General features: G+C 39.0%; 3 protein-coding genes across 7 annotated transcripts in view; all 3 read right to left on the bottom strand.

Moving 5' to 3' along the window:
* NDUFA12 (NADH:ubiquinone oxidoreductase subunit A12) overlaps window positions 1-11617 on the bottom strand; it is a 12491-nt gene extending 874 nt beyond the window's left edge. The window contains exons 1-3 of the mRNA XM_062491440.1: window positions 11479-11617; window positions 8201-8283; window positions 7145-7232 (exon numbers count right to left, since the gene is read on the bottom strand). Of these exons, the coding sequence (XP_062347424.1) occupies window positions 7145-7232; window positions 8201-8283; window positions 11479-11567 (260 nt within the window). The 5' untranslated portion in view covers window positions 11568-11617. The remainder of the gene's footprint in view (window positions 1-7144; window positions 7233-8200; window positions 8284-11478) is intronic.
* Window positions 11618-22560: 10943 nt separating this feature from the next.
* Window positions 22561-66437, bottom strand: NR2C1 (nuclear receptor subfamily 2 group C member 1). Of its 5 annotated transcripts, XM_062491434.1 has the most exons (16): window positions 66331-66437; window positions 60934-61036; window positions 56058-56133; window positions 51448-51555; window positions 46892-47122; window positions 43415-43496; window positions 41236-41415; window positions 39132-39279; window positions 38940-39030; window positions 37556-37740; window positions 34025-34187; window positions 32520-32641; window positions 29318-29457; window positions 27386-27523; window positions 23634-23739; window positions 22561-23117 (listed from the first exon to the last, which is right to left on the bottom strand). In XM_062491434.1, exons 3-16 carry the CDS (start codon window positions 56109-56111, stop codon window positions 22943-22945), a joined length of 1923 nt encoding a protein of 640 aa, XP_062347418.1. In that variant the 5' UTR covers window positions 56112-56133; window positions 60934-61036; window positions 66331-66437; the 3' UTR covers window positions 22561-22942. The 5 variants fall into 5 exon arrangements, with proteins under 5 accessions (XP_062347418.1, XP_062347421.1, XP_062347420.1 ...); XM_062491437.1 differs by lacking the exon at window positions 46892-47122; XM_062491439.1 differs by lacking the exons at window positions 22561-23117; window positions 23634-23739 and adding an exon at window positions 26292-26388.
* A 3624-nt stretch (window positions 66438-70061) lies between these two features.
* On the bottom strand, window positions 70062-141892 carry FGD6 (FYVE, RhoGEF and PH domain containing 6). Its single transcript, XM_062492534.1, has 21 exons — window positions 141808-141892; window positions 130700-133115; window positions 113073-113220; window positions 110339-110406; window positions 110216-110246; window positions 101713-101864; window positions 100797-100953; window positions 100037-100124; window positions 94468-94518; window positions 91456-91514; window positions 91243-91314; window positions 90673-90741; window positions 89048-89131; window positions 87821-87900; window positions 83318-83420; window positions 82685-82831; window positions 81740-81842; window positions 79680-79807; window positions 77973-78101; window positions 75614-75762; window positions 70062-73086 (listed from the first exon to the last, which is right to left on the bottom strand). Exons 1-21 carry the CDS (start codon window positions 141890-141892, stop codon window positions 73050-73052), a joined length of 4356 nt encoding a protein of 1451 aa, XP_062348518.1. The 3' UTR covers window positions 70062-73049.
* Between the last annotated feature and the right edge of the window lie 2287 nt (window positions 141893-144179).

The raw sequence follows: 144179 nt of genomic DNA, 5'->3' as shown, positions 1-144179 counted from the left end.
GCATTTTCCCTAACAATTTACTGAAACATGGCACCAGGGACCAATTGAATTGATTTAATCCCTTTCCCATTTCAGTGCCTGAAGCAACTTTCAAATATAAATTACATTTTAATTATCTGTCAGTTTACATGTACTTCATACTGTGTGTAGTTATGACAAAAGTGAGGTAATGACATTTCTTGCAAGATTTTGTATTTTTTCAATGAGGTAGAATTAAGGAGACTTCTGCTAATCAGCTTTTGCAAAGATCTGACCTAAAAATATGAAGTCCTCCTTCCTAGTTCTATTAGAAAACCTAAAAATTGCATCTTCAGCCCTTAGTAACAAATCCAACACACTTCATTTATACAGAAAAACAAAACCATTATAAAAGTGTTGAGAAATAGACTAACAGGTATATTCTAAATCCAAAGAGCTCTACAGAAGGTTGGTAATCTTTTTGAATGACTGCTTAACATGTATTTTTAAAAAAAAGGGAAAAAAAATCACAACTTTGGCTATAACTTTGGTAAAAAAGTGTCACTTTAAAAAAAGTGTCAGTTTAAAGTTCTTTTTCTAGAGGTAAAAACCAAACTAAACTAAAGCCATGCATTGTAGGACTAAGGGCTGCCAGGAAACTGGCTTGAATATAAAATATGATGGAACCATAAGACTGTTTAAAAATAGGAAGAAAAAACTGTGCTTAGAGGCAAAGAACAGCCTCCTGTGGGAAAAATGATCCCCTTTAAAGTTTGGAAGTTATACACATGTGTACAATGCTCTTCCTCTCTCCACTCTCCTTTGTAAATCTGGTCTCCTTCAAAGTGTACATTTTGCACTACTTCTATTAAAAAAAAAAGATAAATAGCTAATAATTTTTGTTTGGAAAAAAGGTGGCCCATAGCACTACTAATCATTCTGTGGTCTGATTGATACAGGATCAGGTCTTGCTCAGTTTTAAACCTGGTGTTTTAAACCAGCCTCTGAAATGCCCTGGCCACATCACACAAAGCTCTCTCACCTTGGGCAAACTCTCTTGCCTGATGAACACCTGTCAGAAGAATTCTGTGTACTACTGTGCTTCACACCACCTCAGGTACCACGTGTCCTAGGACAGCCTGCATCAAGATTGGCAGAAACTCTGCAAAAATGCTAACCTGACAGAGGAGGGATCCTGTGCTCACACCAAACAAGCTCTCCATTGCTAACACAGAAACACTGAGTCTGTGGCATGAGAGAAAGGGGAAAAGAACAGTCCATTCTGCTAATACTGACTCAAGGACTGCATTTCAAAATGCTTTGCAATATCACTCCATAAGAGCCACAGCTTTTTAAAACTGCTTACTGTAACATGCTGGCTTTGGCCAGAGTAGAGTTAATATTTTTAAAAAAAAATAAAAATTAAGGCTCTTACTGCAATGTGCAAGGGATATTAATAAAGTGAATTTAAGTTTTATGTGAGTGTGATGCTTTGGGCTGGGGTAGAGTTAGTTTTCCTCACAGTGGCTGGTATGGGGCTGTGTTTTGGATTTGTGTTGAACACAGGGTTAGTAACACAGAGATCTTTTTGTTATTGCTGAGCAGGGCTTATACACACCCAAGGTCTTTTCTAATTTATGTATTGCCATGCTGTCAGGGGTGTATGGGATGCTGGGAGGAGACACAGCCAGGACAGGTGACCCCAACTGACCAAAGGAATACTCTGTACCACATGGCATCATGCTCAGGATATAAAGTAGGGGGTAGAAGCAGGTTGAAGGGGATGTTTGAACTGATGATATTTATATTCCCAAGTCACCATTATGCATGATGGAGCCCTGCTCTCCTGAAGATGGCTGAACACCTGCCTGCCCATGGGAAGCAATGAATGAATTCATTCAGCAGAAGCTTTGCCTGTGTGCAGCTTCTGCTTTCCCTACTGAACTGTGCTTATCTCAACCCACAAGTTTTCCAGCTTTTACCCTTCTGATTCTCTCCCCAGTCCCACTGAAGGGAGAGTGAACAAGCAGCTGCCTGGGGTTAAACCATGACACAGCGACTTACAACACACACATGTTCACCTAGTGATGCTTCTGGTAACAGTGGATAAGGATCCTGCACACAGATCCCTAAATAGGCACCTGTCATCATGCCTCACCATCCTCATGCTCCCCAAGAGTCACCCACACCACCAGGATGGACAAAAACTTGTCAGACAGAAATCCAGCTACAAAGGCCCTGAAAGACAGGCTGCAGCAAGCACAGCACTAGAACTGTATTAATGCTCAGCTAAAATCAACTATATTCCAAGCTTGTGTAATGTCTGGCACTTCTGTCATTATAAGTGTATTTGTCACATATTCATTCCTTGAAACATCAAAAAAGTTTCATGATATCATTTAACAGAGTTGGTTTACCTGTCATTTAAACTATTGCTTTGCAGCTTTTTTAAGACTAAATCAATAAAATCTTTTAAATTACAGCATTTTCTGAGTAATTAATATCTTTGAGTTTAAGATTTTCTGGATTTCTGTAACATCAACATGAAACCAAGCTCAAATTTAAACAGATCAGCAAAACCAATCCTTGAATCACATTTCCTCACTGGAAAGTAAAAATGGAATTGCTCACTGACACGATATGCGAATAGAGTCCCAGGTATTGAAAAACATGAAGAGATTTCAAAAGTTTTAGACAATCAATCCACTATGAATTATTCTTATATTTAGGAGTTTTCAGGGCTTCACCCAGTCACAAAACATTCCCCTTAGAAGCACATGTGATTTAAAACAGCATTTGGGTTTGCAGAGTCTGTTCTCTCAAACAAAAGCTCCCACTTTCCACTTAAAATCTTGAAAACTTTATTTTGGGAAGACATTCCCCTTGACACCTGCCTCAAAGAATAGTCTGAAGTTCTGATATCTCAGACTCTACCCCCAGATGCTCAAGAAAAGCTTTTCATGCACTAGATTGAAGAGCATGAATAAAGAGATATGACATCCTGCAGATGGCCAGATTTCTATACAAACTCTGCCTATAAATGCATTGTGGGAAAAAAAGGATTCAAAAGCAATTAATGACTGAAAACATACAAAGAAACAGACAACTTGGACAGAGCACAGAAAAATCAGGAGGATGCAAGCAGCTCTGAAGAGGTTGAAGCAGCTTCCTGAATCAGTGAGCAGTCACTAGGAAGCAGACTGAGGCCAGCAAAGCCTTTGCACTTTTTCTTGTATATATAATTAAAAGACACCTAAAAGTATCTTCAAAAGCTCTCAAGACTATGTAGAATTTTTTCCAAAGTTTTAACAAATATTTAAAAGCAAGTAGACTTCAAACTGAAGCTACAAGGGAGTGGAGCCAATTATATGATGTACAAGCTGTCAAACAAGAACTGAGGCTACACAAACTCAGCAGCCACTACCATATGTGCATCTGCAAGGTTCAGGCTCAGCCTGCCTCAACTCACAATGTTTGCCAACTTGTTAACATCCACTTTTTGCCACAAGTTAACCATACTGCAATGAGACAACAGAAATGAAGATGTGGGTTCAGGTCATAGGGCAGAGAAGGAAAAAGGGACAAAAATGTGTTTATTTGTTTACACATGAGAGATAACTTTAATTCCTCATGCAAGCTACTACACCATAGCAATGAGATGGCATCCAATTTACCAGAAAACACCAAATTAGCATTTAATTGAGTTACAAAACCCCAAAAATTTATTGTGAAGCTACTAGAAGGATGGAAATTTTCCCATTCCCCTTCCTTTTCTGTTCAATCCTTCTGTTTTGTTTTCCTTGAAGGCAAACTTGAAAAGCAGCATTTTTAAAGAAGAATTGCACACTTCTTTACATTTTCTAGTGTGTTGGCACTTTAAGAATGAGGTGATACACTCCTCCCTGTCAGATCAACTAAAAAGGATGCAGACTATTAAACAGAAGGTAAATCTGCAATACTTCACTATATGAAATAAACACTCCTGGAGCTCCTTCCAAAGGCGTCAGATTTGCACCACAAGGAAACAAACCTCAAAGTACAGGACAGACATCACAAATACACAGGACAATGCTGGCAAAATGAAGTGTCTCTACAAAAGGAAAAACTATTCTCAAATTACAGCTCTTCTTTCCCCATGGGTTGATACTGAAATAGCAATTTATTTTTAACTAGTGTGTACATTTACACCAGTTGTCAATTGGTTTGTTCAAAGTATTTGGCCAAAATGCAAACCGAAGTACATTACACCAGAAATACACTAAACAAATAGCTTAAACACACAGGCTAAGGATTAGTGATGCTGCAATGGAGACATCCATGAAAGCACTAAACACAGTCCCCACAGGCATTGCTATAAACAGATTTAAATTCTACTGTTTATGTGTTCAAAGAGCTCACCCAACCAGTGTGTTCAAACATGGAAGCACTGAGTTCCTGCAAACAACAGTCTCGTAAGAGACAAAACAAGTATGTGGTTTCTCTTACTGTCTAAAAGTAAAAAAGATGAATTTGTGTAGGGGAAAAAATTGTGCCTAATATCTTGTAAAGCATTACAAGAAGATTAATATTTATCATTCCCAACACAAGTATTAAAGAAATTTAAAAAAAAAAAATCTAATTAACTTGTCTACAACAAAGTAGATACCAACACCTGGATTTTGGAAACAACAACAACAACAAAAAAAAAGGCCAAAACAAAAAAATAGAGTCAAAAACAAGTTAAATAACAACTAAATCAGAATAAACCACAAGCCTACATATTCTAGTGTGGAAATATTTTTAAAAAGCAACAGTCTCGATTCCCTGGAGAGTAGACATATGTCAAAACAACTCTGATTTCCTTTAGACTATACAATTTCAGTACATCCGTTGTCAAAAGACATTACATCAATTATTTCAGAACACTGAAAATACTCAGTAACTCCTAAAATGGTATTACAATATGTTATTACATATAAGGCATTTTTTCTTGCTGCTTTTTCTTTTTCTCTAGTATCTGAAAGACAGTGAAGGGTAACATTTTTTTCCAATTGTTTCCAGAACTTTTCAACACACCAAAATATTTTTTTCCAGTTCATCATGCATGAGCTTCACTTGACTGTACTTGAACAATCATTCACATTCTACAGTCCTGAAGTCACATAACTTATTGTGAGAAGAGGATACAACAACATACCCACAAAACTTCACTGAGCTGAGCTAAATTAATTGAATTCCAGAGTAAAAACATCAATGTTTAGAAGAAGCATTCAGATCACACCTAGCTCTAACCCAGCTGTATTTTAAATACTTCCCAGTTGATCCATGGATGACAAACATCTATCATACTATCACACTATGGATTAATTACTCTCTTTGTTAATATAATTAATTTCACACAGTTTAATTTATTTCCAACTAATTTCTGGATCCAAAATAACCACTCATTACCTGTTGCACAACTCTAGTGTTACACTGACAGCAGCTTATGCAACATATTGCCAGTCTCAATTCAGAAGTCTATGCCATGTTAAAAATTTAAGGCAGTATAGCACCAGATTAAAATTTTTAAGAAGTCTTAGAAGACAGCATTAATTCCCAGTCAATATATTTCTATTTTTAAAGATGTCTTTAAGCTGTGTGGAAATACACATCAGTGATTTAGATGTATCACACGGCTAGGATTCCTATGTAAGAATAAACATTTATCATGGGACATAGAAATTTATCAGCAAGAAACACCATCCCCTCACCACAAAAAAACCTGACTGGTACTGCACAACTAAGTTTCCTAACAAAAATACCTTAGAACACATACCTTAGAACACTTTTTACCCTTTTGCACCTCATTACACTCAGCAGTCTTGAAAATAATGAAATCTTTACAGTTCTTGTAAACGATTTTTTTTCCACATTGATAGGAAAACAAGTTTTTCTACCTCATTAATTTCTGTGAAGCAAACAAGCTACTTAACCCTCAAAACATCACTTTGATTCTCAAGAAGAAAGCCTTTACTGAGTTTTGTAAAGAGGCAACAAATATCCCACAAACACAAGTAAAGGAAAAAACCAAATAAAAACTAAAACCTGTGCGAAACAAAACCCGTGCCTCAAAATAAAGAAAATATTAAAACCCAGCACAGTCTAATAGTGGGTAACAACCAGAACCAAACAACAGTTATGCAGAGAACAATTCTGGTGTTAGAGATTCTAATGTCACTTCTGAAAACAATGCCATTCAGTTCTTACCAAATAAGGCAGAAAAAAGCATTAACCACATTAAAAATAATGTAAGGCTGGAAGAGCTTGAAACAAAATTGACCACCTAGAGAGTCTACCCACACATTCCTGAAATGTTCCACTGAGAGCCACAATGTAGGAGATTTTATAATCAATCCCAGCCTTGGCACAGAACATTTGTCACAGGAGTAATAAAAAACAGTGTTTGCTCAGTCTACCCAAGCACTTCTCTTTTGATGTCACCTTTTGCTGCTTTGTGGCTGAAGTGCTATTCCTGCTCCTTAAGAATCGCATAGAGATTGTTTTCACTAGTATAACTATTACTGTTACTTTACATGGTGTGAGTTTTCTAGGAAAACAAAAAAAAAGGTCAACAGCTGTGGCCTTCTGGAACTCAAGGCTGAACAGAGTTATTACTGAAAAGCATGGATAGAAAATAAAACCTCAGTAAAAATTACAGTCAAATAGCAGCCAACATTTGGAGCATCCTGGCACTTTAATGTTTACTACCACATCAGTGTATATAAATTGAAACAATTATGCTGTTAGAGGCTGTGGGTTAAGGAATGTTGTTCCACCACTGCCATATGTTCCTAAGGTCCTTGCTTATGATGGAAATAACAAATATCTTACTTCTGGTGGCCCAAGGCTTTGCCAAGCCATTAACAGGGAATCACAAGTTATAAAGAAAATTAGAAGACTGTCTTGACCTGCTCCATCTGGCTGGCAAAATGCTTTTCTCAATCCAAAAAGCAGTGAGTGCCTCTGCCAGGACAGCAAGCAATGAACACTAATGAAGTTCAACATTAGAAGTGATGAGTCTGAAATCTTCTGGTCATAAACAACACAGCTACGACCACGAGAACTTTTTTAACTTTTTCTTTTAATCTTCAGCTTTGTAATGTAAGAAAATGTAAGGCAATTACACAATTTGTATCTGTCCACAATATTAAGCTAAATAGTTTACCATTCAGGGGGCACCATGCTTCCATCAACTTCCCAAAAGGTATTTTTGCCATTCATTTCCTCAGTATATACAACCCATCTGTGCCGACCTTAAGTAAACAAACAGAAATATCATATTAGCTCCAAAAAAAAAAAAATTATTTTCTTATAAAGGAGAGAATTCAGGAAAACCAAGGAAAAACATTTTGAGCGACAGTCTCTACCATAATGGGCACTTATTTTTAAGCCAGCAGAGCTTTTATTTTTCTAAATCTTCTGTATTTTCACTGTTACTGTAGTTTTAGATGACTGAATCTAATGCTCTCACAAGGTAGCAAATATTGGCTCTTGTAAAAATAATGGGAAATAGGAACTTATAAAATTTTCAGGCAGAGAAACAATTTGGGGGTTTTGTCCTCCATTACGAGGAGTCTTTTCCAAAAGGATATTGATAACCTAAGACTAAACTAAATTTCAGCTATACAAAAGTACCAAGCAATGTTAAGCAGCAAGTGCTTTTGCTGGTTACACCCCGAGTTAACCTACAGTCAGCAGTTAGCTTGGCCTGACCACTGTGTCAATTGATTATGTGTCACCTGTGTTGCTTCAGGTGCTGCCTTTTTAAATCCTCTAGAGGCTTGATTTAAAATCCCTTTACTTAAGATAACAGTAAGTTTAAGCCAACCTGTGGTCTTTGCCCTGAAGTGATCAGATAAATGAGGCAGATTTAAATGTAGTTCTCCTTTTTTCCCCACCTGTTAAGCTACAGCCTGTATGTCAAGGACCAAATTCAACTCTCAATCACGTTATCATATAGCTTTACCTACACAGAGACCATATGACTGGCTTATATTTATCCCATATTCACTGCTTCTGATTGACTGTTTGCAAATGAATTGAGGGAAGCAACAGAGGAACAGAAGCTGTCAAAGCATTTCTGTAAGTTTAAGATTCACACAAGACAAGTGCAGGGAAGTCGGGCAGGCAACAAGTTGTATTTCACTAGCAGAAAGCACACAAACCAAGCTATGTGGGAGCTGCACAGCTGGTTGGGAGGTGTTCACATTAGCACACGTACCAAAGAAGTTCCTTTTGTCTTCATAGTATTTGTTTCCATATTTGTCAATTCCTATCAGATTACCAGTCTTCAAATCATTGACCCTGTGAATTATCAAAACAACAGTTTCAGTTGGTGTCCTGTCAAAACGAAATGCCACAGAGGTTTCTTAAGGGTAAGTAAAAATCTGTATACATGTAGGCAAAGATATTTTTTAGAAAAATTATTCAAGCTTATGGAATGCAAAACAATAACCAACTCCTGCAACTAAATTGCACCCCACTGACAAGATGATAAAAGCCACACAAAAAGGCTTTCAGGGAATCTTACTGATTTAACAGCTCATTATAGCAGAAGATAAAGCAACTCTACAATGTGACATTTTAACACCCACAAAACCTTAAATACTGTGGGAGTCCCAGAGGAACATCTTAATCCACTTAGTAGGAAATGTTACCATCCCTCTCAAATATCAGTAGCTACTATTTCAGCCTGAGGAGCCACTGGAAGCAGTCAGCACTGAAGCAGCACAAGAGACCTCATGTGTCTATGTGGGCAGTAACCTCCAAGAGAGGAAGAGTAATATTTTAGGCCACTGCAGCTATTTGCCAAGAAAATACATGCAAAACCCTAAACTGTAATTGTTACTTTCTTGCTTTTGTGTAATTGTGAATGATCCATGCATTCACCCTGCAACTCTGAGAGACCTACACTGACCCAGATCAGGTACATATGAGTTTCAACACTTTATACAGAACATATTTTAACATTATCGTAGAAATCAGTAATTAAACCGAGCCTATGATTTATAATCTAGTGATAAAACTAACCTAAAACTAACCTTCTCTGGCATTCATTCCAGGCCATATTAGATAGGCAAAAGTTTTGTCTCAAAGGTTTTAGTTGCTTGTAGTATTATGCACACTCTCAACTCAATCCCAAGTGAGAGGAGGAATGTGCTGAGATGCAGTTTTTTTGGTGTCTTTTCCCCTAGGGTGCGTGACAGTGACAATCATTCCGGCAAGTACTCATTTTAAACCCCTGTGGTGGCAGGCAGAGAGATTCTCTGACACATCTCTCCTCTGTCAAAGGAACATTCAAACACCTCTGGTTCAACTATACAACCCTGAGTCCCCAGCTTCAGAAGAAGAGCTATTCCACTGCTGATCTCCCTTTTTCCCCTCCCTTTCTTTCAAGTGTTCTTATGCCCTTGTCCTGACTTCGTGCCCTGAATACCAATATCAGACACTAAGAAGTATTTATGGCTTCTCGAGAATATTTTCCAGCCAATTTCACTGAATTTTAAATACAGAGAATGTTTCCAGCCACAAAGGCTCTCAATAATTTGATTTTATAGCATATAAATCTTCTGCAACTGCCTCAGTGGAAAACATAAAAAGAAAAGCAGGGAAATTCAGAGAAAGTCTCCTGACTTGGGTAAATAATTTTTTTCCAGTTACCGGTGATTACTTCTTAAAACCAACTGTTGCAAGAAAGAACACCTTGATAACTCTCCCTTTGAACACCGAGCCTATTCCTTGAGCTGGGATGGATGATTTAATGGCTTTCAAGGGCAGCAGCTGTTTGTGGTTGGTGTGGTCATGAGGATTGGGTGTGATCACCCACCTAGTACACCTAATTTCAGTCTTCTGAAGGAAAAAAAAGGACAACACTGCCTCCAGCCTTGCCTGCTCTCCTTTTCTGTGTGGTAGAAAGGTGTCAACACAGCCTGCGATCTTAGACTCACAAAAGATCCCTAAGGAGACATTCGTAAAGCTGTGCTGAGGAGGAGGCACTCTGATGACACCTAAAACTCAAACTCTTCCACACTTTCATTTCCCCAGGTCCATTTCTTCTTGAGAACTGTGAGAGTAATAAGTACAGCATGAGAAGGAAAACAAAGTGGAGGAAACAACCTGGGGAAGGGAGGGAGGGAGGGGTGTGACAGAAAATAGTAATTATAATAGCAGTAAAGCACCAGCCAGGGAAACCATGTATTGTCTTACTGCTCATCAGGGACTAAAGCCACAATATGAAAATACTGATGAAGCCTGATCAGCACCTGTGCGAAACCCTATGCTTGACTCTTCAAAACAGAACAATTTAAGTCACAAGAAATAACAGAAAAAGGGCCACCATGATCTGTGTGGGAGGGGATAAAAAGCCTTCAAGAAGGCTCAGAAAGCTTGGCTTGTTCACGCCAACATAAGAAAGCCCTTAATATACGGCAGGGAATTTTGTATTTGCAAATCTCCCCTATCCCATATTCCTGACTTCCCAGTATTGATTAAAAAGGGCTTTGTAGCATGTGGTCAGGCCTAAAACATTTACTGAATACATTCTAATACTTTTCCAGGACTACCTATAAAGATAATACAGGCCACTAACACTGCTGAATTTGGATTGCACAATATTTGGACTTCCACCCTTTGTTTCCTCAAGGACCTGAAGGAAAAAAAAGAGTACCCTCGTAAACCTGCACCTTCCAATTGGGAGCAGCTTCAAGCATGCTGTACCACAATTTAAAATACTTGTCACAGGAAAGACATGAGATGTGAGTGAGGGAAAAAAACAGGAGAAAGTTTAATGTGGACAAGTGCAAGATTCTGTAGCTGGGGAAGAAAGTACTCAGACATGAATGGAAACAAAGCCTGCATCTTATTTTGCACAAAATGCCACTGGGGCTGGAGGGCATCCAAAGCTGAGCATAGGTCAGCAGTGACAATCCACTGCCAAAGAGCAGATGTGATCTGCAGTTTGAAGTGAATCAGGAGAAACAGAGGCAGCAAAGCAGATGAAGTCATTCTCTTGCTTTACACTTGCTTGGATTTCAGCAGGTGCACAGCTTTCAGATTTGTACAGTTCAAGAAGGCCACTGCCAGCCTGAGGTGACCCAGAGCAAAGAGCACTAAGTGCCCACAGAGGCACGGCTGTGACAACAGGACTACGGACTGGGGCTGGACACCAGGACACCCGGCCCGGGCAACACCGCCAGTTCACCTTCCAGGAACCCTCCAAGGTGCCTCAAGAAGAGAAAACAGCCGCAGGCCCCATCCGGGGACTGCTCCGAGCACGACACCCACTGCCGACCGGGACACGCCGCCTCGGCGGAGCGGAGAGCACGGCGGAGCGCGCCCCTCCCGAGGCCTGCCCGGCTGAGGCGGCGCCCCCTCACCCTCGGCCCCGCCGCAGCTTCGCACAGGGCGGCGCGCCCGGCCCGGCCCCGCCCTCAAGGTGACCCCGCGGGGCGGCGGAGGCGCAGCGGGCAGCCCGCGCCGCCCGCGCCGGTGCCGCGTTACCTCAGCAGCTGCAGGATGGCGCCGCGGGCGCCGCCGTGGCCGCCGATGTGCTTCAGGGCCCGCTTGAACACCTGCACGTACTCCGCCATCTTGGGGCGGGCAGCCGGCTCGCCCCGCCCCGCCTCCCGGCCGGCCGCCCTGAGGGAGAGCGGCCAACCGGAACCGGAACCGAACCGGAACCGAACCGGAACCGGAACCGGCAGCGAGCGCCTCCCTCGGGGCTGTGGGGCGGCTCTACGGCTCGGCTCCCCGTGTGCACCACTGTCTCGATCCGTAGAGCAGTTCCCTGCTGCTTACACGGGAAGGTCAGCAGAGTACAAAGAACTTCAGACAGGGAGAAGATCCTCTTTATAACAGAAATGTCTGCTGACAATCCCTTAACTTCACACAGGGTGCAAGATCTTTGGTGAGAAAAGTTGCCAAGACTTGGCGGTGAGGAGTCCGGGACTGCCCGGATCGAGAATCAGGGGCAGGACAGGTGACATCCCACCCCATGCAGACTGCGGGTCTGTCACTGTCGCAGTTGGGATTTTGGGAAGGGACAGAGCAGGAGCTGGAGTGAAAAATTAACTAGGTAGCGCTAAACTTCAAAGGAAAATGAGACTGGGAAAAACCTGTGTCAGCCAAGTTCACACTGTGGAAATATATCCATTTCAATGTAAAGTCCAGTCGTCTCCGTTTCCACTCAAATTGTTTTTAGTTTTAACACAAGTGGTTTTGTTTTCAAACACAAACCACAGGTTCTGTGCTCGAATGACAGCATCTCTTCTGCGACGAGTCTCTGGCCTCAGTACACTTGCAGCAGGTTATTTGCATTTTCACACTCCAAAGTATTAGAAAATTTATTAAATATATTAAAATTTAGTCAGATAAGTGAACATTAGCAGGCATAAAAACAGGGAGGAAGATTTACAGTCGGCATTCACTCAATGTCTTTAACTTCATCCACAGAAACAATTATTTTGATATAAACTACAGATGATGGAGTAAAATATGAAATAAGCTTCGTTTAAATTAGGAAGACAACTTTGGAAACATTGTATAGGTTCAATGTTTATATCAGTTTCCAAGCCTATTCCTGATTAATGTAACTGAGATAGTTTTCACTGACTGCAAGTATAATTCCATGAGCAATTTCTCTGCTGGCAGTGAAATAATATAGTTGTGGGTTTTTCCCCCCCAAGAGTTAAAATTATCTGGATCACTTCACTGATCCATGTGGCACCATGGTTCTTTTGTCTGAGAGCACTGTGGAAGACAAGACATGGTGACACAAAGCTGGAAAAATGGATCAGCTTCTTAATGTGACTTTGATGCTACAGAAGATTTTGTGGGGAATACTTTCTTAGCAGCAGCAGGAACATTTTAAAGCATCTTCTTCAAATTACTTTTTTTTTTTTTTTTTACTATGTTCTCCATTACTTTAGTCAAGTGAGATCTCCATGGAGAATTTCATTACCTCCTAACTGCTGAAATCCCATCACATCTACTTAAATTGCTTCTGTTAATGTGTCACTGTGCATGAAAAAGAGAATCTGACTACTGTGTTCAGAAATTCTCCCTGAACTCGGTGCAAATGTCACAGCTGAATACAGTGGAATGCAAATTCAAATATGTCTTCCTAAGGATTTACTGGGACATCTTTGGGAAACAGCACTGAAATGCTGTCTTGTCACTCAAGGTGCTTGTCAAACTCATGCACCATATGAAATATTTAATTCCCAGGGTTTTTAAATTTTAAGACTCTTGTTAGATGTTGCTTTTTTTAACCCCCAAATTAGCACACTGAACCTCACTGCCTCAAAAACTCTTGCTAAATACATTTAATGCTGCCATGTTTTCCTCCTCTAGTTCAAGTACACATCACAAAATTAGTGCCAGAACTCTTTTTTTCAAGCCTAAAACCCCTCCTCTAAAGTCTGAACACAGGTAACTGGCTTCTTTCCTCACAGAGAATAAGAAACAACATACTTTTCGAAAATAAACAAATCCATTTCCTGAATGACTCAAAGGATGACACGTAACTTCATTTTGTTAACACACAACCACCTCACTGAATCCTGCAGAGTTTAGTTTTTCCTTTAAAGAGCTTTATTCAGTGGTGCAATTGATCTTGAAAAACTTAAGTTCATATACTCTCAGAAAGTGCAAAAGTCAATTGATCTGCAGAATAATTTAGTGTTTACATTTTACCTTAGAATAACTCTTTTTATTACATTTGCCTATTCCACTGCCATTTCCTCTGTTCTTATTATGGAAAGTCATGTAAATTTACTCTGCAGTGGTTTGCAACTGTGGAACATACATTTGCAAAAAAAAAAAAATGGAAATCCTTTTCTTAATTAAACTAAGAAAAAAATCCACCAGAAGAAAGACTGACAAATAAGACCGTACTGTGCTCTTATTCCTGCCCCATCCTTCTAAAACTGCAAAATTACGGAAGTAAAGTCCAACCCACAACACAAATCTCCACAATTCAGTGTCCAATAATAATCTAATCCAGTCTCTAAACACAGTGTCTCTCACTTTAGTCTAAACACTCAAATCTCTAATGCTTTCACTAACACATTTTTTTAGTCCCATCATCCATATATATTTCCCAAAAACACAGTGGAAGAAGTTTTTGTCACTTGGGTTCTATTGACTGGAAAAGTTAGAAGATAACTTCATATCCTGGAACTAAGTGAAATGCTACCAAACATGTACATACTTCATCATTTTCAAAAACTAATATTTGAGTATGTAAATTGTGAGAACAGTTTAGCTTTCAAAACCCCTAGAATAATAAAATTACTGGCACTTTTAGAAAAGACCTGCCATGTTGTGGGAAGTGTCTGGGTTATTTCTCCAGCAGTAACTCTGTCTTCATCTTTGATTTTCCAATGGCAACAGTCTCCTGGTTAGAGAGTGAAAGAAAAATTCCTTTTGGAGCTGTTCCTCAGGAAGCCTTCATTAGCCAAACTACGTGGCTGTTCAGTTTGCTCCCTGGTAAAACCCTAGGATGAAGGAGAACTGAAGTCATCATAAAGGAGATCAGACACCTCGTGAACAGCTTTTGGAAGGGATTAGACTGCAGGTCTGCAAAGGACCAAAGCCACAGGGTTGGCTGCTCACGTGTCTCTTGCCAACCAACTTTCTTGTCAGGGGAGTTGGTATTGCCAGGAGGTTCAGTTTGCTCCTCTGATGTCCAACAGACAGTTCTGCTGAGTGAAATTATAATTCTGTATTAGTTCAGAAGAACCCATGGTGGAGCAAGTTCCATCTGGTTTCTCTGTTGTCACAGGAAAATCCACCACAGTTTAATTAAAAGCATTCCTATAACATCACTTCTGGGCTATCCCTTTTCCCCTACCATTTCACACAGAGTACAAATATTCCTGTTTCCATATCAGCACCCCACCACCTCCTCTTAATCCAAGCAGAGTTAATTTGAAAATACATTTGGGCAACCGTTACTACAAGATCCAGTTACTAAAAAATAATCAGTAAATGCATTTGTTCAACCAGTATCAACAACCACAAAAACCTTAAGCATCCAGATGTTGATACCTGAAGATGGTGATGCTCTAGTGGTCCAAATGACTTGCTTTCCCCTGCAACACAGTGCCTCTGAGGACACAATCAGTTCTTACATTCAAGCCAAAAGCACAACCCTGACTTCTTCTCATAAAGATTCACCTAAGAGAAAATTGTACTCTGTATTAGCCATTGGATATCAGAGTTGGAAAGGCTATCCACAGCATGTATTAACACACGACTTGGCACACGCTGGGAGAAAAGCAGCTCATCATAGATGGACTCCTGTGATGAAATAGAAATGTTCTTTGGAGTTATCTGACAGAGGCATTAGGAGGTAAGGCAAGACTGGGTGCTAGGGATGTTTGTTGACAGAAAAAGACAAATGCTACAGAGGTGGCCAAAAGGCTGTGGAAAGTTATTAGCAGAAGAAAGAGTAGTTCATTACCAGACTGACTGGGGAACAGGGCCCTGTAGAAGTGGATCCAGAGGAGGGCCACAAAAATGGTCAGAGGGCTTAAGCCCCTCTCCTGTGAAGACAGACAGGGTTGGGGTTGTTCAGCCTAGAAAAGGCTCTGTGGAGAGCTTCTAATGGCCTTCTAATAATTAAAGGAAGCCTACAAGAAAGCTGGAAAAAGACATTAGGGCCTGTAGTGATGGGGGGCAATGGTTTGACTCTGCAAGAAGGCAGATTCAGATAGGACACAAGGACGGAACAGTTGGATTCAGCGATCGCAGAGGTCCTTTCAAACCTGATTCTGTGATTCTGTGACATTCTGTAAGATAAGGCAGAAGTGGACACTGGAACAGGGTGTCCAGAGAAGTTGTGGATGTGCCATCCCTGGAAGTGTTCAAGGTCAGGCTGGATGGGGCTCTGAGCAATCTGGTCTATGGGGAGGTGTCCCTGGCCACGGCAGGAGTTGGATCTATGTGATATGTAAGATTCCTTCCAAACCAAACCATTCTGTGATTCTAAGTGCCAAGAAAGATTAAGTCTTTAAAATACAGGCAAGATAGAGCCTGGAGTAAAGTTTTTTGGGGAAAGAGTCTCTAAATGCTTATTTCCAGCTCTCATAAGTAAACTCATTGCATTAACCAAACTTTATCTTTTACCAGTGCACCTTACATTTTCTCTGCAGTGTCTCAGTGGGTAATTAATTTACTTCACGATAAAAACATTTCAGAATTTAAACATGGAAAGAATGGCAATTAGTTTCTCATTTCGGATAATGTTCTGAGTTATCTGCAAATCCATGCAAATGCCACATTAATTTATAACAGAAGAAAACAACTAAAAACCTTACACTTTTAAAATTATCACTGAGAAATCAGTTCTGAAACAGACCAAAACTTGTGCTGATTTCACAATTTTAAACATTTATAAATTCATTTTTTATCCAGTAGTATTTAAAACTGGGATAAGTTTACTTGAACATCTGAAGTCTGTTTCTTTCAAAAGAAAAAAATGCTTTGTTCAACCATACTGCAATTTTCAACCTAAAACTGATCCATAATGAATCAAATACTAATTTCCAAATATCAATTTTTGCATTATATGACATGAAGATCCATAATTGGGATTCATTACAATACATATTTCCATACAGCATTTTAAAAACCAAAACACTGGTAAATTAAATTTTACAATAAATTACTAATTGTCAAATGCACAGGCCAGAAAGTGGTAAGTATGGAAACAAAGGGTTAATTGCAACAAAGATTAGCAAACAGCAAGATACTGTAGGTACCACAAATCCCAGAGACTGAATATAACTCAGAATACTACACTGTGTAATAAAAATGTGAACTGTCCACAAACTATTTGTAATCATATACAGTGTTCTAGATCCATACAACAATCCGTATAAAACACTAACAAAGTCATAGGTTATTGCAATTGTTTTCTATAATAGAAACGTACAATTTATTTTTAAAAATACATCCAAAATAGAGTTTTCCAATTTAGCCAGGTTTCAAGACATTTAAAGTGATTTTTTTTTTTTATACAACAGCAAGACAACTACAATGACACTGTATTGCTTACACTGAAACTGATTTACTAGCAAACCACAAAGCCTGAACAAAATTAACAGGACCAGTTTCAAAAACAACAGACTGACTTTCACTGACCCTGAAGATCACACAACAAGAATAAATGTATGGACAGATAGGTTTGTAACTACGGAAGGTATTGCCATGAAGGTACTCTTAAAAAAGGTTTAAAATATAACAATTATTTGCACTAGAACTTTAGCAGTATGAAATAAGCAACCTAAACCCACATACATGTGTGCAACATACAGTTTCATGAAAAATATTTGAACTAGTAAGCTTATTATGTGTAACAGTACTATCATCTTTAAATTATAGGATTCTAAAATGTATAAAATTGTATTTCCTTTCATGTAATTTATATTAAAATGATTTTTCTTGCTCTCAACATTGAAAATTTTAAAGCTGTTGGAACGAAATTTCTCCTTTCATTGCCAAAGAGTTTTTGGTTGCTAAATGCCACAATTTGGTTAAATCTTGACTGGCTCTGAAAACTGTCAAGGCTTGTGAAGATCAAAAAGTTGACATTTAAAGTTGAAAAGAAATCACAAAATAAAATATGTTAACATCCATGATGGAGTAAGCTTCAGTAGTCACATTTTTGTTATTGTATTGACAGTGGTACTGACAGAACACAGTAATAGTAGCCCTGTCTCATTCAGTACCAAGGAATATTCACTCACAAGACTATAAATGAAAATAAATCACACAGGTGGTAATGTGAGATCATGTAATCATAAAAAAAAAAACCTGTTAGAAACACTAAGGGTCTAGGTTGAAGGTAACTTGATATATTTCATTTAACTTAGAAGGAGTTATCCTAAAGTAACCAAAACAACAAAACCAAAACTTCATGGTTTGGTTTTTGCATGAGTTATTGCATTGTTCTTAGATGACTGTAATGGTTAACATGGATAAATAAAGATAAACCATGCTGATGCCTGTATTTACCTGTTTTAAAGCTCCCATTCCTGAGAGGACCCCGTTATGCCTCATTCCTTATCAAAAGGATGAATTTATAGTTTAAAAATGATTAATGAAGCAATTTGAAATAATTAATGAAGATCTTGCTGAGCAAAGTGAGCAACACTGAAACAACAACCTCCTGTATTGGATGCATCTTTTAGACTATCATAAAGACAAAACAGATTACTTGGCAGGCAGCATAGATCAGCTGCACTCCACCTTTACATCAATCCTGAAAATGTATTTTTATAAAAATGTAGAACTCTGGGGGGAAAAAAAGGTCACTTACCAGTAGCCAGAGCTGTTTGCTATGTGTGGTATGTATGCACTTTGGCTCTTTAGAGGTCCAAATGTCAGAGGTATCGAAGATCATTAAATGCAGGGACGTTTTTGGCCCTCACAATATACAAACACCTGAATTTAAACAACCTGATGTGTAACATGACCAAGGTTTCTGTGCTTATGAATTAACATATCCTAAGCACATAGTCTTGACCTAGCAGTCCATGGTTGTTGCAGTCCATGTGTAACTGAAGTTAACTTGCATTCAGACTAGGGCAAAAAGAGGAAACAAGGATGGGAGTCCACAGAAAATCAGGTTCTGAGGACAGCCCCTCTAAAACACTGCAATAAAATTTAAAATAGGAAAAAAAAAAGAAAAAAGAAAAAATTGACACATACTAACTATGGAAAGGCAGCTAAATACATAAATACCCATCAAGGAATGTAAAAACCTTGCTAGGGCACACAGAGATGTGGCCAGGAATGCTAAGGCTCAGATAGAACTAAAATTGGCCAAAGATGTCAAGAATAACAAGAAAGGTTTCTACAGGGAAGATACAGAGCCATTAACAAGAATAACGAGAAGGGTTTCTACAGACACGTGAGCAATAAGCAGAAGCACAGGGAAGATGGAGCCATTGCCTAAGTGGGCAGGGGAACTACTCCCTAGTCACGCTGATAAGGCAGAGGTTCTCAATATCTTCTTTACTTCCACCTTTACCAGCACGGCTGGACCACAGAGCACTGGATCAAGTATCTACAGCAATGCATATGTCAACCCACCAGTAAGTGAACAACTGGTCTGCAGCCTCTTGCAAGGGCTCAACCCACAGAAATCCATGGGCTCAGAAGAAATCCAGGCTACAATATTAAGGGAAGTGGCTGACATTGGTGCAAAGCCACTCTAAGAAGTCTTGATGATCTTGATATAATAGACATTTCTCAGTGCTGAGAGCAATCAATCACTGCAAGATGCGATTGGAAAGGGTACCAGATAGTCTCTTCCAAGCTCTTGTTCCCATGAAAGGTTGGAATGAAGGATCTTTCAAGGTCCCCTCAAGCAGTAAAGGTGGTTGAACTGAGGAATTCAACTGCTAAAAAATTACATCTGTAGATACACTGGGATTTTCTCAGCTGTTTCCAAAGCTGGACAGTACCACATAAGAGGCTGCATCAGGTGAACCTTTTGGTCAGCTGTAAACAAAGAACTGCATATCACACCTGAGGCTCAAGCTATGGAGTGAAGAATTTCTTCAAGGATGTGAGAGAGATTTGCACAGTGTACTGCATTACAAAGGAAAGCAGGTTTTTATTTCCATCTTACCATTACCTAGTACATTAAAATCTTTCCAGAAGTAGTGGAATGCCTGGAAAACTACCTCCAATATATTCAGGAGTAGTATGTTGTCAGTTTCCTTTACACTTTTAATGTAGAGGACTGTAAATCTCCTGTGAGCCAGAAGTGGGCCCTGCTAGGGCCAAAAGTGGGTAAGGGATAGCAAGGGATTAGAAAGCAGGGTCAGAATTTCTGAGGAGAGCTGAACTGGAGAATGATCCCCCTCCCGTCTGCAGCTTGGTCCTACAGATCAAAAATGGGCCTCTAACCCATGGAAGAGAACAAGCACAGCAGGTTGGTAGCACCAGTCCTTCATACTTCCATGAAGTCTGATGATGAGATGCACACCTCCTGAGGCATTGTCATCTTCATACAGCTCTCCAGGAAACACAGATAAAGAACTTGTACACTACGACCTTCAAAAAGTGTAACATGAGAAGAATTCAGCTGCCATGGCCAGTTCCAACACAGAAAGCTGTCTTCCAGCAAGTCAGTAAGTGCCAAGGCACAGCAAAGGCCCACACACGTTGCTCCATGTCATCAGGGGTCCTCAGCACTAAGTGCTTTGATCTGTGGGATTGCATATGACCAATTATGTAGTACGGTCCTCCACAACATTCTTCTTTCTGAACTGGAGAGATTGATTTGTTGCATGGACTGTTAGATGAGGGTAGTGTTCAATGGCACAGAATCCCAAGGGACATCAGTGACGTGCAGGGTCCATATCAAGGCCAGTATTATCTTCATTAATGACACAGATGAAGAGATCATGTGCACCCTCAGCACATTTTCTGATGACACCAAGCTGAGTGGTGTGGTTGACACACCTGAAGGATGGGATGCCAACCAGAGGGACCTGGACAAGCTCAAGAAGTGGGTCCATGGGGATTCTCATGAGGTTTAATAAGACTGAGTGCAAGGTGCTGCACCCGGGGCAACCCCTGGTACCAATCCAGGCTCGGGGATGAGCAGGTGGAGAACAGCCCTGCTGAGGACTTGGGGGTGCAGATGGGTGAGAGGCTGGACACGACCCAGCCATGTGCACTCACAGCCCAGAAAACCAAAGGTGTCCTGGGCTGCGTCCAAAGCAGCATGGCCAGCAGGGTGAGGGAGGGGATTCTGCCCCTCTGCCCTGCTCTGTGACACCCCACCTGCAGGGCTGCATCCAGCTCCGTTGTCCCAGCACAGGAAGGACTTGGACCTGCTGGAGAGAACCCAGCAGAGGCCACCAAGATGATCAGAGGAATGGAGCAGCTCTCCTGTGAGGAAAGGCTGAGAGAATTGGGATTGTTCAGCCTGGAGAAGAGAAGGCTTAGGGTGACCTAAATGCAGCCTTCCAGTACCTGAAGGGAGCCCAGAATAAAGATGGAGAGGGACTTTTTACAAGGCTATGGAGTGACAGGATAAAGGGGAATGGCTTCAAACTGAGAAAGAGCAGGTTTAGGTAAGATATTGGCGAGAAATTCTTTACTGTGAGGGTGGTGAGGTACTGGAATAGGTTGCCCTGACAAGCTGTGAATGCCCCATCCCTGGAAGCATTCAAGGCAAGGCTGAGTGGGGCTCTGAGCAACCTGGTCTAGTGGAAGATGTCCCTGTCCATACACATAGCTGGAACCAGACAATCTTTAAGGCCTCTTTCAACACTAACCATCATCTGATTCTGTGATTCTCTGATACAGTCTCTGATTATGGAGCTGAGGTAGAGGCAGATCTAAGCAGTTCAGTTAATAGAATTGAGAAGAACACGGAAATTCAGTGTCAGAGGCAGTTTTCAGGTTTTTTTGTCTGGTAGCAATTCTCAGGTGCAGAGAAAAACTACAGAACTCAAGAACTTTATAACCCAAACCTCATCTAGTAGGTCTCTTGGTGTTAGGGTGGCCTTGGAACTGCCACTGCAGAGTGGGCAAAGGCCTCCATTTAATCTGATCTTCTGGTTAAACAAGTTCTGGTGCAACCATGTGTCTCTTGATTGGGTGAGGCTGTTTCTCACTCAGTTTTGCCAGAGAAAGAAAGGGATTATGTTAAAGAGAACTTGGCCTTGCGCCAAGATTCAGAAAATCCCAAATACCAATCTCTGAAGACAACCATCACTTTCACTAGGATACTTCTCTCATTTTAAGCAACAGGAAATAAACATGCCAGGGGTGTGTAACTTCCTGTTGCAAAAGGAAGCAAGAAGCAACTGCATGTCAGTGTTACCTGTCATGTGAGTCACATCCTCAAGACAGAAGAACATTTAAACTTGTCCTTAGATGGAGCTATGGAGTATGATTCAGGCAACACGTATGGAGTACCTAGACCCATTTCTAATAAGGAAAGAAAAAGCAGCAGAGGCTATGCTCCCCTACAAAAGGACACTGGATTTGACAAACTCAAATTTGAAAAGTAATCATACAGGACTCATTGGAAAAGAGAATTACATACCCAAGAGCTAGCTGTAACAAAAAACAAAGACATAGACAGAAGTTAAGAAGCATCTAGAATGCCTCCATCACTGGGCACTGGGTATGAAAGAGGGAGGGGTAGGGTGAAAATGCAGGAGATATGCTGTCTTTGAATGCCTGCAGCATACACTTCTCTGTTAGTTTTTTGTAGTATAAAACAGCTGATGTCTATCGTATTATTGCTACAATACTGTATTCTGCTGCATCTGCAAAACAGTCATGACTGACTCTTTGCTGCTTCTCTTTTGATCAACTGCATCAATGTTAACATCAGCATATTTAAAAATGTGAACGTCCTCTACTTTCCCTGCACTCATAATGGCATCCAGTTTTTAATTCAGCAAGAAACAAATCTCTCTTCAAAACAACAGCCAAAACTAAGTCGCGTATTGTCTGCATGGAAACCAGCCTTTTCAAGATGTTTGATTATGTATTCTTGATTTGATACATGAAAAAGAAATAGTAGCAAAACACCGAAAACAAAACTCAGAGAGGAAAGTTAATTTATTTGTCTAAAACATCAAACTAAGTTGAGATACCTTAGTTCAGTCAAAGCTTCTTCAGTTTCCTCATAAGCCTGAACTTCATAAACAAATATTCCAAGTCCATCTACCTACAAAAATAGGATGGACAATTCTTGACCTTCTTCAGATATCAAGTTAATTTACAAGTCCTTGAAGACAGATGAAGAACAGGAAGTGATCCTATATCCTAATACACTCCACCATGTTTCCCAAGTGTCCTGGAAAGGAGGAATACGAGCCTTCTTTGGAAAGGTGCGTTGGAAGGCTTATGACCATCTCTTGGAGACAGGGTATGCATTTACATCACCACGATTGCCATGGTACAGAATCCTGGACTGCTACTTTTACATGCCATGACCTATGATCTGAGAGTTGTAGTCTGCTGTCTCCATTCGCAGAATGTATGGGATGATGCTGTCAATCTGAACATTTCCAATCAGTCCTGCGAAGAACAGCTCTTCAGTGATGGCAGCACTCATCAGCCTAAGAGCAGGCAATCGGAGAAGAAGCCTAGACAGTCTGGAAAATAAGTTAGGTGAAAAGTATTACTTAACAGATCACAGATTTGGGTCTTGTTCTCCATGATGTTATTAGCAAAAGAAGAGAAACAAATGACAAGGGACACTACTGGTCAAAGTTTGCTATAGGTAGTTCATGACAGGCTTGATATATTTAAATCAGTATAGTATTAAATTTATGTTTAGTTATGTCTTGAACAGTACAGAAAATGTGCAAATGCCTGTCAACTACATGTACTATGTATGTTTGGATTTAAGACTGAGGAAATATTCCAAATAAATGCAATTCAAATTGAATGTTACTAGTATTTATTTCTTATATTTAGAAATATATAATTAGAAAAAAAATACTACTCATAATATATATATGACCACATGCATAATATTTCAAGTGTCTCTGGAGTTAATTTTTTAACTTTAAGGAGGTAGGAAGAAAATGTATCTATTACATGAAAAACTGTACAAATCAGTGACTCTGAAAAGAGAATCAATCAAGTAAGCATCTAAGTTTACAGACCTGTAAGTATCATCCGGATACGCCTTTGTTACATAGTCTTGGAACTCCATGTAAGCTTTTTCTTGAAATTTCTCAATCTGTACCACGTTTTCTAGACCTGGGTGATCTGAAAAAGACCCCTCTTCTTTGTTAGACTCATTCTACAGAAAAATGAACTAAAATCCATCCAGACTATCCAGCTGCCAGCATACTGAAATGATCATGTGGTAGCAGCAGCAACTTCAGTTTTAGTGGTAGACACTCCTTATATTTCTCTTTCTTTACATTTGTATTTTAATTAACTTTCCATACATAAAATCAGACATTTTAAAAGGTTCAAATAAATTCAGTGCTTGCAATGTTCATGTTAATCTTGATAATACAACTCTGTTCTCTGTGTAGCAGTGAAAAAGAATTCTTTCAACACACTGACATTTTCTGGAACACTGGATGCACAAATAATATTTAAGTGCACAGTGAAGGATAAAATTAAGATCAGTGGAAGAAGCAGAATAAAAAGCTGCAAACTGTCTGTTTCCTACGACATGCAGAAAACAGCACTGAATCATAGAATATGCTGACTTAGAAGGGACCCATCAGTATCATCCAACTCCTGGGCCTGCACAAGACACCCTAAGAATCACACCATGTGCCTGAGAGCATTGTCCAAATGCTTTTTTGAATTCAAATACGCTTGCATGTAGCAGACTGTTCTTTCTCAACTATTTGGTACAAAAATTTCAAATGTGCAAATCATAATTTTTAGCTGTGATTTGAATTTACTTGAATTGTAAGTGTTGCTAAAATAAAATGACATCAACCTAACTGCCAAGTCACTCTTGGAAATTATTATCCAGTAATTCTGAACTCTCTACATGGTCTGTAATTTTATTATCCATCTATCTAAATGTAAAAAATTTACTGTCATATCATACTAGTATGACAAGTCATGAAGATGAGGAGTTAAAGAGTTGATGTGCAGAATGCATCACTTCATGCTGCTGCTTTTAGAGCCACGTCAGGAACACAGCAAGAAGTCAGCTTCTGGAAACTGCAGTTTGAAGACCACTGCTTGTACACTTGCAGCCATTTAGAAAGATGTCAAGTCTTCTTGGCACACCCTTTACACTAATCTCTTTGCTCAAGGCTGTCTTGTGGCAATCAAACAACTGGCTTGGTACAGCTGAATCACCAGGGCTTACTAAAGCAAAGGTTTTTACCTTAGGGCTCTGCTGCATGCACAGCTCAGCCCCATCCTGCAACACAGCAGTAAAACCCCTGCAATTATAATTTCTGGCCTGTGAATCATTGCCAGGACATCCCTTCTGTTCAAGGTACTTACAAAACATGACTTTCATGCGTATGAATATTTTGTTATATGGCCCAAGGATCAAGAGTCCTGATAACACATTGCCATTAAAGCAACTACTCTCTAGTAATGTGAATCTGAAAACATCAACTAAAAGAAATTTCTCTCAATCCTGTGACTGGACAAGAGTCTTTTTCCAAGGTATTTTTCCTTCTACCTTTTGCGTTGTCAAATATAATTGGAAGGAGACAAACTTCAGACTAAACAAATAGGTAAGTACTACTTCGCAAGTGCAAGGTTCCTCAAGAAGTATTTTTTCCAGAAAGGCCAGAGGATTCTATCGTAATTCCTAGTGGACATCATTCTAAAAATAATGGACTTGAGGTATTCTTCCATAATTTTGTTTCTTTCCTGAAGTAACCTGTACCAGTTCTTAGTATAGGAATGCCATGAAAAGGATTATTTTGGGGTAAGGAACACTTGCAGGAGAATAGCATCTCCCGCAAGCATTATTTATTAAAATCAAACCAGCAGATACTCTCCAACCATTCACTTAGAGAAAATTTCTTCTGTAATAATGGTCTTAAATATTGCAACTGTCCAGTCCTCAGAAGAAAAAGAAAACTGCAAAGATTTTCAAGCATGCTTAATATTGTGTTTAAACTTAGTGGGTTTAATGGTGAGTCCTGCTTATCAGGAAGCTGCAGCTGTTTCAGTGATCCACTGAACTGTACAAGCAAACATATAAACATATAAAACTATGCAAGACTCTCCTAGCCATAAGGACTGACAGCAGGATTATGTTTTATAGTAAAACACCCAGAGTCTGATTTTCCTTAGTGATCCACAATAGAAAAATATCACAATAGGAATAGCCTCTGGAAATTTTCCTGAATCTGGAAATCTTTCCTGAAGGGTTCAGACTCTACTTATACCACCTTTTATTTGCATGAATGTCTTTCATCTCAGAAGTCTTTCATTACTGATATATATATATATATATATATATATATATATATATATATATATATATATATATATATAGGTAGCAATGGAAGATATGCAGGGTTTTGTTTGTGCACTTAGATGAATACCATGAATTCCTGCTGATGCTGCCACTTTTACTGGTAGATACTACACATATAAAAGTTCATGCAAATATGAGGGAAACTGCAAAGCAAGAACCTCACAATATATGAATTCTATATACTAGAAAGCCTGCTTAAAATTTACATTTTGGAAGCGTCCAAGTTCTAAGAGATTTTCTCACCTCAACTAATTCTTCTGTGTAAGGGTGAACTGCAACTGAATGCAACAAGAATGTTAGTCTTGGATCTAGTAAGTCAACAGAACTGACAAGAACCAAATACCTAAATCTCCTCCACGTCCTGCACTACTGACAGGGGTCACTAAGATTTTGTCAGCATCTTAACATCTGCTCCAATCTTTTCTACCGGACATCAGCATCTACAAAAGGCAGAGTAACAAGGATTAAGGAAGCTGCTGTTGCTTTTATAACCTTCTAATGCAAAATGGAGTAACTGAAGACTTACTTTCTAAAGTACTTGAGATTTGTATGTTTTTCTTTCATCAAAAGACTTGGTTTTGGCTTTGTATTGAATCCCACTTCTGAATGATGAATCTAAGGTCTGTAGGATACTGATACAAAACCTGAACGCCTTTAGTGAAAACTTAATTCTACAACTTTCAAATAAAGAAAGTGAATTTTGTCAGTCCAGACATATGGGTTGCATAATGCAATTACTCTGTAAACATCTACCATAACCAGGGGACTCTTTCCTCCCTATTGTAAAATAATCATCCAGAAGGGAAATAAAGTTGTATTACCTTCACTAATGTATGTCTAGTGATGTTACTTTTGTTTAGAAGACAGAAATAATAACATAAGTGAATGTTTGTGGTGTTCATTAAACAGAAATGCTATATACATTTTCCGTGTGGAGGGAGATGATGTTTCTGTAATTCTGAATGTGAGAACTGATGCCCAGATAGTCTTTCATATATTAAAATCCCAACTTCAATCCATCTCATCTGGATGTTCAAGAGCAACATTTCAGAAAATTAAACTGCAGGTCTTCAGAAAATATCCCCCAGAACGGAAGCACAGAATTAAAAGCAATCAATCAATAAATACATAAATAAATAAGGAAAACAAAACAACCCAAAACAACCAAAAGCCCAAACCCAAAACAACAAAAAGCATGAGTGGCACAGCCAAGAATAAAACTCTACAAATAAAAAGAATCAAAGTCTCCCCCTGAGAAAAAGTCCCCAAAGCAACATTTTTACATGTTTACATCAGAAGATTAGCCCTCCTCTTCCTACAGTCCTTACACACCTTCCAAGATTCCTCAACAAATGAGGCAGTAACTGCGTATAATGAAACAGTTACACGGCAACAAATAGCCCAGATTAAAATTTTACATTTGGAATAATTACATACCAGGACTGAAGAGAACGATTGCTTTCAAATATGCATATTCATATCCATCTAGACACAGCTTAACCATGCTGTTACAAAACTCTTGCAATTTGAAGACATGCTCCATTACTAGTCTTCCTCTGTCTGTTGGCAGCTTATCTAAATCAAGACATGCATTAAAAAAAAAATCACAAGTTAACATACATGCAAAAAATGTGTTTCGCACTGGAATTTTAAAAACAATTATTCTATTCAAACAATGGGAAATCTATGCTATCTATAAATTCCTATTAGGTCTGAATAATCCTGACACCAACAGTTATGGAGTATTAACACCTTTTTCCACCTCTTCCAATTAGGGGTCTTCCTGTCACTAATGCTTCCAGTAATCGGGCATGTACTAGAGCTTGAAATGAAAAGAAGAGACAACTTATAAGTAAAGCATACACTGCTACTGCTGGCTTGTGCTGTGTGTCTAAAGACATGGTAGGGTATTGTACACCTTCATGGGTTATTTTAGTCAGAGACCATGCCACTACTGGAAAGGCGTGCTCTATGTCTTCTCTGGTTTGCACTGAGGGGAACATGGATGATGTAGAGATGTTCCACTTGAGTTAGCAATAGCAAAGCAGCCTGAAAACCCCGTTCCCACCATAACCCATCAAACTAGAGTCTCACAAACTTGGTATCTCTTGGAGATACAGCAGCTGGCATTCTGCACAACTGGCTCTTGCAGTCAACCTGAACATCCAATTTAAATGACAGATACATGCATTCATCATAAACTAATTACTACAGTACCCCTCCTGGTAAACATACTTTAAATATTCCATAGACCGAAATTTCCAGATTCCATTTGTATCTGCCTAGAGACAATCACAGATTTGTTAGTACCTGCAGCTGATCTGGTACATCTCACAATTTCATCGGTTTGTTTTAAGCTACCGTTATTTATAGGAGGATCTTGTGGATGGTTTTAAATCATAAAAACCAATTGGAAATAATTCTTTAATTACCTCATCATTAAAGAAAATGAAAAATCTATAGTCTGGTAGGATGATTTTTTTTTCCATTTTACCAATCTGCATTTGCATAGCATCAACAACAGTGAATTTTCACACATTAACAGCAAATAACTCAAAAATTTAGTTAAATATGAAAATGCTTAGATTTTCCTATGTGCATCTACCTTATGAATAATGTGTTATGACTATGAACTGATGAAGATTATACTATTACTGACTGGTTAGCTTTTAGTGCTGACAACCTTGTGAGCATCCACAAGCACACAACACTTAGCTACAAGAATCCCTTCCTGCTCAGAAGAACAGAATTAAAAAGGCAAACTGACATGTCTTTCATTTGAATGAAAAATATGCAAAAGATGCAGGACATAGGATTAACAAGGAACGAAGTGAACATAGTGGAGATCTGTTGAAGACTTCCACGTAGACTAAAACCAACACACAGAAGTCAACAAGCCAAGCTATGTAAAGGAACTGTACCATCAAGTGGATATTCAGATGCTTTGTGTCACAGCTATGAAGAGCAAGGACCAGTGGGTCTTTCTTTACTTTGTATCCTTCATAGAGAGGAATCACATTCACAGTACTCTGGTGTTCTTAACTTTGATGCTGCCCAAAATATTCCTAATTCGGGCTGATGATATTAAGGGACAGCAGAACACTACACGTTACAACACACAAAAATAAAAATACTACTTTTTTTTTCGTTTGGAGGTAAAGATTAACATAGCTGACTTTTGCAAAATTGCTAAAAAATTCTACCTTGTGAACTGCAGTTGCGAGTATCATTTTGTGTCTATACTAAGGTGAAATTCTTTAAATAGTAAATTTACAGCAACTGAAGAATAAAGAGTTTATGTACACTTAAAACCTTAAAAAAACATCAAGTAATTCCCCAAGTCTGGCATATGCACAGTATACACCTTACCTTGTTGTAAACTGCCTTGAAGGTGATTAACAAAAGCAGCTAAGATTGTTGCCACATTCATAACTTGTGAGCATTGTGCTAGACCAAGCGTAAAAAGTTCATTCCAGCAGGCTTTTACTAATGATATGCTGTTATCCTGTCTATTAAAAAAGCACAGTAATTTAATAAAACCACCCATTTGCATTCACACTTTTTTTTTTAAATTTGAAGAAGACTTCATAAAACATTAATTCAATCATTACAAACAACAACAAAGTGAAGTTCTGTATCTTTTTTTTTGGTATGCTAGAATTAAAACACCTGGTTTAAAGTGACTTTTGTTTAAATTACATAAAAGGAGATAGATTTCTACTACAAAAACAAGCTGAAGTTACAGTAAATTACAACTGTCACAGTGTACTCCATCATGGTAATTTTCTCAGGATTTGGGACAATATTTATATGCATGGACAAAAAAAGATTGCACTTTTCCTGTATTGAGGATGCAGAACAGACTCAGAGGTCTTTTTTTTTTCACTTGAAAACTGACAGGTTGTTATAATTTTTTAATTTTAATTTTTAAATTAAAGATACAGGTGAAATGGTACTTGTGTGATCAAGCTAGTGAGCTTCCTGCTACTTTCTGCATCCCTTTCAAATTTGGAATAAGGTTTGAAATGCAGACTTCAAAGTATAAATACCAGTCACATGGGTTTCTTTGCTGTAGATTAAAATTAAATATATCAATTCATATTCAGCCACTTCCATATTAAAAACCTAACTTTCAGTAATGCCAAGTGTCTCTAGCTCACAGAGCTTAACAAAAGCTCAGTACCTTAGAAAGCAAATCCCACCACAGAAGAGTCAAATTCAGGTACCACATTTCACAGTTTTAGCCAGTGAATATAAATAATGGAAATTTAAAAGAAGTACAAAATCTATCAAAGATAAAAAGCATATTAAAGCTAGGATTTCAACTACAAAAACACAGTGGAATGGATTTTCACAAGAATGTTGCTGTAATCTTCAAGAACAGTTCTGATGATTTAGTGCAACACTGAGATCTCAAATGACTGGCGAAGACACTTGTCCGTAACTGGATTACAGAGAGCTTACTGACAGCAATGTTTTTCATCAAAAAATGAAAAATGTTGAAATGAACATTAATTTCAATCAAGTTCTTGTTATGGTAGACATGATACTGTACATGATACAGCTTCTGCACGTATTTGTCACATCTTCATTCATCTCCTTTAACATAACCAAAGGGACTTTGCTGAGCACCACTGAAAATAGGGTGTACTGGCTACTCCTCTGATACATGTGTGTAGATAAACATATCATCTACAGCCTCTTTATGGCTGATCAAAGTTACACTAGAACCAGCTCTTAAACTTGCTTAAGCAGCCTGACAAAACAAAGAGGCTGTAACCAGCTTGGTGCAGGTTTCAGTAGGAAACTCTCTTGTGAACAAAGATGCCCATACAGAAAGATGAACTAATCAGTATCTGGCATCATGAACTACATCATTAGGTCAAAGGCAACTATCCTGCTAAAGGAGAATGTTGCCTAAGGAGGAAACAACCTAGGTACAATTATCAATCTTCCTTACAAAACCATTACTCATCATGCTCTGTGAATTTCTCTCTAGTTTAAAAGTGAAATGAGTCACCCTTCTGAAAGTCAAAACTACAGGATATAATATGCTCCAGCTATAAAGGTTGAGTTAATTTCAAACAAATCTCCATTTGAAAATAGTTTGCATTTTAAGCGTTTCAGAGGAAAACTGTCAATTTATGTTCTTTATATACTGTTGCCCATGATCTTGACTGGGTCTATAAATGTTATTACAGGTGAATAGTAACACTATTACAGCAGCTTGCTCCTCCATATTTTTTAAGCAGAAAAACATTGTGAAATAACAGATAAAAACAGCATGTGCAGATTTTTCTTGTTAAAGCTCTTTGGGGAGAGAGAGAGGTCTTCTGTACTACATTTTATTTTTTAAGAAGCAATTCCCATTTGTTGTTAGAATACCAATTTGTACTAATTTGCAGTGTCTCTAACAAAAACCTTTGTATAGGTTTTATTTGACATAATGTATATGTTTATTTGCTATGCATTTTGTAATTCTGCGGGGCAACAATTTCTACCAAAATAAAACATATTTACCTACTTTTCCCCTTACTATTCTTTAACTTTATACAATATTCCTTCCTCCTTCTCCAAAACATAGGCTTAATAACACACAACATAGTCTTTTTCCTTTAAAACAGTAGAATCATTCAGCTGAAACATCTGAGTAGACACAAATGGTAATCACAGATCATCCTGTTTCTGACAGTGTTTCTGGAAAAGGGGACAATCCCTCACTTTAAGAAAGAATTCTCTTTGATGCTACAGTCACAGACTATTTTAATATTGAATTTAACAGAAACACTGCATGCGAACAAACTAACGTGATTTATTCACCATTTGTGTCAGAGCTGATAGAGTATCTTTTTATTTGTTTGATATAATTTTATTTTCATAAAATTACTTCTGAATATAATATAAATCACTTCTTCCCATGCAGTTTGGACATGTTTCTTCATGATGATCAGCAATGGACTACAAAACTGAACTTAAGAATTTTAAGTTATAAACTGAATTTGATGGAGAACCAGGATGTTACACAAACTGTAAAAGCAACAGTTAGAATTACTTTTTGGTTACAGGAGCCATTTCTTTTTGGCAAATCATCTGAAATTACACAATTTCATTCTGAATGTTTGCTCAATCTAGCTAACCATTTCCTTCATGTAGGTTATTAAAGGCAAAATTATTACTAGCAATTCACCTTATATTGAAAAAAATCTGGGGGATTCAGACAGGAGCTTCTTTTTGGTGACTGGCTGATAAGCACCAGGATGTAGCATAGAGCTGTAGCTATTAAAAACTGATATGAATTCCTATTTACTCAAAATATTTTGAGAAGCAGCATTGTGCAGGCATTCAATTGTTTTAAATCTACTCCTTTTTCTTACAAAACACTGCCAAAGTCATGAGTTCGGACTCAATTTTGGAGTAGCTTTAATTCAGAAAATTTAGCTCACAACTAAGATTTGTAACAGTTTTAATTAGTAGTTTTATATTTTTAGAAATCCCTGAAGAAGACAGCAAAGACCAAAAATTCAAAAGCACATATCCACATCATAAGTGAGTAGAGTAGCTGAACACTTACCCCAAAGCTTGGAAAGATGGAATGGAACGTGCCCAGTGCATGGACAAGAAAAGCAATCTGGAGGCAGACTCACAGATATAGTGAACATTAAGATAATCAGGCATAGGAGAAGGCATGGTGAGCTGCAGAAACAAAGTAGGAAGAAAAAAAGAAAAAAGAATAAAGTGTAAGACTGTTATTTTACTTTCTTCATAATATGTTTAGGAAGAAATCAGTCTTATTAGCTTCTTTTAAGTGAAAAAATAAAATTGTTCTTTAAATAAAAAAGGTATAATCCCAACACAAAACTGAATGACTGCCTTTTGCATTATTAGCCACACCATTACATGCTGTATGTTACATAATTACAAAGCAACAAAAAAGACAAAAAGTTTGATTTGTAGATAACGATTCATGTCTGGGACAACTGGAGATGGAAAAATCTCAAAACTCAACTTCTGAAACATTCTCAAAGAATAAGAGAATAATCACTGTAACTGGAACGAAGTTGCTTACATTAGAGGAGTTAACAACTCCTGGAGAGAGAGAGAGTGAGTGAGGGAGAGGTGTGAGAAAATTATATTTCACAAAACAATTTTTTTTAACTTTTAATTAATATTTTAGAAATAAATACATGAGAAATCTTCTGGTGTTTGAGTAATACACCTAATACACAGCTATTCCCAAGTCCCAAAAATATAACCAACATGCATCAGAAAGGACCCTTCACACCGTTAGTAAGTAAAATTAGTGACTTTACCTGCATATGTGAAGAAAGATTTGACCCAAAATAGCTAAGAACCTGTAATTCTGTCTTCAGAAATTAATCTTTTAATATAATGTTCTGGCTAATGCAATTTTTAAAAAAACCCTGACATTTGTATTAGAGAGGATCATTTGAATGATCAAAACAGGTGCTGATAAGAGGGGATAAAGTCTAACCAAACACCTGTTAACTAAGTTTTCAGATGATTAAGCTTTTTGATTTGTCCATGAAAAATAAGATAATGAAAAAGAAACAGAAGGAATTTCTGCAAGCTTGTAAAGTGAGAAATAAATCCAGAAAATGTATGGCTAACTAACACAAACTGTATTTAAGTCAATTACTACCATGATAAAATAGGGTATCTACACAAACAAGAAACTGACAAATACACTTAAAAGTTTCAAAACCTTGCAGTTGCAGATTGCATCAGATCCACCCGTTAACAAGTGAGAATGTGGATGCTGACTCTGCTTCATGCAAATACTTTGTCTATTTAAATACTTTTGTATGGATTACGCAGTATATTTAAGGTAAGAAACTATAAAATAACCAGTGCAGCTAAAACACTCCAGAGTACAGTCCTTTCTCCCAAACAGAGGATTAATCAGTGAACAAAAGCAGTTCATTAACTGGAAATTAACGCCAACACCTGAACAAATACTCCTCTAGGAAATTCAAAATAAAATTTAGTCGGATCATTATTGTACATCACTATGTCAAAATAGTAATAAGCAGGCAACAGTAAGAAAGTATTCAGTACCCTGAATGCTACATGAGCATCAGTGAGTAGTGGCCCCTCTATCTCAACAATGTTCATGCTTGTTTCTCCACCAAGCAGCTGTGCACTGGTGTCAATACTTTCAGAGTTCTGGCATGCTGCGCTCTCCCCTGGATTTAATGCTTTTGCAAGAGTATCAAATGCCCTGTAAGATCATAAAGAAACAAAAAGAAAATTTCATTTTAGAGACTGTTTCAATTTAAGAGGAACCTGCACAAGTCTGAAACCTGGATGTAGAAGCCTGTTTCAAAGTGTGAGATTTGGAAAATAAGTCAGTAGCATGCTTTTCATGACATTCCACCGAACTCTGAAACAAAAAAGCAGCAGATCCTGTTTACACAAGTTGCCAAAAAATTCACAGTTTTGACACATTGGTTGTGCTGCTGAATCACAGTTTGCTTTTCAAGATCTCTTTAGTGATGTTCACTGAGAGTGCTGGCATGAGTGTTTTGAGGACATGATCACCAGACTGCCGTTACAGTCACTTACTGCATGCAGAAACTTTACAGCCTTTTTACTGCTATGAAGCACAGAGTAAGATTTTTTTTTTCTTTGTTAAGTATTGAGTTGTAGACAGATTTTTCCACTTAATTTGAAAAGACTGCTTCAAAATATGTAAGAGGAATCAGTCCCATGCTTTCAATACAATCCTTAGTACCCTCTGCTGCTTGGCAGTGAGTCTTTGCCTTCACAAGCACAAATGCTAGAACGGAGATGTCAGGACAAGTAGATATATTACTTAATATTTTGCTGCTTGATAACACGTTGTTTTTCTGTTCATAAACACACCTGAGAACCACAACTGACACACCTTCAATCAAAAATATACAGACTTGATCACTACCTATAGACATAACCTGGGAACAGCCACAGCCACATTTCTATACAGTTTTGCATGAAAAACTTATGCACCGAGGCCTGAAAACTTCACAAAAACTGATTATCAGCTTCTATGTAGAGCTCGTTCTCAATTTATAGACATGTTTTTTACCACAGAGTCTAAAATCACTGATTTAATGCCAAAATCTGTGGTAGAACCTGGCCACCTTCTCTACCCCCACATTCTCCAGCTATATGAATTCATTAACATGCTACAAAAATTGAGCTGTTTGGCATAACTACACACTAACCAAATGAAATATCACAGTGAAAGAGCTGCTGACACTGCCTCAAGGCTTGGGATGGTAAATGAACTACTTTTTTGGTCCTCACTAGCCTCTGTACCTTGATGCATACATAGGAGGGTGACTGGGACATACACAAGTGGACTATACAGACACATTTGGGCCATCTTCTGTCTCTGGTATGTGCAAAGTTGGCACAAAGGGAAGGCATTCATGGCCCAGCTCTAGAAACTATACTACAGACTCCTGCTAGAAGATCTGAGTTTCATGTCATCCACCATTAAGTCTTTGCAGCTGTAGGCAGAACAGGCAAACACAGCAGCTCAGTGACAGATGCTTTTTAAGAAACAACAGGATCTCGGCAGGGCTCTCCATGTGGCCAGGTACAGAAACGTAAGGAAGGAACAAGACTTCTCCTTTCCCCAAAAGGTAAATGTCATATGCATCTGTCACTATCCTGTACTTATTCTAGCACAGGCTGAAGAGTCCTTTTTAAACAGTGTGGGCATGTACACCAGTTAATCATGTCTGCCCATGACACTTTCTTCCCAGCTCATTCTTCAATGTTGCTTTCAAAGCAATCTGCTCCCTCCTATCCCAAACTCCCAGTAGTAAGCCAGCAGAAGTCAATAGCAGCTTTGCTTCTTCACGGCTCAGTAATGTGAGTCCTTTCCTACAGAAAGCCCCACATGATCAATGTCTGCAAGGCAAAACACCATGGAAAAGAGAATAAAGAACAAAACTTGCCTGGGAGCTATGAAAATCTAGCCCACAAAGTGAGAAAATAAGGCACAATCAACATTAAAATACATGGCATTGATATCCTTATTGATAACCTTTGCTACAAACAATTTTGTTTCTCTTTTTGTCAGGCTCATCATCAAAAGATATATAGGACTGCAGATAAACTGTAAAGAAAGAACATCATGAAGCATTACAAGGACAAGGCATGTAAAATTACAATGTAAAAGGAGTGGCGTGCTTGCAGCAAAAGATGTACTCTATGTCAGCAAAAGTGAAATTGTAACTACTGCAAGCAATAAATATAATAAAATACATGAAAAGCATGGATGGATGGAATGTGGTCTCTCAAGTCCCTTAAACTCTTCTTCCTCAATAAACACCTGTGTCTGTTTGACCATGCTGGCATAGGGCCTGACAGGGAAATCAATGATTTAGAGAAAAAATTCAGTTTCTCTTCAAGTAACAACTTCCCTTTCATAGGAACATTTAACTTTAACCTCCCTGCAGTACAACTATTAGGGAACCTACTTGACAAGAATACATTAAGTCAGAGCTCTTTCAAGCTCTCTGAGAGAACCTGACGCCTTTTCATAGGCAGACGTTTAAAACTGAACAGAAACCCTGAAGCTGGTAAAAATAAGCATCTGGAAGTGCCACCAAATGAAAGATTACTGCATCTCTTTGAACAGTCATAGTATTGAATGATGTCTATCAGCACATGTAACAATACTACTTACACGACATATTGTAACATTCTTTACCTAGGACACAGCAAAGGCCCAAATCAGCATCTGTAAAATGTCAGACTGACTTTCTAAGCAGTACATAAAGAAAAGAGCAGAAAAAATATAATCTGCTTGCAATTACACAAAGCAGTAGAGACCACAGGGGAAATCAGGCATTTCAGCCACTACACGCCCACGTTTTTCCCCTCAATAGATTTTTACTCCACATACACTTTTAGAACAGCATGTAAAATGTAGATGGCGTGTAAAAGAATATTGCTGGGACAGCAGTCAGAATGAAAATGAGATGAGATGACATGAGCATGAGATGACAACCAAAAAAGAACACAATTGTGATGGATGGAATAACAGTGGATGTTCTGTATATGCATCTTACACACGTTCTCACCACCGTGGCTCAGCTGAAACCAGTGCAAGACACAAGTTCGTAAGACACTCAGTGAATCTATTAATATTGATAGCAAGAATTCCGTAACTTCTCCTGTGCAGAAGGAAAATGCTTTTCAAGCTTTTAAGGTGATTAATAGTTACAAGCACTTAACTATCACACAGATGAGATCTCTTAAGAACAAGTTTTCCAGGATGATGCAAAGTACTAAGACTATAGTACAAGACTTAACATACCTTAGTATGGCCAATCAAAAGGGAAGAAAAGCTGTAGCATTTATACTGAAATTAATTTCAAATACAAACAACTAAAAGGAATTATTTCTCTAATAGAACTTTCATTTCACTTGGAAGAATCTTACAATATTTATCTTTTACATGAGCTTGTGCTGATATTACTATTACTTTTAAAGCAGATAAATTTCCTGCATTGTGATGATTCAACTAATTGACTGGTCTGAATTGACAGAAACCTTGAAAAGGATACTGTTTTTAAGTATAACATGCCTTACCTTGTAACATCACTACTGGCTTGCTCTTCTTGCTTCTGTTCAGGTAATGATGCATCTCCATTACTCAAACTCTCAATCATGGATAGCTCTGTACTGCTTTGTGACATATCTTTGCATTTACTGAGATTTGCTAATGAAGTCACCACATTTGCCAGTGTACTTAAATCTCCTTGACATGCTTCTACCTAAGGAAAAAGAACAGTTAATTCGCAGCAGTTAGCCCAGAAAAAAGAGCCTAACTTTCACATAAATGAAAAACTGAGTATATGCAAAGATACACCTGTAAGAAAACTGTTTTCAGTACATGGGTAAACACAATACAGCAATTAGACACTACACTGCAACTAAAATACAGAGTATTTTGACTTTTACTTGTAAAAGTAATAGATACCTATTTCTTTCAGACAGAATACTAGTGATGGTAAGCAAGCGCAGAAAGAAGATTTCACATCTCTACACACTAGTCCATCACCAGGAATATAAAATTGCTCTAGATTATATTTTTAGCATCTTTCTTCCCCATGTAAACGGGTCAGTAGTAATAGGGCAGGAGAATGTCTGAGAAGAAGGAATGCATGAAAAGTCAACTACATAAACAAGCAGAAAAATTCTGCCATAGCCTTTGTGGTGTTTATGTCTTTGTTTAACTGCAAAGGAAAAAAAGTGCTTCAATACTGGCTAGCAACTCAGAGAGGCAGTAAGTAGTGTCCCACTCTGTCCTGGAGGGGGGGGGGGGGGGGCAAAAAAAAATACATTATTACAAACAAGTATGCTGCTGCCAACAGCAGACAGAGCAAGCAAAGCAAAATGCATGAAAGCAGGATGAGGTAATTTATTATCATCTAGAAAAACACAAGTGCTTCCTACTGTGCATATGTGAGAAAGCCACCACATGGCTTTAGGCGATCAGTAAGCACAACAAAACAGAAACAAAGGAAAACCAGCCCAAAAATAAAATCGTTGATGACATAGGTCTCACCAGCTTTGCCAAAAAAAAAATAGTGAATCAGGAGAAAAAAAACCCAATCATATTTACACATGGCACTGTGACAGTGCCTTGAGAAGTTTTGTGAACACTTTATTTTATTTGTACGAAAGAGTGAGCCAAGGGTCAGGATTATCCCAACACAAAAGTTAAAATAATACAGCCCCCTTAAGGCTCTCCAAAAATATGAAGGAAGTGCATTTACTTTGTCATATTTTTAGCATTTTTACTCTGTGAGGCTAAGAGGATTCTTATAAAGAGAAGGCATTTGTAACACTGGCAAATGTTTTAAAGGAGCGTTTTAAAAATTAATTTAACCAAATAGAACATTCTTCTCTCCTTACATATGCAATTACAGCAATTAGCTTTACTTATTATACTAGTCATATCATCACATACCTTATCTGGAGTCATCAGCACAGTAGGCTCACTTTTTATTGCAGAAGGATGAATGTTAACAAACATTCCTGATTCCAGCAAACCCGTTGATCTGTTAGAAAACAGCACAAGTTTTAATTTTGATTAATTTTAAAACTGAATTTTCCTTTTTAAGAAGACAGAGTTAGTCACTTCTGAATACAATTTACATACCTTGCTGTTTCATTGTCTGTTACAAAAGTTGGGGTTGCAGCTAATGGACTACGAAGATCTTTCCGAATGTAGATCTTTTCTGTAGAAGCTGCACAGTTTGAAGATTTTTCTCTTGACACTTCAATAGGTTTCCTCTCACACTGTACAGCTACAGAAATAATACCCAACTATTAAATCACCCCAAATAACAGAATAAAAAATATTTTATTTTTTACTTAATATTTGATTTTAATAATATTTTTGAAAATAAATATATATTAAATATATCCCATAACCAACAAGCTAACAAGCTGTATAAAAACCAGCACACTGACTTGACCAGTTCTAAGTGAAATGACGTAATATTCAAAGTCCAAGACAGAATATATATAACATTTTAAAGTTACATTTAAGTGAGACATCCCCTCATTTTTAATTTGCATCAAAGTGGAAGCTTAAAGCTTCTCATTCTCTCAGTTTCACTATCTCACACTCTCACATCCTTTGTAAAGGACTCATGGTATGTTCTTCCATAGACTGTGGGACTGTGTTGAACCCACGTGACTTCATTCCTTTAAAGAAGCTTCTCAAAATAGGACATCAGAGAACACAGAGGGAAAGGTACATTCACAAAGTTCAGTTCAGACCATTTAAGATGAATCTGGGCAACACCCTGACCCACAGTCACTGACGTCAGAGAAGACATGGATTTTTAACAACTCAGTGAAACAAGGTGGAATGAATCCAGGCTTTAGCCTACAGATACATCACCTCGCTTGGAACATTAAAATGAAACTTACAGTATTATCCCCTATGGGGAAAATGTGGAAATGAGAAAAATGTGTAACTTCAGATAAAAAAATAAAAATTTTTCAAGATAGCAGTAGACTGTGATGCAATTCAAAGTTTTACACTGAAAAGTATCTTAAACTCCAAATGCTGTAAAATTAAGTATCAACAATGCTATTTAAGTCAGCCTGCAAACCACAAACAGTGCTTTAAAGGGTGGGAGATGGGGGAAAGTATTTCATCTTCCTTTGCATATGCTGTGTTCAGCAGCAGGGTCTCAACTTTGCTGAGAAAAGGCCAAGGCTTCTTCAAGGGACAAATAACCCACACTGAGGGAGCCACAGTCCAAGACCATGCTAAGTTTTCTTTCCTTTACCCAGCCCATTGAGGAATGAGACTTCTTATCACCAAACAATCCTCTCCCCACTCAGTGTTCCCCCATGACCCAGAGATTATTTTCCTGCTTTCTGATCCCTAAGCCCAGTGATTTTGTTCTGCTTAAAAAGTCTTCTGTCAAGGGGCCTTTTCTTACTTACTGCCAGCTGAACTAGAGGGTAAAGATCCACTTTCACTGCCCCAGCTTTTCCTCCCTTTCTCAATTAATTTCCTCTGTGTTACTGATTTCTGCTGACAGAAGCAGGGCTGTAAGGAGGAAAACGTCCACAGAAGTTCAAAAGGGTCAGTAAAATAAGTGCAGGATGACAGAGAGCAGACAACAAGACCAATACTGTACGTAGTGATGCAACAGCATCACAGTATTAGGTCCGAAGAATTTGTGTTTTGTGTGATTTTCTGTTTATTTTGTATTCTGATACTGCTGTCATATTGCAATACCACTACATCTAATGCATGGAAAATTAAAAAGGAACTTGGAATCTGCAGAAATCAGTAAGAACTGAACTTTAGATCACTATGGATCTCTGCCTTGTGAATAACCGTCTCTGCAGAGCTTTGCCAAAAGTGAACAGCAATTGCCAGTAATCTCAATTGCAGAAAAACTGAAAGGAAAGTGGAGGTCAAAAACCTCAGTAGCTTAATTTATACATAAAAAAGCAGAACAGCACAAAAAAAGTGCAGACGTGTTTGATATTTGCCATGTAGGAGTAAAAATTCATTCACTTTCATCACATGGGATGGAGCTTATTAAGGTTTTAAACCAAACACCTGGAAGCATTTAATATTTCTGATACACCAAACTTGTACAATTCTTTAAAGGAATAAGATACAATGGTTTAAAAACATGTAACCAAAATACTGATTTGTATCTATACAAAGCATATCTTTTGTAGCACAAAGTAGCTGCCAGGTGAAATAGTTTGCTCTTATTCAGACTTACAATCTTGTTTCATCCCAAAGGCAATGCATCTCTGCAGCCTGCAGTACTGACAGCGATTCCGGTGGTGTTTGTTAATGACACAGTCTTTTGTTCCTCGGCACGAATAAACCAAATTCTTCCGTATACTCCTTTTAAAGAACCCTTTGCATCCCTCACAGGTTACTGCTCCATAATGACGCCCTAGTTACAAAATAACACAAAACATGACATTAATTTTACAGTATAATATTAGTTTTTTAGACTTTACAGTTATTAAGGACAAAGTATCTTACCCAGAAAAGGAACACTTGCTTTTCCCCATGGGTTGCATATCTTACAATATATTTGAGCTATAAAACAACTTTAAAAAAGCAAGTGAACCATTTTTCTAGTTCAAAGCACTTAAACAGGATTTTACAAACAGGCAATTTGCTTATTAAATTACTTCCTTATCTGTTGACAGCAGTGTTAAAAATGGCTAAGAAAACAGCCTAGTAAGAACACAGCAAAAATATTTTAATTTATACATTTTTTCTACTAATTTTCCCTACAGACAAGCCCCATGATTCCTCATTACAAGTTCAGCTGTTGAAATTGTCTAGATTAAATCTAATGGAACCATGGAAAGTGCAAACATGGCATTTGACAGCGTGAGGCAATCACTTCAAAGATCTACTTTCACCTTTCATTTTTCTAATAGGGTAATGACATCTCTATAGCTCTTGCAGTAAAACATCAATAAAAGAATAATCTAGAATAGCTACAACTTCAAGGGTTTTTTTCCAAGACCAGTTCTTCAAGTTTTCTGCATAATATAAAAATTTCTAAGATACACTACAAAAAGTAAGTTTTAAAATTATTTTTAGAAGTAAATTATTTTGATTTTGCATAAAATATAAAAATTACTGAAAAGTATTGATGAAGGCATGCTTGGGAGTTACAATAATTTTAATTTATGAATCCTTGGAATACCTATGGCACATTACAAAATAAATCATAAATATGACCTAATTTAGGAAAAACACTTTTAGATTCTTCCCCAAAGTTTCTAGAATTTCTGACAGGTTTTCTAGATTCCTTTATCACAACCTTTTTATCACTACTAAAATGTGAAATTTCAAAAGCATCATATATATCAAAAGAATATTGTCTGAAACATTTTAGTGCCAGCTGGATTATGAATATTCATTCTGCAAAGTACCAGGGCTGCTTCTTCACCTACTCTTTGGATGTAGCTTCTTGGATTCCAGCTTGCAAGTGCCTGGAAAGCAGTTTTCATGACACTGCTTGTCACATGGGAGGCCCCCAAAACCTGCAGCTGCTCAGAGGAACATGGCACTCTCCCCAAAGTCATTACCACTGCCCAATATTCCAAGGCCAGCACAGAAGGAAAACTTCCTGGATCTCCAGCACCTCAAGGGAGACCTCAGTCCTCCTCTGGGGAGTCAGTGAATTTTTAGCAATTAGAACACACCATTCAGATGTTTGCCTTAAGATTGGCAGAGATTTCCTTGAGATGGGTGAGGTCTGACCAGTATTTAGAGCTCTTGCAACTGTATTTTTTTGTGTTAAACTTTGCCAATTTAAAAAACAAAACAAAACAAACAAACAAAAAAAGCCACCCAAAAAAAAAAAAAATTTACTTTGTAGCAAGTTTGCTTCCTGCTGAACAGAGACCTCACAGTGGTCTGCAGGTTCCTCACAAGGGGAAATGGATGGGCAGGCACCAACCTACTCCCTCTGGGGCCAGGGCCCAAGGGAATGGCATGAAGCTGGTCAGGGAGATTTTTAGGTTAGATGTTAAGAAAAATGTTCCTTACCCAGAGAGTGGCTGGGTGCTGGCACAGGCTTCCCCAGGGAAGTGGTCACAGCACCAGCCTGACAGAGCTCAAGAAGCAATTGGAGACTGCTCTCAGACACATGGTGTGACTCTTGGGGTGTCCTGTGCAGGGAGGGCCAGGAGCTGGACTTCAGTGATCCTTGCGGGCCCCTTCCAACTTAAAATATTCTATGATTCTATGTAAAACAACAATAAATCCTATCCATGGATACTAGAGTACCATTTAGTGAAATTCTCAACATGCATAGAAATTTATATATGTATATGCAAGCAAACTGTTACACAGCTTGAGAAGAATTTTCAAGTGCTTTTATAAAATTGCACCACCTTAAAAAAAAAAAAGGAAGAAAAAATAAATACCTGATGCTTTGTCTCCACATACAACACACAGATCAAACACTTTATTTAGGCCCTGTTCACTGGGGGAGTTGTCTGTTAAAATCTGAAAGAAAGGGTGAAAAGAATTCAATCTTTCTTTTTCTTATCATCTAGAAATACTAAAATACATCTCATGCTTGTGGTTTTTGTCTAAGATAGGGGACTAAATCTACACAGTATCATGTTTTCTTAATTACATCTAATAGTCTTCAGAGACACAAAGTCCCACCTGCCATGCCACTGGGCTCCCTTTCAGGAGGGAACAAGAGTTTTACTTGTAATGCTTTTGAGAAGAATTCAAGATTTTATTTCTCTAAATATTGATTCTGCAAAATGGACTGAAATTTTGACAAACTTTTTAGCACCTGCTTACTTTTGCTTTTTGTTCCATTTTATATTTATATACTAATGGCTCATCCATAGTACAAGAAACAGAAGCACTACACAGGCAGAACAAAAAACTCCCTTGTAAAGGCTACTAGATATATACAGAGGTTTATTAACTTTTTTTTTTTTTAATAATACACATAAATATGGTCCAAAAGAAAATGTACTCTAGACACTACCATTAGCTTCCAACTGGCATATAGCCTGGCTTTCAGGAACAGTTTGACGTTATTAAAAGTATTCTTGTCTTGTCTCATTCATTTATCTCTGGTACCTGTAAAGCTTTGTTAAGCACATTGTTTTAGAGTCCCAATACTACAGGGAAGGCATCAGAACATTTCACTTAATCTTTGAAAACTATGCTACCACAAAATGAACAAAGCACAGCAAAAACTCCATTTAAAAACATCACAAGCAACAACAAACATCATCTTGACACAGAAAAGAAAAACACATCCTTCTCATTAAAAAGAGAATATAGTTTAGAAGCTTGAAGAGTTTTTGATTTCTACTATGCCTTAAAGGGAAGCCAGACTCCTCATTCTTGCTTCATATATTCAGATAAGGACCTCTGATAAAATGGGAAGTAACCAAAACAGAAAGTACTCTCTCTTCCACAGAAAAAAATCAGAAATTCTGCTTTATAGAGTTTGGAGCATAATACAGATGATACATGTAGGGAAGTTTAACAAGCATACTTCTTTCTAGTTAACCTTGTTAGCAATACTGTCGTTGAGATTCATCTCTCAAGTTTTCTTAAAAAAAAAAACACCAACCCTCTAAGAAAATTAAGATGACGAGTTAAGAGAATATTAACCTTTTGATCCTTCAAAATTTCTAGTATTGTCATGTATTTTCATGGTATTATACAAAATATATAAAAATAAATTCTAAGTCCTTCCATAAATTAAAGATGGACTGAAATGGGAAGTTCCACATAAGGAAGGACTAAAGAATTGGCCCATGAGGAGAATAAAACTTGACTCAGAGAGCTTATTAACTGACCTTGAACATGAAGAATAAAAACTGATTACTAATATGATGATGAGCCACTGAATTAAAATAGATGATGGGAGAAAGGGTCTTGCCAAATGAGTCAATATAAAGATAATATGCAATAACAGAGAGGTTTTTGGCAGAAGAAACAAATGGGCATTTCAAGGGAAGGCTACAGAAGAAGAAGAAAACAGGTGAAATTGCAGACAGAAAAATCATTTGAGGGAGAAAACACAAAAGATCCCAAAGGGATGCAGGTGAACAATAAATGAATGGAAATACTCTGTACTTCATGAACTTTTAAATGGACAAAGGAAATCTCTACCCATACATATCAGCAGAAAACAGAACAATTTAACTGGAGTGACGGAATTCTCTGTTGCTTCTCAAACTGACCTATTTTGCCCAAATGATACAATAAGAACTACAGCTTTCAATTTTTATACAGATTTCCTATTTCCCTGAATTTTGCCTTTTAAGTCAGTGTGACACACTTCTCATCTCTTAAGTTGTCTTTGAAAATAATTTTTATGTGGACTACTCATATCCCACTGATTTATATCTTTGTTGAGGTTTACCTAAAATACAAAGTGTCTGGTAACACTAAGCATGCTTCAGTGCCTCTCAATAAGATTGGCTTTTGCTACTGGTCCCCTAGTCACAGCAATCAAATTCTTTGGAGCAAGGACCTAGGTTGTCCCTTTGCAAAGAACTGTGAATTTCAAAACCAGAAGTATTATATAATACAGAGATTCCTTCTTTCAAGCTTACACAATGTGTGGGCAGTGAATCAGTGGACTGCTTCACAGCAGAGCACAAACTAAATAGTTAAAAGGGTCTGCAGCTGAAAAGAGATTGCTTGAAGGAGGATTTTGCAGTGATTTATAAACCGCCACAAAAATACCTATTTAGTATCTTAGAGTGCAAGAGACACCTAATTAAACACTTCTCTCAGATGGTCAAATGATCTAACATATTCTTTGCACACCACACAATACTATAGGATATTATGCAGACTAAAGCTTACACTGTCTATATAAGTAACAAAAAAGGTTGTTTAGCTATAATAGCAGCTATCAAATATGATGGTCTTACTGCAGTCCCCAAATCAGGAGGTTCCTCAGGATCACCAGCTAATGGAAGTAAAAGGATATGCTAAGAAAGATCATTATTTACTTGGCCATCTTTGAATATTTTCCCTTAAGCAGCTGTTTGTGGTCATAATGTTTGATATGGGACTAAACAGAGTGCAGCTATCTGAATGTTGCCTGGCCTACCACTGATGCATTGAAACAGCAGCATCCAAGAGTGTGGGTGAATTATATGCAGTAACTGTACTTCAGCTGGAGTGCAGCAACCTCCAACTGCTGAAGGAGGTCACAGCTCCCAACTCTTCTGCATGTTTTGACATTCTTCACATCCTATCCTTGCCAGGCTGAGGATGTGGGACAGAAAGCTTGGAAGTTGGAGGGTGGCAACTAAGGAAGCAGCACATACATCGTGTGTGGGAATAGGGTGCACTGGGGACCAGTTTAGGGAGTTACCATCCTGGCTAGTTACAATATCATACTAGTAAACTCAAAATCATTAGTGTTATTTTCTCACCCCCATGGAGTAATGTATTTCCCTACTAAATAGCCTGAGCACTGCTGTGGACTACAATTCACACAGCTGAATGGCAGTTGCAACAGTGTACAAAAAGGAAAATGAGCAAAAGGAAATGTTAAGCAAGAGGGACAATGGAGGAAAGTGAATGTTTTCCAACAATACATGAAAACAGATGGAGATTTAACAAGCAGAAATAAAGGACTGCTGGCACAGCAGAATCTGGAAATGACAATAAAAGTAACTGTATTCTTCCTAATGTCATGAACCAACATATAAATTTTAAAAGCAAGAAATTTACTAGAAAAGTTCTTTTCATAATTTTTAAGTATCATAATGAGTTGTAGTGCAAGGAAAATTATACTTTAAAAAATAAATAAAAAAGGAGAACCCAGACAGACTTATTTGAAAATAAAACATCTTTTCTTATGCCATTTGAATGAAAAATATGAAATAAAGTGGATTATCTACCTGGATGTGTTGTGCAGATATATCAGGGGATGCAAAAAACAGTTGGTTGACACCTGCAGCATCTGGAGTTGCTAGGATAACTTTTCCTGGAGTGGAATCTTGTCTGGCAAGGATCACCTTGCTTGGGGTAGAGCCATCATGATTTGTTAAGATGAACTGCTTGCCTGCTGAGCTCTGATCAAGTGCTGTAACAATCTGAATCTTCTGGCCCGTCTGCTGATCTGTGACAATCTAATAATACATTTATCTCAAATTGTTATGGTGATTTAAATTAACTTTTTGGACCCAATCCGGGCACTTGAAGAAAATGGGAATTTTGCCTTTCACATTTGAGAAGCAGGATCATCTTCCCCTCCATCACACAAGAGCAAATTAAACTCAGGCGAAAACTTGGATTTTTCACTGTATTTGAAACACATTTCAGTCAAGGGTGTTTGAATTCAAAACCTGAATTCGTACTCCATTTTTACAACTGGTGCAAGCTTTTACAACACTGCTGAAACTCTTGACAATTCTAACATCCAGAACTCAAGGCATGTCTGTAACTGATCCCTGAGACCCATCAGGTTATAAGAAACCTTAAATCTTGAATTCACTGTATTCTACATCAAGTGTTTGCAGCACCTCCAAGGTCTGGTTACTTAACAAAAAACTTCTTAAAAATCACAAATGTAGACGTCCAAGTGAAAAAAGCAAGCAGCAAACAGCAGGAAAAGCAATTATATTGTTGCACCTGTATATACAGTTTAGACTCTATTTTGTGGGGACCGTTTTTTTTTTACATATGCATTTCTAAATAAAATAAGTGAAACAGAATCTCTTTCCCTGCCTTATTTTCTTTTCTTAAGGAAAGACTAATTTACATTTTATAATCAAGAACAGATCTACAGGGTGTTTTTTTCCATTTTATCCCTATTTTCAAGCACAAATACAGCAGAATTTTATTAAATAATCCTCCACCTTATGCAAACTTCGCCAAAAGACAATAATCTAAAGAAAATAATCAAGATTCTATATGGATATATTCTATTATAAATCTCCCTTTTAGTCACTTCATTTCTCCATCAAAATGCCAACACTGAAAACTGCCTGGTTTATTCTGGAGACTACAAAGACTGTTTCCTGCAAAGTATTTTGAATTACAGATCAAAAAATAGCTCCCATTAATTTGTTTTTTAAACTATAGCCAAACATTTATGTTTCTCTACACATCCCCAACATTCATACTACAAATATTAATTTTATTTTTATTACAGATGACATTTATTTTGTTGTCTAATACTTGCCATAACTAGTTCCATAGTAACTGGGGTGCCAATATTAATTGTATTTCCTAGGTGGAGAACCATGGCACAAAGAAACTGAACGAGGCGTAATTTCATGAGTTTTTTATCAACTTAGCTATTGTACCTTCACAATAGGCTTAATACTGTCTCTAAATGCTCAATACCTGTGCACAGTTTACATTTTTAAAAGATAAGCAGTGATGTGTATCCAATTCCAGCAGTTATAATGCAACATTGCCACTTTCAAATATTCAGAAATCCTGAGTTCCCTTCAGGTGGCCTTGTGCTCTTAACATTTTAATGGACCAAATTTCAACCTTTTTCTCTGCCAAATATGTTTAAAAGCGTATCTAAGAGAAAAGTGCAGGTAAAATGATAAAATTCTAAATGCTAAAGAACAAAAACTATTATGGGATTTGGGGTGTAGGGTGAGAAGACAATGCTAAAGCATGACAATCATTATCAATATGAAAAATTTTCTGTTCAGTTTTTTTCATATATCCCCATGTCTGGGACCACAAATGGCTACAGCAGACCCTTATTTCTTATTTAAATTCCTTTATGTTGGTTCTATATTCTTTAGAAGGCAAACTTCCTTGCCCTTTTCATTTCCCTCATTCCTTAATTTCCAATCTTTATTTCTCCTGTGTAATTTTTGGCTATTTTCAAAGTAGCTGATATTCCATTCCCCTTCTTTCCAAACATCTATTTTATTTGGATTAGGAGAAATACAATGTATGTCATACTCAACAGGGTGCATAGATGTACATAAGCCAAACAGAACACTGTGCTGTTTTTTAATTTCCAGACCTGCTTTTTGAAAGACACTCTTAGATAAAATCTGACTCCCTATCAAATCTTAAAATGTGTGTATCCCAAAAAACATACATACTCCATCTAGTTAGGTTTATACAAAGTATATTCAAAAACCAGCATGTCCCAAACAGTAAAGACACAAACTTGAACTACAGCTGAAATTATTTTTGGGACATATATACCAAGTTATCTTTTTTCCTATTGTAACCCAGCTGTGTATCTAAAAAAAAATATGTGCTTGTAGATAAACTTGTAGATAATAAATAGGGTTCCTGCAATTCTAGGATGATCCCCAGGTAGTTTTCACTACATGCTATAGTAGGTATAGTGTTACATTAATAACCTTATAAAGCCATTCAACCTGCACAAGTGATTTCTGCAGCTGACAAGCATTTGACAACTGACAGAGGCATGAAAGTTTGAACAATTCAGCACATTCTGTCTGCAGGTAACTCTTAGGGCCATACACCTGAAAAACCTCCACCTACACTGCAGTGGGGACACTGAAAAGTAGAGCAGTTCACCACAGTACAACAACTTGCAATACCTAAACGTCAAGGTAAGAGAAAAAATAATCAGAGGGAAGAGGAAAACCACTTATCTTCTGACCATGAATCCACCATGGATCAGTGACAGCACATTATCTTTCTTAATAATCTGAAACTCAATACTGCTAAAACAATAATACCATAAAACAGGAATAAATCAATTCAAAACTGAATGCATAAAAATACACTACCCTCATGTATTTCATTTAAGCACCCTGAGGATAATGGAAGATATTTTCCTTTATTGCTTTTAAGTCTTGTCTGTTAGCAAGTTTTGATTTCCATTTGAACATCATTTCAATAAATTAAACACCTCAGTAACTGTGTGTTCCTATTTTACAAAAAAGAAAATGTCTAAACACAGACAACTAACACACCAGTTTATAACAGCCAATTTTGTGCAGAAATGCCTGTTGAACAAATAAAAGATTCAATTTTTTCTCCCAGAAGGAATGCTAAGCATTTCTAAGAAGATATGCATTCCCTAAGAAGAGTGACTAATGAAACATGTTTTAAAGAACCTTTTACTGAGGATTTTCTATTTCAATATTTCAGATAACTAGGTGCATTTAATAATAATAAAGGAAAAACTATTGATTGAAAATACATACTCAAAATTATTCAATGTAACATTTATGGTGGACGTTTCACTGAGATACATTTGTTCTTACAAACTACTTTGCTCATGTTCTTCTCTGAGCAAAGTTTTTATTACTAAGTTTGATACTACTGATATGTTTGTAGATGTCTCTTGCAGGAAGGATGAGTGTTTTGACTGCCTTGTTCCACATGTATCAAGAGACAACAACCAAAGTGCTTACCATCCTTTCTTAAGACAGAATGGTGCTTAACTGGTTACTTGATGAGCACAAATTAATTAATAAAAAGTACAGCTGTACACAAAGTGTAGAAATGGAATGGAGGCAGCTGAAAGAATGAAGACCTACAGGATTGGTAAGGCAGACACCATGATTAGAGCACAGGTGAGGGGCAATAATCTAAAAAAAAACCCCATCCTGTATGGAGGGTGGCTGGGAAGAGCCTTGGAAGGTTGAAAGCTTGAACATAATGCATCAAAACAGGAAAAAAAAAACAGAGGAAAATGTTTTAGAGTGAAGCTGGTAAAAGCAAAAGCAGCAAGATTATATTAGCAGTTGGCTCACCTAAATGTGTGCTTTTGTATGAACAACATATATCTGAGAATAATTTTCATGTTTATTCTGCAGTTGATATTTTTCTCTACAATGAAAATTAAAAATAAAACTGACTTGTACTGACTTCTAAGGCATAAAATATAAAATGTCATTTCCCGAATCTTCCAAATCTCCATATACACATTTCTATGTTGATTTAAGTACCTACATTGCCAAAAACTTCACTACCCTCACTTCTACTGGAGGTTATTACTTGGCCAGGCTATGGATTATCATACCAAAACACACAACATGGGTTGGGACAACCAAAAACCAGTATTCTTCTCAGATATTAAGTTTCCCTGCACTTTTTCATCGCTTCAAAAATACAATGCAGTATTTCACTTCCTGCTTCTGCTCCAAAATGTAGAAATTCTCCAACTTAGCTGAACCACCAAATCAACAAAATATTCAACTTTCAAGGAATAGCTTCACTTGCAAAAAGTATTTTTCTGTTAAGTGATTCAGGATTTCTGTAATGTTAAAATTCTTACAAGGGGAAAAAAAAATAAAAAGGGAAAAAGAGAGGAAAGACTGGAATGTTTTATTCCCGTTTATATAGGAAAGGTCTTTGCCATCCAGGGCTGAATATTTACATTAAAGCAAGTAACACAATGAAAAAAATAAATAAATAAATAAAAAGAACTGCATGTGAAAACTGGCAGAAGCAAATAGCTCATCTCTGCTTTTAAAATGCATCAGATGAAGCATACCTGTATACGCTGGGATAAAGAGAGGCCTGAATCTGCAGGGACAATCTGTATTCGCTGTGGTGTCCCATCCATTAGTGTTTGTGTGCTACCTTCCTGGGAATGGCTAACCTAGAAAGAACAAACACATGTAAGGGACTGACAATGAATACACTATGTTAATGGATCCACCACCTTAATGGATTAAACCTTAAGGTTTCATCAACTTCTAATTTCTCTGAACAAAGCCATGGAAAGTCTAACAATCTTATTCTATAAAAAATGAGAATGCTTGCAGTCTAATTCAACACCTTGATTTTTCTAATTAGAAAATTCTGATTTAAACCCATTTTGAAATACTTTCCAATGCAAAATTTACAAACCCTTTAAGTAAAGCAATTTATTGTTGACAAGTCCATGTATGTCAACCAAACTGAACATTTACTACTGTTTATTTTCATGAGACACAATACCTACCATCATAGCTGTGCTATGTTTCAGTAAAAGTGCTTTAATGGCTCACTTGAAGTGACAGAGGGGGTTTTGTACGGAAACACATAAATTGGCAGTTTCAATCTGTCTTTCTGTTAAAGAATTCTATACTGGGGAACTATTAACAAAGGTAGGAAAAACTAATAAATTGCATGAAGTTTGCAAACAGTGCATCTATCTTGTATTGAAATCTCTGCGTGAATGCTCTCAGACACAGTTCATGAAAATGTTTTAACAATTATCAATATTTTAAAACTTCTTCACATCCTACAGCCAATGGCACATGGGGAAAGGTACTATTCATTACATTATCTGTCAATAACAATTAAGGACAGCTGGTATTTTTAGAGGCTTGATCAGAAAGGCCAGTTTTTTGCAGTACAAAGAGAATTTGTCTTCACAGACTTTACAGACCCCTTCAAATTGAATTTTTTGTCTTAAATTCCCAGGTAACTCCAAAACCTTTTTGCTATTCACAAAACTGCCTGCAACATCCTGCAAATCTGTATTACCAGTAATTCCCAGTATTTACACCATTATACAAATACTCCTCTGCCCCTTCCAAATAATATAGAGAATATATATGCATACTGCAGTCAAGGTACTATTTTGTAACAGTTTGTGAGGGTTTTTTGCTCCTCCTGGATCAGCTTCCTGATTTTGCAACCATACCATTATACCTAAATGCTAGTACCAGCAGACAAAAGCAGGCTAGAACATGCAACTGGAGGTCAGTATGAGAAGGGGACAGGGTGGAGGGTAAGACTTCCCCTGATAGCAGAAATACAAGCTCCCATGAGCCTATGTTGGCTTTGAAATTTTGCCCAGAAAGGTGTTAACTTTTGGTAGCAGTCTCATAATCTACTTGCTCCTCTCCCCTCAGCGTGGTAAGTAAAACTGGCTGGTTAGTCATTCCATGCTCTGGAACAGGACACCGATGCAAGCTGAAAAGCAGCCCAGCAAACAAAGGCTATTCTTAGCACAGATCAAACCTTCAATCCACTTTCCACAATGCTCAGAAGCAGACCAGAACAAATGAGTGAGGCTAAGCTGCTCAGGAGATTAAGCTGCCAGCATCACCAAAAGAAACGCTTGTCAAACTATGGCCCAAGCCATTTCTGGACACTGCTTTCTAAAAATACTCCATTTTTCTGAGTACAAGTACCCTTAAACAATTCATCCACTTCTTTGCTTAAGTAAAGGACAAAAAACTGCTCATCACCCAGCAGCATTTTCAGGTCAAGAGAGGTACTTTCAAGCACTGAAGCTCTGCATCAGCCATTCAAATGACAGGTACACATGGTAGTTCAGAAGTGACTAAAGTTTTATGTGCATTTACCTTTGCTTTACAAAATAAGCTACATATTACAGAACTGCTTTACATCTGGTCCCTTAAAATGTCATGATCCACAAGTTGTGTAAGGTAAAACTGTTTTTTAACCCCACAAAGTGTCAGTTTGATAGTTTTACTTCTATGCAGAATAAAAGTTTTTTATTGTGGTTAATACTGATAAAACTAACTGCAAACTTTGTTAAAAAGTGTATTTTTAATGTGTGACAGACTGTTTCAACAACTATGTAGCTTTCCTCTGTTACAGTAAACTAGCAGGACTGTGGAATGAACCACCATATACTTACTGTACCCAGCCACAGATTTAAGACAGAAGAATGCTGCAGGCTCTTGGCAGGTAGCTTCCCTACATGAATCAAGAAATGTGGTATTGATGTAGAAATAGGAATTATCTCGCACTGAGCAAAAGATGACTAGCAGATGGCAGAATCTGAGCAATGACAACGACTTCACAGTGACCCACATAGACAGGGTTATACTTTGCTTCAGTGTTTTGCTTTCTTGCAAAAAGTCCTAAATTAACAAAAGCATGTTTGTGAACACCGTTGTAAAATTGTTGTGGTAATTTTGTGATTTAAAATGCTTCATGAACAACAATTGATATTATTAAAAAAAAAATCAAAATCTATGTACATAACACCTCTGACCATTATTTCAATGAGACACAGAAGCATTTCCATTCTCCTTAATATTGGAACACCTTTTCCTTTCAGATTCTACTCGTGCAATTTTTTCTTGTAAATTCAATTAAAAACTACTTCAACATCCAAGAGAATTGTAAATGCTAGCAAAAATACTGCTGAAGTTCTCTAGATCTCAAACTATGATTTTTCAGTGCTTACAGAGATTAGGAATGCCACCAAGAAATTACAGCCTGCAGGAAGGCAGGAATGTAAATTATTGCATGGAGGCCCCAGTGAGACTGCTTTCCTTGCTCATTCCACCTTTCAGGCAGCACATTCATATAGGGCATACATCTTTGACAATAATTTTGGCTTAAGAAGTCCCAGCTTGCACTGCCCTCAGGGACACTCTTCAGTCCTTCCAACCATGTGTCTGGTTGGACTGCACCTTGTACAAAATAAAGGCACTGATCACAACCAACAGGGAGATAACCTTCCTCCACTATGCTGTAGTTAATTCTTCTTCCTAGTTTTGTCCACCAGACGTTGACACACAGAGCTTTCATGAGCAAGACTAGCACAGTGTGAGAATAAGTGGTTAAGTGAGGACTGGGGAATGGTTAAGCTGCCAAACACGGCATGACCGTCTCAGACGCAGCAAAACCTTGCTAAAGGACAAATCCTAACTACACTGCTGACAAAACAGTCATGAAAACTGTAGAGCTGTGATTTCACCATGAACAGAAACAGCTACAGCTCTCTGCAGCACTGCACCTTCACTGTGTTTTTTCCCCTGCCATCCTTTGGCTACCAGCCACATTCTTTGTGCTAACTCTGGTAGTCATTGGAGCCTTCTCAGACTCTACTCTGCTAACCCAGCAGAAATCCTTCCACTTGTTTTGGCTGGGTTATTAGCTTGTTGTTGGTGGGGAAATTAATAAGGAAAGAAACAGAAAAAGGACCCTCTGTCTCCCATGGCACTGAGATACTAAGTCAGTTCAGTGTCTCCTGGAATCACATTACAAAATTGAGAAACAACCCCACAGAGGCTAAACACCATCATCACACCATCCTCTGAGTGCAATGTACACTTCAGCTAGCTTTGACTAGCCTTGTACTGCCAAAAAGAAACAAATATAAACAGGAAATACAGCCCTATTTAGAACTCAACAAAGAATTATAGCCCCAAAACAAAACTGCATTAAACATGCATTCTCACCTAATAAAGAGGACAAGTAATAAAACGAAAACATCACATATCCCATAAACCACTTAGGGCCTTTTGAGATAGCCTTAGCAACACGCAGATGCTACAAAAATAAAAGCCGTGAGAATTTATTCAGAGTAGAATTAACCATCCCGTCCTCCACTCCAACTTCTCCATCTGAAATCAAGGCTGAGAGGAAATAAAATGATTTGAGAAATAAGTCTATGTCTAGACAAGAATCCAAGAGTGGGTACTTGAAGCTAAAGAGAAACATTTATTTAAGACAAATAAATTACTGCCTCTATCTAATTTAAAGTGGTGCTAATTTTAAATAATCTATGCTATGCTGAAACTTTTCTAGGTAACTCTGTATACTCATATCCACACTCTCAATCTGTCTGTGCATCTCTGGCAGTTCTCTGGCACCAGTACACAGATTCTGCACACAGAATCACAAGAATCAAAAGAATCACCAAGAATCAAAACTAGAAATCTGCAGAAATGTTAGCTGAATCTTTCTTTAGACAAGAACAAGCATATATATCTGAAAGTGAAGAACATGGCAAAACTTTACTAGTGGAAACAAAACTGATAAATGAAGTAATTGCACAGCTGTAAAGTAAAAACTGTGTCCTGACTTTTTTAACTAAAAGTGAGTAAAGCAATTTCACAACCAGATGGCTCTCTGAAAACCAATACAGGCTCAGACAGCAAGCTGAAAAGCTAGTGACTTACTGGAAACACTGCTAGGCTGTCCTTAATTTCTGTGGGGCTAACTTTGGCAAAAAAAGCTTTGCGCCATAATTTAAAAATGGACGTAGTTGGTTCTTCTGCCTTCTGAGGGAAGTGGCCAGAAGCCTTGACTGTACCAAAAATTTTGTCTTGTGATTTTGGTTTTTACATATCAGTCTGTGCATTTTATTATTTAATTTGTCTTAAAAAGGACTCAAAATTTATGTACCTCTCCCATTTGCTGTTCAAAAATTTGATGGGCCAGTTCCTCTATGGTTGCCATGCTCTTTAATCACCAGAATTTCCTGTCAAAGAAAGGAAAGAAGATGCTTAACATCCATTAGCTTCAATTGTAAAAATATCCTGGGGAAAATATAGTTCACATAAGTGCGTTCACAGTTTTATGAAGATGACATCCCTGCAGAATTTATAGTTTGATTATACTATAAAAATAAATAATTTGCTATTTGAAAACTTTGTATTGTTTTATTTAAATAACTCACACAGAGACTTCCTATTTTTCCTCTTCTGGTTTTCCAACACAAAACAATATAGTATAATCACTGAGAACAAAAGTCTATTGCTGACCATGACATCAGGAGGTACATATTTAACATCCTAAATAACTGGAACACAGACAGTTTTGTTAATGCAAATGAAGAGGGGCAAAACTAACTTCTTCTGAACTCACACAGATTTTTTTAATATTAACAGGAGTGCTTGAAGATCACTCTTGTAACTAACAGGAGGCAATACGTGGGACACAGAAGATAAGTGTTTAAAAAAAAATGTTGTTTCATTATCAATACTGTAGCTACAGCACAAGCCCAAATCTTCATAAGAAGAATTTTGTGGGGTTTAACAGACCTATTATACTACATTAATGCAGTATAAAGGATTCAGATGCATGCCTTGTTTATTTGGCAAGGCATATATTATATTATCGATCTACAAATATTCACTAGGCAGCACTTAAAAGAACACTCACAAATTATAAAGTACCATATAAACAATTTTACTGGCAAAAGTGAATTAAAGACACTGCAATATCTACTTGCATGAACAAAGAGTACTCTACTGGTTTTCATTCTTTAACTTTTCTGGAACTCTCAAGAATTATCTCCTCAGGGAATCTCGAAGCCTCCCCAGGGCGCCATGCAAATAAAAATTTTAACTCACTTTTAACTCAAATTTAACTCAAGTCATTTCTATTCTTAAAATTGGAAGGAGAAATCTTTTTTCACTAGAGCAAGAACTGCAGGCCTCAGAGATGTGCCCAATGGTATACTAAAGCCTAATTAATGTGTGAAAGGGAAAATACAGAAATATTTGGGCACTGTAGACCATTCTACATCACTCACTAGCATGCTGCATTATTAGCTAAATTAGGACAAAAGATAACAGGCATGCTATGCCTGATGATATAGAGATACTATACTGAAGCTTATGCTGAAAAGTATTATCTCCTAGGAAGATCTAGGTGTCAGCATCCTTGCAGGAACACTCTATTAGCCCAGTTCTGAATCCAGTGAGCTGCAGCACAATCACTATTCAAAGAGCACCTGGAATTTTCAAGGCAGGCAATGTGTCTTTCAATGTTTTCTTCTTTTAAATAAAATAATAGCAACAAAATATTGTACTCTTTACATACAGAGTGCCAGAAATGAGTGTTACTTCATTACAAAGTAACAAAAGAATCATTTTGGGGTATTAATTTGCACCAGCTAGTTAGTTCACCTAAATCAGAAGCAACTGCCCTCACAGTCAACATGCATTAGTAAAACAACTTAGCTTGAAAACTGAAAGTGATTTAAACTGACTTGTTTCACCTTGGAGTAAAGCTGTGAAGGAATATGTATGTATTCAACTATGATGCACCAGTTGTAGGGAAACTGGCTCTCAGAGAGGCATAAACCTAGCAGTGAATTTTTGAAACTTATCTCAAAGAGACTCATTTGAACTACACTTGCATGAACATAGGCATCAAGTACACAAACAAGATTGAACTCTTATGATGAAGAGGAAGCTGCAAAAAAGGTTGAACCTGTCCAATCCCTTCATGCTGTCTGGAATAAGCACAAGGAGATTCAGCTTATGGATGCAGAACCAGTTGTCAAAGCTGCACAACTCAGAAGAGTTTGAGCATCCATCTCCCCATCCACTAGAAACATCTAAAAGTAGGCATTTGGACAGAAGGCAGGTATTAGACATCCTCTTAAATGCCTTAAAATGCAATTATTGCTTTTCTGGTTAATATTCAGACTCAAAATGCTACCAAAATCTTTTTGTCTGTTCATATTGTTAGTTTATGTCCCTTGTAAATGAGTTAGTGAGCCTTCTTGACAAGACTCAGAATTATTTTTAAAGGCATCGCTATCATCAGTTAGTACAAACTGGGTGATGGGGAATCTGGCACCATCAAGTCCAATGGTGTGCCACTGCTGCTTTAGATAAGCACTCTGTGGGCCACCATAGGAGTGGAAAACTTTCATTAGCTTGCACTGAATAAAACCCTTCCTCTCTACTTCTTCCTCAGCTTTTATGTCCCAGAGTTTTCTCAATGTTTTAGTCAAAATAACTTATTAAATACTTACTTTTTAAAGTATTTCAGGCTTTCTACAACTGAAATGGGTCAGGAAACATTCCCATGAGAACAGACAGCAATTTTGAGGGTTGGTAGTCAGAAGCACTAACCTCACCACTAGTACAGTTCAATTATACCCTGAAGACATCACTGCTTAACTTACCCTGCTCCAGGGACAAAAGTTTTACAACTTTAATTGTTCTAGTAGGAAGTTCCTTTTAATAGTATTTTTTAGTATTATACCAGTGTAGACTAAAGACTTTAAAAGTAGTAGCAGGAAGCACATTTCTTTATGTTTCAATGCTCAATTTAATATAAATGACAACATCTCTCATTTCGTTGTATTACACTGTTGGTATAGCTGTCCCACTATTAAATGCCTTGATTCTGAAGTAACATCCTTTAAATGAGTAAGAACAAACCACATCAGCATGAAGATAAAACATGAGAAAATTCTGCCCATTCCAAAGATCTTCAGTTTACTTTGGAAATAAGTATCATACCCCTGACCAGTTTTACTGGTACAAAACCAATGTTTGTAAAATTTTAGTAGTTTAACTTACCCTGCTGGCACTGTTAAACCAGTTTGCATGTATGGAATGAATAATAATTCTTCTAATTACTATGTATGGAATATGTCTAAATACAGGGGTCTTTCCTAGATGAAATCAACCTGTTAAACTAAACGTTACACAAGTATGTTCTATGTACATTAGAGGGACAGGTACATTAACTAGTTATGACTGCAGAAGTTACTTTGAACTTTACTTTTTGTTCTTTTATCAGTGTGCTGGTTTTGGCTAGGGGAAAGTTAATTTTCTTCACAGTATCTGGTATGGGGTTGTGTTTTGGATTTGTCATGAACACAGGGCTGATAATACAGAGATGTTTTGGTTATTTCTGAGCAGGGCTTACACACAGCCAAGACCTTTTCTGCTTTTTGTACTGCCACACTGGTGAGGAAGTTGGAGGTACACGAGAGATGGGTGGCAGATACAGCCAGGACAGGTTGACCAAAAGTATATTCTATACCATATGACATCATACTCAGTATATAAAAATGGAAAGAGGAATAAGGAGATGGAATGATGGCATTTGTCTTCCCAAGTAACCATTACGCATGACAGGGCCCTGCCATAACATCAGATATTCAGCCAGCAACCTGCCCTGGAGATGGCTGAACACCTGCCTGTCAAGTGGATACAGTGAATTATTTCTTGTTTCACTTTGCTTGTCTGTGTGACTTTTTCTTTCCCTACTGAGCAGTGCTTATCCCAACCCATGAGTTTTCCAGCTTTTACCCTTCTGATTCTCTGCCCCAGTCCCACTGGTGGAGGAGCAAGTGGCTGCCTGGGGTTAAACCATGACACACAGTAAAGACAAATAAACACAGGAAGGTCAACATGACATTTTAGGAAAGCTCCAAAAGTTAGCATAAAAGAAAACTAACTGCAAAAGAAGAGGAAACAATTTCTCTCTGTAGTCATACTGCTTCAGTACTGAATGATTTCAATACACCTCAAAGTCAACTAAGGATTTTAGCACAGGTCATCACATTGGGCTTACAGGTACACTGTACCTTAAAATGGAAACTAGTCCTCACTTCCATTATCAAACTAATCATACACTAATTAAGAATTCAGCATAGCCTGTGCCAAAGTTGTTTAATAAATTCCTACACATAAAATAGAATGCACTGAATTATCCCTCTATGTTTAAGCATGCCAGAGTTAGTGCTTAAGTAAGTTAAAGAACCCCCCAAGATTTCTTTATATATTAGAAGAGTTTTCTGCAATGCTTTATACATAATAAATTAAGCCAAGGAATTCAGACACATTTGTGAAACAAATGATGATACTGTGCTCAGTGCTTCATATAGGAAAAGCTCAATGAAGATGGCAAGCTAAATGAGCTGTTCTTGGATTATTGCTCTATAAACCACACTGTTCAAGAGGGTAGAACAGTTGGCAGATTTAAAGGATTAAGATTATATTTATGAATGAACTGAGGAATATTTATGTGACCCTTGACACCCAGTTAGATTCTGTTTTTTAAATTTACATGAGATGAAGATTTAGACTGCATATATAAGGGACAAGTAACAACATGAAACTGAAGCAGCTGGACCTGCAGGCAAGCAAGGGAAAATGCTTGCAAAAGCATAAGGGAGTAATTAAAAGGCATAGAGCAATACAGAAAGAGATGCATTTGTAGGCATGCAATTAATTTAAAATCAGTGCTCTCACCACCTTCTCTTCTAAGCAAGTGCTACAGTGGGAGGAAACAGGAGAAAACAGAATCACTAGGATAAATTTTCAGGTGGCTGACAAATGATTTTTTTCAGTTTGGGCCACCAAAGGGATAGTCCCACTTTTAGGCCTTGGCTTCTGGTTCTTTTATCATGGTATCTCTAGAACCTGGCCCATCAGGTACAGGTGAGCTGACTTAGCTCACTAGTCCCACAGTCAGCTGGGAAAAGAAGGAGAGGCAAGGGAGCTGTCTGCAAGTGGAGACTACTCACAGGAGCACTGGCTACATGCCACAGCTAGATGAGGACACAGCCCCTAAATCAGGTCAGCCTGCCTTGTGTACTGTCAGCCATAGTCTGCACCTCCACCTGAAGCCTGAAAAAGCAAAAAATGAGAAAAAACATCCCAAAGTGATTCCCTGCACCAGAGCTGAAGATGCACCATGAACCAGGACCAGGAAACTCATCTGACTGAACACTTCCCTACTCACTGGATTAGGTTCAGCCATGTCCATTCTAGCTGGCACAGAAAGATCACCCTAACACAGAACAGCAAGGGAAAACCCTTCTTTCTGAACACTTGGAGGCAGTACATCCTCTATGGTACAATCACAGTATTTCATGAGATGTAGCCCCAGTGCTAGCTTTGTTCCACTCTGCATTTGCCTTCATGGCTGTATAGCTGTAAACTCATCTTGTGACTTTATTCACTCTGCACCTACAATTGTTACACACAATACAGGAAAAGCAAGCAGAAGCAGAATCAAGACACTTTTTTTGGAAAAAAGCCCACAGTGTTACACCATCTTATCTATAATGTCAAATTGCCCATTCAGGTGTTATGTAAGATGACCATTTGGAGTATTCACTGAACTACAGCCACAGATGAGGTAGTTGATACATGAAGGTACTCTACAGAAATCAGCAAACCTCTTCTACAGCACTACTAACAAGACAATGCTTACAAACTTGCACGTCAGCATATCCATGGAAGCTTCCTTCAGATAAAAAGGAAAAACAAAACAAAAAGCCCAAAGACACAAAACTCCCATACAACAAAACTCAGTTTCTCACACATTGTTTCAGTAAATCACTGTTGGCATTGTCCCATGTAAAATATTCTGGGGGATGAACTGACCAAGAGCAGCCCTGCTGAGGACTTGAGGGTTTTCCTGGATGAAAGGCTGGACCCAGCCATGTGCACTCACAGCCCAGAAAACCAAAGGTGTCCTGGGCTGCGTCCAAAGCAGCATGGCCAGCAGGGTGAGGGAGGGGATTCTGCCCCTCTGCCCTGCTCTGTGACACCCCACCTGCAGGGCTGCATCCAGCTCCGTTGTCCCAGCACAGGAAGGACTTGGACCTGCTGGAGAGAACCCAGCGGAGGCCACCAAGATGATCAGAGGAATGGAGCAGCTCTCCTGTGAAGAAAGGCTGAGAGAGTTGGGATTGTTCAGCCTGGAGAAGAGAAGGCTTAGGGTGACCTAAATGCAGCCTTCCAGTACCTGAAGGGAGCCCAGAATAAAGATGGAGAGGGACTTTTTACAAGGCTATGGAGTGACAGGATAAAGGGGAATGGCTTCAAACTGAAAGAGAGCAGGTTTAGTTTCGATATTAAGGAATTCTTTACTGTAAAGGTGGTGAGGCCCTGGAACAGGTTGCCCAGAGAATCTATGGATGCCCCATCCCTGGAAACATTAAAGGCCAGGTTTGATGGGGCTCTGAGCAAACTAATGTAGAGCATGGCATCCCTGCCCATGGCATGGTGGTTGGAACTACAGGATCTTTATGTTCCCTTCCCACCCAAGTCACTTAATGATTCTCTGTTTTTTATCTTTGCTTTCAACTACACAGGATTCAATTTTGTTAAGAGGGTGTGGGTGTGTGTTTGTGATTTTTTTTTTTTGTTGGGTTTGGGATTTTTAAAATTCCTATAAACATGTGGAAAGCACTCTGAAGAAATCTTTACATAAAATCCAATTAGGAATCATGTTGACACATTGTCCTGCTAATACTTCAAAGGAAACACATTACCGCAATAAATGGGGTAGTTCTCACACTACGGTTACTGCTAAATCATAAACAGCAACCTCAGCTTATTTGGAATGAAATAACTGTTTATGAGAGCTAATATGCCAATAGCAGAGGGTTTGGCTTTAGTTTTTTGGTGGTTTCTATTTTTCAAGTTTCCACTTTAACTTCCAACAAAGGCATTCAAATACTGAGCTTAGTCCAGCCTGGTTTATTACCGAGTTGAACAAAAGTCATTTAAGTTAAATAAATTTTAGAGAACAGCCTTTTAGAGAAGGCCAGGCAAAGTCAACAAAATTAATCTAAATATTGATACAAAAAGGCAGTTCTTAGACTATGATTTTCAGAAAGGAATGCACTTTCATATAAATCTGCAGCACTGCATCATCAGATATAGAGGAACTCTGACAGCACAAGCCATCTTCCAGTCTCAGAGAACTGCAACTTTAAAGAGTTTGGTTTTACAAAAAATAAATGCTTTGCTGATTTAAGATTTTGGCAAGTAATGCAGTAATCTCTGGAATTAAAAGCTGCTGACTGAAGGGTAAAAATACAGATAGCTCTGCACACACAAGAGCAAGAATTTAATTAACTGTACCTTCGCAGTCTCATCCATAAAATTCTACTAATATAATTCTGTTTTGCAGCAGGTTACTTTATCCCAGTAATTGATACAATGTACCTTTGTACAGGCACAAGTTTAAAGTGCCAGAAGCAGCTTGAAATACCACTAAGGGGAAAAGAACCACAAACAAAAACCAAAAACAAACAAACAAAAAAACCCCCACACTTGGCCAGAAAGTAACCCAGGTACAGTCTAGTTTCCCCTGATGGTCACTGTTGGTTGCACACTGCAGCCTGTGTGTGACAAAAAGCAGAGAGCTGTGCCAGCCAGAGCCTGTGGGTAACCCTCCCCAGCAGGTTACTGCTTCTTCACAGGGCATGTTAAACCCACCACAGGCCTGAGGGCTCCCTGATCTCCATCAGCCAGAACAGCCCAGGTTAGCAAAGGTTACTATTAAAAGTGCTTAAGCCAGGATGGCTGCTGAAGCAGGACACACACAGCCTGTACCAGCTGCAGCACTTGCCAGCTGAGAGCCACACTTCACCCACCAGCAGAACAAACATGGACCAGTGAAGATGTGACACTGCTCTAGTCCTTACGTGCAGTTAAAACTCCTTATTTAAGCAAGAGGTACTAGGTTTTTTTCGGGGTTTTTCTGACCCAAACTAGTTTCTTTAGGGAGACTGCTTTCCTTCACAAACTCCAGGTAAACTCCAGCAAATTCACTGGCTGCACAAACTTTAATTACATAATAGAGTAAGCACACGATAACTTAACACAAAAAAATGAGATTAAGGATAGGGAACAATCTAATCTTACTATTGCAAACGTGAGATTTCACATTATGGATCAAAGTCGGTTTTCACTGGACTTCCACATCAGCTACAAGCATTCTGCAGCTGTATTTCACAGGGGAGCTATTTAACTGCATGCTACAATGTCAGGGGGGTTTTCTTTGGTTTTTGGTTCCTTTCACACCTGTCTGCTCCCCCTGCCCTTTAATAACAATACAATCATGAAATAATTTATGTTGAAAGGTACTTCTGGAGGTCATTTAGTTCAGCCCCTTTTCCCCCAAAGCAATGTCAGCTTCAGAGTTACACATGTTGCTTAGGGCTTTCTCTTCACAGGCTAAGAACCTTAAACTGAAAAATTAAGGCAGACTTTAAAAAAGCACCAAAAAAAAAAAAAAGAAAAAACACCAAGCAAAAAAAACCCTCTTGTCCCGCAGTCTACCCTGGAATATGACTATTCCTAAAGATATCAGAACTCCCATGAAATTTGTTCCCTTCAAGAGTACGTTTCACAAGAAAATACGGCCAGTAAGAAAACCAGAAATATTAATAAAAATCGAGGAGAAAAGGTATAGTGAATTAGTTTATTTACTGTTTCTTTCTGTAAGGAGCATCTTGATTTGTTGTGGCAGAATGCAGCAGACTTAGCAAGTGGTGCCCAACCATTCAGAGCAGTGCAAGCTGCTGAGGACTGCACAACCCTCCAGCTGACCTCAGTTACCTTCTTTGTATTATCACACACGTGTACACATACAGCTGACCACCATCACATGAAAATACTTCATCCTGTGATAAGACAGGTTCAGCAATATCTCTGGAGAAGGAGCTACAGAGAGAAGCAGGCAAACATTTCACAGACCTGAAGACTTCACTCAAACAAGTGCCCCTGAGTAAAGCTGTAGAGCAAGGAGCAACCCTTGGGATAAATGCTCTGTTGGACATCTCATGCCACAACTGCCAAACATGGACTAAAGGGGGTGGGGAAAATACCTGCATAATTATTTTCAGAAAATTAACTTACAGGAAAAGCCATACAAAATTACAGAGAGTCACCACATGAACACTGTCTGAACTGGCACAGAAACTGCAATGATTTCCCACCGTTCAAATACTTCCATTTCCACTTATATAACACTGATTCCAAAACCAGGAAGCTGTCCTATAGGAAACTGTTTGAATTTTTTCCCATCTTATTTTTCCATGACAAGTGTGGATGCAACTCTTCCTGCCACACCATTTTCCCAAGTCCACTCTGCTGACATTAGTAGCTTCAAATTAGAGATTTCATATAAGAATGAATGCCTAACTCGGCTTTTCAAGAACTATGTTCACACACTCATCTTTCAGTATCAAGATGTTTTTGGCTCTCCTCTGTTGTGTAAGTTCACTTGCACAACACATGGCATCTCCTCTATTCCCTCCACAGCCTGCAAATGTAAGCGCACCCTGGGGCATGCGGCCATGCTTTTTACACTTAAAGCAATATATGGCAACAAAGAAAAAATAAAGATTCCACAAACTCCACAGCTTAGAAGAAACACCCCAGCCAACGAGACAAAATAAAGAACAGCGACAGTGTCATCTGACCCACTAAAAATAATACCGGGTGTTACTCAGGACATAATACCTTCACCCAAATAAACGTAGACAGCCGCCAGGGATATACAAAAGGAGCGAAGCGGTGGGGCGATGCCGTCGGCAGGCAGAGAGTGGCTGGGGGGCTCGGGGAAGCGCACGGTCACCCCCGCAGGGTTCGGGAGGGGGAAAGGGAGATGTGCCGAGGCCAAGCTATAGCGCGGCGCCGAGGCCCCTCCGCCCCCAGCCCTCCCTGCCCTCGCATCTCCCCTGCCCGGGGTTCGCGGAGCCGGTGCCGTGCCCGTCCCCGCCGCGGAGCTCCGCACAAAATGGCTGCGCGGGGCCGGGGCCCAGCACGAGGGGGCATCGCCCGCCGCCCATCGCCCATCGCCCGCCGCCTCCGCCCGCGGCTCCTCTGCCCGGCTCCCGCGGGAAGCGGCGGCCTGCGCCGCCCGGATGCGGGGCGGCGGGACACGCAAGCGGTTCCTGTAGGTGAAAGGTCGGGGGGCGCGGGGCCGCCCGGGGCCGGGCCGGGCCCTGGGGCGGGGCGGGCGCGTTCCGCTCCGTGTTCCGCTCCACGTTCCGCAGCGGCGGCGGCCGGGAGCCGCGCGGGCCCGCACCGTTACAGCGCGGCCGCCCCCGCTCCCCGCGCTCCCGCCGCCGGGCCGCACCCGCTGCGGGAGGCGCCCTTCTCTCTCTGTGTCTCACCTGGCGGGCCCGGCGGCCGGTCCGGCGGGTTTCCTTTGGCGGCGGCGCGGCTCCGGCTGCCGGGGGTCAGAGTTCGCGACCCCGCCTCCGCCGCCGCTCGGCCCCGCCCCTCCCCGCCGCGGGCCCCGCGCCTGCGCGAAGGCCTGGCTCGGGGCGCGCGGCGGTGGGGGCGGGGCGCGGGGCAGCGGCCGCTGACGGGACCGGACCGGGCCGGACCGGACCGGACCGAACCTGGGCCCACGGCCTCACCGCGGCCGGTCCGGCCAGCGCTGCTGCCGCTCTGACACCTGCGCCACGCCGCCCACCTCCACATCCGCGTTCCTCTTGAAGCACCCTCACGCAAGGTGACTCCCATGTCCCTCGGCAGCCTGTTCCAGTGCCCGGCCATCCTAAGGGAAAAAAAAAAAAAAAAAAAAGAGTTTTTGCTGTTCTGGAAGTCTCTCCTGGTACCGCTTAAAGCCGCTCTCACAGTTCTCTCACAGCAGGCACGCTAGAAGAGAGCGGTCCCTCACATCACGACACCCTTCTTAGAGGTAGTTGAGGGTTCCCTCACCCCCTAAGCCTCCTTTTCTTGAGGCTAAACAAACCCAGCTCCCTCAGGCCTTCCTCATAAGGCATGTTTCCGAGACCCTTGGGGAATCTTGCTGACCTCTGGATGCTCCTTTTTAGAGTGAGGGGTCCAAAACTGAACACAGTTTTTGAATGTTCTGCCCATTGTGTGGAGAGCACTCCAAACCCTTACTGCAGCTCCCTGCAGAGAAATGGAGCCAAGTGGCCTTGAACACCACAGGTGCACAACACATCATTTGGGCTTTGGGCTGCTTGGTGGGCTCTCCCAGCTGAGGCAAATCCATAGGCAAGACTGGCAGATTGGGTTTGAAACGTTCAACATGATGGAGGCACACGCTGCCTCGCACAGTCACTGTAGCGGTTCAACCAGCTGAGTCTGAAAGAGCTGCGCTTTGCCTGCATGGCTGAAGCAATTCCATCCTTAAATGTCCACAGTGCCCTGAACAACTCCTGGGAAGGCAATGGCCTGGCTGCCAACGAGTGCCTGTTCCTGCTGGGGTAGTGCCACACAAACAGCTTGCTGCTGCTCTGGCTCCGTCTCAACATCTGTTTGGACCAAAGTTGTGTCAGCTACTTACTTAGTTTATGCTAATTATTTTAAATTACCTAGATTTTAAGAAAGAGTTTTATTCTTTAAATACAGCCTTTCCCTTCTTCCATCTGTTCAATGAAGATGGTCTAGCTGTGGTTGGAGATCAGCAGCAACTTCAAGATCATTTAGGTCACCAGGGTTGTATGTGCAATTTCATGATCTGAAAATCATTTAGACTATTTAATGCTATTTCTACTGAATCAGATAAGACAGGCATTAACATCTGAGCAGTAGTGACAGGAGAAAAACCCCAAAGAATACAAGTAAATTTGTGTGTTAACAAAATTATGCACGCTCTTATGCTGTAAATTCCTTTACTCTTTTCTTCCCACTCCCAGTTCCACAGCTGCACTTGTACCTATCAACCCTAGCTCAAGATCACTAGTTCAGTCAGAACTTGAAAGCATCGTATTTTGCTTTTTGATCAAAGACGTTCCCAAACACCAAATGCAAATGAACTCAGTGAAGAATTTTTGTCAGAAAAATTAACTTGCTAAGCAATTCCTTTAAGTGTCAAATGTTTCAGCACTCTGAATTTATAGTACTTGTCACTTCCCAAACTAGCTTGAGCAGCACATCCACTTTCTAAATTATGGAGCTTAGTGCAGTTTAATTTAACAAATGCCAAGTATTTTGCACCAAAGCTTATTTAAGGCAAATATTCTTATATCCTCAGTACAGCAGAAATGTCACTGTAACTGGTAAAACAGACTTTGTTTTTTTCTTAGCAAGTGACCCAGTTCATATTTGATGTGTATATGAAGGCATGCCTCTGTAGCTGTGACAGCCAGGATTACAGGAGACACATCCTTATCAAAAACACGCAGAGAAGCAAAACCTTTTCTGCTATTACTGCAAGTTTTCAAAAAACTGCTTTCGAACATATATAAGGATAACTAACCTGACAGAAAAATCTCTCCCTCACATGTCCTGCTAAAATACTTACAGAATTAAAGAATCATTTAGGTTGGAGAAGACCTCTGTAAGACCATTGAGTCCAAATTTTAGCCCAGCAACTGCTAAGTCTACCACTTAAACCATGTCCCAAAGTGCCACATCTGCACATCTTTTAAATACCTCCAGGAATGGCGAGTCCTCTGCTTCACAGAACAGTCTGTGCCAGTGCTTGGCAACCCTTCCGATGAAGTTTTTCCTAATACCTAATCAAACTCCCCTTTTGCAATTTAAAGCCATTTCCTCTTGTCCTGTTCCTTGTTATTTCAAAGAAGCTGAGCACGTGGCTACAACCTCCCTTCAGGTACTTGAAAAGATCAGGAAGGTCTCCCCTGAGCCTCCTTTTCTCAGACTAAACTGCAGCTCCCTCAGCCACTCCTCATCAGACTTGTGCTCCAGACCCTTCCCCAGCTCTGTTGCTGTTCTCGGACATGCTCCAGCACCTCAGTGTCTTTCTTGCAGAGGTGCCCAGAACTGAACACGGCATTGTCTTGGGTTGCAATGCAGGATATAGCCAAAAGTAGGTATTCTATGACCATCTGTTGAAGCCGGGTGGGGCAGTGATCTTTATCTTTTCCAGGACCCATCCTTCAGGAAGATATCAGCTGTTAATAGGCCATTGAGTCCCACTGCATGACTGATGAAATTACATCATCCCATTGGGAGATGCTCCACCCAGGGGGAGGAGCCGAGCATTTCCTACCTAGATAAAAACTGAGATTTGGAACATCAGGGCAGCCTTTTCCCACTGGATTCCAGAGGAAAACCACACCCTTCTACATCATCACTGGACTTTCGGCTGAAAACTGCACCCTTCTACAGGAGCACTGCTTCAACTGAACCACATCTGTCACTGCAGGAGGACTGCAGCCAACACCCTGACTGACAGGGTGTCAGGTTGTATTCTGACTCTGTCAGCGTTTTGTTCTTTTGTATTTTTATTTTTAATTTCCTAGTAAAGAACTGATATTCTTATTCCCATATCTTTGACTGAAAGCTCCTTAATTTCAAAATTATAACAATTTGGAGGGAGGGGGTTTACATTTTCCATTTCAAGAGAGGCTCCCGCCTTCCTTAGCAGACACCTGTCTTTCAAACCAAGACAGGCATTTGAGGCATGGCCTCATCAGTGTCGAGTACACGAGGACAACCACTGCCCTGGTCCTGCTGGACACCCTATTGCTGAGCCAGGCCAGGATGCCACTGGCCTTCTTGGCCACCTGGGCACAGCTGGCTCAAGTTCAGCTGCTGTTGACCAGCAACCCCTGGTCCTTTTTCCAGACACTCTTGCCTGCCCCAAGCCTGTTGGGGTTGTTGTGACCTAGGTGCAAGATCCAAGGCGAACAGAAGCTGTGATTCAGGTATACTTTAATACAGCAGAACTACATTTCGTAAAAGGATTTATTAATATAACATCTTTCATTTGACCTTCACATAGACTTAACCCCCTTAATTCTTCAGAATAATTTTTAAAGTAAGACTGATGTGCAGGTAGTGGCAACAAATTCTGGTGTTTGAAAATAACTGAACACACAAATTACACAAAATATCAGAAGACACAGATTCAAATAATGTGAATTTATTTATACAAAAATGATGAATATCCACAGAAATATTTACAACTTTAAACTGTTTTCAGTTACAAAATAAAAATTCTATTCTTCCATTTAGACAGTATGATTTAGGACTGCTCCAAATAAAAGCCTATTTGGATGGTAAATAAGGGACAACAGTTACAGCAAACAAATGCACTGAATCTATCTTTCCAGACATCTCTTTACGTTATGATGTAATAAACATCATTAAGTAATTGAGTTTCCATGCACAAAATATTTAGTCAAATGTGTTCCATAGCTGCTCAGTTTAAGTTCTTTGGGCACACAGTTTTAAGTTAAAGAAAATCCAAGATCCTAGATCTTTAATTTATCTATGAATAACAATGTTAAAACTAATATTCAATGCTAATGTTTGTCTCATACTCTCCTAATCAATCTTAAATTCATTATGAACTATAGATTCTTATAAGAAGAGGTAGCTGGGTGTCTAAAAAGTTCTGATCTTGTTTTAGTGTGCAGCCAAATCAAGACATGAATATTTTACTTTTGATGGTAATGAATCAAACTGGAAGATGAACTGCAGAAACAGGGCAAGTTTGAAAAGTGACCATTTGAAAATGTTATGAAAATGCTTGTGTTGTGGGTTTTTCATATGACACAAAACACTAATGCAAGAGAGAGGAAAAGAAGTATTCAAACACATTTACAAAGACAATTTTTTTCACACACAATATGACTGCAGTATGTATACTATTGTTTATAAGGCTCTGTTCCAATCTATTTCTGTCACAAATTTTTTGATTGATCAACCACTTCTGTAAGAAGTCCTCTGATTTCCAGAGAACGCTTCAAACAATTTTCTCCCTCTGCACCAAATCCTCTAGAGGTAGTGACACCACATGAAGCAAAACTTGGGCACCTTATTCAGTGTGTGTTTTGACTTTTATTGCTCTGTTTCGCAGCAGGGGAAAATATTAAAGCATTAACTGAAATTAAATTAGCTCGCTTCTAGCCAAATTTGTGATTCATTTGCTGCTTCATGACTTGTCATCTTTGTTGGTGTGCAGTGCCTATGAAAATATGAAGAAGCTCTTCCCCTTGATACTATAAGCTGGAAGAGACACATCACATCTATGTTATATTGATATCAGTTTTGTTTTGCTACAGTAAAAATCATGTCAGAAATCACCCTGAAGAGACATGGTAATAATAGCTTCAGTCACCAGTAGTTTTTGAAAATTAAGTAAAAACCCTTTGTATACAACAAAAGAAAAGTATTCATTTAGCACATTTGTATTACAATAAAAGAGAATAAAGGCTTTTATCAGACTCCTATTGCATTTCCAGCACTATCTGGTCAAATCTCTAGCATTCCTGAGGGAAGTCAGATCTACAGCCTTAAGTCCCTGATTCATAAGGTACTCAGCTGAAATGCTGAAAGTCAATAAAATTTCTTGTATAGTTAATATTAAGAATTTGACTTCCAAGCCCACTACTAACTTTAGAGAAGCTCTTGGAAATCAAGCTTCTTCAGAGCTCTGTTAGTATCTTGGACATGACTTTGAGGTATATTGAGGGAATAAGAGGATTTTGGTATATTAACTGTTTTATCATCCCTTCTTTTTCTGCTCTGAGGCCACATAATAGCTATTAACATGGAATTCAAACTATTAATTAAAAGTTAATTGCTCTTAATTTTGTTACCACAACTATCTTGATTCAGGGGACTATGAAAAGTGTTTCATACAGCAAAATCAACTGACTACCTATGCATTGCATTTGACATAAAAATGGCTTCCTTTCATGTGGGTTTCATAGTTTTAGTTCCATTCATGCTAATACAGTGTTAAACTTTTTAAAAAGTTAAATAGAATAAATGCACCAGAATCATCAGTGACTATTTCCTAATGAGGTATACTGATGATTTTCTTTAGGAAAAAAACCCCAAAACCCAAACACCTAAAGCTGAATTCTGTTTTAAAGTGTCAAACAGAACAAATCATATTGTAAACAAAAGGTATGTCAAAGAATGGTATGCATTTTCAATGCCTTCTGCACTAAAAAAGCTTTGTTGTCTTGGTATGACAATTCCAGTTTAAATGTAATATTTAAATATACAATAGTTTTAAAGTTTTCAGAGAGGAGGGTGCACATACTTACTGTTCTTTGAACAATAATTTATACAGTGTTTCATATTGTATACAGAACTCATTTGACATGAAGTTTTAAAACAAGTAAGATATTTTGTCTTTGATTATAAAAAATGTATTTTTACTCTGTTTTGAATTATTACTGGGAACATAAAAAGAGAATACATCCCACAAGTACTGGATAACTCATTTAGTTTCTGTGGTATCTGTAGTACTGTAACAGCTCTAGTGCTTTATCCCTGTAATTTCAAACTGTTTTAAAAATATTTTTCCCTTTTCTATTTTTTAATGATTGAACTGCATTTTGTTTTTATGATACAGAATTTGTGGTACTGTTTTAATGTACTGGTATGCAAGATTTCAACTGCCATTCAAGGAAAGGAGCATCAATATCATACAACTTCTCATGAAGGAGCTTACATAGTCAACAAAGATCACAAATCTGTGAAATTCCTATACCAATCTGTTCTTGCTAAATTGCAAAGTGAACATCAGCAGCTCAAGAACCTATACACAAATCACAACGAAATGTACAATTGCAACACATTTGTTTTGTGGGTTTTTTTGTTCAATAAAGCATAAAGTTTATGAATCTGTTGACCAACAATCTGCCATTCTGAGGACACTTTGGACTTCAATGCACAAATAATTCCACCCATTTAAGTAAACATTGGAATTTAATAAATAACACATTTTGTATCAACACAGAAATACATACAATTCTTTAGAAAAATATTACTTTACACTAAAAATGCAACAACTCCTAATCCTGACAAATATACACTTTTGCGTAGGTTGCGACGGCAGGATTCTGTATCTTTGAACAACTGCTGTAGTCTGTTTTATGACCATTCTTGGATATTTTCCTTTAAACTTGCAGACACAATGCTGACACTGCTATAATACAGTGCCTTCTTGAAAAGCTTCTATCCACCTGTTAGAAAATTAAACACTGTTAGGAAGTAGCTGATAAAGAATAAACCTCATTGCTGTCACTAGCTACAGATTCACACAAGAGGTAAGAGCATACTTCCACTACCAGGGTCTGTGGGTGCAAATACCAAAATCTATCCAATGAGTCCAAACATACAAAGCAGCCTGGTACATCGATAGCTTTTTTCTGTACCTCTCCCATGCTGAAGTTACATGCATGAAGAACTGGTGAACCTGGGAAATCAAATCAAAGTAGGCCATGCCGAAGTTCTGCATACCTTTAAAACCCCCAATACTCCCTTCTCTTGTTCACCACAAACATGATCTGTGAGGAATTGGGACACTGCTGTAACTGAGGCAGCCATCTGCAGAACCCATGCTCTCTGCTTCTGCTGCAGGTAAAAGCCAGGACTGGGGCTGAGGGAAGAGGTCACATGGCACATGGAAAGGCAGAGAAGGGCAAAGATGGCACAAGGGGAAGTCCCAAAGTCCCAAAAAGCTGATCCAAGGTTTCTCAAACTGGAAATTCAGAGTGCAGATACTTTTACTCCCTATATAGCTGTGGTTTCTTTTGTTTCTTGGTCAGGGAGCTCATAAACGTCCTCAGCTTCTCAAGGATGTAAAAATTAATGATCCTGAAGCACTCCAATGCTGCAGAACAAATAATTCTGTTTTCTGAGTGAGGGCTGAACTGTGTATATGTAAAGGTAAGAGGCCCACATAATGAGTTTTTTTTTTTTTTCCTTAGTGGAAATCTTGGAAGAACTGAATGAGACAAAGACTGTAATTATCTTTATCATGGAAATTCAAACTGTCTTTGTATTCACAGGGTATCTAAACATTAGTCACAGATGTTGGCTCTTCCTTGCCCTGAGCATTTAATTTTGTGACTGTGTGCATGTTCTTTGAAATCAAGCTTTTGGCATGAACGTATTAATCATGTATTAGTGCTCATGCACGTCTGCACACACAACTCAAACATCTACCTTACTTTTTAGTAATATTTTTAGTATTCGCCACTATCATGTATACATTAAAAACAACTAAAGTTGAATACAAATGCAAAAAAAAAAATCATAAACAGCTTAAGCATTGAACATAGCACCAGAATTTAAAACCACATTGAAAAAATAATCATTTGTTAAAATTTATTACTGCACTTAGACACATACATCAGATATTTCTTTGGTCCTATCAGGAAAAAATAGTGTCCACTGATGCAACCATGCCAACAGCATGTTTTTGTTTTTCCTTTTAAGGATGTAAAAGCAGCATTTATTCTGAAGGTTCATCATATGTCTCCTAAGGATATTAAATACTTGGAGATAGCTTGAAATTCTAAGTGCTTAATGTTATTTCTAACCTCAGTAAAACACATTATGTCAAATTTCAAGTTTTCTTCTGATGAGAAAAGCCATTGACTGAGTAAAAAAAAAACTAACCCTACTGAATGCCTGGGGGGTTTTTAGTTTGTTTTATATAGTACAAATGAGGACACAGGGAAAACAACAGGCTAGTATCTTAATTAACAAAGAAACATTTATGCACATCTGCACAAAGTACTCCCAAAAATCAAATAAAGACTTCCAGATTTTTTTCTGTAAAGAAGTGTCATTAAGCATGCTCTCAGCTGTTCAAAGTTTCCTATTGTACTGGATACTTTGTTTTTAGAATGTTCTTATTTGCAGAAAACTAAATCTGCATCCATTTGAATGTTTAAGTACTAACAATGGACTTGTAAATGCATCAAATCTTTTTAATAATGTAAAATTCATTTGGGGAAACTGCAGTGAAACCAGTCAGATAAGACAGGTGTATAAGAAAGACAGCTTACATGTATTACGTGTATTCCTTCTATGCTCGTTTCTAGTTTACCTTATGAATCATGTAATGAATGTTTTCTACTGATTCATGACCAAACTTCCACGTTATTTTATATGAAACCGACATAATACACTTGATAAATATGACTCAAAATTCAGACAGGACTTGAAGTGAAACAGTTTGTGTGAATGTTCTTTGAATGCAGCTTTTGGTCTGAGTGCATGCCTGGGTGCTCATGGGCATCAGCTCACACACTTCAAACCTTGGTCCCCAAGTTTCAGTGTTTGCTTTATTTTTCACTGCCATATATTGATTAAAAATAACTAATATGAACAGATGAAATTAAAAAAGGAGCATATAGGTTAATTCTTAAAAACATTTTTCTGGATTTCTCCAAAGGTAACATTCAATTTTCACTTGAGTAGACTAGAATGAGAGGAACAGGCAAGGAAAAAGAAAGATTTTTTTTTTTATCTTTGACTTTCTCATTCTACATTCAGTCCTTTGCAGAAAGAGAAACTGCTTCCTTCATTTCAGATGCCCTAATGAAACCAGAACCTTGTGTTTAAGTAATTTAAAACTTTCATTTTCTTATGATATAATATGGGTCTTTAATGTATATGCTTTATGTGTGAATATTAACATTCGCCACTTCTGAATTTTCTAGAAATATGCAACAGAAATGAATTCAAATAGTTTCTTACTTTTGAGCTGAATGGGGATCATCTGCCTTGAATATGTAAAATAAAGTGTTTTTGTGCAGTAAATGGAACACTCTAGACTCTGAGTTTTCACCTTTTACTTCACTGACTGTGAATCCAAGTAAAGGCTGGCTCTCTAATGCTGCCACATCCTATGTAACAGGGAAAAAAGGAAAAAAATACAAAATTAAGAGACATACTAAGACATAGTAAGGCATGCATTTAGACTCCATACACCATAGCACTGCAGTAGACAATACAACAAATTATTATAAATAGACACGCACAGAATGCTGCCCTTTTTTTTTTTATATATTCCCCGTGCACGAGTCAGGGGACAGGAAATAAAACCTCACAGACTTCAGCATCAATGATCCTCTTTTTATTTCCATGATAGCTTCTACCTTGGCTTTCACTGCATGGTCTCATCATTTTGCCTGGCTAGGACTTCTTGTATCAACAGGTCAGCCACCACCTGAGGCTCATCAAGCCCAGTGCTCCCTCCAGCAAGCTCAGAAGTGAAATGGGATGCTATCAACTGCACTGAGTATGCTGAAAGGAGGAGCTATGGAGGCAACCTGTGTTCTCAAGCATTGAAGTCAAGATCCAAATCTTTAAATGGCTAAACTTATCTCACTTTTTCTTTTTTTTCTGGAAATTAACAGGATAGGTGAAAACAAGGTTGCTGAGTAGTCACAAACAGTCAGTTAGAAAAGACCCTTCCTCATTTATCTCTGTTACTTTTTTTTTTAATACTCTTGCTTTTTATTAATTAATACAATACATAGCATTTTTGGAAAGGGAAAAACAGAATTTTTATCCTGTGTAAATTCAAAACCTAGGAATTTTGTAACTAGGCAAGGTCCTGCAATACTTATGAACAGAGGAAAAAAAATAGCTAAACCACCCCAAATTTACATGTACACTGACACATCCAGTGAAGACTTTGGTAACTGCCTCTACAGGGAAACAAAAGTATCCTGTGACAGCAGCATTTCTTGATATTGCAAAAGAGTCATGTAAGGCTGAGCAGTTTGTTTTACTGTCTCAGGTCTTCATACCACTAACAGGTCATTTCTTTTCCATTGATCTTTCTATCACTTGGAACAAATAGAAGTAGCTTAAGTGGCCAAGGCAACACTGCACCTTCCCTTTAGAGACTCTAAATAATGTATCCTGCAATGGCTCACCAGGATGAAAACTAAGGACAGATATTCCTCAGTTTAAGATAATAGGAAAGAGTTAATTTTGTGACTGTGAACTGCAAAATGAAGCTACTCTGTAAGGCTGATATCTCAGAGGAAGTGAAGCAAAACAAAATTCAAGGTGACCGTCACAGACTTTGCTCTTTTTTTACCTCTGCTAAAGTTTACTTTGCAAAGGACAGAAGAGACACAATGCTCTGAAATTGCTTTCTAATTGATGTAAAAGTAATTGTTTTCTATGTAATTATTTAAGCTGTTTTTAGAGCTACTTGGATTGGGTTTGTTTGTTTGTTTGTTTGGGGTTTTTTTGTATTGCCAATGCTGTAGTGGAAATAACATCACAGGTTTTGGACATAATTCACAAGTTCTAAAATAAAGATTGGCAGGAACAACCCAAGAACAAATCTGAGCACAAACCAGGAAATAACTAGAGTGGGGGTGGCATGGAGTGAAGAAGGATAATTCTTTACAGGGCAGGATAGGTTGTGTCTTACATTTTGAAACAAAGTGAGCCCAAGACCAATACATCCATATATGTAACAAAACATTCTAAGATGCAATAAAACTACATCCTCAGCACATGTTGGGATACCATATATACATATATATATATGTATATGTTAGAAATTATTACACACTGCAATAGGGACTACACATTCTAAATAAAAAGCAAATGCCATTAAATAAGATGCATTTCTTTTATATTAAATAAAAGGCTTAAGAAAACAGTTTGGGGAGAAGTAAAGAGATTTAGTTTACTCCTTTTTCAAGCATTCAAAATACCTTATGAAACTGCAGAACAAGATAGCTGAAGATGCTTTCATAATGTTCCTTTGCTACTACTACACTGTGATGCATGCAAACAGATTGCTCCTGTATTCAATTGACTCAGAACATACCTACAGCTGAGCAATGGTGTGCAGTGCAGAGGTACTCAAAGCTAGATTTGGAATCAGAAACACCATAGCTATATCAATGTATTATGGTATTGATCTTACTGGGCCTTTTCAAAATACTGCATTTGCAATCAGATCAAATACTGTCAAGTGATCTAATTTTATTGGTTTTTTTTTTTTCCTAAATCTTAAGAATAAACAATTTTGTTACAAAGACAATATTATCATTGGATTTTTAATTTTTAGTATGTGGTCTCTTACCTCACTAGCAGCATATGTGTATAGCACCTTATTTTTTATAACAAACCACAGGTGTTTCCATGGTTTCTTACTGCCCTTAGATCTGTGTAGGTAGCCACTCATTGTAGAGTCTTCTGTATTTGCTGAAACCTGGAGAGTAAAACCAAAATGAATCAACAAACCCTAATATGATTTCATAGTACAGCTTTTTTTTTTTTTTTTTTTCTTTTCTTTTAAACAGATTTCCAGAGCCCTACCTGTCAGAGACTGAAATTCTTACCTGATCTTGGGTTAGTTAGGTTGCTAACTAACTCAGGTGGGTGAAAGAAAAATTGTTTTGCCTGCTACCATCTATCTGGGTCTGGAAGAGAGGTTTCCAGTGAATGAAGGTTGGAACTTAAGTTGGATACAACAGGACAAGAGAGAGCTGAAACACTGAGGAAAACATACAGCTGGAGAACACACATTCCTATATAAGAAGAATCTTAGAATCACAGAGTGGTTTGGCTTGGAAGGGACCTTAAAGATCATCTCATTCCAACTCCCCCGTCATGGCTGGAGCCTAGGTGGCTCCAAGCCCCATCTAGTCTGGTCTTGAACACTTCCAGGGATGGAGAGTCCACAACCTCTTTGGGTAACCTGTTCCAGTTCCTCACCCTTATAGTAAAGAATTTCTTTCTGGTATCAAATCTAAACCTACCCTCCTTCAACATATGAACTTGTCCTATCATTACATGCTCTTGTGAAAAATCCCTCCCCAGCTTTCTTGTAGGCACCTCTTCTGGTACTGGAAGGCTGCTCCAAAATCTGCCTGGAGCCTTCCTTTCTCCAGAATGAACAATCCCAAGTGTCTCAGCCTGTTCTATTAGGAGAGGTGCTCCAGCTCTCCCTCAACTTAGTAGGCTTCCTCTGGACTCATTCCAGCAGGTCCATGTCCTTATTATGTTGGGGACCCCAGAGTTATAATGCAGGTGGGATCAGAGCAGAGCAGAGGGGCAGAATCCCCTCACCCTGTTGGTCATGCTGCTTTGGATCTTGCACTTGCAGCCCAGGATACAGTTGGTTTTCTGGGCTGCAAGTGCACGTTGCCCATTTATGTTGATCTTTTCATCTACTAACAGCCCCAACTCTTTCTCCCCAGGGCTAGCATCAATCCACTCAGCCTGTATTTGTGCTTGGGATTTCCCTGACCAACATGCAGGACCTCGTGCTTGGCCTTGTTGGGTTTTGTGAGGTTCACGTAGACCCATCTCTCATGCCTATCCAGGTTCTTCTGGATGGCATCCCTTCCCTCTGGTGTGTGGACTGCAACGCACAGCTTGGTATCCTCAGCAAACCTGCTGAAAAATCACTTCCTCCCATTCCCAAGACCTACAGAAAGCAGGGTTTCACTCTGCCTTTCCTAATCATTAACCAAGAGCTGAGTTAGTGTAGGAGTCTTGTCATTGACTCTTGGTACAGTGATAAAATCACAATTCAGGGAAACACAGGGAAGCAAGAAAAATTACAATTTTAACTATAGCTCACAGTCTCACAGGTGTTTATGCAGTTTACACAGTGCTTCACAGTTCATGTCCCTGCCTATTTAAAACTAAGGCCCAAATCTCAGAGACACATTTTGACTTTTGATTCTGGATGAGGTGGTTAAAATAAGATTTTTTTTCCCTACTCTCAATATTAATTATATAATAACAACAAGGCACCACTTTTGACCAATAAAACACTTACTTCTTTGAGGGCTGCAGGAATTTTTTTCTGCTTTCTTCCAGAGGGAATACTTTGTAATACTGTAGACAAGGCACTTGATGGAGATTTATGGTTGACTGGGGATCCACTCTTAGGAGTGCACTGGTTATCTAAAATGCACAGGATGAATATATTGATTTCAAGTCACAGATGACTAAACACAGGCAATTCATTCTTGGACTTTTCTTCTTAAAAACAGCTGGCACTTTTATTCAGATTACAGGGTTACAGTAGTAACACCTAATCACATTAAATTCAGCACTGAATTAACTTTTCATTGTTATCAACATCATGAGTTAGAATCCCCCAAATCACAATCATACTAAAAAAGCTCCAAGAAGTTTAACACTAAACAAATTGGTCTTGTTGGTTTTCAAAGTCTGTTTTCTGGGTGTTGTACTACCTTTGGTCATAAAGAGGGTGAAAATTAAGTCTTAAAAATCACAGCAAATTTTTACAGCTGTCCTCTATGTTGTCTGTACTTTATCTTTCAATTCTCTGCATCTGTTAACTTCTCAGCCTTATTCAATAGGGATGGTCCTCTTCCAGCACACACACACTTCTGGATGTTCCTATCTCCCAGCATGGGCTGTCTTTCTCTACTGCCACAGAGAGTTACTTCATCTCTCTTGGAAGACTTCTGCAATACTTCACCTGTTCAAAACCCCTTTTTCTAGCAACTACCACCACTTTTTTTACAGCTGCACTTGGAATGAGTGGTTTAATAAAGCCTGCTTCTAGTGTTGGCCCTGAACTCGGTGAGGCTCTGAAATAATGAGAAGAGCAGGAGAGCAATGTGATTGCTGTGATTGCCAGCTGTAGTGCACCTGCTCCCCATCCCTTTTCCCAGCCTCAGGCAGCTGCATTGCCTGCAGCACAGCAGCCTCTAGTGCCCAACGCAGACCCCTGCAGGTGCTTCAGACAACGGCCTTCCCATGACCGCAGGCTCCCACGGCCATTTCCAGGGTTATCCATGCTGCTTTCCGCACCCCTGCGAGAAATGTCACCCCCAGTGTGCTGGGATCCATAGCTTTATCCTTTCACTGGGCACCACAGATTTCCTGATACCCTAGAGAGCTCGTGTTGCACTGGAGCCTCTGCCGAGGGAAGGGCAGAAAGCTCTTTTAGTCTGTTTACAGCTCATTTGTGTACTTTATACTTGAGTGTTTCAACTTAATTCGCAGCAAGTCTTGTGAGATGGGACTGGATTCCCACCTCACTGGGAGGTGCTTCCATTGATTTTACACTTGTTTCTGCAGAATGACATGAAGCTTCCTCAAAGAGATGTACTAGAGTTTTCTCACGATAAGTACATTGACCCTAGACCTCCTCTGTAAGCAAATGTTACTACCATTAGGCTATCCAGCCATTGCTTTCCACAGGGCACCACATTTTCTGAAAACATTGAAAACTGCTCTAGCTGTTTTATATTGAATTCCATATTGCCAGTGTTCAGTAGGCAATGGTTAGGAGTTTGCTTTCAGAACTGAGGTACAGATATGCCAAATCCTTGAATTGCATATAAACTGAGGCTTGAGAGTAGCTTGAGGCCAGTTTATAGATCTGAAGAGACTCAGCTTCAGAAAGATTAAGGTCTATGTCTCTACAGAGCTCCAGAACTTCAGCCATCTCAGCAGCTTAGCTGGCAAAAATGAAATTTACAGACACACAAGTTACAGAGTGTAAAAGTACACAAGAACCTCCTGGGAGGTCAGGATAAACTGCAAGGACTCTAATGTATACTTGTATCCTGTGGTTAATGAAGAGCAATGTAACACCCGTTATCTCAAAAGGAAAGCAGCATAAGCTACATGTCATTACTACAAGGTAAAGGCACACATTTCTGGAAGGAAGAGCCAATATATGGCAAATTCATTTCCTAGCTTGCTCCACAGAAGCTTCTTGGTCTTAGAATCTCAGGTGCCTATTGTTTTCAGGCACCAGCAGAATAAAGCACTTGAACCCAGCAGTAAAGATAAGGCACATACCATGTTACAAAGGCCACAAAAGAAAGACAGACAGTTTGGGGAGGTTTTCTTTACCTTGCTTTTGTAGCTCCCTGAAGCAATGATCACATACTCTAGCTGGCTGGTTTTTCATATAGTCTAAGCCATGTTTGTTTGATGAACAAGCTTGACAGACAATCTGTAAACAGAAACAGATAAAAGCATTATTTTACATGATGTGCACCTGTAAATCACCAAATACCCAAAGATATTCACTTCAGCATTTTTAAGCCCATAAAAACCTGAAATAGGCACTATTTTACAGTGCAAATGTTCTAAGATCTTGGCTTTTTCCTGTGTCTTTATGCTCAACATGCTGTCCTTTCCTCTTCTAAATGATAAAAAACTAAATATTAAAAAATAAAAATCAGTGAACTAGGAATCAATAAGCCAACGTTAATGATCCATTAAAAACAGAACAAGCCTACTGTGTTACTGAACTGTTTCAGTCACAGTTTTTTAAAAATAGCTAAATAGCTATTGCTCTCTTGGTGATTTCTCTACAACACAGATGTCTCAACTGCATTGCATTCTAATTTTGTATTCCCACTGGATTAAAACAAGAAATGAAAGTTATATCTAATAAACTTTATCTAAGTGTAAAATATAAAAGAAGGTTGTGCTAACTTAAAATCAGAAACCATTCTCTTATGAAAATTAGTGAGGAAGCTACTTTTTCATTTCAGCTAACATTAATGGGTATTATGTAATTGCAAAATAACCATAAATAGCAGTCCAGAATGCAAAATAACTAACACGTAGCATGTTGAAGATTGAATACTGGTCTGTCATAACACCTGTCTGAAAAACCCATCCCCCAAGTCCCCAAACCACCAACCCGAACATGTTGGCTCTAACCCACATAATTGTGTCATAGTACAGTGTTGCTCAGAAGAGTAGTTGGGGTGACAAAGCTCCACCTGAATGTCACACAAGGAACCTGAATGAGCGACTGAAAAGCTAACCACAGAATCACCCAACCTTCCCGCACGCCCTGCAGTGGTGCCTTCTCCACGTCAGCGTGAATTCACTCGTACAGATCATGCACATCGTGGCTCTTGTGTCAGGGATCCAGATGGGAGCCTTTGACCCCAGAGGACTATCTCCTTCCTGTTTCTCTGCATCTGCCTGAGATAACATAGGCACAATATCATTACATTCAGTGAGGAGAAATAGGTCTAATATTCACCAGTGGTTATAGGATAATGCTGATGGTGTTGGAAAGCCTTCTCTGGTAAGTTGTCGTGGCCTTAAATGTTATCTACTATTTAATCAGTTACCATTACAATGCAAGCCTGACAACACAGATGCAATTAATGACTTTCAAGCTTTACCAGCCTACTTGGATCAATAGCTGCTTTATCTTAAAACCTTTTCATTTCATCTTTCCATGCACAAGGCTACAGACAGAACAGTGAAATCTGATTTGGGTTTTTGAAGAAAGTAATTTTAAATGTATGAAGTAGGTAACACTATGAAATATTCTACCATCTCTTCAATTATTTACCATCCTGTTTTATTATTCATCATGCAGTACCTCTTGTTTCTCTAAGCACCTGTCAGGAAACCTTATATTCAGAAAGGGAACAAACCAACAAAAATGGTAGGATATACCTCTTCAAGACTTTTGCTCGGATTAAATGTGATTCTCTTTTTTGTATATTCTTCAATCGACTTGGAGATAGCTTCTAACCACTCATCTCTTTCTGTAGCAGAACTGTTGGAGTAAAAACCCACAAAAGTGATTTATTATTATTAACATTCTTAGAAGCAAGTGTTGATTAGAATTCCACTAGCTTTATTGCACATTGGAGTAACTCTCTTGCAATTTCAATTTATAAAATGTCTACAACTCCTTCTGCAACTGGCCTTATTTATTAACTTTTGCCATGGTGTTAGTTATTTATTTTGACTAATACTAAGAAAGAATTCTTTGTTTGTTGTTGTCATGTGGATTCCCTCCTTTCCTTTCCTCTTTCCAAAATACTTGTGCTTCTTTTAAGGCTTGTCTTCATTGCTTCACCCTCCTCCCCAGACCCTTGAATAGCCTGAAAAATACTTGTTTAAATAATGCTCCCAGAGCAAAGGCATGGACCTTCCATCTTGAAGCCAATCTGAAATTTCAACAAGCCTTTTTTCTCCCCACTTCCTTCTGTCTCAGAGTGCAGTTTGTTATACCCAACCCTGTGACACTCCAAGCTTCTGTCAAATAAAAACACACTGACTCTTCTCCTGCCTTGTGCTCCTAACTGTTTGCTCCTACCAGGTCATGCTACTTTCAAATAATAATTTTTTTTCCCCAAAACGTTTCCATTGGATAAGCTAACTCAAAGAGACAGACAGGTAAGCTTAGTCCATCTCTTTTTCCCACAGCTGGTGGATCACTAATCAAGTGCAAGGAAAGCATTAGGCTGAAGTGGCACAGCACGAGGAGCACACGGAGTACCTGGTGCAGCAGGACCCTACAGCTATACTGGATTATGTGCAGTGCCAAAGCACCTCCTCTGTCCATGGGCATAACACCATTTTCATAAATTGGTGCTGTTCCTGCTGTAAACGGCAGCCTACTATCCTTTCTCTCAGTCACTAGATCTTATTTTCACTCTTGTGCCAGAATACACAGTTATGCAGCAGGCTGGATTGGGAAACAAATCTATATTAAAGCAAGCCATCAACCTGCCCTTCCTCTGGATCAATTTACCAACTAGGTTCATCACACAGCTGAACAGCTACTTGTGCCAGCCACACAGAGAAGGCTCTGAGAAAGGATGAAGCAGTTTTGCAGCAGAGGAACAGCTACACTATTTAAGATGCCAGGCCAGCTTAAAAAGGGCTTCTACAATTTAAACAAGAATCCACACCCAATATATTTTTCTATTCCCCACTTTTTAGTTGGTATCAAATAAATTAATTTGTTTAAACCAAGGAATTGCACGCACATATATAGACAGGAAAGTTAGGGAAGAGGTAAGCAATGACTTGCGCAAATGGGATGCCTAACACCAATTATTATTTATTGGTTTTGTAGGTGAATTTGGAAGCTTTATCATCTTTGGACCTTTAAGGAAAATATTTTGAATGGGGGGTTTGAATGGGATGAAACTGAGTACTATACAGAATCAGAGAGAACAAATCTGCTAAAGTAAACACACAGGAAGCCTGTGAGGCTCAAGCAAAAGAAAAAAAAGATCTAGCACACACAGCAACAAAATCAGAACAAAAAGAGAGGAAATAAGATACATGCAAGGGAAAAGCAATGCATTAGTGTTTGTCCCAACATTTCACATTCTAAGTGGAACATTTGGTTCAGTCTATTTACTTTTGCTTCTTCATCTGGAAAGAACAACTGGTCTGCATTAACTATGTAATACTCAGTTCTAATCAACTCCTTTGGCTTTTTCAAAATCTGGTTACATTTAATTAGATTCCTGTAACTGTATTAGTTAATTAAATTGAAAGTTGGCACAGGTTTTGGAGATTATGCACCACCACCACCCCCATCATGTGGGGACTGCTCTGTATGCAGCAGCTTGCACAGTGAGCTACAGGCTTAAACCCTAATATTTCACCAGGAGCCTTGTGCTTGGTAGGTTTGCTAGTGGTAAACTTTAGGACTGTTTACAATGCTTAAGAATGTAAGAGCAAAGGTGGTGCCACTGGCAACAGAACTGATGTAATGCTTAGCTGCAGCAAAATCAGCAGTTTCTTCTGCTGTCACTCCAGGCTCCCTCACAGCTGCCCAGCCCTACTGCTTTCTCTGCTGCAGGTCCAGCATTTGTTGCATCTTTCCAAAAGTGATTTTGTTTACTAAAATCACAGGAGTTTCTTGGGCTTTTAAACACTATGATTTTTATTTATTTAAGATTTAACATCACAGTAGAAAGCCTCAAATGGATTACACAAAACCCCAGCAATGGCTACTGCTGGCAAATGCGTGTGCTGAGGGCACACATCCAGCTGCCCACTGGAGCTAAACAGCTTGGTGGCCCCAGGAGGGCACTGGGGAGGCATGTCCCTCTTGTTTCCAGGATCAGAACCTTAGGGCACCTCTCCCAGCTGAGCCAGTCTTGTGTGACCATCCTCAGTTCAGGCATAGGAATAGGAAGAGAAGCAGCTCTATCTGCCTGGAGTAGCTCTTCATCAGCCTTATTGAGGGGCCAGACCACGTCAGGCTCCCATGACTGTTGCTACCAGGACCAAAGCTTTACTTCTGTAAAAGTCTTGTCTAGGCATTAATCTATATTTCTGTTATTAAGTGGCCTGCTTTTTATTACTAGCAAATTATCACCAGCTTAGTTTTTCACTTCCCTGTCCCTGCTCTCAGGATCATTTCAGAATCTCTTCTTTGGTGCACACTCCACATAATGCTTATTATTTGAAAAAAAATCCATGGAAGTGAAATTTGTCTCCAGTGTTTTTAAGACTAATTTGAACAGTTTTGAAATTAAGGAGATTTTTTTACCATATAGAACCTGGTAAGATGTTAGAACGAGGGATCAGTGAAAGGAAGTTGTAACCTGGATTGACAAGACACAAATTATTTTCACATTTAGAATATTTATTAATAGGAACAACATAGTTGATTGGGGAAAACATATGCATGCACCTGCTGCTGGTAGTGTCTTTCAATTGCTTCTCTCCTACACCACAACAGGCTCAATTCTAGTGACAGACAAAAAGCAACCTGAAAACTGTCATTTACATCTGAAGCCTCCAGCACCTCCTTCATGCCACTCAAATGCAACCTCTCTCTGTCTCTGCTGTGTAACTTTGGGCTCCTGCACATGCATGGCTCCCAGCAAGTATAAAAATAACAGAGCTGAATGCTCCCCAAAGATGCAACATCAACAACACTAATACCAGAAAAAGCAAATTGTAGCAGCCTCAGTTGGTAGTATGAGGTTAATTCCAGCAATTTCAAGGTTAAGACAAAATATATCACTAACTATGCCAAATTTGATGAGCATGTTATACATAGGGCTTTTTCCCTATGGACCAGTACATCTTTCCCAGGAGTTGCTTTTAATCCACCACTTAATCTGTTCATCAAAAAGACTAGTCTATCCTGTTTTGTGAAAAATAGGTAGATTGTATGTTGGCAACATTTTCAGAAATTCCTATTATTCTTTTACATTTTTTGAAAGAACTGAATTAAGAGTGCAACCCTGTTTCAAGTCAAGAAGAGATAAATCTTCATTGCCTGCTACCATCCCCTGAATGCCCTCATGTGTCTGTGTGACATCCAGTCACCAAGGCACCTAAGCAGCACAGAGATGTTCATACTACACTGGAGCAGAACCATACCCTAAACTGTGAAATGCATTTTTCCCCCCAGTGTGCAGAAGACCTACAAGAAATGTTTAAATTTGTTGAAGAAATACAGAATTACCATTTCAAATGTGTTGTTATAAATAACTACTGCTATGACAATTGAGCCACTTCCTTTGGCTTCTTTGACAATGTTAACCTCGGTCTACCCCTCAGCTACAGATACTGCTATCTTTGTGCATTCTCATGTCAGTATTTACAAGGTCACACAAAAAGCAGCAGTCTGCTCTTGCTCAGCCTTGCTAAATAAGAGAAAACATGTCTTTCTTCATTGGTATCAGCCATGACAAATGTCAGAACACATAAAACTTCAACTCAAGCACCGTAAAAACAACAATCCACAAAAACAAATCTTGCTAAAGGCATCTCAATGAAGGTGACCAGAGCTGCCTGGGCTTAGTGACCATATACACTTTTGCTGTTACTTAGAGAATTTGGTAACATAGAGCACGTCAGTAATTTTAGAAGAAAAAAAAAAAAAAAAAAAAAAAACCCAAAAAACAACTGAAAAGCAAAGCCTAAAATGAAGTAAATTGAAACCCACTCAAGGAAAGGCAGTGCAAGGGTTGTATTTCAATTTACTTGAAGTTTCTGAAGGTGTAGCTAAGGTGAAAAAGAGGACCCAAACAATGGTTTTATTCACTCTGATTTACAGATTCCCTCTATTCTGTAATCACTCTGGCCAAGAGTAACTTTTCACTACATTAAGCACAAACAAGTTCTAAAAAGCTTGTGTGGCCTGCCTGAAATCTCCTGGTTTTAAAATCACTGTTTATTTGAAAGACTTACCTTGCTGAAAGAATGAAGGATCTCTCTACACTTTCAATGTTCAGTTCATTCTGATAGGCTTCCTGGGTTGGCTTCTTAACCTTCAGCCAAGAGAGGAAATTTCACATTCAAACCGAAATAGTACTTCTGTCGTTGCTTTAATTTTAATTCCTGCAAAATCTCTTATATTTTTATTGCAGAAGGAAACACTGGAGAAAAAAAGACTCAGAAATAGGAAATCATATACCAGACCAGAGGGCTCAGCTACACTATGATTATATGCAGCCCATCCTTTTATTTCACTTGCCCTCATACAAACACTGGAGATGTACAGGGGAATGAAACTCAAGAGCTGTCAGACACCTTACACACAGGCCCAGCCATGTTGCTCTCTGAGCATCTCCTGCAACTGGACCAAAAAAAGGCACTGCTGCTGCTGCAGGACGAGATGGAGCCCCACTGGTGTACCCCAGAGTGGGCAAGGGCTAGACTACCCTGTTGAACCTCCTGAGCTACCAAACTTCAAACATAAGGGGGCTTTAAAGTCAAGAGTGGGTCTGGGCCGCTGCAAGACATCTGCTGGCAAAGGAGATTTTGTAGCTCTGCTTGCAAAACTTTGGACCTGAGTGCCAGATCTGCACAGCAACTGGACTTGGTGATTTTTTTCTGACAGGACTGGAGACAATGACTCCCAAGGCAAAGATTTATTGTTCCCATTAACTGTCATGTCAGCGACTGAGTCATTATATGGCATGCATGTGCCTTATCATTACCCAGCAGGGCTCAAGGCTTAACTTTGATGCTTTTCACAAGGGCTCAGGAAGAAAAGTTGCATCTTCCCTCACAGTTAGCAAATCTCTATAAACCACAGAGAACTGATCCACCAGGATCTTATTAGGCAAAGATGCCTAATCTCTGGGCGTCAGCAATAAAAAGCAATTAAAAGGCAAAAGTGAGGCAGTCTAAACAAAATAAAATACAAAAAATAAGTAGGCAGACTATTCCAGAGTAGGACAACACTGGGTGAAAGGCAGCTAAGATGATCCTGTGGTAATAGAATATTCAAGGAAACCTAGATAGTAATCCCACAGGCCACATTATGCAAAAAACATTAAGCCTGTAGGATTGCTCTGGAACATAAGCATATTTACTATCTCTTGCCAACAGTAAACACAGTTGCGTTTTCAAAATTTGAAGGCCTGAGTTTAGGTAGATTTGGAGAAAGGCTCACATGAACAAGTGACTCACCTTCATTCCAGCCAACGACAGCATGTTGTTGAGTTTATACATTCCTGACTGAACTGGAGTAGTATACAACAGGGCATCATTGAACTGTAATACAGAGTGCTTTTTGATGATTAAAGTTTGTTAAATGACAGACAATTTCTGATGCATTTTACTGGAAGTACAGAACCCCTACAGCACTGAGATAACTGTCCAGAAGGGTATCCTCTACTTCCTCTTATTCCACTTAGAATCCAAGAAACATTTTCATGTATGAATTTAGATAACAATAGGTATCTATTTATATCCTCCTTGTGTAAATATACATTTGGCACGAGAAAACAGTGCATGGATGTCAAAGAACAGGCTGTCAAAAGGGAAACAAATGTTTCTCGTGTACACAGGTATATAATATAGCAAACTATAAAAGGGTATTAGAATTAACCATTCAAACAAATCAAAGCAATCCAGAAACTAGGAGATAGCAGAATGGATTAGCAATTTATAAGGAAAAACTTAACCATATATTGTGAAATTTACCCATTTAAAATGCATCTATTGCTTATTTCTTGTTCTACCAGACTTGCATTCGTTCAGTGCACTTACTGAACAGTAACCAAGATTTTTTTATTTTCTGTGCTGTTCAACACATGGATCCACACTTCATTTACTACACATAAACAAATACCAAAACCTGAAGTGTCTCATAAGGTTTTGCTATGTGATTCTTTGCAGAATAACCACATGTTTCAAACAATTACTAAACCTTTGCAACGTGATAAATAGAAAAATCACTGTGTCTAATGGTATGAATGCTAGCCTGTACCATTTATAACTAAGAAAAACCCCCCAAAAAAATCTTGTCCAAAAAATAAAACAGAGAAAATCCAAGATATAGACACTGAAGTTAGCAATATCTTGGTTGTGAAGCTTGAGATAGCACCACATTTCTGAGAGTATTTCCATAACTGGTATAATACATACTCCAGGACTCACTAGGGAAGTATTTCTTCATATCAGGGTAACTACAAGATAGAATTCAGTCAGAACTGTGGACCAATAATGCCATAAATTACAGGATAACAGCTGCTTTGCTGTCTAAATAGAAGAGATAAACAAAAAGTTCAAGTGGAAACAGAAACTTCAGAGATGAACACAAGTTTCAAAACAAAGCAATAGCAGAGACAGGAAGAGAACTGAGGACTTGACTTCCACCCAGTGCTCTGCTCAGGATGCATGTGGACTCCTGCAAGGGGAAGGAGAGAGGAGGGCGAGTGGGGTGGGGGGGAAGGAAGGAAAGGAGGGAGGGAAGGGTGAAGTAGCAACAAGAGTTCTAGGTTCTTAAGATCTAGTAAAGCTAAAGAGGGATGGAGTAACTGTGTTGCCTTCCACAGTACCACAGATAATGTCTTCTCATGAAGCCTAAATGAGCATTGTTCAAAATAGTATACTTCAGTGAGGAATGGTTTTCCATTAAAATTAGTGCATATGCCACAGATAATATCTCTACATTGGAACCGACTGATAGAACATCAACAATTAGCCATTTTTCTACTACCTGCAGTTATTAGTTTTGTTTGCAGTGCAATGTTTTAACCACCAAAAATTACACTACGATAAGGCACATAGCAACATACATAGAATCTTACCAGAAAAAACATTCTTGGCTGCATGACCTTCCGTGATAGCTTCATCAGTGTTCCCTCTTTCAAAAAGACCTAGTAAATTAAGAAGTGCAAAACTTAGCTTTTTTAGGGCACAAGCCATGAAAAAACTGACTTTTTATTAACTATTACAATGATTATTATTAGTATTACTACACTAGAAGTGCTGCACAAGTTTTGGGATTTGGGATTCCCTTTCTAAGAAAAGCTGTTTATCCTTAGGTTTCTCTACAAGTGTATGTGGATGACTGCATTAGTCTCCCATGCTGCATGTGAAACCATGAGAAATACAGGGTTAATCTTGAGGACAAAAACCTGCCTGCAAGATCCAGCAAGGAATCATATTCTAAAAATTCTAAGTTTCTGTCAGATAAACGTCTAAAAAAACTCCACACATATGGAGTGGCAGTATTCATTTGAGTGTTAGAACCTAATAATGAAGCAATGGACCAATTTTCTTCTTGGTATATTCCAGCATCAGTCTTTGCTTGCATATCATCTTCTCTTTCACTGCACTTTCACTGCAATCTGCTGAATGCCATGTGGGGCACTTACCCTTCCTGGCTGTACTATCTCATGGTGTCCATTTAAACTGTATTGGATCTGCATGAGTTTCTGAAAGTTATCCTATGAGGGAAAAAAAGCAGAAGGTAAGTGTTTGCCCTTGCATTCATGATTTCTTTTAAGGAACAAAAAAGAAAGAGAAAGAGAGAGAGAGAGAGAAAGAGAAAGCTTTAATCAACCAGCTTCATAAGGCAAAATACTTACTCCCTGCTTCATGATGTCATTGGCATGGTTTGCAACTTCTATGACAACAGCTAATGCATCTGAAAGATGAAGGAATGGTGTTTTGGTTATACAGAGCAGTTAGCATTAGTATAACATAAAGGACAGATACCACACTGCATTTCCATATCATTCCAAGATTGAAAGATCTTATTGTAGAGTCACTGCATTCAGAAGCACTTCCCAAAAGTCCTGGAGTCTTTGGATCATGGTTTAATAAGTATGCCCTAGCAAGTCATTGCTTCAACCAACAGTGCCAATTATTTCTTACAGCTACTCAAAACAGTTCACAGGCAAAGTTAAATTCCAGTTTCTCACACAACAAATTAAAGCAGAAAAGTTAACAACATTTTAACAGAGACTCTGTAGGGACGAGTCTCTTTGCCATTTTACCCAAATGTCATCACTGCCATTCCTGGAAGACTACCTAGAAAATTATATAAATCTTTGCAATTCCTGTAATACCAAAAGTAAAATAAATCTCTGAAAAGAAAGTTACCAAATATGAGCAATTTCATTAAGTACTGATATTTCATAACCAGCAACTCAACTGTAAAATATCCTAAGGTGTAAGTACAAAAAGCAGTTACAAAAAATGATTATGTGAGTACAGTGAGGGTTCAGTCCAAGGGTCCATTGTATACAAGGATGTTATTCAAAAATCTGCAATTTACTTAAGTAGAAGAAAGACACTTAACAGAAAGCTAGAACAACTATTCTGATGAAATGTGGTCTCTAAAACATTTAACACTTTCTGAATCACTGAATTACAGTCAAGCACTTCAAAGAAAGGAATAATTTGATTAAAAGTCCACAGAGAAGTCTACCAAACCAGGTAAAACCAAAGCCTTGGGGTTTTTTCCTAGATAATCATTAGAGTATTAGTACCATAGAATGCATATGCTTCCTTTACTGCTGACTCATATTCAGAAAGGAAGTATGTTAAAAGACAGAGCTTTCTGAATGGAAAGGTTCAGAAAGCCAGGAAGCCATATAAGAAGCTAAACAGACATGAACAAAAAGCTCCTTCTAAGCCAATCAAAGGAGAATTTTTGTAAAAGATGGTCACAAACCAAGGCAATGCAAGCACAGAGTCAAACAGCTAAAATACATAGCACATATCAAACATTTGACCACAATTTAAGCTTTGGTATAGATGTCACGGTATCAAGCAAGCCAGCTGAAATGCAGCTGATGGTTTCTTTCTAGGAAATGTTGGAGCTGCTTCATGCAAAACCCTCTCCCAACTCCCACCTACGTGAAAGAAGATGAAGGGAAGTGTAGCTAAATTCACAAAGATAAGAATGAGTACCTGATTCTCTCTGCTATACTTTCCTTCATCTCTCAGTTACTATATATATATATATATATATGTATAATAAAACCTTAAAATTTTATTCATTGTCTTTAAGAAAGACTGAAGAATTTTAGAGAAAATTATAAAATTTGCTGGCTATTGAAGGGAAGGTTCCAGGATCTCAGGGCTATTTATGCAGCCAACACTAAATGAATCTAAACAACAACACAAAATAATCTATAGGGTCAAAGTCCATAAACAAAGTGCTTTTTGGCAGGGAAGAGCATTCCACTTATAGCACTTAGCTGAAGTAATGTATTCAAATGAAGGTCAGCAAGAAGAATTTTGCTATTTGGGTCTTTTTCCAAGAGTACTAATCACAACCAAACCTAGTCTCCCTCTCCACTCCTCCCCTTCACTCCCAGGCCCTTCAGTGGAATTAGACAACTAAGCAAAGTTAGAAGTAAGTTAAGCTCAACTATTACAATAGAGATCTTGGTGACTAAAGATTAGATTCTCTTTTCTTACCCAAATTCTAAGATGGACTACCAAATATGTCAAATGCTAAATTAACAGTTGTTGTTATAGCTTAGCTTCAGCTTCTATCTTTGATATAAGAAGGGGGAGAAAAACACTGTGAAAGATGCAACTATGAAAAACAGAGAAGCTGGAGAAACCACAAAAGAGTGAAGTATTAGGTTGCTCTCTTTTCAAGTGGCCAACTATTTAATATGCAATGCAAGTACTGTTTTGTTCACAGCCATAAGAAGTGCAAGATGAATTTTTCTCTCTCTTGAAGAGCCATCAGTTAAAATATTTTTGGCTTGTATCTTCAACACACTCAAATATGTCTAAATGTCCTAAGAAATATATTTATTCATATATTTCATGGTACTGTACCAGCAAACAAAGAAAACTTGGTTCAATACATTGAAGGTATTAATTTATTGAAGTTCAATCAATTACATCTGAACAACCCTTCTAAAGGTAATGAATTCATACAAATGTGACAGAGTCTCAGGCAAATTAAATGGAAACATCAACTGGGAGCAGTTTTTATACTGCTGAGGCACACTCTGAAGAAGGAAATAGCCTGAATGTGCATTGCATTGATGTACTTGAGTTAAACCATCTTAATCCTGCACTGCTACAAAATGCATGGTCCTGTCTCCTCTTCATCACCAATTACTTCTCATTTCCTCTGATCCCCTTTCTCCCCACATGCAGGCAACCCTGTGTAAGTAATATGTTTTTGTGCAGCTTCTGACAAGACAAACTGGAGAACTCCTCAGGTTAAATATTACCCATGGCAGCTCCTTGATATTGCTCACTTCTGCCACATGGATGCTTTTCCTGGCACACAGAGAGAGGAGGAGGCCAGAAAGGCTCATAGCTGGAGAGAGCAGGCCACCTATTAAAGGTCTACAGATGCAAGGGACTGTCTCTTCTAATGGCAGTGCCTGAAATACCTGTTTAAACTGTCTATGGAACTTTGCTCTTAGCTCTTGGATTCAAGTGTGAGCTAATACGACTGCCAGCTCCAAACTTTGTTGAAACAAAAGCTTGCAATCTTTTAGTATCTCTACTGAGAAACCTAGAACTAAATAGAAAACATTTCTATTACTGACTTAGCATTTTGCATTTAAAATCTGGAAACCTTGGTACATTAGCAGTTATTTCTTTAAAGAGACATTTACCTTGAGTATCCCTATAGTCTGCAGATTCTTCTAAAAGATTCTTTAAATAATCTGTATAAAGAAAAAAATGATACAAAGATAGTTTTGTTAAATACATAAACAACACCAGAAACTAGTAAACCCCATATTTTTCCTGGAAATCTGCTGTTCAGATCTACTACTTAATAGACAAAGATCTGCTACTTCATCTTTGTTACTACCTTGACAGATTTAAAAGTGAAAACTAGCCTTTCCATAATGAAAGTACATCAGTACAGAGATAGGTTATTGAAATAGTGGTCTTCTCTAGTGAAAAGCTATATACTGTATACATTATTCCAGAAAAAAACAAGCAAGTGAAAAATTAGTACATATTTGCAATAATTTACATTTAAGCTGCTGCAAAAATTTTAGAAGATTATAGATATTTGTCTGAACATCTAAGATAGTCTATGGGAGCTAATTTAAAAAGTATTCCATTGCAGAAGATCTGATTATTATTAATATTTTTCTGTAATAAAAACAATATACATCCTTCAATGTTCAAATAGGCATTTTCTGTTTTCAATAATGAATGCGTTTCAACCACTAGATGGCACCCTCGATCCATTAAAGTCTCGGTAGTTTTAAAATCTATTTTACTTTGCTAAAATTAACTCCAAATGTATGACTATACAAGAAAACATTCCCTTCGAGTTTCCATTCCCTGGTTGAGTGTCTAGTTCATCAAAAAGTGCAATACCCCATCAAAGATTTTTATATATCCTCAGTAAAATGTCAACCATCTACTCTCTCTAAGCTTTGAACTCCATAAAATGAAAAGAAACCAAAACAGAGACATTCCAAGAGATATACATTAGATTGATAAAAGCAAGAAATACTGATTTATAATTACCTTTTGAATTAAGTATTAATATTCTGGCAGATCTAATGAAATCTAATTACATGTAATGTAGCAAGCATTCAATTTCAGCTTCTCAGTTGTACAAGCCTCATGTAGGAGTGAAATAATTCAACTCCCATATGCTTGCCCTACCCAAATTCATTCTTTCATTCAAAAAGGATCAGGAGCCAATTGTTCCTGCCTTCATAAGATGTCTTGCTTCATGCATGCCCCTCAGAGACCATTCAGTGTATTGTAATCTTTTCCTTATGCACAAAATTAAAAAGGAATTATGAAACATGTTTCTGCAGTAAAATAGCTACGAAAAGTGAGAGAACTTGTCACAGTTAATGAAAGCTTTGAGCAAAACAGAAGCACAGGAAGAGAAACATTTGGCACTGACATTTTACTGTTTGGCACAGACCTAAGGGAGGATCCAAGGGAGAAGCATGAAGAGCAGGTTGGGGTGCAGGAAGAGGAACCAGCTGGGAGGCAGGGAGGGATCTCTGGGAAGCATGATTGGCTCGGCCATGGGAACACTCACAGATTTCTGCTCTCCTCAGAGCTCTGCTTGATCATTAGCAGGCTTTGGTTAACATGTAATCTTTTAAGACAAATCTAACCTGGAACCAAAACTTCTCCTGCTATACTCCATCAATATTGCATCCTTCATGTCCGTCAAAATCTTGTGCTGTAGTAGCTACCAGCCATTCCAATGCCATATTTAGGTGGCCATATATTCCATTAAAAAAAAAGAAGTTAATATTGCTCCACCTTGGGTTATTCTGGTAAGAGGTTCATAAGAGGGGAAAAAATTTAACAGGAGGTATTTTGAGAGGAACTGAGAAGAGTTCACACCAGGTTTAATTTGATTTAACCTGGAGGGACCTGTCACAGATACAACACCAGTTGCCCTCTCCTGCCCTGCCTATGGATGGATGGTCTCTCAAGTTAGAGCTGTGCCATGCTCTTGAGGCATAGCATGCTTTGGACTCCACCATTAAGCTAACAAATTAAAGCTTTACAATTACTACTTTATCTTCATTGTGGCCAGCGCAGAAGAGTCCAATGGGAATCTCCCAGTATAAAAAATTAGTCCCTACAGGTCATAGAGAAATAAGGCTCCCAAACCACACACTCACCTCTACAGGCTGGGAACAAGAGGTAAGGTGGGTATAAGTTCCTCATCTGCAAATGTACAGCTGGCACTCTAAGACACTGTCCCTGGTACATGAAGACATCCAATTTAACACCCAAAGTAATTGCAGTGGAAACATAAAACCAGAGACCCAAGATGGGAACTAATTATTTTTTTATTCATGCTTTATAACATGTTTCCCAAAACACCACCACTCAAACCCATTTTTGTATGGGTCTTTTCTAGCATTTTAAATTATAAATAGTGAATAGAAGAGGGAAAAATCAAGATTTTAACATAACTGCATTCATTTAAAATTATGTATTTAAAACAGAAAATTTGTATTTTGCCTTTGTCTTACAAAACTGCAGCAGCCAATAAAACAACTGTAAAATCCTGAAAATGATAAATAGGTCATTTTCATCTTAGTACTCCCTTTATCTGGTAAGTAGACTTCAGTTTACAGCTAAAACTCAGCTTCAGAGAAGCATCAAAACAGGTATTTTTAGTCTCTTTTCTGAATACACACTGGAAATTCTGCGCATACAACAGCTTTCTGGAGGTACTGGCATAAACTATACAGACAAGGTGATTTCACAGACATGAAAAATGTTGCAGTAAGATTTTTGCAAAAGTATTCCTAGATGAAATAAATACAGAAGTCATATATTAAGGTGAAATGGCATCTAATGTCTTTGCAAAAAAAAAAATAAAAATCCCCTCTGAAATGAGCTTTCATTGTTCAAACTGGAAAGACCTCAATCATACCTTCAGAAATTCTTAATTCTGCTAGATACCCCAAAGCAAAACAAAAATAAACATAAAGCACATTAGCATGTTCTTGTGATGAAAATTTCTGTATGCCTACTTCTACCTGACAGTAGCCCCCAGCTCTCTCCTCCTACTTGCTGGGGGCAGTGGCTATCACTTCTTCTGCTTAAAATTATCTCCTGCGTCATTAGCTACTTTTTGTCTTGGGTTTTCTAATGTAAGTGATTTAAACTCAAAGCAATTGTTCCATAACATGTAATTGGCCTTGAGTCTGACAACTCTATTTCCAACCTGCAAAGCTGTGGAGTGCAAAAAGGCTAATTTTTCATCCCACTCGGCCTCCTCTCACTATAAACCAGTTAAAGATAATAAAAGACACTCTCTGCCAACCTTATGCTGTGAAAAAGAGGAGAGAGGCTTATCCTATGACAATCAAGAGCCTGTTCGTATTGCACAGTCTCAAGTCATCTACTCAAATTAGAGGTTTTTGGGAGAAGAGTATCACCTCTCCTTCATTTCTCAGAGGAGACCTCTGATTAACCTCCCCCCTAAGCTATCTAGTATTTACTGTACAGTGCTCAGGGCCAGTATGTGAAGAAGTGGAAATTCACCTACTGGACTGGAGAAGCTGTATCATTAATGGAAACAGTGCTAAGCTGTACATCTCCCTGGCTGATTTATGAGTCCACCTGCTCCTGCTTTTGTTAGCACAAAAGTAACTCCACTTCAAAGCACTGCAACAATCTTGTGGTGTGACCGAGGAGCAGCAGGTTACCAGTACAAAGCTGTCCCACTGACACAGAACATCTAAATAGGAAGAAATCCCTGCTGACTCAGGCCGGACAGCTTCATTTCCTGGATTATTTTCATTCTGCTGCTCTCACCCTTCTCCCCACAAATCCCCCCCATCTCCAGCCTAGGCAGCTGCTCCATGGTTACATCTCACCCACTGAAAAAAAAAAAAAAAAAAAATGTTTTGCATATCCTCCAGATGTTCATACAGCACAAGTTTATAGAGGCATTGCTCAATATTACACAGAACTGTTAGAAGGTAACTAAGCAGATGGGTCATCCCCAGAGACATGGAAGAGTAAGAACTCAAGGGCAACATACATGCATGAAAGACTAGACAGGCTGAAAATGAAACAGATCCAAAACATCACTCTCCAGCATAATTACATTCTTGGCCTGATATGTTTTATTGTTCACATATAACAACAGAAACTTACATTTCTAAATTTGCCACCAGCATGGCAATCCCATTCCTTTCAGCAGCATTTGCAGGTGTATTTAAAGCAGGGCAGCCACTGTAAGGTCTGCACCCACAATTATCTCCATCAGCATAGGATGAGGCTTTTTCAGGTCTAAAACAGTCTGTCCCAGCCACAGTGACAGCTAATCATCACGAAGAATTCCCCTTCAGCATCTGAATTTTGTTTCAGTTCCATCCATCCCTGATACCTCTTGCTCTGCTGTGTGTATTGACAATGGCATTTGCTCCATCCTGATCCACTATTCAACTAAACTCTGTTTCACTTAAAACCTTTGACCTTACCCAAGGCTCCACTGATTTTGAAGTGTATAACAAACTATACCATGCCCTAAGTGAATATCCTTTTAAAAAAAGCAACTCCCCAAATGCTATTTTATGGGTTGATTTCATCAATTAAGTATCATTAAGATTTTTTGCTACAGAGTATTCCATTTAATAAGAGTTTCCCCTGTTTTTTCAACACCTTGAGTTTAATGAGATGATTAAAATGAAAAAGTCAATGTTAATAACTTGGTAACTGCTCTATAACACTTAAGTCTGAACCTGCCACAGCATCACTAGTCTAAGTACATGCTGGGGAAATGCCAATGAGCTGCTACAGAGCCAAAAAAAAAAGGTCACGTAGCATTTTATTTTGCAGTTACTATATAAACAGAGGTTATTTTTAAATTGCTCATCAAGAAGCAATGGCTCTCAAAAACAATGCCTTAAGTATTTCCAAATCCTTACAGGAGCCATCCCCCTCTTACAACAAACATATCTCAAAATACTTCACAAAAGAGGCCTCTGTCACTGCCCTCCCTTTACAGACAAAAAACCCCACTGCATCATGGAGGTGACTTGCTCAAGGCCACCCAAACACACCAGTGCCAGAGCAGGGTACAGAGCCCAGATTTCCTAGCTCCAAATCAAGTCCTCAGCTGGCTCTGATAACAAGTCTTAAGCACTTACTGGCGTACACTAAAAACATGTGTTTTGCCTTTAAAAGAGAATGGATTTTACAGACAAAACACCTGGGTGGGGGAGAAATGGAGAAACCACTTACAGAAGTTCACAGTTGCACAGATATCTTTCTTCTCCTTGTTCCAATTTTCCATACTGCCTTTTTCATTTGTTAAAGCCCCATCACCCCCAAAAAACAAAAAAGCAAACCCCAAAGCAGAACAGGAGCATTCCAACCCTTTAGGATGGGAAATTACAGGCTTCTATTACCACAGATTCAAACAAAAATCATCATAAGTTTCATGTTTTCTATGTACTGTTGAATCTACCATCAGAACACACCACAGTGCTGGAAACATTAGGACCTTGCTTGTGTATCTTACCACAATCAATATTAGCAAGAAAAGCCTCTAAACCCATGCCATGTTTTAAAAAGAGCTTCACATATTGTGACATGTTTTAAAAAAAGCTTCACATATCTGAAGTCAGGTAAACACACTTTACAGATGGATACAACTGTCTGAAAACAGGTGTCCTGAGGCATATGAAGACTGGCTTAAGTCTGCAAAAAGCTTGACTGTACCTGTCAACAGGAGCCTGTACTGGGGAATCCTCTGGACTGGCTTGAGCAGATAGTGCTTGAGGGCCAGACTAGCACAGCGGGGGCTCATCTGAAAGAAACACCCAAAATAAATAACAATTCCACAGCAGTCAAAAGTTCCAGCAAAAGAAAAACATGCCTACAAACAACTACTGATTATACTGGATAAGATTTTTATCTTTGAAAAGGGCTACTGCCACAGTGTTAAGCACCACACTAGAGAGCAAGCATTTCCATGTGGAAGACTGCATGCAAAATTACCCACTCGTGAAAGACAGAAGTAAGCACTCATTCTGTAGATTCAGAATAGGTGCTTTGAACTAGGAGGAAGAGAGGTGAATCTTCTCAGAAATAAAGGAAACAGGATAGCAAGGGCAACATGCTCCTTTGTGATTGCTGTGAGCATCCATTAGGCAAAAAGGCAAAGACAGGAGTGCTCACTGCTGAAGTTTTCATTAATCCACATCTCTGAAGACAACACAGAATTAAAAGATCCATGCTTCAAAGATGCTAACTATCTTGAGTTTGCTTTCAAAATAATCTGAATCTGAAACACCAAGTCCTTCAAAAGACCTCTTGTCTTCTTCCCATCTTAAGTCAAGGCTGCAGGAATAAAACCCATCACCAAAACACAAACAAAATAGGGACAGTTTCTAAAGCCCAGTGGAGGATCACAACTGCAAAAAAGGCACAAAACAGTGATTTCAAATATAAGGGTATATCTTAGAAAAGAATACCATACCTCGAAGTCTTTGACTACTGATGCAAATCCTGCATTCTTCTTACACTGTTCATCTAATAATGCAACATTTTTATCAAATTCTTTGATGTAAGTTGAATACATCTTTAGGTAGGGACCTTTTTTAACAAATATATCAGCAATTCTTTGATGCTCAAGCCTAGAAACAACAACAACAAAAAAGATGCAATTAGAGTTAAAAATAGCATACATCTTAACCCTGCAGCAAAATATCTCTATTTTTCAGAGTAAGATGTGTTAGTTTATGTTCTGAACAAAAAGCTTACAGCAGATAGGCACCCATCTCAGCCGCTAATTCTGAAAAACCTTATTTGGCACACATCAACACACTAGTGCTAGATGACAACCACTTCATACACAGTCTTTTAAAAATGGCTTTGAACTGTTTGAACACTTTAGTTCAAGGTGAGGAAAGTCTCTACCCACTGCAGTGACCTTGTCAGTAGGTTTTATATAGCTCCACCCACCAGTGGTAACTGAGAATGGTCTTCTAAGGGGATTGTAGCTGTCAACCAGCGCTGTGTCTGATCAGTAGATCTAAACTACCTCTAAAATGCAAACCAGTCTTCAAAACAGTCTCCTTTTCCTCTAATGAAATCAGTGCACTTACCATGCTCATGCAGAAAACAGAACTTTAAGTTAAAAACGAAATTTCAAATAAAAACTGTGATTGCTACAAAAACATATCGGCATGCCTTCTGGACATTTTGGCATGCATCTAAATGGCACAAAAGCACATCTAGATGAAAAATAATCTCCTATACTTTGAAAGTAAATTCTGCCATTTAGGAAGGTGCATGAAACAAACAAGAGTCAAACCATGATCACATCAAGTCATAAAAGCCCCCCAGATAAATTTCAACATAAGAGGGAGTGGAATCCATTTATTGATAGTCACCAGTGAGATAATCGCTCTTCCAGTTCCCTCAGGAGGTCCCGATTGAGTTCGTAGAGCTGAGGTAGGTAGTAGAGGATCTGATTCAGGATTCTGTCCTCAATCACTGGCTTCCCAAGTTGCCTAGAGGCATGTGCCACAGCATCCCGGAAATCCTGCCAGAGTACAAAGAGGACAGAAACCCCCTTGCCATGAGTGAACAGCCTTCAAAGCACCAACACAGAGAGTGCAACAACGGAGCTCTCATCGCAGACATTCCAGGCACTGCTCCCTATTACCAAAGGCAAGGCAGGTACCATCTGGGTTAGGTTTTTCTGCAGCTTCAATTTGCTCCCCTGGGACTGCCTTAATCCTTTTTGGTTTGACACTGCAGCTTTACTTTCTTGGTCCTGTATGCATAATATAGAAGTTGTTCATTATTTTTACAACATGCCCTTAAGAAATGTATTATAGTGTTCACAACTCATGTACAAATGCCATTTTGGAAGGCAAAAAGTAGGCTCAAAAAGATTACTCCATGTAGCAGCTCTTTATACAGGAAAATTAACAAATTCAACAGAGATACCGTAACAATACGGGAATCACAAGATTTTAAATGTTGGCAATTATTAAAATCAACACTAACTGGTACCTTTGAAACATTTACAGGGGAGGAGGAGCACCCTACTCACTCTTGAAAGATCTTATAGTATTTTTATGCTATCACCAGCTCCCAACAGGACAGAGCTGAGGTTCATTGGTCCTCATTAAACTATTCAAAATTAAAATCTTGATCCCACACAAATCAGCATGGCCAAGATTGAAACTCAGTATTCCTTATACAGGGTATTTTCCCTATTCACAAGCAAACAAGTCTTTCAAAAAGTTTAGCAATCTAGCATTTCACTTGAAAAACAACACTGTCTTAACTGACAGAAAATATAAATTACATAGTGTTACATATTACTGTATCTCACTTAAATTCAGGCAAAAAGTGAATTAATCCAAAACAGCTCTTCTGGAGTTTGTGGTTAATTAAACCTAGTATCACATGCATGATCTGTAAGTATCTTTAAAAAAAGTGACAAACAAAATGTTCTAAGTACCATAGTAAGTTACATTTCAAATGTGCATGGAGTCCACACCTGTCTTTGGAAACTTGTAAGGTCCTCAGGTTGAAGAAAAAAAAAATTAATCCCCCCTTTTTCCCCTCCCCAGGTCTAATACTGTAGGTCTTATTAGCTATCCTATCAGTCCAGCATCTGGCACTATTTAGGGTCTCTCAGACTGAGCCTCAACTTTCCCCTGCTCTCCCTCCTCATTATGTCAGCTCTGGGCAACGTGAGCTCCAGACACGCTTTCTTGCTTTGTGACCCTATGGGTCACAAAGTCTGTGACTGGGTAGTTCTGACAAGAAACTGAAACTGAGCTACAGGGCACTGGCTGTAACCGGGGAAGGCTGAGAATTAAATGCAAGGGAGTTAAAAAACAGATGGCGTTATTCATATGGAAATGTTCTGGTTTACATCCTCCGTGCAGACTGGTGACACATAGGTTAACTACCAGCTGCATCTTATGGGTTTTTCTGACCCTGGGGCATTGCTTAACACTGAAATTATACATGGAATTACAATGGCAAAAGCTCAAATGAGGCATTCTGGAGTGCTTCATGCAAAATGCATCATCATATTATGATAATATTCTTCCCCTGCCCCCAGTTGTATGCACACACAATATACTGTATGTATTTTGCTATAGGATGAGACAAAAATTTTGTATGAATGTCATGAGGCGACTTGCATGACACAAAGCAAACAAATTTTGTCTGGACTGTAATCAACAACCCAAGGCTTTCCCCTGACCAAACAACAAAAGGAGAGCAGGGAGCCAGGTTTAAGCACTGCTAGATAACACAGGAACGTCAGCTGTAGTTAAGACCATTTATTTAACTTCTAGATAAAGCATTCAAAGAGTCTGCAGGGCATTTTCCAAATACAGATTTGGTTTTTCAACTAGCTCGACCCAAAGTCCATCAGCTTCATCGTGGTTTATAGATTATGCCATGAAAGGCTTTGTCATTAAAGCAGACAACCAAAACTTCACTTCATCACCCCCTATGTCCCCTTCAACAACTGAGTGAACTGAGGAAGTGCTGCAGAAAGAAAACACAGGGAAGAAAGATAATGTGAACCTTTCCAATTTCAAAAGCCTGCAAAACAACAGGAGCTAAATTTCAATGCTCTTTTAATTTTTTTAAATTATCTTCAGCACTGACTACGCATTTGTCACTGTAATCATATTAAGATTTATTTTTAACCTGGCAGTGGGTGTGAAGCAACTGTCATGCCAAGTTCATCTTGAGATAAACTCAAGAGTTGAATGCAGAGTGCACATGCCTGGGGATAGGGGGTGGGAAAAGAAAAACAAATGTAACAAGGTTGGAATTACCAGTGTTTACATTTGAAGGTACTGGCCTTCTGAGAAAGTAGTTTCATATCCAAAAGGACAAGACACAGATCAGGTCTGTTTTAATTGCCAGATATAAAATATGCTAATTTACAAACTAAACCCTGAAATTTCACCCCAAGGGGTGGAAATACTCAGATGACAACTTCTGATACAAGCAAGTGAATGATTTAGAAATTAGAAACTGCAGTAAAAGTAATTTAAAGTACCAGGACCTAGATACTTCTAAACCTAAATCAGTTCACTGCTAAATAAAAGCAGAATTGCTCTTGCAAATAATATATACATTGCTCTGATATCTGTACGTGCCTGCATGACATGATTTCTATAACAAACATATTTAGCACATTGTCCTATATAAAAGTGCTGAGGAGCACTGCTTTCATCAGCCTGTTCAAAGGCAATCACCTAAGCTGTCCTAGAAATTATTCTGTTTGAAGCAATGCAGCAATCATTACAAGTGATTTTTAAAGACTTTCTAACTAAAAATAGATCTTTCAAATCCTGAAATCTTACTCATTAAAAAACCCCTAAAAAACAATAGCAAAAAACAAAAACAAACAAAAAACTCCAAAACCACAAAAAACCACTAAAAAACAACAACAACAAAAAAAAAACAACAACAAAAAAAAACCACCTTGCCACACTTCAGAATTAATGTGCTTATTTCACTGAAAAACATTTGCAACCCTAGACATGGTTCATATGCTGCATGACAAAACCCAAAATATTATTCTAGTTATACTGAATCATCCCAGCTTCTTGCTGGGATTTTTTTTTTTTTTTACCTTTTAGAAGTGGGGCAGCCATTGTACATTCTTGAAATTCTTGTTTACAGTTTCTAGTATTACATTATATTCTGGTCCAATAATATTCTTCTGATACCACTTTTTACTGATTAGGTAAAGGTAATCTACCTAATCAGTAAAAAGCTGTTTTCACACAGCTGCTTCAAGAGGACAGCACACAATGCCATCCATGGAAAGAACGTTCTTTCCAAACCAGAAGCAGTTTTAGTTTATGCTAAGCTGAGACAGCCTCCCACTGGGTACTTCCACATGAAAATCTAGTCGAGGCATATTACAGGCTTCTGAGTAAATACTGTTGCTGAATTACTGCCTGATAAAACACTTCCAACTTAAAAATGTGTAGGAAATTCTATTTATCCTGTTGGCATACACTCCCCTTATAGCTGTGGAATTTTTAAACAATATTTGAGGAGGTAACCATCATGGCTGCTTTTGTTTCCTCACACCACTCCTTCAATGCAACTTCCTTAAATAAGCAAAAAGGCTGTGATAGCTGAGATAATTCTGACCCTGTTCTGAATCATCTGCAATCAGCCCATGCACTTCCCCTCTGCAAAGGCCCTGACTCATGATCCCGCCGTTCTTCCCACCAAAGGATTCCCAGCCTGCAGTGTTCTGCCTGTGTCAGTCTAAGGAGCAAAGGACAATTTTAGTTGTAAACCAAAAGGGGTACTGAGCAGACTAAAACCTTGCTCAGCTGCTGACTGGGTCAAGTGCACCTTCAGGTACCTAATAGCTGAACGAAGATAATTTCAAATGGGTGAAATTAAAACTTCTTGGCAATTTAACAGGAAGAGAAAGTACTACAAAATCTAAACACAGTCACATATTCTATTCCTAAAGCTTCAACCAATATTCATCTTGGATCTGTTCTCCCAGAACATACCATTAGCAAAAAAAAATAGCAAGTCATAATCCCTTCCACTGAAGAACAACTCCCCCAGATAAATACACCTGCAGGTAGCTCAAATATCAGTTGAATTTAAGGAAAAAAGTATGTTTGCACTTGGATGCTTTTCAAGGACTACACACACACACACAGACATCCTATGGGGAAGGAGGAGGGAAGAGGAGGAAGTTTCACAACAGCCAGGCTACTAGATGTGACAAACTGTAAACACGACTGCTTAGCAATATGGCTACAGAAGATTTCACAAATAGATCATTTAAAATATAACTAGACACTCCCACCTAGAGTCAGACTATTAGCCATAAACTGCTAAGTTAAACTACAGAAACTATAGTTAATCAAGACTATGACTGAGTGTGGATCATGAAATTTTTCAAACATATGCCATTACTTTTGGAAAGCTGCCAAGCAGTTGGACACTTTTTTTCCTCAGGTAATAAAATAATTTATAAGTCTTTAACAAAATAATGTAGTTGACTTTTATACAACAATCAATGATTTGACTGTGGCATATTCTGAGAATGTTATTTCCCGCAATAGGCTGGGTAGAGTAGAAGAATACTTCCTTCTAAACTAAAACAATTTTATTAGTCTTCTACAGGACTACAGTTGCAACTCATTGTCAAATGTCTCAGCAGTTCTAAAGTACTTCAGAGACCAAAAATTTATCAACACATTCATCTCAGACTGGTCAAATATTGAAATTTTGCAGATAGAGAAAAAAAGGAGCTGGATGTTGAGATAATTTTTCACAATCAAATAGTAAGTCAGTTGTAAGCCAAGACCAGAGGTCAGAACTTTACTCCAAAGGCCATAGCTATTTTATTTTTCATTACATTATTTTTCCAAGTCTACTATGAATTAATTTTTCATAATATTTATGAAAAATAGACATCATAATACTTATGCTAAATAGACATCATATAATATATATATATCTATACATATACAAAACTATATATAGCTTTTACATACAGATCCTGCCATTTTCTTCTGAAGAATGGAAACATTAAACCAGATTTTTTCACTCTTGTAAGTGTCTCTGGAAGGACACACAATAGAAAATTATACTTGACCTCTTATCTGCCTTCTGCAATAAGAGGTTGATCTTGTGGCTGCAGAAATGTTAAGAGGTGCCTGCTGACAAGCTCCTACTTACTTGGTCTCAGAGTCCAAATATGGACAGAACAGGGGTCTAAGTCAGAAGCACAGATTTAAAGGCTCAGGCAAAAGCCCACAGGCCTAAACTTTTCGCAGAGCAAAAAAATGACACACTAAGCCATGCAGTGGAAGGAGTTACCCCAAAAAAAAACAAGTTTCTCTGCTGGACCAGAAGCCTTGCTTCTTATATCACAGCAGCAGGGAGGAAACAGAACCAAAAAGAGTTGAAAAACAAAAAGAGTGGAGGGTTTTGGCAATAGAACAAAATTCAGAACAAAAATGTACAAAAAAAAATGACAAGTAAGCCAGATAGCTTGCCCTCACAGCACCAGGATGCTGCTGAGGGGGTCCTCTCACTCATGCAAAGCAAACCATCTCCAAAGAATCCCAAAACAAACAAGTACAAAGGGCACCAATCCTGCCTTACTCCTTTTTCCAGGAACACTGGAAAAACACCTGTGTTACTTAGGCACAGGGAACTTAGAAGTGATAAGCTTGTTTCTCTTATGTCACCTGTGTTTTATATCCAGTTCACTGTTTCTTTTTTCTGCACTGTTTTCTTTTTTCTTAGGAAAAAATTACTTCTCCCATATTCTCAACCCTTGTTCACTCTCAAGAGGCAGTGCATGTACCATCTCATAAACATGCATACAAAGAGCTAGTTCAAATTTTTCCAGGAGTTTCTAAAAGCATTTTACTGGAATCTCACTCTAAAAAAGCACTAACACAGTAACAGAAATACAGACAATTCAAGATTACATCTAATGTTTGATTGCATCCTCAAGCAACCCCATTTGCTGAGTCTCTTTGAGATTCTGTGTGTAAAGCCAGGTGAGTCTCTTATCTCTGTTATGACCAGCTTGTTTAGTATTTATAGAAGTGTCATCAAGTGTTCATAATTTTGCAGTGTGTCTTCAAGAGAAGCAGTCAGATATACCTGGAGTGCTTGATAGTGTCCACATAGGCTGGCACTCTGGTATCGTGGAAGAATTGCTCCACCTAACTTGACTTTGTCAACATAAAAGAAAAAAATGCTAAAAAATTTCAGTGGTACTTGTAACCAGTTTGCAGTCACATTCTTACCTCCTCAACTGCTTTAGATTCCACTTCAAAGGCTCTAAGATGAAGCAAATTTAAAAGCTTTTTCTTACATCAACAGTCCTCTTACTTGGTGCCACGTGAGCAAAATATACTGAGGAGAGTATTATTCATTTCAGATCATTGCTAATGGAATTAGTCACTAAATTTCAAGTGGAAAACCACTAATAGATGGCTCAGAAGGTGCAATGGAGCATCCCCCAATAAGTCAAATCTTGACTATGGGTGAAAGAGCCCAGTCTGGGGAGAATCTAAGTTGTAATTCAGAAATTTGTCAGAGTTTGCTTGACTAGCAGTTAGTAAGCCAAAGTGGTCAGTGCACATGAAATCAAAAGGAGAGTTTTATCAACATTAAAATATTATCCATAAGAAATATTTTATTAAATCAACTGATTTAATAATGTGTGTAAAAAATAAACAAATCCTCAGGTATACCACTCCAGAGAAATAAAAAAACTGGGTGTCTGCAACCTTTCTTAGCTATGGCAGATCTTATTTAATGAAGAATACACACACAGAGAGCCTCAAAACCAATGCCCTCTCTGACAAGGACACTCACCAAGGTTCCTACTGCAGGCCAACTGACAAGTTAAGGACAAAGTATTTCCTAAACTCCTAGCCTAGCATCCTCTCTGTTAAACCAAGCTGAATACATGTTGATTGTTATTGCTAGCCAACAAAAACATTTCTAATAGTTTTTATTTGGCAGCTAGAAACTAGAAGACTGTCATGAATAGAGTTGCAAGTTATCCATTATAGGAAAAGCAAAACACATCCTACACCATTGCACATCAGCACTGTGGGAACAGCTTTAAGTTTATCCTAAAAACTTCCAAAGCTTTCTACTCTTCCCTTTTTACATTGTTCTTCTGCTTGCCTGTATCCTCCTTACCAACAGCCTTTCTTCCAGTACTGCCCTAAAAAACTGGTACACTGAAAAGCAAAGGTACCTTTAAAGAATAAGTTAAATATCTGAAAAATATGAAAATTTAAAATTACATAGCTTAAAACTTGCCTAGGACAATTCTCTCTCTTTTACCAGTATTTAAGATTGAGTTCTGTATTAGAAACCATGTTGAATATAAATTATATATTTGAACCAATTGACAGAACCAGCTCTTAAAAGCCAAGCTTGAACAGAATCAGAAAATCAGTAACTAGGAGGAAAGCAAAAGAGGAGTCAGCAAAAGATGTGGTGAGTTTTTTGTTTCCTGAAAAAAATCTTTGTATTACAGGACTGTATACAACCATCTATAAGAGCCTTTGTTCCCAGTTTCACAGAACAGGCTTCTCGAGAGACTGAGACAGACCAATGCATCTGTTTGCAATATAAGCAATTCTATTGCCCAAGGAAAAAAGCCACTATGTTTGCACTTAATAGAGTGACAAAATGGTACAAACACAGATCATTTCAAACTTGACACAAAACACACAAAATAGAGCTAGAGAAAGAAAAATTCTTGATTAATTTCCTATTATCACCTTCAACAAAGCATGCTTTACAGATGACTGATTTGCACAAACACAGATTAAATACTTAACCCTTGCTGTGTACAACAGTTGCAGGTACTTTCTGATGGAAGGAACTGCAACCTCAAAAAAATACGCTGCCATGGTGATGGATGCATCATTAGAGCTATTAGCTATTAACTGGATTAAAGAACGTGCATTTTAATGTACCATTTCTAAAATAAATTGTTTCTGTGTCCCCCCACCATTTAAGGAGTAATTCTAACCAAAAACATTATTTTTGTTGCTATGTACGTATTTATAAGCCAGTACAAGCTGGCTTATAAATATGATTCTGATTAACAAAAATGGATTCAATTTTCAGTATTCAATACCCACACTCAACTGGAAACTGCATAAATTATTAAGAAGATCCAGAAGGAGCCACAAAAATATTCATCCATTATGTAAATTGTGAAACTTTAAAGTTCAGCTTAATTAGATTAATATTTATATTTTGGATATGTAGATGCAGCAGAAAAAAAAGGCACAGTCACACTATAAAGCCTAAACATAAAACTTTAATAGATTAAACAAATAGAAGAGGAAATTGCTTTTTTTTTTGAGTACTTACAATGTGTAAGAGCTTTAGCACATCCACAAACCTATCAGAAAAGCAAGAAAAAGCAAACAGTTACATTTTAATTGCCCAATTAAAATAAACTGAATAGTTATTAAGTGTAGCAGTGACACTTACACTTTCTCTGAGCTCATGATCTCCTTGGCAATATGGTAAACCTTTGTTTTCTTTCCAGCTGCCTTACCCTGCAAATAAAATTACATGTTACACTATGCAGCTACTAAAACTGTCATAATTTCCAGCTATTACTTCCTTAAATTCAATGTAATTATTTGATAGTTACTTCTAAGAAAAACACTTCGTACTGCTTTGAAACCTCTTGGCTTTGACACTTTCTGGGTTTTCAGGATGTGTAAGAAAATCAATTTAGCTTGTATGTGTAAACAACAACATTAGCTAGGAGCAGTTTTTAGAACACTGTCAACCTTTTCTTTTAATTATTATAGGAAGCAATGAAGCCCATAATGAATGAAGTCCTAGCCAACAACAATTACTGGTTTCGCAAAAGTACTGAAGTACAGGTAGTATTTCTATCTTATTTGATTCTTTTTTTCTGATTATTACAGCAACAGTAATATCTGCAGTGAATCCAAAGGTGTTTCAGGAACATCTTAAAAGACACATATATTTTCTTTACTGAAAAACAAGACAACAGGAGAAAAAAAAAACAAGGAAAAAAAAACACATTTAAGAGAAAAGCCAGTTTCTGACCATCTACTAACAGAGCTGCTGGAATACATTGCAACTGTACTCCAAAGATGCAGATATGTGAGACTTGTCATCCACCTGAAACACTGTGGAGAAGATTTTCGGTTTCACATGCACATCTGGCTTCCAAAAAACCAATGGCATTGTCCAATAGAGGGATGGGGGAGGCATCAAGATGTAAATGTGTTTGCTACACAGTGCAACTTCCATGTACAATTTCCCTCAGATGGAACACCTTTTCCCAAAACAGCTCTCATGATCTGCCATATGCTTCTCTGCTGCCAGCTGTCACCACATCTATTGCACATTCAGGCTTTCATTTTAATGTGCTGCAAAGGAAGAGAGGATGAGGAGCCCTACAACATCATGGGATATACAACTCAAGTGAGATGAAGTCCTGGGATGGCTGCATTGACTATGGTGGTATAATACTGGCACTAAACAGTTTATCTAGAACGTCAGGTATCAGTGGCATTTTATCCACAAAACTGGTTCTTAAGCACTAATATTGCAAGATTTCTCTGAAGATTTAGTTCTTCTCAAAACCTATAAATTAGTCTCAAGTGCTGGAAGATAAACCATGGAACAGACAGTACTCATAGGCTGGTTTTAATGAGATATTGTTGTATTCAAAATAAATAAATCTAAATTAAATTTTTTCACTGGAATTCAAATGACACTGCACCTAATTACTGAATTATAATTAATTTCTAAATTAAATAATTTTGTATAACATCACATATATGCAAAATAATTTATTTTATATACTGTACAGATAGACATCTACACACATTTGGGATTTTACTTATGAAATTAAACTTGTTTCCAAAGAACAGTGAGATCTATCCAGGGTGGGTCAATCGCATTCAGGAGAGATTGTAACACCTCTTCTCAGGCCTCTGTGCCTATTTAGAAAGCACAGCTGACACACTCCCTGCAAGACTGAATTCACAAATAAGCCAATTATGCAGAGCAAGGTATCTGCCCTCACTGTAGATCTGTCAGTTGCAAATGAGATGAAAATTAGTATTTTGAGAACAAGATGCTACTGCTAAACAATTACAAAACTAAATATCTCAGTCTGTTTCTAACCCTATTTGAAAGACTTTTCACATACCAGCTGGTGCTGAAAGGGCCACTTTGCATTTACTCAGACAAAGATACTGCGGCTCTGAGAGCCTCTAACGGGAGAACCAAAGGGATACAAATAAGGCTCTCCCGCACAACACTGGAAAGAAGCCCTGTAAGTCCCCTAACAGATATAAAGCATCAAAGCAGCCAGATGCTTGCAGTAAGGAAAAATAAAACCAGCCCAGCTGATGACCGATGCAGAGCCTGCCTCATTCTCCTCTGCAGCTGCTCTCACTGTGAGGAAGTTGGTTGTTAATTCCCAGCTGCCAGCCGCACGTGCTGCAGGCAGCTGAAGCGAGCCACAGCAGATGTCTCACAGCAAGTGCTGAATTACTCCATAAAACGTGCATGAGAACCCTCCTAATGGGGACACTTACCTGTAAAACTCTGTGGTGAAAGGTTGAGGGCATTTCTAGAGGCAAGTAAGGTAAGTTAGCCTCGATACAGGTAAAGTCTTTAGTTTCACAGGGACAAGCTTTTCCCTTGACTCTTTCCCTTTCCCAATTCAGTCCTCTCATTTGGTTAAACAGCATTCAGACCCAACGTGCCAGTCTTCTCTTCCAACACTAAAAAGTTTCAAAGTTTCTGTTTATCTTGTTGGAGCTTTGTTTTTGTTTTGTTTTTTTCATTTTTTTAAAGAAAGGAAGCAGATATAACTACTATCAAAGGAAACAGCTGTCAGGACTGGTGCTGAGGAAAGGCACTGGTCTACAGGCAGGCTGTTTTCAGGGTGTCCAGGACTGCGAAGACAGAACACAGGTACCCCAAAGGAAGGGACAGGACCCTCATAACTTCATTTCATTCTGAGTACTTAACACTATCCTCCTGCTCCTCATTTGAAGAAAAAATAGGATTAAAATAAGGAAAATCACTCCAAGCTGGCACTCACAGAAGGTAACAGAAGATCAGACCTCAACAGGTGGTTTACATTTGAAAAGATCCCAACAGGTTACAACTTATGAGATATGGCAAGAGTGAGGAATAGCTTCAGAGGATAAAGATAAAAAGATACCTGTTTATCTTCTTGAGGATCAGTCTCCCCTTTGCTGGAATCAGAATTTGTGTCATCATCTTCGTCAGAACTGTTCATGATATCTTCTTCATCTGACTGAAGATCTCCCATTACCACATTGGGATGATCATGATGTTCTTCTAAGGACCTAGTATTAAAATATATACATCATACTTCATTTATGTAAGGAGCTTTCTGTTTCACCCCACAATAAATGATCTACTTGGTATCAGAGACCCTGAAAACAGTAGTAGATAGTCTGAAGATTACAACAGTTGGAGGCTATTCCACAGTGGACTTGTAACTACAACATTTTATTTATGCTAGTATTGATGCAATGCTCATTGACAGCAAGCAAAAGCAACAGTACATTTGGAGTACTTACATTATTCATGTCCATCAGAGTTTGCCTAACAAAGTCTGCTAAATCTATTCCCTTATTGCTATGCGCATGTATAGAGCATTTGTACTGTGTGCCAGGACAAAGAAACATCATAGCCATTTTGCCTCTATCTCACAGCAGCAGGTCTTGTTCCAGATATGGTACTCACACTGGAATCTTCTGGGTGAGATTCTAGATGCACGTATACACACAGGCCTGTTTCCCAATGCATATGCTAAACAACTGCATCAGTGACAGCAATATCATAACCATTTTGTCCAACAATTCTTCTTAAAAGCAGGAAAGCAGAATCTTTTGTGATTAAGAACACCCATCCCCCAGAAACAGACACCTTTTGAATAGCTGTCAAAGCTATAAAATATAAACTTGTTCTGCTGCTGTACATTCATTATAGAGGTCTCTTTTTATTAGCTTCAGCCATATTTGCAATACAGTAATTGCATGAGACAGGCGCACAATCTCTTTCCTCTAACTAGCCTTGACAACTTCAGCAGAGATTTAAGAAATGCAATTCTAGAAGAAAATAAAAAAAGGGGGGAAGGGAAAGATAGATAGGAAAACAGACTAGAGGAAACAGCCTTACATTTTTGGAAGGTTACGTGGAAACACAGCAAATCTCTGGGCTCGTACTTTTAATCCCTAAAAGTATCTAATAATTTCCAGTTACACTAAAGCTATCTAAAAATCACATAATCTGAGTTCAAGGTCTGCAAAAAGATGCTTGGATGCAACAGATTTATTTTGACATGAGCCAAAACTGATTAGCTATCCTGCAAAACAAAAAGCAAATCCAAGAACCCTTGTCCAAGAGCTGCTGCAGCCAGCAGAGATCTCACAGGGCTGACCAACACCTAATTTTACACAGCCAACAACTGCCAGGGCCACACACTTCTCCATATACCTGGCCCTCTACTTCCCGAAGCAAGGCATATTATAACTGTTTTTCCCTTGTTTTAAATCAGAGGAAAGCAGTGATGGAGGGTAACTAGTCAGACTTGCCCCCTCTATATGTGATAGCTACCAGAAAGAAAACCCGTCACCATGGATCCCATGGAAGGTGTCTGCCAGCAGCCTGAAAAGCAGAAGTATTCCTTGGGGCTTGGGTTCAGTACTGGGACTGGTGTTGTTAAACAGGTTTGTCAGTGACATGTGGGACAGTGGGACTGAGGGCACCCTCAGCAAGAGTGCCCAGCATGTTAAGGAAGGGATCCTGCTACAGCAAAGTGTTTATTACTCAGTATTCAAGATAGAGTTAAAAACAAACAAACCAATACAAAAATGCTGATCACAAATAGAAATATATTTGAAGATGAAGATGAGCTGGCCTGTTGACAGACCTTGGTCAGCCATGAAGACACAGAGAAGATGAAAATAACTTGGTTCTATTATGACAACACAGGAAGGACTTGGGGAAACTCCCAAGCAGTTACTGTCTCCCAGAATCAAATGGAGGCAGGGAAGAAGGTGACTGTAAGTTCATCACTGAGTTCAACAAGGTCCTGAGCCAAGACTGCAGCACCCTAGGTGCCGAGAGACACCCCTTTATTTGGGTTTGGAAATTATCAACGGCACGCAGGAAGACAGCAGGTACCAGAGAGATGAGTGCTGATGACAGCAGCATATGGTATATGCTAGGGACAGTTCCCATAGAGTTTCAGGAAGGCAAAAAAGCAGCTTTTTACTGGAGCTTTCCCCGGAATCATGCCAGCAGGAAACTAAGTTTTCTGCAGTTATTAATTAGCTTCAGCAATTCAGAAACTCCTTGTCTAGTTTATATATGTCATAGCTGGGAATATTTATTTTAGCAGATGTCATCTCATATTCTTTCACTATGACAAACATCTTTTTTACATCAGTAGAATGACATGAAGTAGATATATGCCCCAGCTTTAGTCAAAACCTGTAACAGAAATTACTGCTGCTCCTTACTTTACTAAATTACTCAGCTTTACTATCCACATCTGTCACTGAATCTGTCTCTGATCAAGAATATCTTTTCCCCCACTGCAAAATATATTAAGTGTTTTATCTCTGACCACACTGGAATACACTTTTTAGTCTATTATTCATTAATGTCCATTTTTGTAAAAGGATATTTTATTGCCCTATTTCCTAGCCTTAATATAGGAAAAATATATTTCCTAGCTGTTTCATTTTCCTTTAACTGAGATTCCTTCTCATCAAGAAAACATTGTTTTCACACCTGTGACATCACTGTTCTTTTGCCTCAGCATACTCGATTGAAAGCCCAGTCCCAGACTTTATTGTCATTTTCCATTTAAACTTTTCAGGGCAGCTGAGCCAAAACTTAGAAGTTTTAGAAAATCCACCCTTTTGGAAGTCAGAAACAAGAATACTTCCAGGTGAAGCTGTATTTTACTTGCACAAACATAATCCTCTCAACACTGAAGGATGAAGAACAAACCAGCTGGTTTGTGTTGTGTGAAGCATTTTCTAAACATAAGATTAATCAGCTTATCTAATAGAAAGTTCCAGCAAAAAACTACTTAAAATTTTTAATAATTATACTGACAATTTAGGATGTGTAGTAAGTGTCCACAAATGACAGCCACTCACTGTATAAATTGTTTTCCTTCGTATAAATCACAATATTTAAGCAGTAAGCTGCTTTTCTGGCCTTTGTGGCCAGAAAACACCACCTCTGTGTGGTGCTTATGCATCTGCCATTCACATAAAGGAAGCTATGACAGCTAAGAGAACCATGTATAAAATCTTACATACAGTATCTAACTCTACTTTTATCCTGTATTTGCTCAGTTCACAGCCCTCTGGTTCTTCCACATGATACATCTTGTTGAGTGTTTTTTTAGTGGTATTTTTAATACTTTCTCCCTTCTTTTCTTTGTTTTTTAAAGAAAAAACACATTGGATAATTAGATGATTAATGATCAAGAGTCAGTTAACACTCAGCCATTTTCCAGAATCAAATAAGCCATCAGTTCAGGGATAGGATGCAATACTGGAGCCAGGGGTAGATACCTCCCAGTGGTATCTCCAGTTGTGTCCTCTTCTTCATAGAAAATGGGGACAGAGTTACTGTGTCCATTGGTGTTTATCAGCCACCTGCAGTTCTCCTCATACATTACACTTTAACCTTTCATGGACAGCTTTTCTGGTGAAACAGAAAGCAGATTTGTATTTACTGATTACTCTTTTCTGTACTTTTACCTCTGAAGTCATCTATAACATAAGTGTATGTATAGCTCTCTTAAAGTTATCTCTGGATAAAGTGAAATCCCTTGCACTTTAACTGCCTCTGGAAATAGTAATAAGTCTTTAAATAAACAGAGTCTTTTCTAACACATATTAATCCCCCTTTTCCAAAATACCACAAGTACACAGTAAGGCTTATTTTAAGTGGCTCTTCTGATAGATATTTTGGTGGTACTGTGAACTGTCTCTATCTTGTTCTCTCTCCATCACGATTCTTTGTCCTACCCACAGCAATACCAATAGAAACTTCTGCATTATCAGTCATGTGAAACACCAGCCCTGCCAACTCACTGTGCTGTGCACTGAGTAAGAACATCTTGCCATATCTTGTGAGCAAGTTATCTAAATATAGATGTGGGGCTTTCTTATTTCACACATAAAATGCAGGAATCATTAGTTTGCCTTGGAATGAGTGGCTTATGGGATGATGCATACAAGTTGTTCTGCATTTTCCTATTGTAATAGTAAAACATCAATGAAATAAAACACACTGGTCCTAGCAAGACACACGGCAAGATAAACTGTCAAAATTTAAAAACTGCCATCAGACTATTACCACTGTAAATCAGCATAAAAACCACTTATTGTCTTCATGAGATGATGAAGACTAGTTCAGACTTGTTTATTTGTCTTACTATAGAACCTTCAAATACACCTGTGGCTTCATTTTCACACACTGTTGATTTGGACCCTGCATAGGGGTGTATAGCTGAAGTCACAATTAACATTTCAGTCTCCATTTCCAACTCCTTTAGAAAGCAAATAGTATTTTAAGGCTGACTGAGATCATTCAGAAAGATTCTCTGCCATGGAATGCTCCAACATTAAGTATTTTATAGTATATTGGAACGACTTCAAGTGTTAGCATCACCATAACTACTAAAAAAGCAAGTTTCCACAGCTCCAAAGTATTTGCTCAAATAGATTCATCCACGCTACTGCTTTACACACATTTCCTTGTGATCTTCATTATTTTTAGATCTTTTTCCTACTTTCAGTAAGTAATAAAAATATGTAGGAATGCTGAATGAACAGAGCCTTGCACACAACACGGCTAAACTCTTTTAATTTCTCATCCTTTTGTTGTTTTAAAAGGAGTCTCCAGTATACTCTGCTTTATCCTTCTGTCTCTTCCTCCAATATTTTATTGTGTGTTTTTTTTGTGGGTGTAATGTTTGTTTGTTTATTGCTAAAGCAAGCTTTCAACATGCAGGCAAAATTACACAAACTGAAGTTCCTACTCAACTAAAAAATATACACCAGAACTTCAGAGAGCAACTAAACATGCCCTATTATAATATTTAATCTCAAATCCTTTTCATATCATTACAGCATTTCACAATCATTTCACAGCTGTGTGCACCTCATTTTTCCCCAGAGAGCAAGCAACTATTATTAGTGCTTATTTTCAATTCTTAACATCACCATTCCCTGCAACCAATTTTAGTAATTAAGGCATATTCAGCTGCTGGATTTTTAAGACCTAAAAGCACGCTGGTTCTCTGTGAAGGCAATAGCTGATAACATTGTTTGGTTTTTTTTTCATAGCCCCTCATACTCCTAATAGCTGTAAATATGCCTCACTAACTGATTCATTCCATGAACACTAGTTGTACACTTCTGGGAAAATGCAACAGTAAAAGACTTAAAGAAACAAAATGTTTTATGGCATCTTTTCTGTTCAGTCCTATCTAAATTCAGAATCTCTTTCTAGGAAGGACTGTAAATATAGAACTCAAATTCATATCCCGAAACAATTTAGGAAGTAATTCCCTGATTTGGGTGCTCAAACAACAGAAGATGCTCCTGGCAAGTCAAAGCAAAAGTGAAATTAATGCTTGGTTAATAGCCTTTTTGCTTTGTTTAGTGAATTTCTTCTGCTTTTATTTATTAATTATTTCATTATTTATGCTTCTTTTTAAAGACAGTCCAGTGTCTTTATTATTTAATTACTGCAGGTTTTGGAAAAGCAAAACCAGTTCTAGAAAGCAAGCACACTAGGCAAAACACTAAGATAATAAAGGATGCCAACCAAGATCACGAGTGAGCTCCTATGGAAGGTTTAAGAAAATATATATATAATGAGATAACTGATCACCAAGATTATTAAAGGCATCAATTACTGCACTTTTTGGATGAGTTACATTTTGCTGCAATACCTCCCTGCTACAACCAGCCTGAAGAAGTCAACACCAGCACATTTCCTTTCACAAGCCAGTCTAGAAAGCAGAAAGATGAATTTCATATCACTCTAGATGCACCTGGAGCTTAATTAGACCTTAATATTCACCTCTCATTTGAACTTCAGATTCTCTGAACAACAGTGGCATTTACCATTAGAGCTAAAAATATCCCATCCCTTGTTGTTGTCTTCATGTCCCCCTGCTTTTCATTTCTCCTTCAGGCACACTGGACCAGGAAGCAGCAAATGAAGATGAAATACAACCCAGGCCAGGGGGATTACTTCTCTGAATTATTTCTACAGCACCAGTCACCTCTCTGGTTTAATGACACTCACAGATGAAAAAAGCTGAAGCTGAGATCACATCTCTCTTCTCTAGCTGTAGTGGACAGTGTGAAAAAGGCTGGTGGATGCTGCTGCGTTTCTCACAGTGCTGATGTGGCTGCCAGCACTGGAGACTGGTTGCCTTATTGCAGCCAAGCTGCTTGGGCTCCAACTTCTCTGCCAAAAATGGTGCTTTTTCACAGCAAGAGAGAAAGATAGCAAGGTGCCCTCTCAAATGTGATTTTACACAATAACACGTTATGCCACTTGTTCTTCTGCAATAAGAAGTCAATGGTATTAATAAGTTATTATTACGACTAATAACAAGAAAAAAGGCAACCAGACATGAGATTTTTATTGGTGTGATCCCAAGGAACATGACAAATTATTTTGATCCTCTCTTTCTTTGTATTTTTTAAGACTACTGAAACAGATCATATGTGAGATTCATTAGATCCTTCTGTGAGCAATCCTTCCACAGGTGGAAGGCATGGTAAGGGTGGCATGTCAAGGAATAAAACAGACCTCTACAATGGTCTTTAAAATAAAAAGCATCACAAAACAAGGGGCAAGCAAACTAAGCCAATGAATCCATGACTATTTGCATTGCTTAGAACTATTGTACTATATTCTCTCCAGGCTGGTTAGAGACTTTTAAGGATTCAATTACAAATATAAACACTCCTCAAAGTATCACAGCTAGAAAACAGAAATGACTAGTATCCAGCTGAGCAACTACAATTGAAAATATTTTGTGCACTCCAGGTTCCTTTTTCAAATTTCAATTTTAAGACTTCAAGAATTTGAACAGAATTATTTTAAATAATATCATATGTACTTCTATGCACTCATTAGTGTCTTTTCTTACAAAAAAACAGGATCCTTGATGACATACACTATCAAAAGAAAAGCTCGATACAATCTATTTGAAATGGATTTTCATTCAGAGCCACTTGCACTTTGAAAGCTGTCTGCTGCCTCCTGGGCAATGGGCTGGCTGCTGAGAGAAGCCATGTGGGAATGCCAGGAGTTTGCTCTTGCCAGGAGAAACACCGAGAACTACCCTCTTTGCCCCAGTCCTTACCTCTGACACTCACTGGTTACACCTGGGACTTCTGGGCAAGGAGGGTATCACCAACACTGCAAGAGCTGCCACCACAGATTTAGCCTGCTAGATCATGCCACTGGCAGCTCCTTTTATACTTGGCAGAGCATGTTGCAAACTTCTGCACCTGATGTGCTTGAACCAAGTTATCCCAGCATTTGCAGCCAGCAGCATTCAGTTTAGCATTTGTTATCCTCAGGTCATGACAGCACATACTACTTCCCTCAATGAGATGAAAGAAAAACACAGCTGACTCACATTCTAAGCAAAAAAAAAAACAGAAAAAACCCAAAAAAAGTGCATTTGTGATATGCGCTTTACATTTAAAAAAGGTAAAAAATTTAATAAGTAATCCATTCTATCAGTCACCCTACTTCAGGCACACTATGATCAATACAGTCATGCCCATATTTCCACAGCACAATTTTAAAAAGCACGGTTTAAAAAAAGGTGCAAACAGATCCCAAATTATCTCCTTATTTAGTTGTGATTTGCAAACATGAGCTCCTGAGGCCAGAGGCACCCAAGGATGGCTCACCACAGGAAGCCTCCCATGCTCACCAAAGTCAACTTCAGTGAGACCGTTTGTTGACAATTCCTCAGCTCCCTGGAAAGTTCAACATAAACACACATGCATGCTTCAGATGTTTCTACACTCACCACAGCAAAGCCACATCTAAAAAGAAAAGGATAAGAAAGAGAGAGGTCTTAGTTCAAAATTCTGCAACAAAACTGGTGCCCACAGCAGGACAACTCAGCTCCTGAACAGTGTGGCATGGCTGACAAGCAGGACAGACACTCAGACTGACAATCAGGAATACTAACCAAGATAACAAGTCCATTATTATGGACTGTTTAAGAAAATACATACTGAGGTAACTGATCAGCAAGACCAGTAAAGGCACCAATTACTGCATTTTTCGGATGAGTTACATTTTGCTGCAATACCTTCCCTCCACAACCAGCCTGAAGAAGTTAACACCAGCACATTTCCTTTCACAAGCCAGTCTAGAAAGCAGAAAGATGAATTTCATATCACTCTAGATGCACCTGGAGCCTAACCCTCCATAAAGTCAGAACTGTCACCTGCACTTCAGATCTTCTGAACAATGGTGACTGTCTACCATTAAAGATAAAAATTCCCCACCTTCATTGCCATCTTCATGTTCCCCTGCTTTTCCATTCTTCTTTGGGCATATTGGACCATGAAGCAAAAAATGAGAGTGAAATGTAGCCTAGGCCAGAAGTCTTACTTATCTCACCCATCCCAACAAAGGTGCCAAAAGAAGATGATGCCAATATAGGGAATATGTTCCAGGAGGATGCAATGGGACAGTCTCAAGCACTGGTTCTGTAAAGTGAAATACTGAAGCAAAACCTAGGGATTTAAATTCTTGTCTGGAAGCATGTAAAGGGAAAGGGGTCCCCGCATTCCGTGACCACCAAAAGCTGTAAGGGATTACCTGTCTCCCAGGGTATGTAAAGAGAATTTACAGTCATGAGCATATTTTGCAGCATGACTTCAGAAAGCAGAGTTTTAAAAAGGTGTGAACAGCTCTCAAAATTATCCCCTTATAGAGATTTACAGCAAAATTTAGAGTTTTTTGCCTTCCCCCATCATTAATTCTTGTTTCATAGGGAGAGCTGCAGGGGTCATGGGCAGGACCTTTGGGAAAAGCTCCCGGCATCCTGGCAAAAACAATATTAAAAAAGGACCAGAAAAATATGGCACTCATTTGCAATCAGGACCTCTTATTCTAACTTCTCTCAATTCACAAAAGAGACCCTAGTGGGATGAAGTAGATTGGGAAAGGACAGCAGGATCAGAAGAAAAATAACACTTCATTTTCCAGTCACACAAAAAAAGGGAAAACCACAACAGAACTCTAACACACACTGAATAGACTTCTGGGAAACTATAATATAACTGTGACAAAAAGTGTCAAAACACATGTATCAAATAGGAAAGGGAAAACCCAAGTGAGAACAAAACTTCCTATTAATACCCATTTCAAATAAAATTGACCTTAGCCTGCCAGAGCTACCATGACATTCCAATGCATAGCTACTTCTGCTCACTATAATCAGAGTTAATGCAAGCCCCTAACCGGTATCTTCTGTACTGACTCTGCATTAGTTTTATGATTTTTGCATGACTATTCCTGAATCAGGGCTCTAATATCTCTCTTCAAACAGTTGCTCAGTCAATCCAAAAATAACGCACATCCTATTGCAGTCAGGTTTTTTTGCTTACCAGATATTGAGAAGATGACAGAAGAAAGCTGAGTAACAGATTACTCAAAAGGTAGTGACCTAGATCTCAAATAAAAATGGAGTGGCTTAATTCCTAAACACACAACTCTCTGCATGCACAAGAGCTGATGCAGCTTCCTGGACAGTATGTCAGAAAAGAAGGTGAAATAGTTTGGTCAAGAGCAACACAGACTAATACTAAAGAATAACTGAGCTGCTTGCAAGATTAGACTTGTGCTATCTCTTCCTCTAATCTTATGCACAAATTAGAAAAATGGGATTTAGACATTCTTTATAAACTTTTCAGCTCCTCTAAAACTCTGTACAGAACAGCCCACCCTCACAAACATCACTGGGAAAAAAGTAACAAAAAACCCAAGTGAACTCTGAGCAGTTGAAATCATTGAGCCGTAAGGCTCAGGTTGTAGCTTTCAAAACTGTAGGTTTGGTAAAAGCTATATTTATTTATATGCATCTTAGAGATTTCTTTAGTCTTCTGCTTGAGTAGAACAGTTTTTCATAAGTGCAAAGAGATTTTAAAGAAAAATTAAAACCTGTATAAACCTTATGTTTCTAAATGAAACTTACTGGATTCTAGCATCTGAAATAAAACCAGCATTTCTTTACCTAAATTTTGTCTAGCACATTGAAACAACATAGCTGCACACTTTTGTAAATCTGTTCCCTAAGAGATCTTTAACTAGGTCAAATAGAAATGTTGGGTAAACGCGGCATATTAATAGCACCGTTCACATTTAAATAAAGAACAAAGTTTATATTTTGATCACTTTCTTTACGTATTTATTTTGTGCCACCCAAAAATCTTACTGTTTTACACATACTATTACATCAGAATGCAGTTGGAATATCACTGTGCCACAGAGCTTCACAAACACATTTCCTGAGCTGATGCTGAAAATAACCCACAGGAAAAGGCTGCTGTTGAGCATATAAATGGGTCTTTCATCAATTCTCATATCACATTTGACTCTCCACTCTGCATCTGATGTATTCTCTAGAGCTACATTTTGCTAATTTATATCACGGTTGGCAAAAGGAGACAGCGCACACGTTGGAGGCGGGGGAGAAAGGCCATCATGGGTGACAAATACGCAGCGTTAACTTAGCTTCCTCCGCCTTTAAGAAAAGGAAATACATACGGAGAATGCCAAAATTAGGAAAAACACAAATACAGAATTAAAGAGGAAAGACAAAGATAAAGCACTGCAGATTAATGTACGAAAGTGCGCGACACTGCAGTTCCTGTTCCCCAGGACCAGGGGGGTTAGGAAGCAGCCCAAGGGACGCAGCAACTTTATACATGGCTTTGCTTCCTTTGGGCTCCCCCACGGCACACTGAGCCACCCTCCAGCTGAAGCCAAGAGCCAGCGCACTGAGCTGAGGGCAACGTCACCGGAAGGACAAGGACATCCTTGTATTGTACCGGGGGAGCAACGGCAACAGAAGTTTGGATATTTTTGCTATCTGTGGTGAGCATTTCTTCAGCAGGAAACAAAGGATAGCATAGTTTACCCTCAAAATGGCTCTTTTAATGCACATGGATTGCATGTGCATCAAGGTTAATAGGATGTAATTTTCTAGACTGCTCAAGACTGCGACCAAAGTAGCCACCAAATCTTTTGGAGAGCAGATGAGGATTCACCCAGCAGCTGGGCAGCACTCACAGCAGCACCTGCCTCATCACCACCACCACCATCTTACTGCCTCTTGTACTCACAAGCACACCCAGCCCTAACTACATAAAATAACAAGATAACGTGGAGAATTGAAACCACATCTGTTTTTACGTAGCACTTGTAACAGCACCTGATAACTGACAAGACTTCAATTATTACACCTCCAACTCTGTCTGAAGTTTCCCTGACCATGCCAGCCTTCTTCACCCATCTCTTTCTTTTACCAAAATCAAGAGGGAGCCCTTGAAAAGAGGGATGAAACAAATATCAAAGACAAAAATTCTTTTTCATTACCATCTTGGGGATCTTCACAATTATTTGCATGTCATAAGACATTGAAATCTTTTTATGACTGGATTATACACCAGTATAACAGTACTGGAAAAATGTAGTTCTCCAACTTCTTTCTCTCTCTCACTGACTGGAAATAATCAGACCTCAGGATCTCTCCCACTGTCAAAACAGATTAAATAAGCACATCTCAAAAACATACTTGCATAAGAATGTGTCAAGGTTCTAATAAAGTTCCTACTTATTCTGATTTTTAAAAATGTTAAAAATAGAGGGAGGCAAGGGGGGAGAATATCAGCATAGGTCAATTAGTTTGCTTTAGAAGATTTGAATATTTTTCCAGAGTGCCTATTTTCTCCTTACAGTATATGCATTTTATTTCAGGTTGTATAGCAGACTAAACTGTAAAGCTGTATAGCTAAAGACACTCCAATGCTAAGCAAAACTTCCCTTACTGGAAAAGCAGACCAAGGAGACATTGACTCACAAAAAATTTAATGGAAAGAAAGAAAAGAAAACCCAAAACAGTCCATATGCTCTCCTGAGTAAAAAAGAAAAAAAATTAACTGCGAGACTTTCATGTAGTTTGACATGCTATCCTAGTGGTACAAAATAATTAACTTGACACTACAAAATAGAGGAATTCCAGACGCAAGGTTCCGAGCGCCTGCATTCTCCCCAAAGTCCTTATGTCAAACATGAATATTCCCAAGCAAATGTACTACTATCATTTCTCACCAGTACTTCCATGCCTCCCTGATTTGACTCCGATTAGACACACCTAACAATTACAGAATTTGTTTCTTCATGGTCAGCAAGAGCAAAAAACTGACAAGTCAGCAAAATGGCTTGTTCCTTATATCTGATAGGCAAGAATTGCTTTGTCCATTCCTGCCCACTCCCAGCTCCGGGGCTGGGACTGCCAGAGGGGCTCTGCAGTCAGCCTTGCAGGGGACTGGGAGTGCAGATCTGAGCCCTCTGACTCAGTCCTTACTGACAAGCCCTCAGAGCTGGCAAGGACCTTCCTGCTGCACCACGACGGAGAAAAGGAGCGAGGGGAAAAGAAGGGCAGGCTCAAGGAAGCACAACACAAAAAGAAAGCCAGTAATAACACATGACCAAGGATAATGAAGCTTGATAGGAAACCTAAATAGGCTATTATCATAGCTGTTTCATTAAAACCTGATGGGCAATTGCAGAGGAAGAGTTTTATGTACAACTAAGGGTGGCAGAACCCAGCTAGACACACAGGGGAAATTGGAAGACAAGGCAAAACTGCAGAGCTGATACAGAAGGAGGAACCGACCTTCTTCAGATCAGAAAATAATCTTTGAGAAACAGATGAAACTAAAAAAAAAATGTACATACTTGACCTCTACTTATCAGGAAGTAATACCCTTCCAAAAAATTCAATAAAAAGAAGACATGGGTCTAACACATTCAATAACTAAAACTTATTTTGTGCATTCACATCTCAGAAAAAGGGTTTGAACTTACAGTATTCTAAATGTTATTTAGATCTTGCAGTCTTTTCTTAATTTAGTGTTTCTGAATGGGAATTTCACAATTGCAAAAAAACCCCAAAACCTCAAAAACACACAAAAAACCCCTCACAAAATAAACAAAAACATACAAAAAACGCTCACCAAAACATCAAAGGGGAATATGTCTCAAAGTGGAGTACTTAACCACACAGATTTCAACATAAAATTCAATATTCCACAAAGGTTTTCATGGACACTTAATTATCTCCGTGGACTCAGTCCCCAAAACAGAATTTAGTACAGAAAACTAAACTTATATTTTGCATTGACATGCTCATTTCTGGAAACCCAATGGATTATTCTAAATCAGCAGGTGTGGGTAAAATACAAAGTAATATTTGATTAAACCAACATTGAAATCATAAAAGATTCTTGTCACATGGTACTCCCCCTCCCCAAAGAAAAACCCTAGCTGAAAACACAGTGACACAGCCATAAATAAATTAGCATTGCAACATCTTCAAGGAACACTGTCAAAAGTAGCCAGTAAATACAGTATACTATTCCCAGAAGGCTGAAGGAATATACTTATTCAACCTAAAATACAGCTGCCTTAGCTAGAAAAATGTAATACCAAAAGGAAGGCCACAAGATCCAAACAGGTTTAAGTTTCTATCTCCTGCAGCATGACATATGTTCCAAGGCACACTTACTGTTCTTTGCACCTTTAGTTCACTGAACAAATGTACACTCAGTGTTACTTTTAGATCTAAGGAGGATTTCGCTGTCCTCCTCAGAATAAAGGTTTGACACTAAAAATGTGGTAACAAATGCATATTTCTCTTTCATTTGTAATTTTCAAAAGAATGGTGTTACTTTGAAACAATCATGACAACTACTGGTTCCTGACAACACTAAATGAGTTGTGGTACCAGCATGACTGACTTTTCATCTCACTTTTCAGGCCTGAACCATTGCTTTCTCAAAAAAACAAACAAACAAACAAAAAAAAATAAAAAGCCCCAACAAAATGCCAAAGAAAACAGAACCCAAAACAAACAAACAAACAAACAAAAAAAAATAAAAAGCCCCAACAAAATGCCAAAGAAAACAGAACCCAAAACAAACAAATAAAAAGCCCACACAAAACCTAGCAAACACAGAGAGCTGCATTTCCTGATGTTATCTGACTGGATAATTATATTTAAAACTTCTTTTACACTTAACAGCACATTTTCTATCTCACAGCATCTAGTCTTCACTCACTTTGTTTACAGAGTCCTCATAAAAACACATTAATCTAAATTAACCATTTTAAATTGGCCATCAAACAGGTAGGCTAGACCAAAATAAACAATCCTTAAACACCATTTTGAAAGACTTCTTTTTTGTATAATGGAAACAAAACATAGACTATCTGCTCCCAAGCTACTGACACTATTTACTTTATTGAAACTATTCCCCTGAACTACTTAACAAAAAACAAATCTATTCTGACTCCCATCAGCAGCACCTGTTCCACCTCAGTGGTTCATACACAGGATCAGGACCTTGACTCTCTTCCTTTCAAAGCCAAGCCTTCTCTTTTCAGTAGAAAGGAGTTTGACATCAAGTATCTCAGAAATGAGGTCCTGACAGCTGATACCTACCATTAATTACCCAGGCCTGCCACTTACATTTAATTCCCTGTGGGGAGGCTCAAGCAAACAAAACACAGCTGAATAAAATGAGACATATGAAGTTCAGATAAAAGTGTCAAAAGCTATTACCATTCTCCATTAAAGCATACCGGTTTCACCAGATGGGATTGCGAGGAAATTCCTCTGTAACCACCAAAGCATTAAGTACATTATCAAAATCGTATTTTTTCCTCCAGAAAGAAATGTAGCATGAGCTAAAGACACCATTGAACTCTTCTAGTAATGGCAAGACTGGCATTTGACTTAATATATTGAATGCACTATTATGACTAGAAGTGTGGGCAATTGGTCTGAATTTCTCAGAAGAACAATCTCATTTGTACATTGGCTTTAATCATAGCATAATTTGCTTTGAGATTCCTATTAGCAGTGCATTACAGGAATTTGTGTGCCATGATCTATGAAAAAGAGCTGAGTGCATGTTCTGACAGGCTAGGGAAAATGCAAGAGGCAATTATTTCAATAACAGCAGCACTGTTTCTCTAACTGCTTTTGTAATACAGCCTGGCCCAGGAAATGATAAAAAGCTCTTACAGAGCTATGCAGAAAGGGTAAGACAACATTGATAAGGAAGCTTCAAAGGATTTGAGATAATACTGGATGGGAAAACTGGAGACTGTCCTGGCCCATCTGGGCGAGGACCCTTACACCTCCCAAAACGAATATTCATCCCTGCCCTCCCAGCAGCACTGATCCAGGTCAAGAGACTACTGATCTGTTGTGCCCCCCTTTTTTTCCCCTGGGGATTTCTTTATTCTCTGAAATCTAATGAAGTAACTACATGTAATACTTGTTTCATAAGGTAGTTTCCAACTATTTAGTTCAATTTAATTTAAACACATAAATGGCTCTAGTTCTGTTTTTCTATGTGTGCTTTTTAAAGAAAAACAAGACAACCCCAGCTGTGCCAAGAACATCCAACTTGGGGAGCAGCTTCAGGTGTAAATGTGCCAGTGAGGCCACTTAAACCCTTGATCACCATCAGTACTGGGAAGGTTTGTGTGGAGAGGGAATAGCAATAAACCTCACACATTTAGCCAGTTAAGAAAACTACAGAATTTCACTTCAGAAGCAACTGCAATCTCACATACACCATGCTTCATACATAAAGCAGACAGATATTCACCTGTATGCAGAACAAAATAACACAAATCAAAATGAGTCACATAAGCACGTGAAATGCATCCTTATTCAAGTTTGGTCCCACCCTTCTCAGGTACACCCAACTGAGGGAACACCAAGAGTGTGTGGACAAAATCCCTGAAAGATGCTCAAAGATTAGACTTAAAAAGCATACACTCTGTCAGTAACTTAAAGTATGCCAAGGACAAAACTAAAAGAACACCCTGCTGTAAATGATAAATATACTCAACAACCACTTGATTAAATGTACCAGTACCTAGCCCGTAACTATAAATACTACTTTCCATGATAAGGTTTCATGCTTTCCACCAAACAGACCCATGTTGATAATATTAGCTATAAAACAATTAGCATAGGATGCCCCTTAAAATATTTGTCTCTTCCTCCATAAGAGAACACAGATTCTTTGGAGCACGTGTTTGCCCTACGCATCCAAAATGAAACAATGCTTAGTAACTCTCAGTGAAAAATGAAGTTAAATGTGACTATCTAGAAGCTAATTCATTTATTCTTATGATTATGCATATGTTCCCAATAGTGTGAAGAAGTTCACTGGGGAATTTGAAATAAACAGACTGCATATTTCATTCAAATCCTTATTGCTGATTTGAGATAAATATTTATGAGCTGTAAGAAAAACTGATGAGCTGAAGTTAAGAAATTGCATGATACTGCATTGGGACAAAGCAATGCTTTACCTGTTACCACACTGACAGACACACTAAGTGATACTGTTTAGGGAGAGCACATATGTCTGGCCACTATCTGTGGCCCATTTCTCTTCTCAGCATCCATCACAGCAATACAAGTATTAAAAATCTATTCCATTTAGCAGTTGTTTTGGACACAGAATCACAGAATCATTAAGGTTGGAAAATACCTCAAAGATCATTCAGTCCAACTGTAAACCAGCACTGCCATGTTCATCACTAAACCATGTCCCCCAGGTCTGCCACAGGCAGCCATTTCTTGAACCTTCCAGGGACAGTGATTTCACCACTTCCCTCAGTAGCCTATTCCAGTGCCTGACTGCCCACCCTTTCAGCGAAAAAAATTTCCCTAATATCAAATCCAAACCTCCCTGGGGCAAATGGAGGCTGTTTCCTCATGTCTATGAACCTGTCCAATCCCTTTTTGAATCTGCTGATATTATCTGTCTCCACCACCTCCTGAGCTAAAGAAACACAGTGGCAAGCTGCAGAGTTACCAAACCCCACAACACAAATATTCTATGAGTCACACAGAAATTGTGCACCACTGCCACCTTTGCTGGGAGCACAGGCAGATACAGAAGACTCACTGTATTCAGAGAGAGGCAGTAGCTTCTGTTATACCCAAAAAAGCTTTCCAGACCTGATGAAGAATTTGCATAACCAAAAGCTTGTCTGCTTTTCCCAGCTCTATCAACTGACCTAAAAATATATTCATTCCCCCTACAAACCTAGCAACTATGCACTCTTTGGATAGTTATTCCACTTCATCGTGAGACTGGTAAGGTTCATTCCTCCCCATTGAAGTATTCTTGGATATAAATACATGACTGTATCTGATTTGCTTTAATTAAACCTGGAAAAGTTTCCCAAATTTTGAGGAATATATGAAGAATAACTAGCTTACTTTTCCTCTTGACTAACTGCCAAGTACAAGCAGTTTTCAAAAAAACAAAAGCCTACAGAAAGATATACAAGAACGACTGTCCTGCTGACATTTAACGAAAGAGGTTAACAGCCCCTCAAATTATCATTTAAACATATTTACAACCAAGAGAATTACAATGCAGCTGTTAAACTTCCCTTTTCTCTTTATTTTACCTGTCAAGTCTCCAACGCCTGCTTGCAGCTTCACAAGGTTCCTCAACTTCATAGAAGTCAGTGCTCTGGTCTTCCATGCTGCTGGAGTTCTGCCATTCAGGGCAGAGATTTCTCCTAGCACCCATTGCAAAAGGCAAGTTCTCATACTCAGGTATTTCCTCATAGTGACGCACATTCTCATACTCTGGATCACAAGTGCTGGTTACAGAATTCAAAGGCATTTGGGAAAAATTCTCCCCCAAAAGTCCATGTCTTTCTAAAGACTCCAGCCTTTGGTTATTTCGCATCTCAGGCTGACTTCTGTTTCTCTGCCTCTTCTTCTGTAATGCTGGACTACTTATTTCTATGGAATGTGCCTTGGCAGATTTAGGTTTCCTTTCACTGCCTACAGACCCTATATTCCTGTTATTTCCATACCCATCCCCATTGGAAAGGTTGGAAATAGCACTCTCCATTGACTGGCTGCCTTTAGACAGAAATTTTTGGAAGTCACTTTTCTTTAAGCAAACAGACAGTTTCATGTTCAGAAGCTTTTTCAAGCTATTTTTCTTGTGATGGTCTTTGCAGGGCTTGTCTGTCCTGTCCATGTCCACAGCAGACAGAGACTTGGCCCTAGGCTTCGTCACAACAGTCAGATGGCTGAAGCTGGTAGCAGTTTTTAATGATTCAGAATTTCCTGAAAATGGAAGAATAGGATGAGGCAACTTCCAGACGGGTTTTTCAGAAGAACGTTTGGGTATGTCACAGGATGAAAGTGCATCCTGCTCCTTGGCTCGTGGATCTGCAAAGTGAGATCCTTCTAGAAGGCTGTTCGATTTGTCCTCACTGGAGGTGTAAGAACTTTTGTCCACAAGCTCTGCTGATGCAGCTTTTTTCAGCAGGCCAGCAGCTGGAAGGCCATGCCTCTGTGGCTTCTTAGGAATAACTTTTGGGGAACTCTCATCTTTTATTTTAGCTTCTTTATTTTCCACGTTTTGTGGGGAAACATGGAGACTGTTAGAAGCAGACGAGTGCTGACTGCTTGCCAATTTGAGCTGCTTTGGCAAACTCATGGACAGGGTACCACACCTGACAAAGTCAGTTCTTTTGTCCACAGCATCTGGCATACTGGTGTCATCTATTATCTCATCCATGGAGTTACGGTCTGCATTTAAAGATGATTCAACACGTCTCACCAAATCAGGACTCCTGTATGAAAACTGAGGCAAAAGATTTGGTGAAGCTGACTCTTTCACAGCAGGTTCCTTTACCTGAGACATTTTTTCTGCATTGCTTTGAGTTACCTCACATTTTTCAGGATTAAACATTTCTGCATTATTGTTATAACAAACACTTTGACCAATGACATTAATTCTTGCTGGCTTTTTTAAGCTTTGGTCCACACCACCATAAGAATCTTTCTCTGAATTAGATGTTTCCTTTGTTCCTTCTCCTGTGCTGTCTATGCCATCCTGACGGACTAAACATGCAGCACGTGGCTTTCTTGGCTTAGGGATAGGAAGCACTTTGGAGCTTAGGACTGAAGATGTTCCAGGGGAGGTTTTCTCAGTATCTGCTTTCATCCCTACTTCACCTGAAAACATCCTAATGCTACTTAAATTTTCATTCTCTAGAGTTTTCTTGTCCAGAGGGGAAGAACAACTGTGATTAATTTCAGTCAAACTAGGACAAATTTCAGACACGTGAAACTCATCAGCAATAATCTTACCATCAGCATTTTGTTGCTTCCCTTTAGCTACCTCAGAAGATGATGAAGACTGTACAAGTTCCATAAACTCTATTTTAACATTGGTTTTGGAACTGCTGCCATCCCCTTTGTCAAATTTGTCTGAATACCTGCGCCTCACAGGACTGCTGTTAGGAAACACACCATGAGTTAGGACATCCTTAAGTTTCTCTTCCAAAATGCTGGCTTTCAAAACCACCTGACTTCTACTTGCCAATTTTTCATTGTGACTATCCCCCAGAGACAGTGCATTTCTTTCACCAAGCTTGATGTTCTCTAAGGTGTCGAAGTGCTCAAGAATGATCTGAGTTTTACAGGTGTTCTCTCCATTTCCAAGTTTATGAAGGCATTCAAATTTGCAAGGTGACACAGGTAGAATATATGCTGTGCTTCCAGTACTCCCTTCTGAGGTTTCATTTTTATAGTTCAAATGGTCTAGAGTTTTAGAAGAACCTTCCCTGTGTTCCTCAAAGCTTTTTGTGCTTTTTCGTGTAGACGATGGAGGTTTCACTTCTGGGATGGAGGAGCTCTTGAGAACCTTTGGTTTTGGTGCAATTGCTGGCTTGGTTTTCCTTGCTGCTTGTATCCCACCCGAAAGTACAATATCAGGCTTCGGTGCAACAGGTGGAGGTGCTGCCTTGTGTCCTAGGACAAATTTTGGTTTGGGGGCCACTGGTGGCTTCTTAATTTCTAGGAAGGATGGAAAATAAAGACTTTAGTCACTATTGCTCACAGAACAATTTCATCTGTAACACAGTAGCATTAGAAGTTTTGTAACATTTGTGATCTACAAGATCTCAGTGTATGTTTGGATACATTTTTCTCTTAAAAGCATGCCTTCCTTGCCTAACATCACTTTTTTACTAGTTGCCTTTCTTTGCTTTAATAGGCACATCAAGGAGTGGTAGGGAAGTTTTCAAAGTCTTTTCATAAACAGTTTTATATAATATTAGTACATGTAGTCCCTCAGATGCTAGTCTGATGCCAAGAACAGCAGAGCAGATTTGCCTGGTTTTGCAGTTTTAACTGTAATACCATTTTAAAATGTTGCAACTATGTTAAATGCCCACACGTACAATAAGCCACGAAGACAATGGGATAACCAGAATAGTGACCGGGGTAATTCAGTCCCTTCCTCCACCACCTTGAGAAATATGTGACCTAAAATTCCTCATTCCCTTCCTCTCCTCTTCAAACAGCACTGAGAGGAATTACTGCACCAGTTGCAGAACTGGCATGTCACTACCAAAAATTCAGTTAGTCAGTGGTATGAAGTTGATGCAGTAATTTGTAGCAAGGCAGTACCTTTCTATTGCAAAACACCACTTCTGTGCCTCGTACAAAATTACTCTTCCCAACATGTCTGACCTAGAAACAGTCACCACTAGTATGAATTATGACCCACTTGGCACAACAAGATGGCAAACCCTGGGGAGAGTGCACAGCACTCAGAAAAAGGAGCTCAGGAGGAACTTTGAGATTGTGGAGTTTTGATCCTGTTGTTTGAGTGGTTTGGGGGGGGGGGGGTTTGTTTGCTTGTTTTGTGGTTGCTTTTTTAAAAAGTACGTCTGAAATGTTTCAATATTTCAGGAGATTATTATGACCAATTCATTTCCATATGCTGGAATATTTTCAGATTTCTAAGTCCTCTGAGTGTTTCTTGATATGTGCAAATTTAAAAAGTAAACAAGGTTCTCATGCTGTTTGTATATTACCTCAGAATTTACTAGCTTTGTTTTGATCAATATTTTGGTATACTTTCAGTAAGTCATATACATGCTAAATAACACCCTCAAGAAAACACATTAATGTTTCACATGCAAATAGATAGGGTATACCATTGATTTATTATTCCCTTTGAAATGTGGGTTTGGTGTTTGGTTGAGTTTTACCACCATTATTACTACAGATATGCACTATATCTTAATCTCCAGCCTAGAAATGTGAGAATGAAGTTTCAAAGTTTACGTTTGTTTTGTGGGGATTTGCTTGTTTGAAGGAAATCTAGATGGGTAAACAAAACAAACAAAAAAGGCAGATGCCCTCAGTTGCAACTATTTCCTAAAGAGCAAGCTACTGCTCTAAGCAGAGAGCCAGAAACAGTAAAACCATGTTTTTTCTAGGATATGAATCACTAAGTAGCACCCAGACTGCTTCTACCTACACTTAGAATGGCTGCCCTTGCTGCCATTACATTAGTGAAGAGATAAACCTCTGATGGCAGTCTCTGATGGCAGAGAAAATTTTAAAGAAATTTTGCAAGAGGGAATCTATAATATCTTTCCAAAGGTACAGCTCCCTATAGCCACTGACAAGTTATCCAACTACCACTTACTGCCAAGGCCATCCCACCTTCTACATCCCATCTAAAGGCAGGTTTCCCACACAGAGATGAGCCAATAATTTGCTAGAAAAAAAAAAATTAAAACTTTAGGTGGGTAACTACTGATCCTCAACAGCAGAAGAGAGCTGTACACTCACTTTCAGACAAGTCAACTGCTTATTCAATTGGAATATGAAGTGATAGTGGTAAAGGAGCCTGTTTCTCATGGTAAAAAAGAAACAAAGAAGAGATGCCCAGTTTGTCACAGAACACAACACAGTAGTAGACCTGGGCCATGTTCAGTAATGTTTACTAAGTTATTAAAGTTCCTGGAAACAGGAGAGAGACAGGCTGCTTTGGACCCCTTCCTGATGCCCAAGTGAGAGAAACAGGTTGAAAATGATATAGGAGATTAAACACTGGCTAGGTAAGCAATATCCTGTTAATTGTTTTTCCCACACACAAACTTAAGTCCATAACCTTGGAAGTTTCTCCATAGCGGGAGTGCCTAACATTTTGGATACCACCAAACTAGATTACTTTGCAGGGCTTTTAACTAGTATTTATTAGGGAGCACACTCAGAAGGTTAAGACATGACACCATTACCCGAATATAAACTATCAAAACCCCCATCACTTTATTAAAACTAAACCACAAATATGTAAAGCAAAGCAAATAGACCAGTGGTTTGTAAGCCAGTGGCAGAAACCTGGATAATGAACAGAGCAAAAAAATTCACTTCTGATAATGAGTGCAATTCAATCTGATTTCTGAAGGCTACTAGAATTTTTCAAATTACTTCAATGTTAAAAAGCATTGAGACAGACAGAAGAGACCAACAAATTGTGTGGGATAATAAAGACACTACTGTCTGCTTTTAACTGATTGCACATTACATCTAGAGTACATAAGGGTCAATGTATTAACAGGCACATTACAGTCTCAGTATCAATACAGATCTGGAGTCAAACGCTCCATCAGAAAGGAATGTGATGAAGAGCCCTTTCAAACATAAATGTGATGTGAGAGGAAAGACTCCAGGAAGGGAATGCATACCAGTAGTTTTCCTTAACAAAATATCTTTAAGTTTCTGAAGAATACAAGCAATGAATTACTTAGAAAAAATTACAGCAGCTGACAAGGGTAAAAGTATAGTAGATTTACATTGGAAATCAAGAACTAAAGTTCAGTTGATTATAAATTAGTTCAATTTCACTAATGAAAAACACAGTTCTACATAACAGTGCTCTAAAAGGGACAATTTCCCTTCCAGAATAGAAAGAAAACTAAGTAGGAGGCAACTGTTATATATAAAGGTGCAAGGAATGACTGGAAGTCATATGAGAATGAGTTTTTGTTAAATGGCAAGCATAAGCAAGGTGAAAAACAATAAATATAATCAAGGAAATATAGAGCAAATGCATGGGGTAATTAGTTGTTTGGACAGTGGGCTTTTTCCTGGTGCCATATGGAACTAGCTATTCAGCTAAGGACAGAGCTGGTTATGCTTAGGAGAGTAAAAATTGAAGAGACTTTGGAAATCATTGCACATGGTTATTTTATAATAACTCCATGCAGGTATGAAGCTAAGCAGTAAATAATCTGGTAAGTATAAAAGATGAAGGGAGTTGAAAATATTTCTGTACATAGCACCTGCCAGACTGCTAGTGAAATGCAATGACACCTTCCAGCAATCTCAGAAATAACTACAGAATCATCCAAGGTCTAAAAATTATGCTTCAAATCCTAAGGGAGCTCATCCTGGTTAATTTAAACAAGAATTTAAAAACTAAGGTGGTAATAAAATATGTACTTACGCACATGTTAAAGGTTTTTGATAACAGATGGCTCTTGAATCACAAAAAAAAAAAAAACCAAGATCAAAACTGAGAAAACCTACCCACCTAACCCCTGATGAGATTCCATAGCTGACCGATAAGGTTTGACAAGCTCAAACTAGAAACAAAGCCCTAAAATTCTTATGAAACCTAAAGGGTAATTAACTACAGAAACATCTCACCTAGTGCTGTGAGGGAGCCACAGGAACTTACAGGCAACTTAAATTCACTTTTCTGACACACGTAGAATTTTCAGAGGAAGCTTTGGACTGCACATTGGATTCTCTAGCCTGTCTTACTCAGGGAATTAGAAAATCGCTATGATTTTCCCCACTCCCACCTCCAACCTTAACCCATTCTCAAAGAGAAACCCTGGATGCAGGGATAACAATAAATGCAAATCTAAAAGTAGAAATATGAAATTTTATTTGCATAAACAGATTAATTGCTTAGGAGCCAGAGAAACTGTCAAAGAGATAACCTCCAACCTGTCTGGCTATGCAAGGGAAGAAATCCATAAATGAAGTGACTAGCAATGCTGCCATCACCAACAGGAAATATGCTGCTCATGTAGGAACAGCCAATACCATGCTCAATGCTGAAGGGGAAAAAAGGTGCTTAAAAATACCAACACCTAACCCATTTAGAAAAAGTAGATTTAAAAATGCATTATTTTTCTAACGGCAAATTGCCCTTAGCACCACCTGTGCAGATCAATGTATGTGCTCTTTGTCTGACTTCAGGTCACAGCACAGAAAACAGACTATCTCTGCAGTGAATTATGTCCTTCAGCATGCTGAGGAAAAAGCAACACCCATTCTCATCCTGCTGATGATCTCCTCTGTGACCAACACTTGCTACTGCTTGACTGGTAAGTGCTCCTGTTCTTCCTTTGATTTGTTTCAGAGGAGGATGAGAACATCCTGAAGCAACTTCTACTCTCAATCCTTTGACCCTAAAAAGTACTGCTCATTTCTGTTCTTCAGATGATAGAACTTGACAATTAAAAACACTTGTGTGTCTTCCCCTACACACTATCATGAGAATGAACAGAAAAGCCAGTAAGATATTGCAATCTTAAGCATTAGTATTACACAGTTTTAAATCCTTCTCAAATTTTTACTTATTGTTCTCTTCCCAGCCTTACATAGGAACAAGGAAAAACTATGATATATGAAGATGAACTGAGGCAAAAAACATCAAGTAGCACTACCCCTTCTGCAGTAAACCCTACTGTTGCTAAAGGAATGCTTTTCCCAGGTAAATTTTATGTCAATACCTTTGAGATCATGTTAACAACTTCCATATTTAGGAAAACAAGAGAACAGGAACAAGACAAGTTGACTCGCATCTGTCCATGAAAAGGGGACAAATGGTTCTAGACACTGCCAAGCTGACATAACTTGATATTCCTTTCCTTACAGCGCTTCACACGAACAGAAGTTCACCTCCTGGTATTCAGGATGCCCTATGGGACTATCTGAAGTCACCCAAGAGGTAGCCTGGGCAGGATCCTGCAACCTACCCTAAATCAATGTCCCTTCTGAACCACAAAACAGTAAATCAGTGTGGCATCAGATTCTGACAGCAGCTCAGCCTAAGTTTAAGATAAGGGTACATGATCAAATTACTATGGGGTAAACAAAGGTGGCATTTAACAAATCAGCTACTTTAGAGAACCTGGTCATACGAATACTCTTATCCATCCACACAATATATATGGCAGTTTATTCCTTTCCACCTATAAGGTTACATGTATTTCACATGCTCCTTCACAAATCTATTTCACACATACTAGGAAAAGAAAAGGGCTTCAAACAGTTACCACGCAGCAGCTGGCCTAGAGCAAACATATGCATTGGCTGTCTTGTGGCACCTTGTTTAAATATGCACTATGCATATATCTGTATTCTCAGCTATAGCAAATCACATCTGTAGGCTATATATGAAAATAATGCAATGCCCAGAGGGTATCTACCAAGACATCAATGTGCAGGTTTTTTCTCCACGAGAAGGAAGAGCTTGCTCCAACAGCCAATTTGCTATTCCTGAGACTATTTCTGGCACAAAACACTACAACTCACAGTCTCAAAACAAGAAAGCCAATCTGGCTTTTAAAAAAACATGTAGGGAGAATGATAATTACTGCTATGTTTGGGATATGCTGAGAGATTATTGCACTGGCACTCAATACACTGCAGAGAGAAACAGATAAAGTATTTTAAAACTCTTTTTCTCCAGCAGCCTAAATTTTAAAGACTCATTACATGGCTTCTCAGGTCAATTACTTTGTTTTCAGTTACAAAAAGAAAGTTTCACTAGGCAAACACCTCAAAAAAGTATTGTGAGATCATTAATTTATTTCCTGCAAAAGTTTATTTATTTTCTCATTATGGAGAGGCTCTGATTTTCTCAGGTGCCACAGTGCTCAAAAGAAACAAAAAAAGGAATGAGTCATAACATCCCGGAAGATAACACATGTAGTTTTTAAAGTACAAGGGAAAAGTGTGGTTCCCAAGCCACTAGTTTTAGAAAACATCTTAATTAAGCTGCAAAAGGAAAACATCCATTTCAAAATCTTAGGTTATTCAGTGACTTATTGAAATAGAACAGGGAAGTTACGGATAACTTCAGAGCAAGGACAAGAGATGAATAAACAACCTTTTAAGATCACATGCAGAGACAGAGCTGAGTAACTCTAATGAGACTTGACACATTTGAGGGTTAAAGGGACATTAAACCCTGCAGGCCTCATTTTTTTCAATCCTTGAAAGCAATGAAGTTCGATTGGAAAAGTCATGTTGATTTTGTTTATTCTGTTCCCACTATGTTTTTTCCATTTGAACTACATTTCTGACATTAAAATACATTTTTCTCATTGTTGTTGTCAAATCCAATTTCAAGCCTAAGCTATACATTCTGCCCACATTAAATAAGCTCTATAGATTCACATATAAGGACTGTTTCTTTAGCAAGAAATAATAAATGTCAAAGTCATAACTCTGAACATTTGGTTTTTTTCCTTTTAAAGGCAAAGCACATACTTGAACCCAGCAAAATACTTTCAGGCAGAAAATGAGTAAATGGACATTTGTTGGCATTATGTACGTAGTGTGTATATATAAATATATCTTGAGTAGTGCATGAGAAAGCAATGGCAGGAGTATAGCTGTAAGTGAAGATTGAAACCAACATACAGGTTGATCACTACAATAAGATAATCTTCAAATTACATAGAAGTATTCTTTAAAAGTGCTATAGTTCCTTAGTTCCAACAATTTCAGACTTACATACACATTTCAAAACATGTAACCAACAGCTGTGGCAGAACTCCATCACGGAATTATGTTCAGCTCTGGTCAGAGATGTAACTGAAACAATTTTGTAGAGGAAATAGAACAGATACACAGCAAGACAATGAATATGCACTGCATTATTCAGAAAGAAGGTAAGCTGGAGTGAGGTTAAGGCTGGATGATCAATCTCAGACCTTTTGCAGCTTCTGTCCTTGGGAGAAGCCGTGTTTGGCATTTCTCCCCATACCACAGTCCCCTCAAATAGCACAGTATCTCTCTCAGAGAAAGCCCTGCATATCAAGCATACACCTGCAAATGCTACTTTTAAAAATACTAAAGCAATACAGATGATGGTGTACCATGTTGCTTTGTCCTAAAGGTATATTAAAAGAAGACACAAGAGAGGTACTTAGGCCCTTCAAGCCAAACTAGAGGAAAGATTTCTAGCATTTCAAGTTCCATCTGAAGCCTTCACAGACAATACCATTTTTACTGAGATGCTGTATTACCTACCAGTTGTCAGAAAACTGGCTTACACACCACAAACCAGAGTAAGGACTTAATTCACTATTAAATAATTTCAATGTAGGAAAGAGATTCTGTAGGTCACAGGATAGAAATTCAAATACAGGAGTTGTTTTTATGTGAGCAACAGCTTTATAAGGAATGCCTATATGTTATAGGCACTGTGTTCTGCAGCAATCACAAGAGAGGGATACTATCCTTCAGCCTTTTCATACCCTGCCTGTCCTTAACTGAAGTGTCAAAAGCTGTCATGTAGGATGCTGTCAGTAGCATAATGAATCTCTAATCTTGTCTCACCTGTTCCCCATTTATTTTTTATCTTCACATAATACATCGCACACAAAATAGTCTTCATCCCCTCTTAAATACCCCTCATCTTCCCTCTTTATGCCTCCCTCTTGAAAAAACTTGCTAAAATTTAGATTTGCCACGAAATTGTCCCACTTTCTGTTCTGATACTCCTCAGCATACCTTTTTCTCTTTTACTTTTTTCACCAGAACCCCTTTGTCCCACCTTCCCCATAAACACCACAACGCACACTTAAAACTGATTTAGTCACACCACCTATGATCTAAAAGTCCTGAAATCACTGCTTAGTACTGAAAAATCTACCCAACTTTCTGAAACTTTAGTGCCATATCAAATTTTAACAGCACAGCTCTTGAGCACCCCCTAACACTTATTCGCACAGCTGTTTAGCTCTTTTAAAAGATATGGGGTGAACTGCACAATCAGCAGCACTACTAGAAACGGGAACATAAAGTACAGCTGGTCAAGCAGAGATAACCTGCTTTATTACATACTTTTCAAAATCTAAACAAAATCAGTTCTGACAAACATATTAAAAATGGGAACGTTTTAAATGAAGCAGAAAGATGCATCAAATCGCTTTTCATTTTCCAGTAAATTCTGATTAGCTATGAGAGCTTGGATAACTTAATTAACGCTGGAGTCGATAACAAGTTGACATACTTGAGAAGCAAACACTGAGAACCGGGTTGATATTTCTGCTTGATGAGTGTGTATTTCTTTTTTCTTTACAACACCCACCACCCCAATCCTTACAGGAAGGACTTTGTTGCTTGCCGTTTAACCCTACAATTAGCTGTGTTTCCATCCAATACATCATAATTTACACGACACGTTTTCAATGCAGAAACAACTCCTATTCTCGTCTTCAGGCAGATAAGAAAGGAACCTACTAATCTACCAGATGTCTGAACAAAAGTTAGCCACCACCGTGCAAGCAAATACAAATACGAGCAATTCCCTTAAACACGGGGTGCTCTTGTTCTGAACCAAGAATTTGCCTTGGAGCTCTTTTAGTCATTAAATTGGCATCAGTCAAGAAACGGGGGAGGAAAAGTAAGGAAAGCAGTGAAGTAGGTCAGTTCCAACCCGCAGCTGGAAAGGCCAGAAGCGAACGCTTTCCAGCACCCCCGAGGGGCTCCTGCTTGCAAGATCCCGGCCAAGGCAGGTACATCCCCGAAGCAAAGCCGCAGCTGACACTCTCGCAGCTCCGCGGAGCGAGACGGAGCAACAGCCCCAGCCCCGGGGCTGGCTGTCCTGCCAGAAGCCGGCTCCCAGCAGGTCTCCCCCGCCGTGAGCTCAGCCCGGGCGCAGGGACTCGCTCGGGACACGCGGAGCGGTGAGCGGAGAGCCCGGCTCAGCCCCAGCCGAGGGCAGGACGTGCCCGCACGGCCCCGCGGCCAAACGTGCCGAGGGGCGCGGGGAGCCCGTAGCGGACCCCAGGGAGGGCCGTGCCCCGAGCCGGGTGCGCTCCTCACCGCTCCCCGCCCCGCGCTTCTCCCCGAGCGAGCCGAGGGCGCAGCGCGCGGCGGTGCCGGACGGGGAGCGCGCCGAGCGGCTCCGTCTCCCGTCCGGCGGCAATCCCCGTCCGCCTCATCCCCGCGTTCCCGCCGCCACGGAGCGAGCCGGGCGAGGCCGTCCGGCCGCGGGGGCACGCGGACTCCTCGCCTGCCGCCGGCTGGGCGGAAACCGCCGCTCCCCAAAGTTTCCCCGGGCACTCACCGGCGGAGCTCATGGTGCTCCCCAGGCGCGGAGCCGCGCTTCCCCTCGTCCCTTACGCCACGGCCCCTCTGAGGGCCGAGGAGAAGGAGCCCATTGTTCCCCCGCGCCGCCACCCAGCCGGAGGAGCAGCCGGAGCAGGAGCAGCTCCCCCCGCCCGCCACCGCCGCATCCCACCCCGTGGCCGCGGCACACGGAGCGCCCTCAGCCGCCGCCCGCCGGCGCCCCCTGCTGGCCACCCCTAACGGGCCCCCGCCCCGCCCCGCCCCCGCTGCCCCGCCCCGCCCCGCCCCCGCTGCCCCGCCTTGGCCCCGCCCCCTCTCCATCGGCACCGCCCCCAGGGCGCCCGAAAGCGGGCTCTCGCTATGCTTTCTGGGAGCTGTAGTTCTCCCCGGAGCAAGGCGGGGCGGGGCGGGGCCGGGCGGTCGGCGGCACGGCGGACTCGGTTTCCCAGCGTGCCCGCGGGGAGGGGGTGGCATGGCGGGCAAGGATGACACCGGAGTTCGACGAAGAAGTGGTGTTTGAGGTGGGAGCGGGGCGATCCGGCGCGGGCCGGGCCCGGGTGTCTTCCCCCCTCGTTACGCCGCGGTCCCCGGGGCCGGCGTGCTCTGGGCGGGTCGGGTGGGCGCGGGGAGCGAGGCGGGCGCGGGGCCCGGCCCAGGGCAGCGCCTGCCGCGGGCGGGCGGCGTCGAACAGGACCGGCGAGAGCGGCGGGTCGGGGCGGTGCTCGGCGTGCCCCGCGCCCCAGAGCAGCCCGGGGCCAGCGCCGCGCCCTCCGCGCAGGCCGAGGGCGGGACGGCTCAGCGGGGCCGGGCGATCCTTTGTGCGGCCGTGCCGGGCTGCCCGGCCCCGCTGTCGGGCGGTCGCGGTGGGAGGTGTGGCGAGGCCCGAGACTGCGGGGTTCGTTCCCTGCAGCCGCCCGTGAGCACCGCTCGGGCTGCGGAGCGGAGCCCGCTCAGCCGGGCTGAGCTGCGGGGTCAGGGCAGAGAGAGTAAAATAGCTGTAAGATTCTGCTTCTGAATCGGTGTCGCTCAGGTAAAAGGTGTCTTTCAGCACGCACCCAACTGTGCGGCGAGCACTGGAACTGCTTTATTTCTGTAGTATTTGTGTTTTTACTAGTTTTGTATAAACCGTGTCTAGGTATGTCACGTCTTGTTAGAGCTACAGTGTCATCTTGGCCTTATTTAAATAACAGTGGCTAAATGTATCAGCTGTTGCGGTTTGGTAACCAAATCGAGTCTGTTTGCAGCAGGTAAATGTAATTGTATCTTAATGGAAAGCATACCTGATTTTGCAGGCATCCAGACTGGTTATAGAGAAATGCTGTCTTTAAAATTAATAATTATTATAGTAGCAATAAGGCTTTTCCTTCAACCAGGATGCAAAACACTCCTGACATAATATATTAGTTTTTTCACAGCTATGTAAGTAGTATGTCTTTAGTCTTTGGTCTGTTCCACAAAGTTTTGTATTCATCCACAACTGTTGCTGCTATGTTAAGTTACTTCCTTCCATACAGTAAATCTGTGGTGACAATTTATTTCACAGGTATAATGCCTGCCCTCTGCATTTCTGTATTTAGTAAAAGTGCTATTTGTTTTACAGTTTCACAGCTCTTCAGTTCATGCAGCAACTACCATTTTGATTGTAACAGTTATGCTGCATAAGAGACTAAACGATCTCCTTGCATGTGCTCTTCACTAGCATCCTTGTGTTTTGGGAACGGACTTGCATCAGTAATA

Source organism: Cinclus cinclus, chromosome 4, assembly GCF_963662255.1.
Source record: "Cinclus cinclus chromosome 4, bCinCin1.1, whole genome shotgun sequence".
NCBI classification, from domain to species: Eukaryota; Metazoa; Chordata; class Aves; order Passeriformes; family Cinclidae; genus Cinclus; species Cinclus cinclus.
This window is presented reverse-complemented; position numbering and strand designations above follow the sequence as displayed.

Coding starts and splice junctions, on each gene's coding strand:
- NR2C1 (XM_062491434.1), bottom strand. CDS start 56,111: ATGGCAACCATAGAGGAACTGGCCCATCAAATTTTTGAACAGCAAATG. Junction 43,497..46,891: donor TATCTGCACAACACATCCAG/GTAGATAATCCA, acceptor CCTTTCTTTCAG/ATTTTAACAGACAACTCCCC. Junction 37,741..38,939: donor TGCTGATGACTCCAGATAAG/GTATGTGATGAT, acceptor CTTTTTCCTTAG/GTAGAAGCATGTCAAGGAGA.
- FGD6 (XM_062492534.1), bottom strand. CDS start 141,892: ATGTACCTGCCTTGGCCGGGATCTTGCAAGCAGGAGCCCCTCGGGGGT. Junction 90,742..91,242: donor AGATAGTACAGCCAGGAAGG/GTAAGTGCCCCA, acceptor TTAATTTACTAG/GTCTTTTTGAAAGAGGGAAC. Junction 82,832..83,317: donor CGAGCAAAAGTCTTGAAGAG/GTATATCCTACC, acceptor ATGTTATCTCAG/GCAGATGCAGAGAAACAGGA.